We start from the raw sequence: 124318 nt of genomic DNA, 5'->3' as shown, positions 1-124318 counted from the left end.
GAGGAGATGGTGACTGAGTGATGCGATAATTAGAAGCTGTAAGGCGGACAGCTTGGCGCTGGTCTTTCTAGCGCATTAATGTTAGTCTTAGTGTGAGGATCCCAAACAGTGAATGCCTACACAAGTTTTGATGTAATTGTGGTGTTATATGCCTATTGCTTATAGTTAGGAGGAGTTTGTTTTAACTTGCGCCTAAGAAAACAGAAATTACGAAGGGGTAATATTTAGTGTTACTCCTGGGCGCTTTTACTCATTGACTTCTGATAGGTGCCGGGTGGGAAGACAGGCTGAAAAGGAATGACTGTTAGCTGTATTAGGGATCTGCACTAATACTGCCTGGTCAGTATTTTCTTTCGTCTCCCATTTAACGCATCATTCACTAATATTATGTAGGTTAAAATTCAGGAAGTGAAAATTAAGGAATTAAAGAAGTAAAAAAAGGCACCTGTCATGAATAATCACGCGCTCAGGGGATATAACAGACAAGAAGTTATTCGGAGCCTGGAAAAGAGCCATGGTGCGGGCTTGACGCTCGCAAATGCGGCGGTGTGCTTGGGATACGCAACAAAATGGGCACTTGAAGTAAAGCAGAGACAAGTGACAGGCCTGCCTTCGGGGCAAATGAAACCACTCCTAAAGAAGCAGTTCAAAGTGATATGTGATGGTGAACATATTAAGCCCGTGAGGAAAGCCTCTCATCTCACCTTCATGACAAAACCATTTCCTGCTGCCTTATGCCAACGACGTCGCCATCGCCTGCTGGGCTGCTTCACAGGTCCAAGAGGCTGTTCGAATTAGGGAGTAGTTCTGTCAGTACGCTGGGGTCGAATTAAACGTTGCTAAATCTCAGGGAGCGTAGCCGTTGGGATTGTTGAGCTTTTTTATTATTTCTATGTGCCGCCAACGTAGACCGATACCTCTGGATTGATCCGGGGCTTGGCGCTGCACTACCTCCTCGATGGGAAACAAAGCTGGTCACTGAAGACAGAAAACTTCACCCTTGTAGGGAGCAACTTTTCCACAGCTAACTTCTACAACATAGGTGAACAGTCGGCTGTCCTTTGTGCTGCCCCTGTCTCCAGCATCGATGTTGGCTCGGTAAACAGGCTGCACCGACTGCAGCCTTTTGGCACAAATTCGGCAGAGAGCGCGCAACCTTGTGCGTATTACTGCCCTTTCCATTTCGCTCACCGTTGCTGCGCGAAAGGAGTCACGTCCTCGCACGCCGCCGAACATTCAAGAAGTTTGGAGCAAATTTTACTCATTCATGACGGACAGTGCGCTGCCTTGAGCGTGCTAAGTGATGCCTCACTTCGCTCACGCGCCGACGACGGCGAGACGGAAGAAGAGGCTCGAATTTCCTGGAAAAAGCCTCGACATCTGACTAATTGAGACTTGTACCCGGCGCGAGGATGAGAGTGCAAATGTACTGTTAATACTGTGTACGTGAGCTCCAGCCTAGGCGCGAAGAAACGAACAGACGCCGTGCGCGCCTACATATAAAAGATGTTGAGCCCTGGTAGTCGGCGCCAGGCGTCCTCGCTTCGGCGGGCGCGGTTATTGCGATGCGCGTCTCTTCTTTGAATCTTTCTTCTTATGTCTTTCAATTCCCCTATGTCTGCGCGCGGCAGCGATTGTGGCTCAGCTCGAGCCATAGGGCAGGCCAGTGCACTTTCCTTTTTCAGTCGCAACAAGAGTCGGCGCGTAACGCAGTCCAAGCCTCCGAGAAGCGCTTCCACACGACTACCGGGCTAACACCACTCGCCCAGCCGCGGACCAGCGAGGCAGCGCGCTCCAATTTACAGGACAGCCCATCGCGATCATTTTCCCGTCGGACTGTCGCAGTGCGCAGTGAACAATTTGTGTTCTGTTTTGTTTACCTCTCTCATGTGTCAGTGCACATTAGGCGCAAGGGCTTTTATTGTATTGTAGTATCTCTCGAGTATTACATTGCATGTGTTGCGTTGTATTGTAGACCTCATTGTATGTCTTCGTACGAGTGATTGAAAATTCATCTGTATCTTCTCTCTGTTGTATAAAGTTTATTTGTTTGTAAACCTTTGCCTCCGAGCCATTCTATGGTTTGCAACTGGCTAAAACTGGGCACTAAACGTCCACACTCCTTGTCACAAAGTGGCTGTTTTCTGGCGGAGATTGCCACGCTGAGTAGAGAGCATCTCTTTCGAGACCGAGACCGCTATCACCCACCTCCCCCCACGCTCTAATGCTGCCTGGGAGCACACGCGACAAGAGCCCGAAGGTGCCAGCTGTCATGTCGTAGAGTACGAGTTATGAGCCCATGAGACGGGCAACCCAGCTGTTTTGGAACTTGCAGATGAGCGTCGGCGGTCTCATGAACATCGAACTAAAATTGACCGCCCAACGATTCATCCACTTAAAATGTGAGCACGATGCTATTTTAATGCTGCACCTTTTGGTGTGAGGATGCCATAATAAATCGGTGTTCTTCACGCAGCATTATCGCTGGCAGTGGAATTCATGGCTGAAGCAGTGCAGCTCTATCCTTCTCATTCTAGCATCTGGTGGCTGTTAAGTGAAGGTACTTGCGCAGTGAGGAGCCTCGAACCTCCGCCTCACCTTGAAAAAGACTACTCACCAGCCACATTTCCGTCTCCCCAATGCGCTGCTCCCTTGCTCCCTGTAGCTAGGGAGCTTTCCAGCTTTGGTTTGGGCGGTGAACTGCGTGACAAACACAAGGACGTAGGTAGACAGCACACAAGCGCTGACTGGCAATCAAACGTTTATTTGGAACACAGTGGGCCATGAAAGAGAGCGGGGGTATCTTCTAGGAGTGTACGGGTCTTGCTGCATCTCCGAATGGCCACAAAACGATTTTGCGAATTCCTCGGGGTCATGCTCGCTGTAAAGGGTTGCACTTCACCTATCCTGCTTATTCGTTGCGAACATCGCACACTTTTTGGAACATCGCCATTTTTCAAACACACACTGGGCAGGCAACAATGTCGCGCAGTACGCGTATATACACTGTTTTCAGTCGCCACTGCATTGCAATCTCTGTAATAGACGTCGCCATCTATTCCTGAAATCACAAAGCAACATCATAACGCTCGCATTGAGTGCGAACGCCATGAATTCAATGGGCATAATGATTGCATCAGCATCAGTTAAAGAGAGAGAGAGAAGCCCTGTAACGAAAAATTTAACCAGCATGTAAAATCGCTGGCATGCTACTCTCCGTGGTAAAGGGTATTTTGGAGTTAAATGCGAAAGGAGAGCGGTGAGGAAAAGGTAAAACAAAAAAGGGGATAAAACAAAATGCGGATATTAAATGCATATTAAGGTGCACCAGCGAGTAATGATGTCACATATGAAGTGATGAAGTGCATAAACCAACGTATAAGATAACAAAGTTCACAGCGTGAAGAATGGTTTAGGATAACAAGCAAGGTGAAATTAGAGTGTGTAGTTATGCCCAATCTGCCTTCAATGTGAGAGTAAAAAGTACACTGCATGTCTGTGCTGCCTGGGGCAGGCTAAGGGACCTAAAACACTGTCCATTGTTACAGGCACTGGGGAGACCCTCTCAATGCAATGTTCATAGTACGCACCTTTATCAACATATGCAGGGCACTCATCAGGATATAATCAACGATTTCAAACGAGCCGCAGTTGTCACAAAGCGGACTGTTCGTTTGACCGTAGCGGTAACGCAAGCCTTTGTAAATGCTAAAATGTTAAGTTGATGTCGGTGATAAAGTGTTTCCAGACGGCGAGGAATTCTGGGCAGGATTCTTGATCTGAGGTGTAGGCCGACTGAGTACAGAACACTTAGCTAGCGCGTCCACTCCATCCAGCAGGCATCGCTCGCGGTCCTCCGGCAGTGCCTTCCCAGCCACTCGCCTGTTCAGAGCCAGGGGCTCATGAGCCACTATAGTTGGCTCAAGACTGAACTCGGTCCTCCTGTCAAGACCTTGGAGACTTCCTCCTGGACTTCAACATCACCCAGCAGCTTCAGAGAACCGCTGTTCGCCTTCTGCCTTCCTGGAGATCTCGGTGAGTTGATCAAGAAAAGGCTCCACAGGAATTCTGTGGACTGTGCCGCGAGCTTCCTATGTGCCTGGAACTTCCTTTCCGCTATCCATTCAGGGTCTTGCCTATAGCAGACGACACGAAGCCAGTCATGAAAGAGCCTCATTTGCTTCCACAGCTCCGACCTCAGTATTCTGCATAGACGTTTAACGTGCCCAAAGGAAGGACGGACTGCGCCGAAAAGAGCGATGATCTCACCGGGTACCAATCCCTTCTTGATACAAAAAGTGATGTACCTGGCGCGGCAGGCTGTCCATGATATGTGGGTGGCGATGGTTGACACTTGTGAAGAAGGTGATGAAACACTTAGAAAAGGGCCCAGAGTATTGGAAAGGTACTCAAGTAACATTTGCTGCTGGGCTAGTCGGTGCATTATTCTTCGTACAAAAGTTACCGCGAAACACAAGACACTCACAAGAAAGGTGGACAGGACAACGCGCTACAACAGGCTATTTCATTATAAACCCCCTTTGGCACTATCACAAAACAACCTTCCTGGTCGGCTTGCAGCAAACGAATGTCATTCTCTTTGAAGTAATTCACCACTTTGTTGACCGTAGACCCATATCCTCTTGTGAGGATATGGGTGTGGTATCCACCTTTCTTGGGAGCGTCTTGTGTTTTGCGCTAATTTTTGTAAGAAGAATAATGCGCCGACTAGCCCAGCAACAAGTGTTACTTGAGTACAGAAATTTGTAGTGATGTGTCCTCAAGCTCCAGAGTCGATGCATTTCTTCAGAAGCAAATTTTTTAGCCTTTCGGGACGCATCAAATTTCGTGAAGGGAGTCCGAATATATCTCCGATGTTGGGAGTCTTTACGGGCAGCTTAAGCTGCTTTTCATTAGACAGAATTCTACAGCGTGGTGATATCCACTGAAATGTTACGCAGTGGCCGGCAACAATAGCCAAATTATGTAGATACGTGAACAGAATCTGCAGAGATGCTTTGAGTCGCTAACGATAACTCATCGGTCGGGGGTTCGGCGCAGAATATAGGAAACAGCTTCCCTAATGCTGTGAAGCTCAGCTGTCGTGAAGATGTCTCCCGCTGCAGCCGGTAAGAAAAGACATGGCTTGTTGAGGGAACATGAAGGCCACAAGAAAAGGTTTCTTGATTGTTTGAGCCATGGGTGAAGATCTGGATATCCTGCGTATATTCTTTTTTTAGGTTAAGACCTGCTGCCTGTGGCAAGCGGCTCTTTCCATTTAAACCTGGAATTAACTGCTTCACCTTTAGAGGCAAGACCGTCCATGGGAAATAGGGCAGAGGCAGTAGTTTCTGCGGTTGATTAATAGTGAGGAGTTGCAGGAGCTTCATAGCTTGTCCAAGTCCAGAGTTGCCGTGAGTTATGTGGGCACGGTGTAGGAAGTGTTTCTTCCGTTGGATGATAAGGAGGACATGGGCATGCATAATTTCCTCGGCGGCAATCCCATCTAGCGGGAGACAGCCTGCCTTTGCTACTGTTCTTGATGCAGTGGAACACTTTGGGAGGCCAAGGCATATCCGCAGAAGTTGTTCCGCGCGAATCTTTGAAGCACCGGTGGACAGTAGCCCAAGGTTCCTTCAACGTTTTTCGAGCAGAACCAATAAACTGTAGTTGCTGCCCCATCGTGTTCCCGCAATGAAACTGAAAGCTTGCGTCGCTGCACTTATCCTCTCAAGAAGGTTCTTATTTGAGATGACCCCGAGTGATTGCTGCCTATCACAACGCTTAGGAATCGCTGTGATCGTACATAAGGTAGTTACCGTCCACCTAGGAGGAGCGGATCGTTTTTCGTGTAAACGTCATGGGAACACTCTTTTCTGGCGAGAAAAAAAGACGTCGGTGGGCCAGGTGCATCAAGATGTAGAGTAGCGCTCTTTGAAGATAGTTCTGGGTAATAGAGCGCGAACGTAATGCGTTCCAGATGCAGATGTCATCTGCATATATCGTTATGCACACTCCTCACACAAGGTTTCTTGTTATTTCTATAAGGCTAATATCGAAGAGGATACGGCTGAGCCCCATTCCCTGAAGTACAGTCGGGGACAAAAGTATCTGGGCCTAGTGTACCTCAAACGAAGACGAAAGCTCTACTATTAGACGGTGACTGGAGACCACCCTAGTGGAAGTGAAAGTCAAAGTTTTGTTCTTTCACCCCCACAAATGTGGTTTCCCGTCACCGGCTAACTGCGCAGCTATCGGCTTCGTTTCAGGAGCACATGGTCGAGAGACTTTTGTCCCCGACTGTACGCCCCCTCTCCACTGCGTGAAAGAGTGTTGAACCATTTGGGATGGTCAAAAAAATGTGTCGTTCTTTTAAAAAGTGTCCAGTCTATTTGTGCAGCCTTCCTCCAAGACAAACACCCGCGAACGCTGCGAGTATTTTGTGGTGAAAAACCGAGACAAAAGCTACTTTGATGTCAAGGAAAACAGCTGCCGGGATGTACCCAGCATGGGGCTTCTCTTCATGCGATGACGCGAGGGCAACGACATTATCTTTGCGCTGGCGTCATAGGTCACTTCATCATAACAAGGAGATGTGCGTCTATTTGATTCCGCAATAGCTGCGGATAGCTCTCCAATTGTTAAGGGCAGGCCCAACGCTTGCGCAGCCACCTGCGGGATTTCTAATTTACCATCTGCGAAGGGTGTCGAAGGTCCTGACGCTGCCGACAGCAGCCTGCAGTACTTTTCTGAGACTTCGTTTAGGGAATTTCGTTCATGCAGAGACAGTGCAGCGAAGGAGTGCAGCTGTCGGAGTACCGCACGCATAACTCTAACTATCCGCTATTTCATTGTCCGAATCATACCGAATTATTTCATTGTCCGAATCGGTCCTCCTATACCTACCAAATATAAAACGAGAGGCAAATCTTTGTACCCTGTCCAGATCGGATTTCAACATTCCAGGCAACAGAAGTACACTCAAAAACTGGTAGAGTGGCTGTTTTAAAGCCCAATAACTTGACGTCCTTCGGGCCTCTTGACAACCTTGCCCTCAAGAAACACTGCCTTTTAAAATCTGCTGTTCATACAGATTCAACATGATAACGCCAGCTCAGATTATGTGCAAAAGTCATTCCTAATTATTTAAAGCTGCTTACATTTTTCAAGGAAGAGTTACAGATAAACTACTGGAACGAAAGAGTACTCTTTTCCCTGGTGGTATGTGCAAAAGTGGTTTTACCATAATTTATTTGCATGTGTGAGTAAAGAACGCGGGCCTCAAAGCTACTCCAGCCAGCTTAGTTACGGCGAACAGGTGGTTCGCGGCGTGCCGTGTTGAAACTGTAACCATGAGGCTTCCACCCTTGTTTCTTCGATGGCTGAGAAGATTTTCTTGCGCCCACGTTACAACCGCGACGCTACGACGTTGGCGTTTACATTTCCATGAGCTTCCTCCTTCCACGGTTGGCCTGAAGACTACAGGAACACGAGCAGCTCTTTTTTTCTTGTAGTGTACAGCCGTGAAGGAAGCCCGGTCTATCTCCTCTGTATAATCGCCCAAGAGCTCCCAGGTGGCTCGTTCTTCCCGCAGTCTCTTGTTTGCTTGGCCTTGGTCTGTGGCTTGAGCTATAGCGGCCACCGGAGCACTGGTTGGCACTGCTTCCATAAGTGCAGAATGGAGCGCAACCGGCGGAGGTGTTCCGCGTCGGGGCAGGTACGGCGCCGAGCGCCCAGAGTATCGCTTGACGTGCTTCTCCTGGTGAGCTGGGAGCCGCAGGTCGTCCCATGGCAAATATACAAAGCAGAAAAGATCAGATCTAAGTGTACTCAGACTGAGCAGAAACGCTGAAAATTGGGGACTGGGCACAGATAGTAAATCCATTAACCGTCGTCCTCCGCATCAGTTAACACCGCCTTTCGCCGCCTCATTGTTTACCTTAGTTGATGTTCACTAACAATGTAGCCGTTCTCTATCTCGAAGTGTCATGATTTATTTGTGCTAATTCTTGTCGTCTCCTGCACGTTGCTCTGTGCACTAGTTAGGTGAGAATCTAGCCGCCAAATATGAGCGTTATGGTTAGGTTGTACTGCTCCTGAGAAAAAAAACAATTTCACCGTGGGTTTAGTTCAGAAACAGGGGAGGGCGTTAAAGGACACGATAGACGTCAAACAAGTGAACTAGCCGGGAAAGAATCTAGACGCCCGCTCTCAAAGGGCGTAGCAGCTTGGAAAGTTCAATGGCCCAGCCATCGAAAGAAATATCAGAATGTGCATTTTTCGACGTCCCGGGTGAGCATAAACAAGCCGCATTCAGAAATGAGAAAACGTATGACGAACCTTCGCTCTTTGCTCGTTTTTTCGTGTGCACTACTAAGTTATTGAACAAAACAATAGGTAGCCGTGTGTGTAACACGTTTTTACTCCTTGCTCTATTCGAGAACACTCAGCAGAAGGTCCGACTGACCTCTAGAGCTCGTGTTTTCCCCAGGAAAACGTAATTATTGGAGGCCTCTGTGTACCCACTAGAAAATACTGCATTTCAGGCCACCTTTCGGCCTCGAACTGTTCCTCTCGAACCGTCACAGGTTCGAGCTTAGCATACCGCTTAACAAAGAAGGTCACGAACCTTCAATACCGCTGCTGCCAGCATCTAGAAAGCAAAAGGACGCCAACAAATATCCATGTGCACCTGACGTTTTATGAGATTTTATTATTCTTTGCATTGGCGTAGGTTGAAAAAGTTCATTTTATTAATATGTATAATATGCGCTATATCACAAAGCAGAAAAAGTCAGGTCACTTCATTTTCGCAGAAAGACGAGAGCTTCATGAGTGCATGGCGTCTTTGAACCCATGGTGGAGCAGTGGCACATTGTAGCTGAAACATGATACCGACACTAGGTTGGCCGACGGCAGGCATCCGGGCGGGCGCCGTCCAGGGAACCTAATATGTTACGATAAAACTCGAATTAGGTAATCCAGATTCTGTCATGGGCGCTTTGCTGCCATAGAGCACCAGTAGAAGAAATTAAGGTTGACATTGCTGATAATGCAGCCAGCCTGAAACGCAACGCCCCAGTGTGTTTTATATTCTCAAAGGCATGTGCAGATGAAACCACTTAACTGAAGGCGCGAAAATACCCAGGGAACTTGGGCTATTCTTGCTTCATTGGCACTCGAAACACGTTAGGATATATGCATGCCCAGGGTATCTAGACAAGCACTTCTAGTTTTTTCGGAGACCAACATGCGCTAGACGGCGGTGCTGAACATCCAAAATTAACCCGGGAAGCTTGACCTGTTGGTGCAAACTCTTGATGTTCTATAGACGTGAGAGCTAGTGAGTTCGAACTCAGGAAGTATTTCACAGGTCATATTCTGGAGGGTGTAAGAGGGCCAGGCCAAAAGTATTAACATCTTCGCGCGTACAGCACTCATTTGCTGCCTCCAATGAAAATAAAAATAAGCGCTCGCTAGTAGCGCTACAAAGATGGCATTAGGTCCTGATGTCCATGAAAGCTTCTGATGTGTGCGGCGGGTCATGTGTCCTTCATGAAAGCTGCCATTCCATCTGAGCTAAACAGAGCTAATCAGCGCCTCGCAGATCTCAGTGGACGGCCCGTGTCCTCCAGGGTTAACCAACTCTTTAATGTTATAGAGCGTCTTGTTTAGCAGCATGTGCAGAAGCGTTGCACTCCCGGTGCATATATGTCGACCTAGCTACATTAAACAAGTGAGGTGCCAGTAAAAAGCTCCCTAGTGACAAAACAACAGCTTCCCGACCGCTTCCAGCTTGCGACCAAATGTTTCCACGAGCTTTCCAGTGATCTGTGGGGAAGTTAGGTTGCACCTGCAAAGGTCCACTCAGAATGCAAGCAGAAGAAACTAAGTTATTTTTTATTTCTCATGATATTACCATTCTAGAATCTATTGTTAATAGCAATCTAACTTTGTTGTGAGAGTAGGTAGAAAAAAACATATTGCAGTTAAATACAGCTGACAGCATATGTCTTCTTTAAACCAGATAGTAAAACATAGAAAAAGAAATGGTTGTCACATTCAGTGATGCTGTCAAACCGAGTAAGTGAACAAAGGCTTCTAGGTGTCTTGGAACGCACTTATATCTTACCCGTGCAATGAACTTTCTTGGGACATAGGCGACAGATCCGGAATAGCACATTTAATTGCACTCTGGTTAAAGATGCAGCTACATAACACCCTTCTGTTCTCTAAACTTTGCTATGGGACAATGGTATGCGGAATACCAAGAAAGTTCTACTACTAAAAATTATTAATATTGTAAATGCGTGTTCAGCGTTTGTGTTCAAAATTTTTGAAGGTCCCTATGCGAACTTAAGAAGAGCGCCGCTTCTGCAACAATATTCTATGCTGCGCGCCGACCTGATTTACCGCAGGAAACTGCTCAAGGTTACGCACAAAAAAAATATACATTCAGCAAGATGATGGAAATGATAGAGCATATAATTTCATAAACACCACGCAACCCTTACCTGCAATAAGAACAAATAATTTAAAACAGTTATTTTTCTACCAGTCAGTAGATACGCTTAATAAATTTCAAGCTTTTATTACCTATATGTGTTCTGGAAAAGCTTTCAGAAAACAGATAAGGAATTTTTCGACACGACATTTATTTCCATGATTATAAGATTCATTCGTATTCAAATTTATTGAAATCTAATTAACAGCATTAGTCTTGCAACAGGTTTCTTTTTCGTTTTGACATTTGCGTTGGATCTAGCCTTCGACCATCTTTTATTTTCATATGTCTATGAGCTGTCTATTGAGCACTTTCATTGACTTTATGTCGTTATCAGCATGTCGCCGAATTGTTTTATATACGCCACGCTCTTGCATTTCGAACAACAGTAGTGTGTTCTTATTTTTTGTTTGACGTCAGCTTTATGCGCATATCTCTGTACTTACTGTGTAGGTTGCTGCTCTGTTAGCATTTTTTGCGTGTAATTTACTAGAACCTTACTTTGAACGAATGAAATATGCAGTCAGTACTGCCGAATTGTACGCGAGGTGGCTGGGACTTCCGTCAGGCATGCACGTGATTTTAGTCCCAGCCGCTCCTCGTACCTGCGGGATGAAGAAAATAAACGCTTTAAACTGTTCAACGTGTTCAAAATGTTGGTTGTAGAGCATATAAACGCTGCCGGCCATGTAGCAAAATGTCGGCTATTCAAGACTTCGCCTCCCGTAAATATGGCACCGACCATGGAGATTTTGTTTTAGCTCTTTCTTTGCAGCCTGGGCGCTGTGGTGTAGATGCACTGTTTTAAAAATGGAAAATATTCTCTAGACCATACATATCTAGATTTCTAGGTAAATGCTGCATTGAATGCATTGTTTTCTTTTGGACCAAGCCTAATCAAGAAACTCTGGTATATTATCCATACATTACCAATAAACTGAAGCTTTTCAGCGGACTTTTTGGGGGACCTACCGGTGAAGGGAAAAAAATTTTGTTTGAAATAAGTAGAAGCTTTTAAATCCTTGCAGAAAATCGTAATAGATTGAGTGGGGTGTCTACGTAGGCTGCAGCTTCAAGAACTACAGCCGCAGGCAAGCCTTTCTGTCGTGCTGGTGCTATGGAGCAGTACTATAGAGAAATAAAAAAAACGCAAAGGAGTGCGAATTCAGAGGAAAGGCGAAAATGATGCCTGAGGTTAGAAATGTTGTGGCAAAAGCGGCAACGTGATATTCGAATCAAATATAGACCTTTTTTTATTTGCAATGATTCATACATATCGAGCGGAATAAAAAGGAACGTAAGCTACAGTACGCTCAAATAACACGATATCCGTACCAAAGCTCGTGCGAACTAAGATAGCAAGACTAGAGGCCATAGTTTCATAACCATTGCGGAAACGCCAATATTCCAGTAGAAAAAAAGCCTAAATTATATAGGACATTGCCTAATTACCAAAGAAAATTGATGACTGCATCTTAGATGTAACACTTGCACTTGCCTTATCTGAATAAAAAATTCTGCACTTGCACTTAATACTGCTCGCGTTCCAGAATGCGATATTAATGAAGTGCTGAGACATGTTACGTTGTAAAATGACTTTGAGTCATGACTTTCAGACGTTACGCGACGTCATTCACAACTACACATGTTCGCCTAGATCTGTTTTGATCCCGTACACCGCTGTTCTGACGTCATCTTCATTTCGGGCCATGGACGGTGACGGACGCCAGCTTTTGTGCTAATGGGACTGAATATATTCCTTGTTTAAGCTAACACCTGCTGCATGTGGCATGCAGCTCTTTGCATTGACACCTGGAATAAAGTGATTCACATTTAAAGACAAGAGTGTCCTGGCGGAAAAAGACAGAGATAGTAGCTTCTGTGGCTGATTAATAGTGGGGAGGGGCAGGAGCTGCATAGCTTGGCCAAATCCAGAGTTGCAGTGAGTTAGGTGGACACGGTGTAGGAAGTGTTTTTTCCCTTGGATGACAGGGAGGAGGTGGATATTCATAATTTCCTGGGCAGCAATCACATGTAGCGGGAGACACCCTGCTTTCGCTACGGTTCCTGATGCAGAAGAACACTTTGGGAGGGCAAGATATATCCGCAGAAGTTGTTTCGCGCTCCCTCAAGAATTTTGAGGCGTCATAATCTTTGATGCAACGGTAGACAGTGGCGCAAGGTTCCTGCAACGTTTTGCAAGCAGAACCAATGAATAGCCGTTGCTGCCCCACCGTGTTCCTACCATAAAACTGAAAACTTGCGTTCCTGCACTGATCCTCTCAGGAAGATTTTATTTGAGATGACCACGAGAAATTGGTGGCTGTCACAACGCCTAGGAATCGCTGTGTTCGTACTTTAGATAGTTACCATCCACCTTGGAGGACCGGATATCGAGTGATCGTTTTTCATGTAAATGTCATGGAAACACCCTTTTCTGGCCAGAAACAAGGTTTCGCTGGAGGTTTCTTGTTATTGCTATATGGCTAATATTGAACAGGATACGGCTGAGCCCCATTGCCTGAAGTACAGTCAGGGACACAAGTATCTGGGCCACGCGTACCTCAAACGAAGCCGAAACCTCTGCTATTAGAAGGCGACTAGAGACCACACTTGTGGATGTGCAAGTCAAAATTTGTGCTTTCACTCCCACAAGTGTGGTCTCCAGTCGCCGGCTGACTGCGCAGCTATCGGCTTCATTTCAGGAGCACATGGTCCAGAGACTTTTGTCCGCGACTGTACGCTCCTCTCCACTGCGTGAAAGAGTGTTGAACCACATGGAATGGTAAAAAAAAAATTGTCGATCTTTTAAATAGTGTCCAATCTATTTGCACTGCCTTCCTCCAAGGCAAAGACCCGCCAAGGATGCGAGTATTTCATGATGAAAAACAGAGACAAAACCGACTTTATCGCACAGGAAAACAGCTGCCGGTATGTACCCAGCATGGGTCTTCTCTTCATGCGATGAGACGAGGGTGACGACATTATCTTTGCGCTGGCGTCATAGCTGACTTCATCATAACAAGGAGACGTGCGTCTATTTGATTCCGCAATAGCTGCGTATAGCTCTTCAGTTGTGAAAGGCAGGCACAACGCTGGCGCAGCCACCTGTGGAATTCCTAATTTACCATCTGCGAAGAGTGTCGAAGTCCAGCAGCCTGCAGTATTTTTCTGAGACTTCTTTTAGGGAATGCACCGCCGCGGTGGTTCAGTGGTTGCGGCACTCAGCTGCTGACCCAAAAGATGTGGGTTCGATGCCAGCCGTGGAGGGAGAATTTCGATGAAGGTGAAATTCTAGAAGCCCGTATACTGTGCGATGTCAGTGCTCGTTAAAAACCCCAGGTGGTCGAAATTTCCGCAACCCTTCACTACGGCGTCCCCCATAGCCTTAGTTGCTATGGGACGTTAAACCCCGATAAACCAAACCATCTTTTAGGGAATTTCGTTCATGCAGAGAGAGTGCAGCGAAGGGGTGCAGCTGTCGGAGTAGCGGATGCATAACTCTAACTATCCGCCAAATTTTTGCTGCTGAAGGGCGCACATTCAGCGTAGTTTATCCAGATAGCGCAGGATGTGGCGATTTACCCAATGGCAAGCACGGAGGTATTCAACGTTTTATGTGCGCAGACCTTTCCTTTCAGCTCGCCTGCGAATAGCGCACAGCCTTTGAAATGCCTGATCATTTGAAGGTTGCCTATCATTTTTAGCTGTAATTCGTGCACTTTCTCTCTGGCATTCATCGATTGTCGATACTGTTTCCTCATTCCGGGTTGTGACAATAATTCCTCTCCTTGTAGCGTCCTTGTATGCATCCAAGTTTGTCGATTTTGTAAGGAATTTCTTTGGCGCCGTCTGCGCGCGGACACCTGATATGAGCACTGGGGAATGGTCAGTTCCATGTGTTTCCAAGTCTGTGCACCAGGCAAAGTTGTGGGCAAGTGAACTGGTTACAAAGGTCACCTCGATGCTGCTGGCAGTCGTCAGGCTGCAGAGGTAGATTATGCAAAGATGACAGCGGCGCCATTGAGTATGTTGAGAGAAGTTCTGCAAGCTTGGCACATCGCGTACATGTCTGTGAGCTGCCCCGAAGTTTATTGTGAGCATTGAAGTCTCCGTAAATAATATGACAAGAGGGCATCCTTGCTGTCAAATTTTCAAGCCCGGGAGTGTCGAATGGTTTGCGTGGCTCAAAATATACTCCAGTGAGAGTGTACATTTTTCTGAGAATTTTCGTTGCGGCACACACGTATTCATTGTCACTGTGAGGAACGACATCAACCAAAGAGGCCGGGATATCCTTGCGGAAGCCTGTTATAAATCTGCTTTCATGTGCTGGTTCTGAATGCTGAAAGTGGTATCTGTGAGGTAGAAAATATTCCTCGACACAAGATTCAGAGATGACTACGAAAGGGAAGTGGCACGCTCACACGAGCTACCGGAAATTGGAAAGTTTCGAGCGTAAACCACGAGCATTCCACTGGAAAATGGGGCATGTGCGAAAGATGGTGTGTATGGACAGCTCTGATGAAGCTGTCGCTGTTGAAGCCATGATTATTGCTGTCTGGTATTACGCCCCTGCAGAGCGTAGGAGGCCGACACTAACGGCTCCATTGAAAGGACAGCTTTTATTTCTGGGAGAGATCGTGACGAGTGGTTGGCGCAGACAAAATCCTTGATGGCGGCAAAAAGCATTAAAATCAATAGATATGTGTTTTCTTCTTCAGTGCTTCCGTTTGGCTGCCTTTTGCTGTTGGTCCTGTCGAGTTGCGGCAGCCTAGACTGAGAGCGAGAGTGGCCGCTTGTCGAGGCTTGTGTCAAATGCTCTGGTCGCATTGAAGTAGGCGGTGTACCGGCAGGCTTGTCATGTTTCATGTTCCTGCTGCTTTTCATATGCGCCTTCATATGACTTTCTAGCTCTCTTGTCTTGTTTTGTTTATGCATCCTGGTTAAGGTCCGGGGTATTCGTGAAAACCACCTCAGGGTGAGGCGATGGTTCATATCGCTTAGCCGGTTTTTCTTGAACTTGCCTCATAGTTCGTTTATTAATCCACCCTCTGTATGAAGCAGGGTGCGGCAATTGCAGTTAGCGCACTTAGGTTGCGATCTTGATGTGCATTCCTTGTGCGCAACAGGGCCTGTGCAATGACTCGTGATATGGCCATGCCTCTGAAATTTGTAGCATTGTGTTGCGGCGCCACCATATTCAGTTACAGGGTAACTGCATCCAAGTGTTTCCATTTGAGGCAGCGGTAGATCTATGGCGAATTCCAAGATAACTCATTTAAGGCATAGCTCTCTGACCTTGCCACCGTCATCAGGATCGTGAGCGGTGCGAATCCTTGCTGAGACGACGCCTTGGTAGCGAAGGTACACTTGCAGGTTTTCGTTTGAGTGGGTGAGTAGAATGGCTTGAATTTTTCTATAATTGTTTATTATTGTTTATTTATTTATTCACACTGTTAACCTCCATTTGAGAATGTTGACAGGGAGGGAACAAACAATTCGTTGAAAGCATTTGTATATACGAAACCTTCAAAGATGATTCATTATAACAAGGAACATATGGACTCAGTAGTGCAAAAACAACATTCAAATGCAACTTCTGTTACGACGGAGCAAATAACACGAAAAAAATTCAGGGGGCACTTTGACTGTCTAATTAAAGTGGGTAGAGGCGGAAGCGTTTTCCGCACCACCTTCGCTGTTTCTGTGGCACTGGTGGCGTCACATGTAATTGAGTACTAATTACTAAGTGATGACAAATCACTAATTAATGGTTAATTACTGATTAATGCCTGAATACTAATTAATTGCTAATTAATGCCGCTTAAGCTCCGCCTTTAGGAGTGGAACGCGACAGCGCGTTGTAGCGCTGCCAGGGAGTCCACGGAACGCCACCACCCGTTCGGCGCGATGCCTTGCCCTTTGAACGCAACGCTTTTTGAGGAAAGGAAATGGCGCGGTAATTCTCTGTCATCTCGGTGGACACCTGAACCGCACCGTAGAGGAAGTGAGGAAGTGGGAGTGAAAGAAGATAGATAAAGAGGAGCCGTAATGAAGAAAATGAAAATTGTATTTGAGGAAAGGAAATTACGCAGTAACTGTGTCACAAAATTCAGGGGGGGCACTTTTTTGACCTAAAGTGTGGTCACTGATGTGTGGTTAAGATGTTAAGCTTTGCCCCTAAGAGTGGAACGCGACAGCGTCTTGCAACGCTGCCAAGGAGTCCATAGAACGCCATCGCCCATTCGGTTCTACGCCTCGCTCGTCGGTAAATTGGTTTTTGAGGAAAGGAAATGTATCTGTCTCTCATTTGTCGGTGGACACCTAAACCTCGCCGGAAGGCAATGGAGGAGGATGAGAGTGAGTGAAGACACCGTATTCACTAGACGCGCCTTTGTTCATTCCAAACCATCGAGCTGGCATGGCGGAGTGGATAGCATGCTCGTCTCTCACGCCGAAGACCGGGGTTCGATTCCTGAGCTCGACCAATTTCTTAAGCGGTTTTATTTATTTATATGGCCTGACTAGGAAAGCTAATTAGGCTAATTGGGTCATTAAGCAATTAACTAAGGTAAGTCCCACTTACTTGGAGCATCACTATACGACCCCTTCAATTGGTTGCATGGTTACTAGCCAAAGTACAGTTGGCCCCGTTTGAAATTCGCGCACTGTGACGTCACGACCGTTTCCACCAATTGAAAAGCGTGACATTTTCTGTCGACAACTGCTGCTTACAACGATGAGACATTAAAGGCTTCCGCCTTAAAAAATGCGAATTACAAATGGTACAAACGAAAAGGCAGGTTAGCTCTGATTAAAATATTGGTCAAGATTTGATTGAAAAGCTGTCAGGCAGACACTATGTAAAACACGAGTAGGCAGTTCATTCCACAACTGTATCTCAACAGGAAACAAAGAACAACGAAAGAAGTCAGTGCGCGCAAAGTAAGGACGTATTGTGAGATCATGATTCACTCGAGCGGTACGTGTGGCTGGAGGATGCAGGTACCTGTGTCGGTCTCTCTTTAATTCCGCATGCAGTATCTGCTATAAACATTTCAAGCTTTGTTTTTTTCTCCTCCCTTCCAGCATCTAAAGGTTGCAGGACTGCAACATTTCAGTGTCCGAATTTGTTCTCCTATACCTACCATAGATAAAAGGAGCGGCAAGTCTTTTTATTTTCTCTATATCAGATTTTAACGTTTGTTGTTGAGGATTCCAGGCAACTGAAGCATACTTCAAAATTGGTCGGATGGTTGTTTTATGGGCCAATAACTTGACGTCCTTCGGGGATTATGACAACCTTGCCCTGAAGAAACACAGCTTTTTAAAAGATGCTGTTGGTAGAGAGTAAACATGAATACGTTAATGCAAAAGCTATCCCTAAATATTTTGAAGCTGCTTACATTTTTCAAGTAATACTTACAGATGATGTACTGGAACGAAAGTGTATTCTTTTTCTTGGTGATATGTCTAAAAGTGGTTTTACCATAACTTATTTGCATGTGTGAGTACAGAAAGGTGGGCCTCTAAAGCTACTCCAGCCAGTTTAGTGACGGCGAGCAGGCGGTTCGTGCCCAATGTTACTAGAACCAGGTTAGTTTTCAAACTCCGTTGTGATACGCGGAACTGCCACCACACGCGCGAGTCAGTGGCGCTGCAGTCGTACCAGGCTCCAGGAATCAAACAAGTCGCCGTTGCCGGCGTCCAAGAAGACCGAGCTCCCGACATCATGGCCGCGGCGTCACATTGTGAAAGTGTCGTGTGTGTTCGGTGCAAGTGTGATGATTTGTGGGCTGTGCTGTTGAGAGGAACCATGGCGACGTGCTGTGTGCCCGGCTACACGAGTGGCTATCGAAAAGACGAGAAGAATTCAGGCCGGCATCACTTTTCACCTCCGAGCGACGAAGGACTTCTGGCTGCGTGGAATAGAGCCATTCCACGTGCGGACAAGGACCTCTCAGCAAATTCGGAAGTGTGCGACCTGCATTTTCACGAGAAAGACGTGCTGAAAACGTTCACACACGTAATTGAGGGCAAAACCGTGGAAATTCCGCGAGGGAAGTCGAGCCTCCCGAAAAATGCGGTACCAAGAACTTTTCTCTATCTCCCGTCATATTTATCTAAGCCGCCAGAAAAAAGGCGCAGAGAAAGGCGGAAAAAACTTGCGCCTAAATTGCATGAAGAGCACTACGTCTAATGCACTGAAGGGCAAGAATTTCCAGGTGGATATGAGCATTTTTTTCCAGAATCTTCGGGCGTTAAACAACTTGCTATTGATGAACTGAAACATGTGGAGTTGCCTCCCCGCTGGCGCGTGATAGTGCTCCACAGCGGTGACAACGAGCAGGTTGCATTTTTCTCTTTGAGGCTTTCTGAAAAAACTTTGACAATTGAAATATGTGTAGTCGTAGGCTGTGACAGGCTGGCGGAAGCAAGCGCTTACGGTCGTAGAGCGACTGCTTTCCTGAATGTGCCCGTCCCCACGCCAGATGGCCTATCCGATTTTTTGAAAAAAGTTGACAAGCTTCATGCTTGCCAAGAAAGTCAAGGCCATAATCTCCACTGGAATTCAAAAAAGTGCAAAGTGCTTTCACCACAAGAGGTTTGTACCTCCTGCAGGGTTCACAAAAAGAAACTGCTCAAAGAAGGAATCCGAAAAAAAATTGTAGCTGCCCGAAGGAATAAGAAAGTAAAGAATCTGCAGAAAAAGCTTATGAGAGCTGCAGCCATTAAAACTTCAAGTGCCGTGAAGGCATGCACACTGTACAAGGCTTTGCATAATAAAAGGATGAATTTTCAAAAGCTTATGCTGTCGGGGTTTGGACCACATGTTATGCATGATTTCTTTTATGGCAAATGCGTATTATGTGCAACCATCGGCTGTAGTCCTATATCGCCCTAGAACGCTTGAGCGCACAAAAAAAACTGGAGGGAAGCTGCGAGCCTCTGAACCCCTCATCGTTACTTTCTCCTGGCTTTTATCATTTCTATATGTCTAATATACTATCTGCATCGGCCCATCTAGCAGAAAATACCTTGCAGATTTATCACTAAAAAGTTTGCTATAAAGATTTCTAGAAATTTCGCTGAAGGCTTCAAAATTGTTGCGCTTGTTTTATTATTGGTGGCTGCAAACAACCTGAATCACATTAAAGGTACTCAAAGCTCTACATAATGCGCAACCCACTGCTGTCGCGCTGCTAGACCCGAGATCGCTGGTGGGCTTCGTTACTGGCCGCATTTCGAAAAAGCGGCATGCAAAACACGCGCGTGTGATACGCGAGCCCAGCACAACATATTCGCCGAATTACTCAGGGAAATAAGCATTAGGTGTCGCTCGATTCTCTCGTCACCTGCGTAGTTAATTTTTTTTCGCCGAAAATGTCTAGTTTCATAGCATCTATTCTATGGAATGGAGCGGCAAATAAGGCTCACGCGCAGCGAAACTACGCCTCCGCGAGCAGACGACGCGAGGGACTTGGAGCCTGATACGACGTCACTGCCACCTGGCGACGGAGAAGGAAAATGTGCCATCTGCAATGCATGGCTCGGATGGGAAGTTTGAAAACTAGCCTGGTCTAGTAACATTGGTCCCCTGCAGTGTTGAAGCTGCAACCATGATGCTTCCACCCTTGTTCATTCAATAGCTGAGAACTTTTTCTTGCGCCGACGTTACAACCGCGACTCCACGACGTTGGCGTTTACATTTCCAGAAGCTTCCTACCTCCACGGCAGGCCTGAAGACTACAGGACCACAAGCAGCTCTTATTTTCATGTAGGATACAACCGTGAAGGAAGCCTGGTCTATCTCCTCTGTATAATCGCCCAAGGGCTCCCAGGTGGCTTGTTCTTCCCGCAGTCTCTTGTTTGCTTGGCCTTGGCCTGTGGCTATGGCTACAGGCCACCGGAGCAGTGGTTGGGACTGCTTAGATGAGTGGGGCATGGAGCGCAACCGGCGGGGATGTTCCGCATCGCGGCGGTTACGGCGCGGAGCGCCTAGGGTATCTCTTCACGTGCTTCTCCCAGTGAGCGGGGAGCCGCAGGTCGTCCCATGGCGAATATACAAAGCAGAAAAGATCAGATCTAAGTGTACTAAGACTGAGCAGAAACGCTGGAAATTGGGGACTGGGCTCAGATCGCCAATCCGTTAACCGTCGTCTTCCACAACAGTTAACACTGCCCTTCGCCGCCTCATTGTTTACCCTAGTTGATTTTCACTAACAATGTAGCCGTTCTTTAACTCGAAGTGTCGTGATTTATTTGTGCTAATTCTTGTCCTCTCTAACACGTTGCTCTATACACTGTTTAGGTGAGACTCTAGCCACCAAATATGAGCGTTATGGTTAGGTTGTACTGCTACTGAGAAAAAAAAACAATTTCACAGTGGGTTTAGTTCAGAAACAGGGAAGGGCGTTAAAGGACACGATAGACGTCAAACAAGTGAACTAGCCGGGAAAGAATCTAGACGCCCGCTCTCAAAGGGCGTAGCAGCTTGGAAAGTTCAATGGCCCAGCCATGGAAAGAAATATCAGAATGTGCATTTTTCGACGTCCCGGGTGAGCATAAACAAGGCGCATTCAGAAATGACAAAACGTATGATGAACCTTCGCTCTTTGCTCGTTTATTCATGTGCACTACTAAGTTATTGAACAAAACCATAGGTAGCCGGGTTTGTGACACGACGTTTTTACTCCTTGCTCTATTCGAGAACACCTAGCAGCAGGCCAGACAGACCTCTAGAGCTCGTGTTTTCCCCAGGAAAACGTAATTATTGTAGGCCTCTGTGTCCTCACTAGAAAATACTGCATTTGAGGCCACCTTTCGGCCTCGAACTGTGCCTCTCGAACCGTCACAGGTTCGAGCTTAGCATACCGTTTAACAAAGAAGGTCACGAACCTTCGATACCACTGCAGCCAGCATCTTGAAAGCAAAAGGACGCCAACAAATACCCACGTGCACCTGACGTTTTATGAGATTTCATTATACTTTGCATTTGCGTAGGTTGAAAAATTCATTTTATTAATATGTATAATGTGCACTGTATCAGAAAGCAGAAAATGTCAGGTCACTTCATTTTCGCAGAAAGACGAGAGCTTCATGAGTGCATGGAGTCTTTGAACCCTTGGTGGAGCAGTGGCACATTGTAGTTGAAACATGTTACCGACACCAGGTTGGCCGACGGCAGGCATCCTGGCGGGTGCAGTCCAGGGAACTTAATAGGTTACGATAAAACTCTTATTAGGTAATCCAGTTTCTGTCATGGGTGCTTTGCTGCCATAGAGCACCAGTAGAAGATATTAAGGTTGACATTGCTGATAATGCAGCCAGCCTGTAACGCAACGCCCCAGTGTGTTTTATATTCTCAAAGGCATGTGCAGATGAAACCACTTAACTGAAGGCGCGAAAATACCCAGGGAACTTGGGCTATTCTTGCTTCATTGGCACTCGAAACACGTTAGGATATATGCATGCCCAGGGTATCTAGACAAGCACTTCTTGTTTTTTCGGAGACCAACGTGCGCTAGACGGGGCTGAACATCCAAAATTAACCCGGGAAGCTTGACCTGTTGGTGCAAACTCTTAATGTTCTATAAACGTGAGAGCTAGTAAGTTCGAACTCAGGAAGTATTTCACAAGTCATATTCTGCAGGGTGTAGGAGGACCGGGCCAAAAGCTTTGAACAACTTTGCGCATCGTATCGCACTCATTTTCTGCCTCCAATGAAAATAAAAATAAGCGTTCGCTAGTAGCGGTACAAAGGTTGCATTAGGACCTGATGTCCAGGAAAGCTTTTGATAGGTGCGGCGGGTCATGTGTCCTTCATGAAAGCTGGCATTCCATCTGAGCTAAACAGAGTTAATCAGCGCCTCGCAGATCTCAGTGGATGACCCGTGTCCTCCAGGGTTAACCAACTCTTTAATGTTATAGAGCTTCTTGTTTAGCAGCATGTGCAGAAGCGTTGCACTCCCGGTGAGTATATGTCGACCTAACTTCATTAAACAAGTGAGGTGCCTGTAAAGAGCTCCCAAGTGACAAAATAATAGCTTGCCGACCGCTTCCAGCTTGCGACGAAATGTTTCCTTGAGCTTTGCAGTGACCTGTGGGGAAGTTAGTTTGCACCTGCAAAGGTCCACTCAGATTGCAGGCAGACGAAACTAAGTTATTTTTTATTTCTCATGATATTACCATTCTAGAATCTATTGTTAATAGCGATCTAACTTTGTTGTGAGAGTGGGTAGAAAAAACATATTGCAGTTAAATACAGCTGACAGCATATTTCTTGTTTAAACCAGATAGTAAAACACAGAAAAAGAAATGATTGTCACATTCAATGGTGCTGTTAAACCCAGTAAGTGAACAAACGTTTCTAGGTGTCTTGGAACGCACTTATATCTTAACCGTGCAATGGACTTTCTTGGGACATAGGCGACAGATCCAGAATAGCACATTTAATTGCACTCTGTTAAAAAACACCTTTATAACACTCTTGTGTTCTCGAAACTTTTCTATGGGACAATGGTACGGGGTGTAACAAGAAAGTGTTACTACTACAAATTATTAATATTGTAAATGCGTGTTCTGCGTTTGTGTTCAAATTTTCAAGGTCCCTATGCGAACTTAAGAACAGCGCCGCTTCTGCAACAATATTCTATGCTGCGCGCCGACCAGATTTACTGCATGAAACGTCTCAAGGTTACACACAAAAAAATATACGTTCAGCAAGATGATGGCAATGATAGAGCATATAATTTCACAAATACCACGCGGCCCTTACCTGAGATAAGAACAAATAATTTAAAACAGTTATTTTTCTACCAGTCAGTAGATATGCTTAATAAATTTCAAGCTTTTATTAACTATATGTGTTCTGGAAAAGCTTTCAGAAAAGAGATTAAGGAATTTTTTTGACACAAAACATTTGTTCCCATGATTATAATGATTCATTGGTTTTCAAATTTATTGAAATCTAATTAACGCCATTAGTCTCGCAACAGGTTTCTTTTTGGTTTTGACATTTGCGTCCGGTCTTGCCTTTGTTCATCTGTTATTTTCAAATGGTCTATGAGCTGTCCATTGTGCACTTTCATTGATTTTATGTCGTTATTAGCATCTAGGCTAATTGTTTTATATATGCAACACTCTTGCATTTTGAACATCAGTAGTGTGTTCTCATTTTTTATTTGATGTCATCTTTATGCGCATATCTCTGTACTTACTGTGTAGGTTGCTGTTTTGTTAGCATTTTTTGTGTGTAATGTACTAGAACCCTACTTTGAACGAATGAAATATGCAGTCAGTACTGCCGAATTGTACGCGAGGTGGCTGGGACTTCCGTCAGGCATGCACGTGATTTTAGTCCCAGCCGCTCCTCGTACCTGCGGGATGAAGAAAATAAACGCTTTAAACTGTTCAACGTGTTCAAAATGTTGGGGTTAGAGCACAGAAACGCTGCCGGCCATGTAGCAAAATGTCGGCTGTTCAAGTCTTCGCCTCCCGTAAATATGGCGCCGACCGTGGAGATTTTGTTTTAGCTCTTTCTTTGCAGCCTGGGCGCTGTAGTGTAGATGCACTGTTTCAAGAATGTAAAATATTCTCTAGGCCATGCATATCTATATTTCTATGTAAATGCTGTATTGCATGCTTTTTTTTCTTTTGGGGCAAGCCTAATCAAGAAACTCTGGTATATTATCCATACATTACCAATAAACTAAAGCTTTTCAGCCGACTTTTTGGGGACCTGGCGGTGAACGGAAAAAAATTTTGTTTCAAATAAGTATAAGCTTTTAAATTCTTACAGAAAATCGTGATAGATTCAGAGGGATGTTTACGTAGGCTGCAGCTTCAAGAACCACAGCCGCAGCCAAGCCTTTCTGTCGTGCTGGTGCTATGGAGCACTACTATTGAGAAATGAAAAATAAAATGCAAAGGAGTGCGAATTCAGAGGAAAGGCGAAAATAATATCAGAGGTTAGAAATATCGAGGCAAAAGCGGCAACGTGATATTCGTATCAAATATAGACCTTTCTTTATTTGCAGTGATTCATGCATATCGAGTGGAATAAAACAAAAAAAAAAACATGAACTACACTACACTCAAATGACACGATATCCGTAGCAAAGCTCGTGCGAACTAAGATAGCAAGACTAGAGGCCTAGTTTCATAAACATTGCGTCAACGCCAATATTCCAGTAGAAAAAGCCTAAATTTTAAAAGCAATTGCCTAATTACCAAAGAAAATTGAAGACCGCATCTTAGATGTAACGCTTGCACTTGCCTTATCTGAATAAATAATTCGGCAGTTGCACTTAGTACTGCTTACGTTCCAGAATGCGAAATTAATAAAGTGCTGAGACATGTTACGTTGTAAAATGACTTTCAGTCATTACTTTCAGACGTTATGCGACGTCATTCAGGCCTACACATGTTCGCCTAGATCTGTTTTGACCCCGCAGACCGCTGTTCTGACGTCATCTTCATTTCGGGCGATGGACGGCGGCGGACTCCGGGTTTTGTGCGAATGGTTTCGGTTTTGGGTTTCGGGTTTGGCGCTAACGGTACAATGGTTTCGAATTAGAAACAGGAGGAGGACTAGCTCTCTGGATCTTTGAAAGTAAGGGTCCCAGCTCCTTGCCTTATACTGCAAAGGAACATCGTTGGGTGATGAGAAGAAGCACGCTCTGTTGCAGACACACTTAATTGCTGAGGACTCATCGCTAATCGAGCTCATCATTCAGCTATTTTATGTTTATTTATTGCAGCAAACACATAACAGGCTTGTCATGGCCGATTATTTGGCAATTTGCGGCACTTGACTCTACGAGAGTACATTCCCAATTACAAAACACATTTTCGTGGTTGTCTACGTTTTATAGTCTTTTGTTCAGCCGCAATTTGTTACCATCGTGGAATTTGGATTCTGTTCACATGTGCACAGGACGATACCCCATATTTATACCCGCCTTGCCGCTTCCACCTGGGCAGCATTTCCGACTGCGTTTGAGCGCGCTAAATGGTTTACAGGAAAGGCGCACGCGTTTCGATGGAGGTGAAATTCATATGCTGTGCAATATAAATGCGGAATATAGAACGCAATATTGCGAAAATTCTTTGCGAACTCTCCAATGAGGTATGTCTTTCTTCCTTGTTTCATTACTTTCTTCATCCCTATGCCCACGGGCTGACTGCGGTGTCCACAAAGGCGAAACATTTACTGCTCCTTGCCTAAAAACTAACTCTCTCAGTTTCCTCTCCTGAGGCACCTGCCTATATCAAAGTGTTGTCGCTCTGACGCACAGGGTTTTCGCCGGGTTTCTTGGCTGACATTGACTGATCACTTAAAATGAGAAGAAAAAGTTATCTTTACGAAGACGAAGAACTGAAAGGGACGTTGGCCACTTTTCTGCAGATCCCAATCAGAATATCGCAGAAGAAGCGTTGTCAATAGCCCCTAGAAAGTTATCATGAGCCAAACGAACCAAGCGGTGATTATAATTGGCAAGCTGTGAACGTCATGACTGTCGCAGATGCCACCGGTGTCGAGGAGAAAAATATTTTGAAAGATGCTTTTTTTCTAAGATAGCCTTTAGGCGACCGTCTTATTTCCAGCTGGCGGAAAAAGAAAGCAGCTCTGCACTCTGTAAATTCTACCAACGTGCCTCATATCGCATATTTTGTTTCCTTCCCACTTGTTGTTGTCGAGAAGACCTTTACTGGATGACGTATATTTCTTATCAAACGCAGTTTGTGTATACTTCCAACCCGGCCGACTTTTTTTGCTGTGTGACGACTAGAATTTGTTTTATTAAATATATGTTCTTTGCAATCAAGTGCTGAAAAACTTACACAAGGATGACTGACAATCAGCTTGTGCGCTGAACCTGAAAATAGCTGTAACACTCTCATAATAACCATGTTTCGAGTCCGCTTTATCGACTTTGTTGCTGACCAGCGTCAGTCCGTTATCAACCGCAGCATAAATTCTCCATACTTAGGTCAATACTGCGATTTCATGGAGGACTTCAAGGACTGATATCATGCTAAAGGAGTACAGGTTGTGTATCTCTTGATATTCGGTTGAATATTCACACATGTTCGTCTATAAAACGCGTATCCATTTTTTAAGCGCTTCAGAAGAAGAGAGGGGCGATTGAACGAATCGACCTCACGCTAATAGGGTAAAAGTCAAAGTGTTTATTTAGACAACTAAATGGTACAGTTGCCCAGGGCGTAGACTAAAAGGCAAATGGATGCCTGACAAAGAATCCGCGCCCTTCTTGCTCTCGGTGAATGTGCTCTCGGTAGTTCCACAGCTGGCGCTGACATATGAACTTTTTTTAAAGAAGGGCACGTTGTGTACGATCTGTTGAAAACAATAACAGCTTCTGCAGTCAGGCCTCAGCTCAGTCGTTGCCACTTAGGACTGCCTGCTTCATAACTGCTTATGTCTCAGCCAGAGTTTACCTAGATACTTAATGACGGCTACAAATACCCATTCCATGAATCTTAAATATGAGCAAAATAAATGACGGGTCATGGACGCGCCGAACACATTTTCATGAGGTGATTAAGGGGGGCAATCACAGAGCTGAAAAACCTAGGGCCACAATCAGAATAGTAACTTGAAAGAAATATGGTGCTCCTCAGAACCATTTCAAATTTATTTCGCGTGTAAAGTACCAATGTCTGAGCGTGCTCTCATGTTTATCAACAAGAACATGTAGCGTGCTGAAATTAACAGCGAAACGCTATGTTTAATCATTTTCCTTGAGATTCAGTGGGTGGTGGCCAGGTTGCGAAATTGCATTGTATCCTGCATTATATTACGGCTCAAAAGTCGGTGTCAACAAAAATATTTCCACCAATAAAAAGGTGCTTCTGTATTGTGAACTTATGTAACCATTTTATAACGAAATGTATTTTAATCTTTTCAAATTTCTGATGTTCCGGTGTGAATGAGTTAACGATTTGACTCGATAGAGTTAATAGTGCTTTGAGCAGCCTAGGAATTTTTTATGTATTACTTTCGCACGGGCGTTCATTCTCTACTTTGCATTCGTAGACCACGGGAAGCTCCTGCACCAAACATGACTCAGTGGTGGAGCAGTTAAGCGACGCACCAGTGCCCCGATAGGTAACTATTCGAAACGCAGCCATTGGAGAGCTTGTGAGACCCAGGTTGCTACCCTCTGAGCAATATCGCACGACCAATCATTAATGTAATTGCAACTTGTCATAGTGGGATGCTTGTTCACCAACCTAGGGATAGGTTGCCACCTGCCACGATTGGCAGGTGCGATGAGGTCACGTTCCTATAGTATGGGTGGCAGGTGAGCCACCTGTTTTATCGCTCACAGCGCGAACAACGCCGACATCTGATTTCCAGTAGAACGGTAGCCTTAACCCTAACAAATTAAAATTCCGGTATAAGTTACTGGCGTTGCTCCTGTCGAAATTCCTTGTTATTTTTTTGCTTCGCTTATACAGTGGCCGTTCGCGGGGTTCCTTCAGGCCGGCAATTTGAGCCAATACTGTTACTTAATACGGTTAACAATGAGTAACATTTGAGCACAGACGTTAGGAATATATGTCCTGCGTATAAAAAACTTTCGGCGCTTTTTTACTATTTGCCTGGTAGCTTTTTTCGCAGAATTTTCACCTTCAAACAGCGACTGCTGGGGAAAAAAAGTTCGGTTTTCGCAAGCATACGAGGACTGCATCTTTTGGCACTGGGCAAAGACAGGGGCAACACGTTAAATGCTGAAGTGACAATCCAAAAGCATTAAAAGTGATCCATGTTTATTCGTATGCACTCAAGTGCTTCCAGCGAGGATTGAAGAATGCTAGCATAAAAAATACCATGCTAGGCTGCTTATAGAAAATCGAAGCAACGCAACCATGGATTTTGTCCAATTCTAAAAGTTCTAAAAAAAAAAACTGCGCCGGGAGTGGAAGTAGCAAACTCCCGTGCAGCCGGACTAGTTTAAATTGTTTAACCACGGTGCGCTATATCGATACACAAATGGAGCGTAAAATCACGTAAAAGTTCTTAACTTACCAGATTGTATTACCAACTTTCTTGAACTGCCATTTTCAGCGATGTTTAGATGTGCCCACGATAAAATATCGACTGTGTCTATCGGAAATAAATTTCGGTTCTGTATCTTGTATCGGTAATAGAAAGACAATTTTGGAGGATATCGAGTATAGGTTTCGAATACACTTTTTAAAGTATCATGCCAACACCTGTAGCAGCTCAGTTCTCGAATCACTGTGAACCCAGTGATGGTGGGATTTGATGCAGTCAACCGTCGATGCAAAGCAAAAAGTACACAAAATGCTCTTTATGAAGGCGCATTGATTTGCCATACAGCAGGAACCTCGATTGTTCACTCCAGGAGTATTGTACATCGTACTGAGCGCATAGTACGTACGCCCGTAACCCCTAAGCCAAAGTTAACCGAACCACGAGATGTGCTGCTCAGCCGTATTGTGGAGCCTTTGAGGCATTCCTACGGACCACGATGTACTGAAAAGTATAGGAAAAGGTTCTCCATACCTTAGAGCTTAAGGCTCGCGTTAAGTTCTCTACTTCACGACTGACAAACTAAATCCATTGATCGGTTACTCCTGAGAAAGACAGTAAGTCAGGCGTCATTCCCATGCATATAGCGAACCGACAAAGCCTCCGTCACGTCTTCCGAGGGCGCTCCCTTGACCGTCGCCACACTGAAAGTGCCGCAAAGCGGTGCCCCGCAGTTTATCATGAATCCTTGTTTTAAACACCCGAACGGAGCCCTGTTTTCTGTAATGTATTTCTTGGCAACTCTGTCTGCGTCCAGGCGGCAGTTATATAACTTACAATACCAGACAAGCTAGGTTTAGCTTGAAGGTACAGTGACCCTAAGGCGCAATTTCGCCGACTCGTCGGAGACTCTTTCTCACAAAGACAAAGAATCCAGCTGCTTTGCATCGAGAGTACTGCTGATGTTTAGGAATGTTATTTAATGTCGGTAAACGGGACGAAAGCTAACTCGCAATTGCTGCGTCTTTGCAAAGTGACAACGTATACGCAGAGAGAGAGCAACACATGGATAAAAATAGAATAATAAAAGACAATTAAAATCAGTAAAACCGGTGTGTGTTTAACTAATCAATGGTTATCTAAAGACAAATATACTGAGAAACATAAACATGCTTATTTTTTAGCCTATTATCCCTACTATGCACACTGGCAGTGACTGATGTCGTGTGCCTTTCATTATTCTGTTCTACTCTATTAAATGTTTTCTCTGGGCGTATACACTGCCTCCATTAAACTGAAGCATCACTTGCGTGTTAGCACTTTTACCGTCTGCTCTTCTTGCGTTCCTGTTAAAAATGACCCTTAGGAAGCTCTTCTCTCGTGTATGCAAAATAGTGGGGGAGCCCTGTGCATCTGTGCGCAAGGTCTCTCGAGGTTTTCCAGACAGTGCATTTACCACAGCGAGCTCGTTCTGCAGAGGGCAAGACGGTGCTCTTCTCTTCTTTCCACTTATTCAGTGTCCGCTGGTTCAACTTTTACGGATATACATATAAATGAAGGCTCGGATGTAATTTACCAGTAGCCAGAATAGCTGAACTTTGATGACCATTTCCTGTAGGGTAGTCCGAACTTTAAGCGTTGAAGTGTCGGGGCCCCCAGCGCAAGCGTTCAGCTTGCCTTGCATAGGTATTTCAAATTATTCAAATCAAAACCTTTATTTTTCATGTATGCGTAGGCCCATCAAAGGGCTGCGGAAAAAAAGCTGACCTTTGGAAGCTTGACTCACCCGCTAACCGAGTCTCTTTAGCAGCCGGATTTCCGTAAGTTGAAAACCACTGCTTCGATCGTGATCTTTGTTTTCTCTACGCACATTTCGAACCTTCTGAGGGTGAGGATAATGCCCAGGCATGCCTCTTCTGCCACTGAGTAATCGGATTTGACCACCGTCACGTAATAGAGAAGAAAACCTTTATCGGCCTCAGGGGCAGAGTGCAGCTCGCCAATTCCTGTAATTCTCAAATAGCACCCACACATTCCAATATCCGTGCGTCTTACAAGATCGGGCAGCTTGCGAAAGCTGACGAAAATTACTTTCCTGCTCCTCTCCCCACTTCCATGGAAACGATTTTCGTAGCAACCCTGCTAAGGGCACTTGCAGTAGCATGCAGTTGGCAATGTACTGGCGACAGTATCCCATCATGCCGATATGCCAGCGAACTCCGCTAATGTCTTTAGGTGGCGGAAATTTCAGGATGCACAAAGCTTCTTTGTCTCAGGTGACACCAGTCCCCTTTCCATTTGATAATCAAGCAAGACCACCTGAGCCTAGCAGATTTACCTCTTTGCGGGGCTGAGCGTGATGAGAGCTGCTCTGCGACTTCCCAGGACGTCTCTCAGGAGGTCGGGGGGGGGGGGGGGTCCTCGATTGTGTCAGAGTAAACGACAACGTCGTACGCGAAGGCGAGAGCATGACGCGAAATAGCGTCGCCTTAGTAAACGTCTTCGTGGTTCTCGAACCACACAATCGCTGTGCCAGAGAGAAAGAAGGTTTTTCAAAAGAGCAGAAATCTGGGCCGTTAGTACGCGACGAAGAGGAGAACCAGTCAGGACGAGGACAACCAGCAACTAAAGGAAGGGTATTTGAAGTTATACCGTATATTCTCAAGGTAGACCCCAACATTTGGAAAGTAGCTGTAAAGCAGGGCATCGACGTCGTGTTTTCTGCCCCTTGAAAGCTTTCCGGTTTATGTTCGTGCATCTCAATAGGCAAGTCTAAAAATCATCTCTGACCAGAGCATGAGAATCTCTTCATGCCTTGAGCCAAGCGCGTGCTCTATAACTTCCCGTTTACCTGCGAAAAAATTTACATGGACTTGTTTGGCCGATGCATCAATAATCGGTTGCGTCAACGCAAGTCCCTGGGTTCTTTTCATGATTGAGCAAATTTGCCACGTCATTGCAGACAGTGTGGATGCTAGCCTCTGTTCGGCAATCTTAGTGTTCTTGGCAGAGGTTGGGGCAAAGAGGAGATAGAAATTCTACAAGCATACTTCATCAGTATGCACGACGATAACTGTATCAGTACCACTTCAGTGCGCTTGCTGGAAAAAGAAGTTCCCTTCGTAGATCGCCGGCGATAGGCACGCTTCTTATTCATTTTTTATTTGTGTACTGTGGCGATGGCTTTGTAACGCTTGCCCAGGCTAGCATTGCTGGGAGGTTACTCTTTTCATTAAAACATAGCTTCTAGTCCGGTCGTCGTGGTGTATATCTCTTTTAACAAAACTTCTGTTTGGGCCAGATGGTGCATAGCTTATATTGAAATGAATTCAAGCGCACAGGAACACGCGCACAAGAGGAGGAACACACAGGACAGGTCATCTGAAGCTTTTGTTGAAGCTTTTGAGGTGTGAGCTGTGGCGACAAGTTAGAAGGTGTCAAGACCAGTTGCGTGTGCTATGTTATGTGTTGGATCCTGGATGGCTTGCTGAGATCAAGCTGCGTGCCATCAGTCGCCTCGCGGCTAGCTTGACGGAGGCCCTATGGGCACAGACCTTGAACCAAGTGTTGCGCTCGACAGCGGCCAAGCAGAAGAAGGATTTGACGCAGAAGAATTTGACAATTATTGGTGACGTTGTTCCGGAGCGCGTTAGCGATATTTTGAAAAAGGGACCAAAATTCAGTAGAGAACCAAGTGTCCCGCACATGAGTTGCTCGCTTTGAAATGGCAGATTGCAAGAAAAGCAACGAATGAAAATCAAGAACGTTGTTTGCTTGATGGAGTGGATGTGCTTATGAAGACTACGAGCAAGGCCACCACTAGTCGTTCCAAAGACGAGTTGGGAAAAGTGGTTACCTTCTTCCAACAGAATCATCTGCAACTGCTCCAATCAGACAAGGAGGGAGGCTTTGTTGTGCTGGCGGAGGAGGAGTACCAGAAGACAGCGGAAGAGGCTATCACCAAGAACTTCAGGACAGGGAAATCCAGTGCGACTAGAGTGAAATGTAAGGCGGCGGCCATGTGCAGGGAATTAGAGCTGAACGGCGTAGCGAATAGCATTGTTGAGTCTAAGTTTAATGCCCTCACCGTGTTTTTCACAGCTAAAACCCATAAGGTAGATACACCGTTTAGGTGTATAGTAAGCGAAAACGGTACATGGCAGCACGTCCTCAGTAGGTACCTGCAGAAACACCTAGGCTCTCTAAAGGTCCATGACCCCTTCACTGTAAAAAACTCGCTACAGGTTGTATGGTTTCTCGAGGGTAATTCTTCAGTTGGGTATATGTTCTCTGTAGATGTTGAAGATCTGTTTTATTCTGTGTCCCACGAGGATTTGTTCGGTGTTAGGAGCGCGATAGAAGAAAGTGGAGAGGTGGATTTCCAGAACTCATGTGGTCTTACAGTGGACAATTTTATGCGCGTTCTTGAGCTTTATTTAGGTGTTACTTTTATCTCTTTTGAGAATAAATTTTATCGTCAGAGACAAGGGATCTGCATTGGGTCCTGCGTAGCCCCTGTGCTTTGTAACCTGTTTTTAGCTTTTATTGACCACGCCCTTGAGCAAAGCTTTAATGCGAAAGGAGTGCTGGAAGTTTTTAGGCACGTAGACGATTTTCTTATTGTTTTGAAAAAACCATACAACATTTCTTACACCGACGCAGTTGGCAGCATCCTGGAGAGCTTTCAGCAGAACTGGAGGGGATTGAGATTTACGCACGAACTTCCTTTACAAGGTTCGTTGCAGCTTTTAGATGTCAATTTTACTATAGGAGTTGATCATGTATGTTGGGAGTACGCTCCGAGGGCACAGAAAGAGCTTTTACCTTTTGATTCTGCTCACTCGAAAACTGTCAAGAGGTCTATTGCCGACCTATGCCTGGGGTCTGTTCTCTCGAAGTCGTGCCCGCATGCTATGCAGTGTAGCTTTAATAAGCAAGTACACCGGCTACTTATGGCTGGGTTCCCCTGCGCAGTCATTGTTTGTGTGGCCGAGGCCCTACTTCGGAAAACCAAGCAGGTCATGTTCGCCAAAGCGAAGGTACTGGAAAGGAACCCCTTCAAACCAGTAGTCGTTCCGTACATCCACATGGTTGCCCATCATGTGAAGAAAGTGGCAAGCCGACACGGCGTTCCTGCGGTGTTCTCCGCGCAGAAGAAACTCGCCCAACTTTGCTCACGCATTTCGTGTGCGGAAAAGAAGAGTGGCTGCAGGAAGAAGCACTCAAAGAAGTATGTAGACTGCTGTTCCGGTGTCGTTTACGAGATACCTTTGACCTGCGGTAGGGCTTACATAGGCCAGACTGGGCAGTGTGTCAATGACCGGGCGGGGGGACATCTACGGGCACTAAGGGGTGGAGGGACACATTTGGCAGACCATTGTGCGAACTGCAGAGCGTGCGAGCCGCGGCTGAAGGAGGTAAAGATTCTTGGCAGAGGTGCTGATAAGACGGCACGTGAATTATTAGAAGCCTTTCACATCAGGAAGAGGGAGCATGACTGTGTGAGTGACACGTCAGTTAATCTTTTGCAGGCAGAATACAGATACCTTGAGCACGCATGGTGATATGACGATCTGTTTCTTTACTGCGCATGTCTCGTTTTATATATATATTTTCGCTCTCTTACCTGCGAATAAATCAGATGAAGTTAGCGCCTGTCCTGTGTGTTCCTCCTCTTGTGTGCGTGTTCCTGTGCGCTTGAATTCATTTCAATATAAGTGTATATCTCCTCTCGTCCCTCTTATTCTTGACTGCTTCTCAACCTCTTATAAAGAAGGCGACGCTGACGAGCTGCATGGTTTGGTTCCAGCGGTTATAGTTTCAGACACGTTTGGAAGTGCGTCAGCCAGTCTTCAACATCCTCATCCACACTACCGAAGGATGTTATAACCTCAGATTGGTGCGGCCAGGAACTGGTCTAGGTCTGGCGCTCGCGGCCTGGATTACACTCGTACAGGTCCGGCTGGAAAAAACGTATGTGTCCATCTTGGCTCGTCCTATTGTTACGAAGACGAAGAAGAGGGCAGTGGCGCGGGACGGAGCGCTAGCGCTAGGCCCACAACCATTAAACCATATTATCATCTGTCATCATGTCGTCCTTTTACTAGGCTTGCCACCTCGTAACATTAGGTGTGAGGTGCGGGTTCCGCATCGTCATCCTGGTCCCTGGAGCATCGCCACCTTCTGCTCGCCTTCGTCGTTGGCCGAGGGGACCTGGACTCCGCCGCCGGCTCAACCCGAGCCCGACCTGACCAGATCCGACTGGCCACTTTCCCCCTTTCCCCAGCCCCGTCCCCAGCCCTGACCACAACACACGACGACCAGGACCAGACGCAGTATGACCCGACGACGACCCGAATCAAGGCGGCACACCCGCCCAAGCTGTCCGGCGAGTCCTCAAACCCTGATCTTTGGATGTGGGCGACCGACCGCTGGACCTGAAGTTCCAGGGACAACCGTTCACCAGATTATCTCGTTCATCTTGGTGGCAAGCCCTCATCTTCTTCTGTCCTTTGTGATCATGTCCATCGCCACCTCTTCATTGAGAATTTAAGCAATCGATCGGGACGATCACTCGGAGGACCCGGGTCATGTTACGAAGACGAAGAAGAGGGCAGTGGCGTGGGAAGGAGCGCTCGTGCTAGGTCCGAAGCCATTAAACCATATTATCATCTGTCATCATGTCGTCCTTTTACTAGGCTTGCCACCTCGTAACAATGTCGGTTGGGTACAGTAGTGACCCGGGCAATTGTCCGCTCAGTCGAGGCCCGGCAAGGTCCAGGACAACTGTCCGGAAACCTCCAACTAGTTGTGACGAAGGGGATAGATGTATTGACAAGATGGATGGGTAAATAAAAGACACCACTGAGAAGCTCATACCAGCCGCAGGCAGAGCCCTCGCACTTTGATCTTGGTTCTGATACCGTTCTATAGCAACGTGGGCAAGCGTAACAGTATAAAAATTGTTCGGCGTAGGCGGGGACTCACATCTCTTTCTTCGCCCATTGTCAGAAACATCCCCGTGCGCAAGATAGTGCGAATGGGCCTTGGTATTGCAACATACTGACCCACGAATTTTATGATAAAGCTGCGCACCCTTGTGAAAATAGCAGGCTATTTTCTATCTATCTCAAGTAAAATACTGCACTCTAATATCAGGCGAACCATTCCCAAAAAGGATTCGATGTTAATTTTCTAATGACAGGCTTCGCCCTCTTTGACATTTTTAATCTGAATAGTGCAGACGTGCACTTAAAATGTGAGGTTTAATGCCGTTGTTATTAATGCCGTTGTTATTTTCACCGGAACGAGTTGTATAAACCGAGTGTCTCTTGGAAACTTAAGAGGTAATCAGTTCCTAATATAGCCTGAACAAAGGTAATCAACTGTGTTGCTGATGAAATGAAGATCACCGTTTATTTAAAATGTCAACACGAAATTCATCGCAGCTGAGACGGCGGATGACCCCTCAGTGGTTAAGGCGCTCGTCTACAGGGCCGGAGTACCTGGGTTCAAACCCAACCGAGACGGCCGCGTTTCATTGGAGGCGAAACAAAAAAGTCGCCCGTGCGATGTCAGTGCACGCTAAAGGTCCCCAGGGGGTCGAAATTATTCTGCAGACCTCCACTAAGGCACCTCTTTCTTCCTTTCTACATTCACTCCCGGCTTCATCACTTCCCCTACGGCATGGTTCCGGTGTCCACCGGTATATTTGAAGCAGGTACTGCGTCATTTCATTTCCTGAAAGCCAATACTTATAGCCCATACTGCGCGGAAGGTGTCGATATTTGTTAAAAGGTTAAAGGAGAAAATTTTATTTTTAATGATTTCATGCTCGCACATGCTCATAAAATTGCGCTCATCATTGGGGCACAGAAAGAAAGAAATGTGTAAAGGAATTACAAGATTTAAAAGTGCAGATGAGTTCTGCGTCTTTATTAACAGCGATAACGTATGAGAAGATTAAAAGGGTGCATTGTAAACTATTTAAGCAAAAAGAAAGAAAACTGGCACCTTAAGTGAGCGCTCATTTTTTTCCTCGTGTGTCCTGCCGATTAAGACAGTCTTAACCCCTGCTGTCCTTTATCACAATTCGAGAGACATCAAAATATGAAACACGAGGCATCCTGAATGTCAGCAACACAGACGTGCAGGGCTTAAAGGGGCCCAGCAACGCTTTTTTCATATGCTTTAGATGATTTCTTCATGCCACGCAGATACCGAATCAAAAAGAATTACATGAATCGGTGCACTAGAACGGGAGTTATTAAGGAATGAATTTTCAAAATACAAGCAAACAAAAAATTGCCCTCGACTCAAATTTTCCCGGTCTTCTCTTTGCCGTTTCACTCACCCAATGACGACACGCGGCGAGACCAATCAAAACAGCGTGCACGAGCACGTCACCACAACGTCCCGGAAGATAGCTTCTCAAGTTTCCTGGTCGCTGTAACACGTTTCCGCGGTCGCTGACGGCGTCGTTTCTATGGTTACAAGCACGTGGGCGCTAGACTGAGACGGAGCGAAGGAGCCGAAAGCTCCACTCTAGTACAGGCATGCTGTCGTTGATCGAATCTAGAAAGCATCCTTTCATGGAGCATGGCTGTTTTTGCATTTTCTTGTGCGAACGTGAAGTAAGCCGAGTCTGCCGGCCGGCCAGCCTGGACGGCGGCAGACGGGATCCCGTCTGCCGGCGTCATAAAAACGAGCTAAAGAGTGTTCTTGACGTCAGTAATAAAGCCTGGAATAGGAAAATGAGAAATATATCATTTTTTTGGGTCACTGGCCAATACCGAGTTGCTGGTAAAAGGGGCAACTGTGGCACGAGCGAATTTGTTGCGAGAACCGCCTCGCAGCTGCCTCTGACCCGACGTTGCGGCCCGGCTCGACTGGCGCCCGCTAGCTCCGCTGCTGAGGGCGTAGCGGAAATTGACCACGCTATTATTTTATTGCGAGATAATGCTGTTGACAGAAAAGCGGTGTGAAGAGTAGGCCTTTTATTATAGCGCAGGCGCCTTCCGAAGCGCCGGCCGCTGTGGCTTCGACGCGAAACGAGCTATAGGCCTAGCGACAACCACGGCAGCCAGGTAGCAGCAGAGCTCGTCGCCCGGAGCGCCCGCGAGTGGTGCCGTTGCCGTAAGCTCGCAACATAAGCAGGCATGCTTTGTCGCTGCTCGAGTATAGCTGGCAGTCTTTCTGATAACAAGGCGATCTTGTCTTTCCTTGCGATATTTGTATACCAAGCCAACAAGGCTGCACGGCGGCGAAGTGCGACGCCGGTTGTGGGCGGAGCTTGGGCAGAGCGGCGCAGCAGGAGGCCACGAAGTTCTTTGATGCAAAGTAAAAGCCAGCGCCTTTGCTGGGGCTTTTTTTTTCTAACAAGCTTTGAAATACTTTTGCGTAAGAAAAGATGCTAGTTTTTTAAATTTAATATAAAAGGACACAACAAAACATAACATATTTTTGCTCACGAACACAATTAGCTTGTTATTAGTTGTTCACCCAATCATAATCGCTCGCCAGCTGAAGTCATATCCGCTGCAAAAATGCAAAAGACCACCGCTGTGTGCCGACGCCGTCAGTGCCATGATTTTGATTCTCGAGCAACTTAAAATATTTAATACAGAAATATGCGTGTTATGACCGGTGGTAATAGCGTCGCCATAGGAAGCAAAACAATGCACTCAGATTATGGTGCAGGGCCCCTTTAAGGCACCCGCTGAAAGGGGATCTTCATGTCATTCCCCGTTGTATGTGCTGACTCCCATTGTATTTGCAAAAGTGGTCTGAAATAAAATGCACTCCTAAAAACATTTACCGCCTATTTCAATAACGGTTAAATTCCCCTAAGTAGCTGAAAGTTTGGGCATGAAATAATGCGAAAGAATGAGGAACTCTACCAAGAGGAAATGCTTGTGGTGTGCTAAAATATGCAGCGAAATGTAGTCTTCTCATTTTATTTACATGGCCGCAGACGTCTATGAAGCGCGTCTCTGCTGAAATGTCGACCACATTGGAAATAGCTGCTGAAATACGTTGAAATGGCGACCAATTAACTTGGTGGGAAGTACTCTTCAATCGGTTGTGACGCGAATAAGAGGGAAAACGCTTTAAATCTGTAGAGTAGGAGACTGCGTTAACACAGCGTCTTTGTATGCTCCCCTCCTGTACTCTTTCTTGCTGCGGAAATATTTAATGTAGGCATTTTTCATTAGCGTTATAGTTATCATAGTCGTGTTTGTATTATAATAACATCGCCATCAGCATCCTCAACCCGATTACGCCCACTGCAGGACAAAATCCTCTCCCAATACTTTCCAATTATTCCTGCAGTGTGCCAGCCGCTACCAACCTGCCCCCCCAGACTTCTTGATCTCCGCCTAGCTACGCTTGCCCTCTCCTAGAGTGCAGTTTGTGCGCATTCCAAGATAAGATTAAAATAAAAGCATTCATTAAAGAGCGTTCTCTACGGTTGGCTGCGTGTTCCGGAAATGTATTTTCCGCGAACGTCTTTTTGTTGTCGTTTTACGAAGTGGCTAGTGAAGTTTAGAGAAACTTGTGCGGAAAATTAGGAATACTGGTAAACGAAGGTGGAGCAGACAGTATGGACCACAGGGAGAAAATGCTGAACTTTTTGGTATTTATTTATTTATTTTTATTTATTGAATACTGAGGACATGCTGTATGTCCAAGCAGGAGAGGGAAATACATACAGGAGGGAAAAGCAAAACAAGTGTGATAGTAACGAACGATATAAATACAACAAAACAAGCAACGCAAAAGTACAATTGAGAACGCTGTTACAGCACAGCTACTAAGCCAGCAGTGAAAATCAAGAATGATTACAAAACAACGGAGAGTTCTCCGGTAGAGCATTCCAATGAGAAACTGTTCTCGGAAAAACGTGGAAAAACGCCCAAAGCGACTCGCGCTATGAGGGACGCAGTAGTGAAGGGCTCCAGAAACTTCGACCACTTGTCATTCGTTAACATGCGCTAACGAATTACAGTACACGGGCTTGTACATTTTCGCCTCCATCAAAATTCGACTGCTGAGGTAGGGGTCAAATCCGCGTCCTTCGGGTCAGCAACTGAGTGTCATAACCCTTGAGCCACCACGGCGGCAAAACAGTGAACTTCGTGAGGCCATAAAATATAAGTTAGTGACACCTTCTAATTCGATCCCAGTTAATTAGGAAAACCAGCCGGTTTCACCCAACGACTGCTCAAGTATATGGTGTTGGACTCTCATTAATTCGAGCGCAGCTGGACTCACGCTGGTTAACTTTGCCCATTTCCACCAAGCGACTGTGTCACGGTATGAGAGGCACAGTGAGCGATCGTCGAAGTATATCCCTCTTTAACCGTGATTTGCCTAGTGCACTGTTGCCTTTGCAGCTTTGACGTGCTCGTAGAAGCAGGCGTGATGACTCTGAATGGTTCAGACTTTGTTTTTCAGTGTTTCACTTCAGGATACCAGGATGGGGCCTAGCCGCTGCTTTAACTTTTCGTTTACATCGTGCTTTGACATTCCCGACAGAGTAAAATACTAGACGCAACTGCAAAAAATCTTGGTTGCATCATAGACAAAAAATCTTGCATCATAGGCAGGTAACCCCCCCCCTACGTTTTTATAACATAAATTCACTATGATGTGACTTTTCTTTGAGAGTTTTGAGGACGTTTGAGTAATTCAGACCTTCCAATAATTTACATTGAGAATGTTCGGTGCGATACTCAGTGCCGTTATTGCAATTCAGACATTCCAACACATCTGACATTTTACCCAGGCTCTTGCAGTTGAAATTAAAAGGGGTTGAATCACTGTATATATACATGCGTGAACTGAAGCTAGCATGGACACAATGAAACATAAAAGCAGATGGATTGACGCAGGCTAAAAAACGAATGACTATTTTCCAACTTTTTGATCAGCGACTGGAGTTCGTATATATTTATGTATGCTAATGCCAAGATTCTAACGTACCACGCCTTCCCTCAAAGTATTTTTTTTTGGTCTTGCCAGTGGGAAGCACCTCATCCTTGCAGCGTATGACCTCGGTTACAGCGGCCATCTAGCCGAATATGGAATTCCTACGTGCTCTGCCGTACATACAGTGAAATGTAGAGACGATCGAAAGAAGAGAAAAAAGGAGGTGGCACGTTCCCAACAGCCGATATGCGATAACAGAATATCATGTTTTAAATCAACTGTAAAAGGTGATCAATAACTTACCTGCCAGCACTTACTGATTACACTGCTAAGTGAAGTCTGATTGCTGGTGGCAGGAGATTTTCTGTAGTAGGGAAAAAATAAAGGAATTTGCGTCCTACGGAATTTTTTTATTGTCCTTTACACGCTGTATTGCTGCTAAATGATAATTCGACTTTTCGCTTTCCGGACACTCACGAATTTTTCGCAAGCCAGGGAAGGAATGAGGATTCATATTTCCACATCTGTGGGAATAAAGAAGCTTTGTACAGTTGTCCATATACTTGTCTAAAGAAGTCGAACGGCGAGGTTTGATCTCCATGTATTAGAATCGCTGCTGCGTAGAGTACCCGACTGAACGTTCAAAAAGATGAGTAGTTAAACACGATCCGTGAAATACCATGAGAGAAAACTGCATTCCCCGGTGCGCCGTTCGAGCGTTTTAGACAGATATGTGTGCGGACGACTTTGCTGTGCACGCAATGAACGCTATTATCAACAGTCAGAACCGCAAACACTCAACTTCTAAAAAAAAAATAGGGTAAGCGGTGGAGCAGAAGCCGAGCCCCAACAACTGGGGGCCAGCGGTGGGATAGAAGTCGGCCCGTAACAAGTGGACGACCGCGCTATGGTAGTAGTTGGCATGCAGCTACCATGCTCGAGGACCCCATGATCACAACTACGTTTGTTTGCGACCTTTGTTTCCTGAGATGCCACAGGCTATTGAATTTAGCGTGAATGCTGGCTGACTTTATGATCGTTGTAAGCACTGGTTGCCGTGCGCATTATTAAAGAAGTGCTCGCAGTAGGTCGTGTGTCTGAACGCATCATGTGCCCCAGTTCTTTGTGCGAACTAGGCAGCCTCTTAATTAGTGGGGAGCTGAGAGATTAACTAGACAGCACAGTTTCCAAACCACACATCATGCAAGCGATACTTTCTATTGCAGCTGACGAGGAAGAGCTCAGAGAATGCTGAAAGCCCAAGAAGAAATAAAAGCAGGAGAGGAAAGACGGCAAGAGGAGGAGGAGCAGCAAGATTCTTGAGGCTAGGGCTAAGCAGTCGACAGCGGTTTAGTAGTTTAAGTCTCGACTGAATGAGAGCGAGGAAATCTAGTGAAGGGAGATGAGTCATCCGGAGCTTTTGCTGCAAGGAGCTAGGCCATCTCGCTTTTAGCTGCCGGCATGAAACGGTGCATAAAGTAGGTTCGGCAACAAAGGCGTGGGAATCGGTAGCCACAAAAAGAGATGTCGGTGGAAGCATAGCTTGTCGTTTGCTTTCGTTATCGGAAGCCAGGCCGTGTCGGATGCGCATGTTTAAAACTCAGAAGGACATTGATCATGTGCGAGTAAAAATACGAAGGGTATGCACCTAAACAATGGTCACAAGCAGTCTCACTGATGAGGTCCAGCGAGAAGCGCCATCTGGTGAGCTGCTAAGAGAAGAGCCCACCGAGAGAGGGGCCGTTCTCTTAGCGATTGCTTATAGCAGAGGCAGTCAAAGTGAGCCGGCAAGCCTTTCAATTCACGCAGTTAAAAAAGGTACCGGGAAGATGAGCTGCCAGAGGCAGGCTTTGTAGTAAGGAAAGTTACGCAGTTCAGGAGCGCTTTCGTGATGAACGGCACCTCTGCGTTGTCAATAATCAGATCAGGCCAAGGGAGGAGACCAACTTTATAGTTCAAGTAGCATTAAAGAAGCAACGCGTTGACGTGAAGGTGTACCAAAATTCTGCATTGAAGGAGAGCAAGGATCATCAATGAAAAAGGTGCTTCGAATGCACACTAAAATTCTTTCCTACAACGAGTTCGATGAGTCTGCAAGTGCAGCTCTTCCCAGACTTTCGTTGTGTAGAGAATTCGCCGCAGGAAAGTGGGGAAGTACGGTGTGAAACATGTTAAGACAGAAAAGGAGGCTAATTCACCAAAGAGAGAAGTAATACCGAATGAGAACAAAGAAAGCCATTATTCAGGAAGGAGATGTTAACAAGAAAGAGAAACTCTGACCGGTGGCCCTACACGCAGGCAAGCCGGAGAGGAACCGGACAGCGCGGTCTCATGAAAAAAGCGGAGAAAAGGAGGGTGACACGGGTTGACCACATGGATAGCAATGATGCCAGGAATGTTGGGAACGCGTATCCGCAAAGGCTTCATCAGCGTACCTGCGCAGCATCTGCGGTAAGCTGCTCACACCAAATTCGAGCAATGGGGTGCAATTTCCTCGTGAAACTCGACGCAGACAGTTGTAAGAACGTTAAAGCAGCAGCGTGCGAGATCGAAGCATGGACAAGCACTCAGCCTCATATGCACCCTCTACCCTCGTCCCCTTATTGCGGCTTTTGGGAGTTTTCGAGAAGTAGCACGAACGCCACTCAGCTCGTGCAAGAGAAGTCACTGCATCTGTCATTGTGACGCTTCTAAATGAAAAAAAAAACATTGCCAGGCTGCGAGCATGGAGGATATGATTAAATAGTAGCGAAATTTCGCAAATGCTGCAAGTAGAGCATTTGACGAGCTGTTCGTAGAACCATCGTCTTCCTTCATTGCTTTTATTCTTCGTTTTCATCCTACCTAACACTGCTATGAGGGCTATGACTAAAGTTCAGCTGACTAGCGCATTTGCTGCGTTTGCGAATGCTTTTTGTTTCCCCTGACGGGAAAGTGGTGCCGTTTCGTGTTTGTTGTGTTCTTGATTATGCTTAAATGTGTCTGAAAGTCGCGAATCTTTCGAGCACGAAGCGCTGTAACGACCGAAAGATTGTAGAGGCAAGTTCTATCAGGTATGTTCCTTGGGAAAAAAAAGATTTAGATACAAGAAACCTAACTTTTAAAATTGTTTCCCCAATGAAGGGTCTATGGTGCCACACGACGCTTGCGGTGAAACCTGTCCCCTGCCGACAATTATGGAAAAACAAAAGATGCTCGGCGGGAGGGAAGGGCATTTGCTGGTTGTTGTGAACTTCAACCCGCATTCTGGAACCTTGCGCTGAAGCTACGAGTTCGCAGGCCACGCAAGAGAGAAACCAACTTCCGAGCACTGCGCCATTGCCTTTCCTCAATGAACCAGTTTACTAATTTAAGAACGCGTTTACCAAGCCAATCGGCGCTGCGAGAAGCGACTGTAAAGCCCTTCCCTCCGCGCGCCTTTTCGGCCAGGGAGGAGCTGCTGTGACCCTGTTTCCATCCCGATTTCCTTGGTGCTTGAAGACACCAATTGCAAAGATGGTGTAATTGGCACCCTACATTTAGTAAGGCACGGGTGATACAAGCAACCCGCTTGTCACCAGCGCCAGAGAGATTTTTGAACCTGCGGAGTGCTAGATAACAGCCATGAGAGCCCACATCAGACCAGGCCAATTAAAGAGCAGCGCACACCGTGACGCACAGTCTGCTCAGTTTCGAAAGACACGTACCCCCCCCGCCCTCCCCTTTTGCCCTCTTGAAGCTCCTCGCCTTCACCTGGCCTCCCTACATCTGTGGTTTCATCGAACCGCGGGTGGCTTGCTTCGGTAGCTATCGTGCTACTGCCGTTTTTGGAGGCTCTAGCCGGATCGAAGAACCAACCCGCATTCGCACATTGTTTCACCCCGGATTTTCGAAAAGGACCACAGAAAAAATGGCTGAGGCTTAACTTGGTTAAGACTGGAGAATGCGAGGCATCATCGTGTCGCGTAATTTGGAGGCGCACAACCACAGCGACGGCGCGAGGTGGGCCCCCGTTTCTCCACTGTCGTGACGTCATCGTATCACCTGGTGTGGCATCATGTATCACGTGATTTGGAGGCGCACAACCACAGCGACGGCGCGAGGTGGGCCCCCGTTTCTCCACTGTCGTGATGTCATCGTGTCACGTGGTGTGACGTCATGTATCACGTGATTTGGAGGCGCACAACCACAGCGACGGCGCGAGGTGGGCCCCCGTTTCTCTGCTGTCGTGACGTCATCGTGTCACGCGGTGTGACGTCATGTATCACGTGATTTGGAGGCGCATAACCACGGTGAAGGGCTGAAGTGGTAGCTAAAGTAGCATGCTTCGCATAAAAGGAAGTCCCCCAGCAACAGCTTTGGGGTAATTCCGCTTCAGCGTCACTGCCAAAGGGCAGCGCCCTTGAACAGCCCCGTTCACTAGCGGAAAACAAAGGCAATTGAAGGCGTAAGCGCCTTGCTTGGTGCTCCAACGTTTGAATAATGCAAATATATTTTACTCATTCTATTTCTAGAACCTCCTTGCCTCCTTTTCCTTAGTCCTGCGAGGAAAGCACTGCGGACCAAACTCACAAGAGCAGGTATATATTTCTGCACGTCAGATTGCAAGTATATTTTATTTTTCGTCTCTACATACTAATGAAAAAGCACAGGATCGGCATCTGGAATTGCATTATTTGAATATAGGGCTTCCTCATACCCGGGCTGATATTGCCACCTCCTGTCAATCTACCGCAGAACCAGAGGTTGGAAACTGGAGACAATAAAAGAACTGGCGCGCAATCTGTCTCTGTATTTGAAAAAAATATTTCGGGCTGTCCTATTTTACTAATATTTGTTGTCATAATACGCATGATATTGAGCAATATAGGTCCCTTGTAATGACCACTTGAATAGGCTAATTAATATCCCACCCCAGCATGCGCCACTTTCGTCAGCTAGAGGTCCAGACTGTAAGTGCGACTTAATTTCATGGCCAGTGCAACACTTTGGCAGGTCACATGTTCATATTTGAAGATTTCCTCGGTGTGAATGCCATTGGCAAGAAATAACCCATCCGAACCACATTCGGCGCTCGTGCTTTGAGAACAACTTCATGTCTGACGCAAGTAGTGTGATTCGTTTGGCACAGAACTTAGCGGCGGTTCGAGCCTCTCCTTAGCCGTTTTTTTTTTCATGTTTACTGTTCCAGAGAAAAAACTGCGTCCGCAAGGACGCTGAATTGAGCACAGATCCTTTTCCTTCTGAGACACATGAAGCATCACGCAGAGCAGCTGCGTTAATTAATTTTTTTTTAATTTTGACGGAAGAGATGTTTCAGTATTTGAATGGAAGATACACTGAAGACATCCGGAAATTTGGCATACGTGCGTGCCGCGGCTGCGTGCACCGTCCATGTTCGCCGAAAGAGAGGACTTCTATGAAGTAGTTTCAGTGGAGAGCAGAAAACACTGAGGCGTTGTGTTTGTACGCGACGTAGGTCACAGACAGTTAGCAGCCGGACTAATAAGCGCACATATCGCGCCATCTAAAAGGCTAGCAGTGACTTGGTTCAGCTTGCGCAGTACTACAGGCACGCACACCATACCTTCTCACTCTTTAATCTCTCGGTCGCAAAGAGACTGTGACTGCCTACTCTTCTTGACCGCAGACATATAAGAAACACTTAATTCGCGACCGAGTTCTCCGGCGGTCTCAAATCCAGCACGGCTAATGTAGCTGCACTCAGGCTTCAACAACAGATGTATAAAAGAAAGCACCGATCAGTCGACGTGCAACAGATGCGTTCATGCTTGCTCCAGTCAACACCCGGATGCCACGACCGGACACGCTACACGACTGATCGTTGGCCGGCTACATTGCAGCCTTCAAACGAAGCAACTTCCCAAGAGCATGCATCCCGGTCACCACGTGGGTCGGCATCGAGCGCTGGTTGCATTCCTGACCAAGCTGTACCAACACACCGCGGACGTCCTATACAGAGACGCTGCTCTTGGTACAGTCAGAGGAACCGCGACATTAAGTTCCTCATTAGTTGCCAAGAGAGCGCATGGCCCCTCCACTCCACACCACCGAGTATGCAAGGCTGAATGCAAGGGAGTGGCCCTGCGAATAGCCGCCAGTTCGAATGCACAGTCGAATCAAATCGTAACCGCCTGCACCCGTTTAAGACAGCGTACAGTTTTCACTACCGGCGCAGGCTACCAGACCACCTTAAGCCACACGAAAGAGAAGTAACACAAAAGAGAAGAAAACAGAGTAAAGACTGGGTTGCCAAGCGCACTTTTATTAAAAGAAAGATGCAAAAGAAGACTTGGGCCAAGATGCGCACACGTACATGACCCAAACAAGTGAAAAGTGTGGTCATCACTGCACAAGCGCTACGTCTGAAACAACACGCTACCGAATTATGCTGCCTGTTCTCTTGAGGGTGCGGCCGAACCCATGCATCACGCTGACCTCACGGAGGGCCATGGGAATGAGACATCCCCGGCAACCAGCATGTTCAAGCTTATGCCTGACAAATTACACTCCGGGCAATGAAATTGGGCGTGGTTGTTTCGCAGCATGGACGCAGAAAACTTGGCCAAGCTCACGTCGTCCCGGATATACTAAATCACGACTCGCTCCATTCAGCACGCAGCGGCAGTTTCGCAGTCTCCTGCAGGCCCCACCTCTCCGTCGCGTAATAGAAGGGGGTTCCTAGCGTTTGCGCTTCGGAAGAAACACAGTTAACGTGGCGCTAACCTAAGCGTATCAAAGAACTTGGCCCGCTGATGAAGGAGCTCGCTCGTTCGAGAACGGCGGCTGGTAGTTTCCGCCTGTGCACTCCACAGGCGATCGCTTGTTTGTCGGGAGTTTAGAATTATTCTGTTCGCGCCTATAGTTCTTGAAACTAGTAAGCGGTCCGGCCTTCAACAATTATACCTGAGTGGGGAGTTCAGCAAGTCGTGACTGAGGTGCAAGTCACGGCGGTAAGGTGAAACAGCGGGTTTTTTCGTCCGTCAGCCACCCTGACCCCACTGAAATGCTGTTGAGCTCCATCACAAGTGGCTACGTCTCGTTCTTACGCACATTTAAGGTAAAAGTAGGCTGCGTAGGTTCGAAAGAAACTAATGGCTGCTTGGACTGGTCGCGTTGATCGTTTGACTGAGAGAGTGCAGATCGGTATCAAATTCTAAATGTGGATGGAGGAGCCACCTCCCAGATGAATATGGCAGGCGCTCTTAGAGCGCTCAGGTGAGTTAAGTAGATCCTGAAAGCCTTTCGGCTGGCACTGGCCAAAAGCAACGTTCAAAGCACACTATTCATTCGATATCGTACATTTTTGTCGAAGTGTTTTCACATTCCACCCGCAGAGCACTCGCTCGCAAGGTGGTGTTTGATAGGCACTGTCACGTAACTTTCAAGCTTAATCGGGGTGGTCACCAACAAAAAGTTTTGCTTCCTTACAACGCAGTACAGGCGACACTACCGAGGCGTGCTGCCTGCATTCTAGAAGACGGTCCCGAACCCACGCATCTCGTTGTCGTCTCGTGTGGCCATGGGCATGATGGCGTGAACGCTTTCACGCCTATCCGCGAGAAATTTCTTTCCGGGATCTCATTTAACGCTCTCTCCTTTCACGGAATAACCCGTCGACAGTTACAGAATGAGATTGTATTACCGCGTGGGTCGAGCCACATACCTGCCTTCACATCACTCACTTGACATGATCAAAGGCGTCATCTGGAGACTACAAACCTACTCCTTTTCATTGCAGTCTATCGCGCAAGAAATGCACACCAGCTTCCTCCAACCACATGTTACCACATGGTAAGCTCCACATTCCAACTTGTTCCACTACCGATCGGCATGCCCACATCCCCATGTGAGTGCCGCTCATCCCCTCTCATTCCCACGCCTCCTAAAAAACGCTCTTATGGACGCTCGGTCTTGTGGCCAGCTGAAGCAGGTGGACCAGACCCGAGGGAGGTAGCAGCGACAGAACTCCTGATTCGACCCGCCCTTCTTGGAACCCGTTCTGAACTTCGCTTTGTTGTTATAAAGTTTATTCCTCCTCCTTCCCCATTTCCTGCCGTTTACTTTAAAGTTTCATCCGCGTTCGTGGCTGCATCTTCTCCTTTTTCTCTTTTCGTGTCTGTGTCAATGATGCCTGTTGCTGCAAAAAAACCACAAGGTAAAAGCTCGAGGAATAGACAAGGGCCCTGTTCTGGGTCACGTGAATAGAGGGATTATCCGATGTCTCCGGAGGCAGCGGTTGTAGACGCAGATCGCATTTGCAGAATGGATATTGCGGCAACTGCACCACACTTTCTCCACCAGCAACTGACTTCGTCGGTCGAGGCGCATGATAAATAAATGCAAATCAAACGGCACGCAGTGCTGCAGTACAGAGTTCCTTTAAAAGCATACATTGACGACCAAACTAACATCTGATGATATGACCCTAGCTCCTCCTCCCAGCCCCCCCCCCCCTTCTCCAACCCCTCCACTGGAACGTTATCACTGGCCGTGATACCTTCCTTGCTCTCTCCCCTAATGCTGCTTTCTGCGGGAGTGGCTGCCACCGCCAGAAGATGAAGCCAAAAGCGGCACGGTAGTCTTTTTCAAAATGTGCAATGACCGTATTATCGGTCGTTCAGAGCGCTCACGAAGATTGCTCCTAGCATCCGTATTGAAGCGATGTCTTGCTACCAGTCCTTCCAACAGGTATATTATGTGTATAATAACGCGCATAACACAAGCAACGGGGTGGGTCATTGGCTTTTTCAAAACCGTATCCATTTAGGAATACGACGTGCCGAGTAAGTCTATACCACTTTATCACACAACACTACACGATCTCTCTCTGGGTCTTCAGCGTTTCTCGCACCACCGCTTAGCACAGTTTCTTTCATGATTGTTGCATTTTGAAGAAGTGGTTCATTTGTCGCCATTGCAGTGGCCACATTCTGAAATGAAGTCAAGCTGATGTAAAACGAAATCCGTTCAATGTATGACACATACAGAGAAAGAGCACAAGTGGCCTGTTCAGCATTCTGATCAGGCATGCCCCCCCCCCCCCCCCCCCCTTGTTTAGGAAGAGTACGTAAATGGTATTACCGCATATACTTTCACGGCGCTATTCTACTCTCAAGCACGACGAAATGGGTTGATGTATAAGAACAGCACCTCTGATGCTTTTTTCTGTTATTTTCGTATTATTGAAGCCTGAACTGAGAAATCTGTGGCTATCCGTTGCACCCCCCCCCCCCCCCCCAACCCGCTATTAGCATAAATATCACATGTGAACGTAAAGTAAGTAGACAAAGGACACCATCAGGAGCTGATTAATGGCCGCAAATATTGGGCCTCCTAATGAGCTTTCGGTAGCAATCTATCGCACAACCCACTGTGCCTGGCCTGTACAATTGTTTTGGCTTAGAATGCTACAATTTCTATAAGTACATGCGTTCGAGCAAGAATGCGGCGCATCACCGAAATGTTTGGCTTGGTGTGGATGTTTAGCGCGACAGGCGCCGTTAACTATTGGGGCGAAATTGGCATTTTCATATGCGCGGTCGCTGTGCCTAATATGGCTGTTTGTTGCGGTGGTAGCCACGTGAGCGTCATTTTCATCCAATACAAAGTAAAGATAGTAGAACGCTTTGGATAGTACTTACAGAAACGTTATTTGAAATGAACCCGTTGTTTATCCAGGTTTTGAAGAACCAGCTACTAGTCAGGTGCAAGTTTTTCTTGTAGTCCTTTGAACCATCTATAATGCAAGAAAAATCTCCCGTTATAATAATTCTTTCAAGAGTTTCGTGTTAGAGCTTTTCCTTAACGAACATTAACAATTTTATTGAGAGACACAACATTTTGCTGCACATTTTGTTCTTTGTTAAATACCACTTACTGATAATAGCACGACTTAAGGCTGTTTCACATGGTGCGACGCGCACAAAAAAATACTGCTCTGTCGCACTGGCGCTGCGACACCAATCGCAGCAGCTATTTCACATGCTAACAATTTTAGTCCGTGCGGTGTGAGCGGCTAACTTTTCAGGTGGTAAAAGGCTGTGGAAAATAAAAATGTTAAACACTTCATTATGCGTTTATTTTATAATTTTTACTATTCTATTTAGCTGTCGTGCATCTTTACGTTGCATAAAATATTTCAGCATTTTTGGGCTCGTCAACAGATACGCAACTACGACCAGCCTGCCTCCCTTAAAGGGAAGCTGAAACGGTTTTTTGAGAATTCGAGGTTATTCGAGAATGCGAATCTATCAAGCTTCTAGATAAAGCATGCAAAGTATTTTTGCACTATCATTTAATAAGGTGACATTATCATCGATTAAAACCGCGACGATGTTTAGTCTTCACTTCACTACGTTGGAGAAGTGCAAGGAAACTTGGCAGTGACGTCATTGTTGCCGAAATTTCAGATGTTGCTGCTTACACCTGCATGCTGCTGTGAGTCGTCAGATGGCGCCAAACAATGCACCGTGAGCGTCACCTCCGATGACGTCGGTTTTCTTCCATGGAGTAACCGTTTCTTCGCTGGAAACATAGTGCCGCCATACGTGACGTCATTATCGGGGCCTCTACCTGTCACTGCGCACTTCAGAGAAGCTGAACGCCGACGACGATTTTATTCCGCGATTACGCCACAATTTCGAATGCTAGAGCAAACCGATTTCGCAGGCTTTCCCTACACATTTTGCAGATTCGGCAACCTTAAACTCATCGAATTCTAAAACCGCTTCAGTTGCCCTTTAAATTGCTATTGGTTGAAGGCTGAGCCGTTTCCAACTTTTGCACCGACGGTGTGGCATCGTGACCAACTCGTTGGAAGTCTGTCCCATAGGGGTTGCGACGACACTGATGCCCCATTCTGTCGCAAAACGACGGAAATCACACAGAGCAGCAACAGTCGTGCCATGTGCAGCAGCCTTTAGGAGGAGAAAAAAAGCGCGCAAAGTACTTTGGGAGGTTTGGTGAGTTACGGATTCCATCCGATATTTACCTGTTCAAATACTCTCTTCTACTTCTTATTGATCAATTTCTTTCTTGAAAGTTTACATTTTCAAAACGCGTGAGGTATTGTTTGGCTCTCAAATATAATATCTTTCCCGAAGTTATTTGCCTTTTAAAAATCTCCAGCCAACGAAATCCCCATAACTGCACAATCAAGTCAAAGCCCCTGTGAACAAAAGCTCTATCAGCTAAGCCTGCGATAAGGAAGGCCGGTTATCTGCTCATCGCTACGATATTGTAGCCCTAAACTTCTCTCGGATTTATAAAAACAATTTGTCTCGTTTAAAATATCGTACTTAGAGCACATCGCATCTAACTGCAGAAACTTACCTGTAAGCAAGCTAAGAATCAGCCCTATAAGGATTGTCACGCTTGTACACAAAAAGTTGTTCCAGTAGGAGGAAATGAGATATATTGGTCGGTTGCTGTGCCTAGAGAAAGGGAGATGTTAGTGTACATTAGTACTAAATAAAACTGCGGCAGCACGAACATCAAGGATTCTCATGATGCATTCGGCCGTGTGAACATCAAAGGGGGACTATAACCCGTAATCTATAACACAGCGCTATGCCGTGCATATCACACAGCTTACTGTTGTAGTTCCCCAGCTTAGTGCGAACAACGAAACAAAATGATAGTTAGCTTTAACATGTATGAAGTCTTGCCGCAAATTATCGACAACCTAGTGCGGCGCCGCACGTCATGTGTATTTCTAATCAGTATCCTGTATTTGTACATAGTGTATATTGCCACCCTACCCCCCCCCCCCCACCCTATCCCTCCCTACTGCCGCTCTCCCTTTTCTTTTTCATTCGTTCTCCTTTCCCTGTCCTTTTATTCCCGCTAGGCGCAGCTCAGGTGCTGCAGGTTCCGATGGCAGATGTCGTGGCCAGCAACATCTGTTCCTTCCAGATTGATTTTTATTCTTATTAACATTAAAAAGCCATTAACGACAACAAAATTACCGCAAATGAAAGTTCTGCTGAGCGCTATCATAAAAGCTGCAATGATTGCTCACTTCGTAAGCTCCACCCAATATTGTACAAAGTTTATCGAAGGTTCAACAGGAGATAATTACGGCTGCTGCTAGATAACATTAATAATGGTTGTATTAAAGCCCAGTTAGAAGAAGCTTAGAAAGTTTCTACTGAAGCTGCATTTGCAGTAGAGAGCTCAAATTTCTGTTTTAAAGCTGTCTTCAGTTTGACGCAAAAGGATACCCCACTAACGCAAAGTTTCCTGCTCACTGTGAACCATTTTTGATCAGGGACATATTACCTTTCATTAAGGCTTAACGAGTGGACACATCTAAAATATAATTGGTCTTGACGAGACCGACCAACACTGTTTTCATAAAATGACGCATATCACTAAAATTTTAAGGCAGTTTCTTCCAATTTTCTCAATTGGAACACAGTTTGTGAGAAATTGCAGTTCCAAGAATACGCTTTTCCGCACGGATAAAATCAGGATATTCAATTAGCACACCTTTTAAGCCCCCGCTGTGGCTCAGTTGTTATGGTACTTGGCTGCTTACCCGAAAGACACCGGTTCGATCCCGGCCACGGTGGATGATTTTCGATGGAGGCGAAATTCTAGAGGACCATGTACTGTGCGACATCAGTGCACGTTAAAGAACCCCAGGCGGTGGAAACTTCCAGGACCCTTCACTACGGTATTCCTCATAACCGGAGTGACTTTAGCACGTTAAACCCCCCTAAATCATTAACCAAACCAAACATCTTTTTTTTTTTTAACAGAAGCATCCGGAGATTATCTGGTCGATGCAATATTGCTTGTCTACGCAGCGAGTGTCCTCCTGTCAGATATTTCGAAAACTTCACCGATTTCTTTAGAAAAACCATGCCGCAAGTTACAAAACATTATCCAAATAGCTGACAAAATGATCATCACATGAAATTAAAACTTATGCGCTTTACTTCTTAAATAAACATTCGCCGTTGCGAGACACTGCGCATTAGAGGCTTGCAAATTAGAATCGGTTGCCTTGAGTCCTATAATGCGCACCAAATAAAAAATACTAGGCTATTGTTGTGAAGTACTGCTAGCTATTATCATTGAACAATAAACCAAATATTTAGGCTAGAGGAAGAAGCAGCGGAAAATAGTTTTGATTAGCGATTTCATATCCGGAGTGAGTGCCCTGATTGAAATAGTCGTTAGTCCTAGGGTTAAATTAGATACAATAGCTGCTTAAAAAATTACATGACATTAAGCTGGAGACTTTGCAAACAAAATTTATTTGTGGAAGTTAAGTCTTTCTCAGCAAGGATCGTCTTTAATCGTTTGTTTGTTTGTTTGTTTGTTTATTGATACTGTTAACCCTATTGAAGGGTCATTACAGGAGTGGTAGGAAAAAATAGAAAGCAAAAATACCAACAAATCTGTCCTCAAGCGCATTGTACACGTAACAAGTCATTAACGAGGACGGGAGAAGTGTACACAGTGCCCTATGACATTGTAGAAGAGAGCAACAAAAACATAATCACGCACACTCAAGAGCATCTACACAGTAAAACACTATATAAAGACACGAAACACAATACATGGACTTAACCCAGTCATGTTAGCACACCGCGCTCCCGGAATAAATAAAAGAGTCTAAATTAACCAAGAATGCACTGAGCAATGAAGATTCAACTATTGAGCTGCATGAAAAATTAGAATTTTAAATATTTTTCAGGTCGGAGCAAAAAACCAACGCATGTCTCGCGTAAGGAAGTAGTCAAGAATCGGATGGTTGAAAAGTTTCCTTTTATCCCAGCTTGGAAATTTTCTTGCCTGTTTTCACGTCCCTAAAAGTGTATTGCGGCAGATAACCCTCTCGCCTTTCAAGAAACTCGAACTTACGAATCTGCAAGCGACGTGGAAAGGGGCTCAGGCGCCACAGCAAACAAAGTCTCGTTAGAAGCGCATCCGTTCGTAGTAGCTGGCATTCGAGAAGGTGGAATTCCATAGGTCATGTCCAGCGCAGTATGTGCAGCTTGCCAGATGCATCCCAACAGGGCTGCGATTACGGCAGCCTAAGGAAAGAAAAGTGCATTCAAAGTTGTACGAATGGAGAGAGTGGTGCATTGGCCTATTACAAGCGTGTATTTTCAGCATAGCCTGAAGCAATTAATATACACAGTTGAAAGTGTCAGCCGGCTTTCCTGAGACGCTTTCTTCGTGCCATGGGAACTTCATGCCAAGTTCATGCCATGAGAACTAGAAGAATACAAGCTCTGCATTGGAGAAAGGTAGCTGGAAAAAACAAGGCAGTACACAGATGTAGGCTAGTCACAACTGGTGGCGCAAGTGCGCATAGCCGAGAATAAAGACATAAAATGACAAAGGGTACGGATGGTTCTGGACCAGGAAATGACAGCTGTTATGATGAGTTCGTTTTTAAATCCGGGAATAGTTTCCCCTGTTTAGTGACAGGTCATTCATGAATGCCTGTCTTCCTCCCGTGATCACATACAATGGAGCACTATATGCGCTAGTTTATTTGCCTGTTAATGCTTATGCAGGCAGCACTAATGGTGTCTTCGACTGGACGCCTCGACCCTCTTAACTAGAGTGCGTAGTTCGGTAGCAAACTCTGAATCTGAGTCGGAGGAACACTGCCCAGCCGACTAGGCCAGGCACTTTCAGAGCGGTCACGTGAATGAAGTAGACCCTGAGAGACTTTTGGCTGGGACCGACCGATAGGAACGTTCAGCGCATTTTATTTATTCACCATAGCTTTTCGTCAAAGTACATCTGTATTCTATTCTAAATGCACTCGCTCATAACGAGGGGTCTGGTCGGTATCGCAACGCGACATGAGAGCTTGATCACTGTGGTCGCCACCAAAAATGTTCGCTAGCTGACATCCGTAATCAACCAAGAAAACATGTCACTTTCGCCGTGCTCACACAGGTTTTCTCTCCTGCACGCACTGATAAACAAAAACGTAGCATTTGCACAGCACAAACGTACCCGCTAAGATGTACCGTTCAAAATTCAGGCTCGAATGCATCGTACAAGGCGCCTCGTGTTAAGCCTCTTCAGTACTTGCAAACGCAACTGGTTCGCTCATCGACGTTACCGTGTTGGTCACTGCTGCAACGCACCGCGAAGCAACGTTCCGAGGCGCGATCAATTACGTTGGATTCAAGCTAGTACGGCACATCAGCAGTACATCAAAACTGTCATAGAACCGCTTCACCACCCGAAACACGACAACCGGCGCCTGTGCCGTCGTGCACCGCCGGCGTGCCTGCGACGCTAGATTGGTAAGAACTCACGTGACCCAGAGCGCCCGGTTGCTGTGACTTCTGTTTCGGAGCGTGGGAGAGCGCTTTGTGCTGGAGGCCGGCGCTCCGAAAGAACCAGCCGAATACAAAAAGAGAGCCGGGTATAGACGAGCCGAATTGTAGTAGACGTGTCAGAGAACTCTAGAGCGCTCAAACAGTAGAACTCGAAGGCACCATAAGAATATTTATGACGCAGGTTGTTACAAGCAATCTTTCGAATGGCCATTAGGAGGCAGCGGAAAGGAGCGGTTATAGTGCATTTAAAATTGCACTTTTTCGAAGTAACCGGACCTTACAGTCAACGGAAATTCAAAACACCCTCCATGAAGCATTTACTTAACTACTGACACCAGTTAAGTACCTATCAAAACATCTATACCAAGAATATCCTTCGTCAAAGCTACGTTTATATCTAAAGCTTAGTTGCTGTATATGAGGCACATTTATTGTGGGAGTGTGGCACTTAATTCTGTTTCATGAGGGCTGTAATACCGCGTTCAGTGTATTTATCTAAATGCACATTTACATGATAAATTATCTTACATAGATGACTAGAGATTAGGATAAACATTTTCAAGACAAATGAAACGCTTTGTAGTATGGCCTATAGCCCAAAACCGTAAATAACCTAATAGTTCCTTCGGCGTAAGCTTTATTTCCTATGTTGTGCTCTTTGTCAAGACCTCGCTTTTCACCTGGCCCAAAGAAAACGATCCCCAACAGTTTTCTACACGCCACAAGCAAGCAAAGATGACGTCAATGAGTTATAAACCTGATCCTGAATCGTCCTTTTGTTTGCTGTGGGTAATGTTATGGAAGTATATTTTAAGGCCTATCTTAATTCCCTATCGCCGGTTAGTTATAATGTAGTACCTAAACAGCGTAAAAGTAGCATTGACACGCTACATGGGTTCATGACCCTCACCTTTGTGTTCACGCACGGGAACGCAAGACCCAAGACCGAAAGGCTCACGAAAGGTGCAGCTATACAATTCTGCAGCACCATGAGGACCTGCAGATGACACCATGAAGTAAATAGATTTTTAATCCCTTATTTAAGTACCATATTATTACTTATAGCTGCCATAGAGGTTATTTTCACGATTAGGAAATGCAATGCCAGCTATATAGAATGTACGGTCTGCACGTGATACGGCAGGCTAAAACAAGTGTTGCGTTTTTTTTTTCTAATCTTTCGTCAAAGCGTGCACATAATTTTCACAACTGATGTGTGGCTCAGAATGAATTCTCCCTGTGTTTTAATGCTAAACTCGTTTATGGTTTCAGAAAAAGTGGCGTGCCAATTTCAGTTAATAGGGATATTGAAACCACGCAGTCACTTCATTAACAAATACAGATATAAGTATAACCTCACTGCAGTACGAGTATACAGTTCTGATATGAGTTTTGTGTTTGAAAAGTTGTGTTCTGCGAAGCACAATATCTATTTTTCTACCACTCGCTGAACCATAACAGCATATGATAACGCAGTTCAGTGTGCTTACGCGGCCTTCATGCTAAGGTATATTAATCAACGAGTTTCGGTGAAATGATGGACGATTACAGTTTGAAGTTATCTGAAAAATTCTGCACACTTGAAAGCGTGTAAGCGAGTTCTTAACAGAACACAAACTCGCCAAATAAGATGCTTTTCGGAAGCTGCTAGCGGTACCACAGGAGGAACAAGTGGTATTTTTTCATGCGGTAATCGTTATCTCTGTCCAACAAAAGTGTACGAGGTGCTCACATTGTTTAGTTTACCACACAAAATGTTCTACTCTGCAGAGAATTTTCCCGTGGCGTATAACTTAGCGTCGGTTAAACTTTTGTATACTTAGCACTTGCCTTCGTTTCAACAATACGTGTATTTCTTATTCTAGGCTTCTAGAATTAGCGCGTTTCCGAATGAGACTGAATTTTGCAAAACTTACCCTGCCGAAAACTTGCCGAAAACTTACCCTGCCAGCGGATCCCATGTACGGAACAATGATTGCATAGATGCTCATGATTGTGCCACAGGCCATTGCTGCAGGTTAAAAGAATCAATTTTTCACTAACTGGATATTGTCGATTCGTACCACAGTTGAAATAACATCATTTTGCACATGTAACGTCATTTCTGGATGTTTCCTGTGGTTAAAGGAAAATTTTACATAGAGACTGTTAGGGATGAAAAAAATGCCATTAAAACAAATCAAAATCACAATGCGTTAAAATGTATCAGACCGCATCAGAGCCTCTAAAGCTTGCACATTTCCTGAGGCTTGCACTTAAAGTTTACAGTAAAACCCAACGAATACCCTAATGTAGCACATTGCAACTTCAAAAACCAGTTTGTTACAGCGGGCCACGGTTCGCGGCGTCCTGTATTACTTTGCTGACTAACCATAACAGCGTACAAAATAAGTTTTTATTGTTTGACTGTACACGGCACAAGCACCAAAATTATTGAGGTTATAATTTCGTGGCGTGATTAGCCCCTTTTTATGGTAACAAGAAAGCTGTAATAGCGGTTTACGTTTTCTCGGGGAGGTGGCGTGTTCCACTGTTCTGAGTGCGGCGGAGCTTCACTGTAGACATGATTCCTATCCGACTATAGAAATTCTGTGAGGCGTGGCTTACCTAAACCCTTTGTCAGGAAAATGGAACCGTTCTTGGATGGTTTCCCGAAAAGGGCTACAAATTCGACATATGTTACTGCAGCCAATGAGTTGATAAGTGATGATATAGTGCTGCAAAAATGAAAGCATCGTGCTGAAGGTACCTTATATCATTATTGTATTTTTCTATTCACTGCTTGCGTTTTCCTTGATTGTCAGCCTTCAGGGATTTTTATATTTCTTTGTTTTCCAATGTGGTTCACATTCTTTAAGGTAGGTTTTACCATTTCGTCTTCCTCACTTATTTACACTTCCTGGTATTGTAACACGTCCTGTGGGAGAGAAAATTTTTTGCCTTTCTGCACCACGAAAAAAAAACAAGTAAAAATATAGAGGCTATCTGTTCGCTTTAGACGAGTGAAATGCGATAGCATACCCTTACAAATATAAGCCTTTCGTTTTTGGTATCATGCTCATGCACTCCTTGCGACACAATAAAGAGTCACCAGAAAGTCAAGTATGCATGTCTTTCAACAATAAAAGCTCAGCAGAGAGTCTTTTGTAATGATACATTAGAGTTCCTTAACTCATTGTCGATCACCACGCAAATGAATTTTCTCTCCAATAGCCCCCTTGCAGAAATATACCAGGAAAGATTCAGATATGATCATTTCAATCAATCAATCATTTTTATTTCTGCCTCAAAAAAGTGACAGAGGAGCTGCAGAAAAAGCTGTCATAGACAGCTTGACTGAGCCGCAGCCCCCATTATACCGGGCAGCAGTGACAGGCGACGAGAAAAAATAACAAAACAAACAAAAGAAAACAATTCAGAGAAAAACACATTAACACCAAAAAAAATCTTACCACTAGATTGTACATGTGGGCAATTTACATGTTCATCCAAACATCATTGCATAAGTATCTTTCAGCAGAACAACAAAAGCACAATGAATCAAACAAAACAAATTAAACAAAACAAAAACACCTCTTAGTGCAGTTTAAAGAAAAAAAAATCATTTTGTAACACAGTCTATGTATAAGCAACGCAGCTCACGATTAGTACAGGTAGACAAGTTGAAATTGGCAGATTTGTATGTGTTTAGAAGAGAAGGAAGTCTATATTGCAGGCGTTGTTTACCGGTATTTATGCGTGGTGTAGGCACCAACCAGGTTTCAACCATTTCATATGAATTTCTCTCATGCCACTGAACATCAAGAACTCTTATGTTGTTTACATGCATTCCTTTGCGGTACGCAGTAGGGAATGCATGAAAGAACTGGACCAACCGCGGAACGCATTGTGGGTTAAGGGCGAGATAGGCCGTTTTGTTTTGCGAATTCATACTGGTGTGGCACCACAGGGACAGGGACAGAGACAGAGTGACAACAACACATGTGCCACTTTTTTGAAGATAATCGACCTCGGCGTCAAGCAGCAGCAAGGATGGCAAACTCACGCATACATCTGCCGACTTCCTTATGCGGAAGGCCTCCATAATCTCCGGGGAAGTCTTATCTTTATGCTTTCAGAGAACGCGCGTTTCCTTGGACAATGGAGCACACTTGTGGCTTCTTTACATGCTTAGTCAGGTGCGTCCCCGAACCCCCGTCAAGTCACCTGGCGTGCTCCTGGAGGCGTACATTTAGACAGCGTCCCGTCTGCCCCGTGTAGTGTCAACCGCATGTTAAGGGAATGGAATACACCACACCGCAAGCACAGTCCACAAACGGGTTGGAGTGCTTCACCCCACAAGCGTTCCTTCTTTCCCGCGGTGCGTCACACCTCTCAATGGCGGCACATATCCGCCCTACCTTATTCTTGGCTGAAAATACCAAGTCCACCTCATAACGGCGAGCCACCTTTTTAAGGCTGTGAGACACACCATGTATGTAAGGGATGCAGGCGAGCTTTTTTCTTCCCTGTGCGCTCTCTTTATGCGACCTAGTTCCCTTTACAGTTTGTTTCTGTACCGTAAGGATCCGGTGCGACACCGAAGCCAGCACAGAGGCCGGGAACCCCGCGTTTTTTAGTCTGGGCACCTGATGAGCGAACGCTTCGTCCATCCGATGGAAACAGGACTTTGTGAAAGCCGAATTTAATGCATTCAACGCAATGCCATTCTTAATCAACTTCGAATGGCGGGAAGAAAAATTCAACAAGGGTTTCTTTGACCTTCGTGAAAACGACCAGCACACATGGTTGCCCTCGAAAAACAGGGAAAGGTCCAAAAACTGAATGCGTCCATTTTCGGGAGCTTCACAAGTAAAATTCAGGCCACGTCCTCTTTCTTTGAACACCTTCAAAACATCGACCATTGGCAGGGTGGTGTCGCGACAGTCCACAAAAACTATAAAATCGTCAACATAACGGAAAACTTTTGTCACCATTCCTTCCAATTAACGCTCCACGCACCTATAAACCGCGCACCGAAAAATATCGCTCAGAACCGGAACAACTCTTGACCCGATACAGATACCAGATTTTTGAATATCCACGTCATTGTTCCAGCCAATAAAAGTCGAGTTCAAATAAACAACCAGAAGCTCAAGGAAACTATCGACCGAAATCCCGCACCTGGAAATAAAGGCCACTTCATCGTTCTGTTACGTTATACAGTCCTTGACACATTTCAAAAGTTGCACATGCGGAAGCGAGTAAAATAAGTCTTCAGTATCAATACTGAACGCTGAACCACCACGCGGATTATTACGCTTCAAAAACTCAACTACCGTTCCAGAACTCGGGATCAGGAAAGGATCTGCAATGTCCAACGACTTCAGGTGCCTCTGCAGAAAGCCTGACACTTCATGCTGCCAAGTATCGCGTTCTGAAACGATAACCCGGAAGGGCACTTCCGGCTTATGCGTTTTTGCAGTAAAGAAAACGCTGAGCTTACTCTCTCGCGCCCCATTAACGGCCGAGGCTAAACGCCCAAGATTGAGGTCACCAAGCAATTTCAGCGCCCTCTTCTTCACAGCAGAGGGTTTTACAGAGAGTCGAGTGAAACATTTTTCAACCGCCTTGCCGGACTTCTCAAAAAACAGGCCTTTGGGGATAACCACAAAAAACCTTCTTTGTCCGAGGTCATGGCTCTGAAACCGTTCGTCGAGAAATAAGTCACCAACGAACGTAACCGATCAACAGTTTTTGGCCTACCTTGTGGCTTGGTTACAACTGGAAAACACTCCTTCAGGCACTGTGGCACACTTCCCCCCGGAACAAGACGAGACACAGACCGAGACACAGCCAGTTTTTCTATAGACTTCAGGGGGGGGGGGGAGGGGGGGGGGGGGGGTTCAAAGACGTGCTTTGGCCCCAACTGCCCCAACTGTCCCTGTCCCTGTCCCTGTGGTGCCACACCAGTATGAATTCCTACCAACTCGCCCAATTTTCAACCCTTTTGTTTTGCGACACCGCCGGCAGTCTAAAAAGACAGAGGTGGGACACTGGCCAGTGGAAATTTTCTTCGAAAAAAATATTATGTTTTCGGGCTGCTGTTTATACATTACATGAGAAATTCTACTTTCTTTGTTCTTATTTTTCAGATGACTGGCCGTTACCTGTGATATTTATCCGGCACCCTGAATATTGCTCATGGTGCCGTTTATATGGGCTGCTAGCAAACGTGCTGCCAGCAAGACTGAAAGCAAGAACTAAGGTTTTTACTGAAAAGTGCAAAATACAGGCTCCAGTACACTTAGGTACAACAGTTAATAACTAAATGAGGCTCTCTCAATCGCGGGTTCCGTATAGTGCTTCAAGCGGCGAGCGAAAGCGAGCGCTCTCTTCGAACACTTTCTATACCTCTGAACAACAGTCCAAAAAGAAACTGAATACGAAAAAAAATACATGTGACAAACATGCGATGTACCAATGTGGACCATAACAAATTAAAAACACATGGCCTATTTATACTTCTTATTCCCTTACTCCATTTTCCCCTTTTTCGCTGACTCTCGATCTCCTGTCACCTCATAAGTGCGTTTATATTTTTAAAGTGTTCAACAGGATGTGAAGGATGTGCGCCGCGGCCATAATCCCAGGTTGGGAAGCTACTATACGCGTTATTCAAATAATTATTGCTCCGAAACAGAGTCTGCACCTCAGTGCAAGAACAAGCCGTGATGTGTACCTGTGATTAGGAACACTAAGAGAGTGAAACGGACTGCCGGTGTTTTGACACTTGTCATTTTCCGTGAGGTTTGATACGGCCGGTGCGTTGCAAGTCAAAGCACGGAAGATTTTGCGCGCCCAACAGACTTGAAAGGACATTCCAAACAACGTTGTTTTTTCGTACGCGTATATTTTTTTATTTACAATACTGCCGGTCTTATTGCAAGACCACAGCAGGAGCAATTAGTACAGTACAGAAAGAAAACAAATATAAACATATTCTTCAAAGGCAGCAAACATGGCATAAAAGCAAAGGTAGACAAAAGAGAATTGGCCATAGCAAAAGGATACACAGAACAGATCTTCGACAATAGTGGGCACAACTTCAGAATGCAGTCGAAATCGCATACATGACAAGTTAGAAGGGGTTGTCTTCTTGCCTCAATTTGCGGTCACGGTTGTTGCATCGCCACTGTGCATTACGACAAATGCTCTATCTGTGACACGAATGATGGTAAGGATTGAGTGCAGGTGATGTTACTATCCAAGCGATTCCATTCACCAATGGAGAGAGGGAAAAAGGAATGCTTAAACGCGTCATTATGACACACATACTCGGTTAGAGTGTTCGTATGTTTGTGCCGTGAAGGTGGTGATTGTGAGTTCGTTACGTATTTTTGCACATCTATCCTGTACTGTTGGTGTAATAATTGAAACAAAAACTTTAGGCGCGCTTGTTTTGCTCTAGCGGATAGTGTTTGGAGACCGGATGAAGCTGCAAGCAATGTTGGGGAATCTGTATGCTTGTATTTATTGTTAATTATTCGTAGGGCTTTGCGTTGTATAGCCTCAAGTTTTGTGATATTAGTTACTGATTGGGGGAACCAGACTGTGTTCGCGTATTCTAAGACTGGCCTTAGAAGGGTTTTGTAGGCCAGGATTTTAGAAGATACTGGTGCGCACCGTAAGCGTCTCCTGATAAAGAGAAGTTTCCGTACAGCCGTAGACGTGATATTAGCAATGTGAGAGTACCACCTCAGGTCAAAAGACAGCGTAATACCTAGGTATTTATGGTGTTTAGTTTTCGTTAATGGAACGCCGTTTACAGGGTCAGAAAAGCAAAATGGGATTTTTTTTTTCTTGTTACTGTCATACAAGCCGATTTTTCCGCGTTTATTGTCATTTGCCAGGTGCTGCACCATTCTATTATTTTGTTTTTAGAGAACGGTTTAACGACAGATGGTCTTCGTGGTTGTTAACTGTACTGTGAAGAATGCAGTCATCTGCGAAGAGCTTAATGCTGCATCAATGTCATTAGTTATGTCATTGATGAAGAGCAGAAATAACAACGGACCAAGAACTCATCCCTGAGGAACGCCCGACGCTACTGGAACTATTTTGGATGAAACATACTCAAAAACCACAAACTGAGACCGATTTGACAAAAAATCTTCTAACCAAGATAGTAATTCGCCTTCCCCGATAATAGTGTTACGAAGAAGAAGAAGAGGGCAGTGGCGCGGGACGGAGCGCTCGCGCTAGGCCCACAGCCATTAAATCACATTACCATCTGTCATCATGTCGTCCTTTTTCTAGGCTTGCCACCTCGTAACATTTGGTGGAGGTGCGGGTTCCTCATCGTCATCCTGGTCCCTGGAGCATCGCCCCCTTCTGCTCGCCTTCGTCGTTGGCCGAGGGGACCTGGACTCCGCCGCCGCCTCAACCCGAGCCCGACCAGACCAGAACCGACCAGCCGCTTTCCCCCGCCCCGTCCCCAGCCCTGACCACAAGACACAACGACTAGGACAAGACGCAGCTTGACCCGACGACGACCCGAATCAAGACGGCACCCCCGCCCAAGCTGTCCGGCGAGTCCTTAATCCCTGACCTTCGGCTGTGGCGACCGACCGCTGGACCTGAAGCTCCAGGGACAACCGTTCATCGGATCATCTCGTTCATCGTGGTGGCAAGCCTTTCATCTTCTTCTATCCTTTGTGATCATGTTCATCGCCACCTCATCATTGAAAATTTAAGCAATCGATCTGGACGATCGCTCGGAGGACCCGGGTCATGTTACGAAGAAGAAGAGGGCAGTGGCGCGGGACGGAGCGCTCGCGCTAGGCCCACAGCCATTAAATCACATTACCATCTGTCATCATGTCGTCCTTTTTCTAGGCTTGCCACCTCGTAAAAATAGTTTCTAGTTTTCCTAGCAACTTATTGTGTGATACAGAGTCGAATGCCTTTCAAAAATCGCGCAATATTATGCCTGTCCGGCTACAGTTATTAATATTAAGTGCTAGATCGTGTACAACCTGTGTTAGTTGAGTAATGGTTGATAACCCGTGTCGGAATACAGGCTGATGGGGTGTCAATATACAATTGCGCTCCAGGAATAAGGTTATGTGCTTCGAAATTATGTGTTAAAAAATATAAAATTTTGGAACACAATTTGGAACATGTTTTGGAACACATTTAGCTGCTGCTAAATTTACAGCCCATGTAAAGGGCAGGAATTAACTGCAGCCACACATATCACGCCAAAAAATGTGCTGGTTACTATGCGGTGGCGTGGTGTAGTATTTAGCGCAATGGGTTACGAGGTGGCGAATTCGAATTTCCATGTCCATGGGAATTTTTTCCTTTTTTTTCTTCCTGTTTTCGTCTTATTTTTGTTTTATTTTGGCTGTTAGTTTGCAGTACTGATCCCAACATTTGCGTAAAGCATTTCAACAGCCGATAAGGCATCAGAGAGTCAAAAACGAGTCATCAGAAAAGCATTCATTACGAACACACTAGAACCACAGTGGCCTATTCGGTTTAAGAAGTGATTAGCAATACATCACAACAAACCGCCAGAAAGTGATGGGAATGGCATATGAGCTTAGTGCATGAAGTCATTACAGTTTCTCAAACATTCATTAGGTGTTTTCTTTAGGGTAAAGCTGAGGCTTCGCGCCTGCACACCGCACCAAACAATATGCAGCCATAGTTCTCCCCATCGAAGCTCGCTTTTACGCCTGAAGGTAACGACCCCGAAGGATTGCCACTAAGAAAAAACGACGTGAGAGGCTGGTTTGGCTAGCCCCGGAAAGAGACCTATAGTTTGCGAACATTTATTTTTAGTGGTACGCTCCAGTACGTCTTCGCCCCGCTGCGGTGGCTCAGTGCTTACGGTGCTCAGCTGCTGACGCGAAAGACGCGGGTTTGATCCCGGCCGCGGCGGCCGAATTTTGATGCAGGCCAAAATTCTAGAGGCCCGTGTGCTGTGCGATGTGAGTGCACGTTAAAGAACCTCAGGCGGTCGAAATTTCTGGAGCCCTTCACAACAGCGTCTCTCATAGCCTGAGTTGCTTTGGGACGTTAAACTCCGATAAATTGATAAACCAATCTAGCACTTCTTCCCTGAGCACACACTTTTGTCTTGAAATCTGCAGCCGATGTTCGAAGACTATATAAACAAACCAGATGAAACCGCAGTGACGTAAAATCTACTTCCCACAGCATCTGGCAAGTGCTCAATGGAATATTAGTGAGAGCCAAGGCTTAGCAGCCAAAAAAAAAATAGAAGCCCTACGCGCGGGCCCTGGTACCTAGCCGAGGAAGTCTGGAGATGCGCATCTAATTTGTGGGGCTGCCTTGACGTCATGCATGGCGCGCAGAATGAGAAAGTCGCGCTATAATTTTTAATGCTAGATACACCCGACTGATTTCACAAGGCCGTCACAGCTATTCGTTTCCATGGCACGTAGCATTTGAAAGGTCAGATTCTGCAGCGCGAAGGAGGAGTAGGCCATTACTATCAACATAGTTGCGCGTCATTTCGCGAGCGGCTTTGGCTTCCTCTAAATTTCCAACCTAAATATGCAACAGGCAATGACACAAACACTAATCCAATAACTCGAAGCCCAACAGAACGCCACACTGGCTCAATTTGAGGCAGTTCAAGAAGAATTGAACTAGAACTTCCAAGTCATCACTCGTAGGATGCGAAAGCGCATGGGGATCACCGTCAACCCGCGCCTAAAGGCCCAATTAAGGTTCGCTTGCGAAAAAGATCTGAGCGACTGCGAGTCATCGGCATGATACGCTGATGGCCTCCTCCTTTAATTGGCAGTCATACTATCTAGAGGTTTGGCAGTGTAACTGCCGCTTGTGGTTATGTCCCTCAAACGTTTAACCACGAAGTCGTCCATATCAGTGTCATCACGGTGACCCTGGCTATGCCGCTCGGCACCTTACACCAAAGACACGGGTTCGATCCCGGCCGCGACGGTAGAATTTTGATGGAAGCGAAATTCTAGAGGCTCATGTACTGTGTGATGTCAATGCAGAGTAAAGAACTCTAAGTAGTAGAAATTTCCAGAGCCCTCTACTACGGCGTCCCTCATATCCTGAATCGTCTTGGGACGTTAAACCCCCGCATACCAAACCAAAACTATTTAATGTTCCGGACCCCAGGCCTAAGCGAGCTTAGGTCACAAATAGCCACGCCACAGTTGCGCGTCCTGGTCAGTCGGAATCCAGTCTGCGTCGCTCCACTCAGTGCGACTCTGGATTCACAGGCTGCGGTACACGAAATGTATGATGTGATATTCGACCCGCAGCTACTGCCACCTACAGTTATGACCTGTTGTAGACATATGTAACCAAGCGATACAAACGGCGTTCCACACCCGGCGGCTCACTGACGAAGTCTTGCAATGCTTCGATGGCAGAGTAAATCTTCACTGAAGGCGCCGCTCGCTGGTACCATGCGACCTCCTGGCGCCACATCGTCACCGACCACGATTAGCAAGGCAACGTGGTCAAAAAATTTGAGATTTTTAGGGTTCCTTCTCCTAGCTTTATCCACAGCGCTTCTCAAGACAGCTGTATGAAATAACTCCCTAAACTCGCAGTTCATAATGCTACAGAGATCGTGTCTCCATTCCTGACAGAATCGCTGACCGGTATTGAACATATTAAGCATGAACGACTGTGGCCGCTGTGCAGCTGCAATAGATATTTTTCTGTTCCTCTATATATGCGTACTGCGCACCCTTGGTACGCAAGGTGTGCATAACTGCTAAGGTTTCGAATGAGACAGATACAGTCTCGCAGTTTATTAAAGATTTACAGAGAACGCTGCTATATACTGTTCACATTTTTCACCAAATGGATGGCGTGGATCTGGTCTATTGTTCGGTAGGACATGCTATAGTCAGCCTGGTATACTAGCTGACTGAAGTCAAAGGCTAATCTAATTCCCTTAGGGTTTACCTGTTCTGTTATTCCTCTAGTAAATACCTTGCAAACAACTGACAGTAAGCTGGTCTGTCTACAATTTTTAGAATAATTGGCCTACCTTTCCCTATGAATGAAGGTAATCTTAAGAGTCTTCCAAGACTGTGGATTCCTTGAAGACTTCGGTACGCTCGTTATTGCAATGCAGTGCGTATACATGGTCGAAAGATTTTCTAGTCCCATGTCCCCATCGTATTTCAACAATTATGCAGATCTGTGATCCTCTGTGGCTCTTTTTTTCTTTGCACTGCTTGGAAATTTTACTTTGGGGCGCTGTTTGTTATCTTAGGGGCCATAATAATTTGTCCACTCCATCGGGTTCATCTTAAACTCAATGAATATTTCGGCTGGTGTACTTGCTTTCTAGAATTTATGGGCTACTTTATTTATCTTATCCACATTGGTGATGACACTGCCCTGCATTTTATCTGCGGTATATATCTGAATTTTTTAAGAAAAGCTTTGCTATTTCTTACGCCCCTGCGGAACGGCAGCGTGTTCCACCAACCAACGCGCGGGAGATCGCAGCTCAGTGCACTATCGCCTGACAGCGCCATGAGCACTGCAGCGCCATGAGCACCGCACCCACTCACGCCACGTAAAGTAGGGTCACTGCCGTGGCTGCAAGGATTCTGCTCCGCAGGCACGGTCTTGCAACGCCTCAGTGACCTAGCATGAACACTGGAGCAACCATGTGCGCCGACACTGCTTTCGGGCTGCACTTCGCTCGGTGGGCTGATTCCTAGCTGCCACGACGATCAATTGCCTGCTCACCGCACTTCCGGAGAAGAAATGAACTAATATGTGGAGTGGAATGCCAGCTGAGTGTTTATGCGCGGACATGAGCGAAGACGAGGACGAGGGTGCCACCCGCACAGCCCCGTCCGCGGGGCCCCAAGGGGCCGTGAGCCTAAGATAAGGTAAATAATCTTTATGTTCTTACCTTGTGGTAGCTCCAACCACACCGGCAAGGAATATGCCAGAAAATGCCATAAATGTAGAAAAATGAGTGTTGACATAGTACGGTATGATCTGAAAATATATTGTAAAATGCCAGAGTGGCAAATGTGGCTTTGTACCTGGAATATTTCCAAAGTTACTTGATAACTTAATCAGGAGCCATGTATTGTGTTAACGTTAGTATAAGTCTGCGGTTATTTTTAAAAAATCGACTGCACAATAAATTTCTACTAAATTTTCCTTATGGATCGCGCAATCATTACCTTAAATTCACTGCGTTAACTAACAAAATCTTTTTGATTGCTGCGTAGATTTCAAACTTGTAGCTTTGCAACGATAGTGAAGGGAGAGAAAGGTTTATTGTCGCTTAATTGTTACTGCTAACTGAGACTGGTTTGTTACCGTCTAATGTTACAGTGCATGTTTATTGCCACAATACCCATGTACCCATATAAATTGCACCCAAATAAATTATTACAAAAGTGGCAGGAAACCTTTTTACACTGTTCTACTGCAGTTGCTGAAAACATGTGAAAATATTTGTAAATAAAGGCAATGCTCAGAACTAAACCGCCTGTGACATGAAGCTCGTGTACATAGTGCAAGACAACCGTTTTGGATTCAAGCTAAAGATATAAATACAATAAATATAATTGTTTGCATTGTTTGCTGAGTATAAACTTTGGTTGTGGGAAGTCAGCGTGAGGTCCGCAGCCTTAATAACTGCACTTTAAAGGAAGGAATAAAATGAGGAGGTATGGTACTCCGGTTCGCGCGTGGAAATTGCTGTTTCAGATAATCCGCCTTCTGCATTTCATTAAAGTGTTTCAAAACGGAAGCACAAATAAAAAAAATATGAACTGTATTCTAGGCGTCTTTCTCTTTTGGGGAATGCATTCTATACAGTCAATGATAATATGCTCTCTGAGATCGAAGAAGCGGCTTTTGATGCTATTCATATGTCGCCGTTAAGCCAGCATATACTCTAACCAGTATGCCACAGATAACAGATCACAACCGTTAAGTACATACTGGGCTGTCGTACCTGGTCAGTCCTACTAATGGCACCTGCTAGCAAAGGGTCGCAGTCCCGGTACCAGTATGCCATGATAAGGCCCAAGCACGAAGCAATGAGGAAGTAGCCAATGATAAGAAGCGTGCCCCACCAGGCAGTTCTGCATAGATGCATGACATAGAGTAAAATGAGGTCTAATCATCAGTGTAATAACATATTCCCTCATATAATTAGACAGCGTCTTAAGGAATACTGGCTACAAAAACGGCCGAAGCTGTATAAAAAGCTCACTTTTGTCAATGCTCAAGAAATAACTGGTGCATAACATTACCATACAAAATTATTTTTATAAAGTAATTGCCCGGTCTTCAGTCATGCAGTTACTCTGCTTTGGTTATTCCTGCAGCGAAAAAATGAAGCCAGGAGAATTTTCAACATGCTAATTCATCTTAAAAATCTTGGCCTGTTGAGCTTTGAAGTTTCATTTTTCTCATGAATACGGGGTCATATTTCTCTTAGAGTTTTGTGTTCGTGTTCTCTACGTGAATCGGATGATACTCTCACTCCAACATTTATTTTCTCTCTCAAGAAGATTAAAGTATATGATACAAACGCGCGCACTGTTGACGAAAGCAATTGCAGTGCCAGAAGTAAATCCGCTAGTTTCAGTGACTCAAAACTCGCTAAAAGTCCCAAAACTCATCTATATTTATAACCAGTGTTTTAAGTCTTTATAAAAAGTCACATAGAGATTAACTTCACCTTTTCTTGGTTGTAAATTGCCATGCAGACTTCTCGTGAAAAAAAAAAGAATATTGCTTCTTCGAGATTGAAACTTTCACAGACTAGAGAGATTTGTGTTCAAGCAGTGCGGTAAAATGTGTACAAAATAACAAAAAAAGTTAAAAGAAAATTCAGCGGGAATCTTTGTAAGGAAGGTTTTTTTATGCAACATTGCTCTTTGATGAGTACATTTCCCTCCATACAAGCAGGAGTGAAAAAAAAAATGCGCAGTGGTCAAAGTGCAGCATTTTATATATGAAATGTAGCGTGCTCTTTTTGTACGATATGATCGGTAATATTTTATTATTTATAACAATCAAGTGCTGGGGCCCTTGGTAGAGTACTATTTGTCACTCTGACAGCGCACTGCCTGGGCAATTATTACGGTCATATGCTCATGTCGGGAGGTGAGAGTGCTGTTTGCAGTAAGAAGCGTGTGCTCACAGCACAACAAAGTTTTTATCGCATGAAGCCGTGGAACGCTTAGTGTGTAAGAGAAATACAGGGTGTTTCACCTAAGACTTTACACAATTTTTAAAAGTGAGCTTTTTTCAGTCAGAAGAGCTCTGTATTCGGCAAAATTCACCTCACATAGATATTGATCACTTCTGCGCTCTTTGTAACGATTGTCTGTTATATCCTTAATCAATGGTGTATCACTTGCTGAGGAACCCTGATATGACTACAACCCCTGTTATGTTTGTTTGTATGTTTGTTCTTTTTATTGTTATGCATGTTCCCATCATCGCCGTTGTAAACCAATATGTCCCCCCCCCCTTATGTAATGCCTTCGGGCCTTTAAAGAAACAATAAATGAAATGAAATGAAATAGTGTTTAAGTGGCGTAGTAAATCAGAATGCAGCTGAGACGTGCTAACAGCATGGTTAAACAGCTGAGACGTGTTAACAGGACGGTTAACTAAAATTGAAAAGTTAATTATTGAACTATTACTGTTAGGTTCTTTAAATACTGAGGCATGTTGCCCACCGTAAGTAATGCAGTTTTATTATTTCAAATACGCGATTAGCCTCGACGCTGTGGCCCAATAAATTTTGGCTACTATGACGAGCTACGTGCACTGGAGAGGTCACTTTGCCTGGAAGCTTCTCGAAAGCGCATGCATTTTGGCGCAATGTGGCCGAAATTTGTTGGGTTACAGCGCCGATGGTGACCGCGTTTTTGAAGTTGTAAAACCTGATATGAACACTACTTACGGTGGGCAACACACCTCTCCCTAATTAAGGAGCCGAGTAGTAATAGTTTGAAAGCTAACTTTTCAATACTACTTAACCATCCTGATAGCACGTCTAAGCTTTATTCTGATGTGCAACACCGCTGCTGCCCGAAAAAGGCGTTTTTCTAACTCGAAAAGCCTATATTTAAAAATTGTGCAAATTCTTTCGTGAAACACCGTGTATAAGGACTATCTTGACGTCGGAGAGTCTTCACAGCTGGAGTTTCCCACTATCCATAAAACTGCGCACGTATCACAGCCAGAACGACTAAACCTCTCGTTACGTTATTGACGTTACTATACTGGGATGATTTGAAATATCTAAAAATAGGTGTTTTGAGTTCGCCCAGACGAAGACACGTGCTCTTGTCGGAACCTTGGCAAGCACCCTGAAGATTTCCCCTTCCTTGCTCACTTTGCGATTATAAGAACCATGGTTAAAAAGTAAGCATTATATACCAGTTAACAAGTCCTAATAGTTAGCACGTATTTTCTGCATTGTGATTTGCTGCACCGCTGACAATGCCGCGACAAAAAAAAAAGCGTTGCTCTTAATCTGAAAGCCTCGCACACAAAGAGTAGAGTAGAAGGCTTGAACAGAGCGCCACTGCACCTTCAAAAGTCTTAGAAGGTGCACTTGAAATGCACCTTCGAGCCCACTGACGCTAGAGGGTTCTCAGTTTTTTTGTCCTCGTTCGGTGTTTTCCTATTGCGCAAGAGAGAGCTAAGTGAACGTTAATATAAGAGTTCCAGCGACCCACTGGATGCTTCTTCCATGCTCGTGAGTTATGCATGAGGCAACCGAAACATATAGAAACGCAGAAGTGTACTCTCGTCATACATCTAGCCGCGATTCAAATTACAATGAAAAATTGGCATTTTACTGCTGAATCTAGGGGCACGCTATATCAAACATCTTTTGGCTACGTGAGGTACTTTTACGGGACCTTGCTTTCGGAATAAAATAATTATATTCTGGGCGTCACATGAAAGCACACGTCATCAGAGGTAGGGAGAAGCATACGGAGTACTCTTATACTTAAAGGGCAACTGCAGCACTTTTTGAAAATTTCGCGATATTCAAGGATTCAAATCTATATGCGCTGTCGGTAAAGCATGCCAAGTGTTTTTGCACTAGCATTCAAAATAATGACGGAATCGACGATTGAATTTTGCGCTTCTCCTCAATGCACTTCAGGAGTGCGGGAAAACTGAGCGTTACGTCACGGAAGGTATGATTTCAAATTACCGCTGTCGTCATACACACCCTGCCCTGACTCGTTAGACGCTGCCAAACAACTCTCAGCAGGGTTGCCTTCGGTGGCGTTGTTTTTTTCCTTCAAAGCAGGCGTTTGTTCGTTGGAAATGTACCGATACCTTCGATGACGTCATCAAGCGGCTCCCTCTTGGCGTTGTGCGCTGCGGAGAAGCTTGAAGGGCGTCCGGATTTTAATCGGTGATTACTTCACTATTTCAAGCGGTAGTCCAAAAAGACTGCACATGCCTCACCTGCAAGTTTCACACATTTGACCCTCTTAAGCTCGTTTATTTCTAAAACCTATGCAGTTACCCTTTAAGTGCGCAATTGCAGCATGCATGCAGGATACGCGAACCAGGGCTTGGCAGCTTTTGATGATGATCAATTTTTATTGTGCAAGGGCAGCTTGGGTCAAAACTGCAGCGGCGCAAGCCGTTCTATCGTTTATTCAAGAAGAGAACAGGGGGGGGGGGGGGGAGTCAAGCACTTATCTCGCAAGAACTTCAGCCTCGTTAAATCGAGTACCAGGAGAAGGAAAACCTTGCATGTGATGTATAAGTGGTGGGCACACCCAGGCACTGGGTATGGAACCCAGCACCTCGCGCATGTCAGGTAGACGCTCAAACCTCTGAGAAATTCTATGGTGTTTGAAAGCTTCTGTTAGCTCATCGATAACATATAATGCAAATGTGCGTTAATGCTTTATGATGCTCTTGCAATGCAGATGGAGCGAGAAAAGCGTATGCTCATTCCCAGATGTTGCCGGCGACTTCAAAAGAAATATTATAATGTAGTTTCTTACAACTGAAAATCACCACATGCTTAGGAAGCTGAAATACCGACAGCGCCTTATCCAATGTCTCAGTATCTTCCAAGAGTAGTTTCAATATTATTAAAATGCTCCGCAGACAATCATCATCAAGGCCAAGATACTTTACGACCACATTTTTGTTGTGGTACCATAAGGCGTCTTTAGGAAGCTTTTTTAGAATGTTGTGCCAACTTGCCCGTGCTTCTGTCTTGACACAGTGTATAAGGCTTGTTTTTGAAACCAATCAATCTCCTACCTCCTTGGATATCATCATTGCGGTCTCACAGGTAAACGAGGAGTTCTAAGAAGGCGCCACCGCAACCAATTTTTTACACAGACAGCTCTGCACTGCGGTTGTTGTAAGCAGGGGTGCTTCCAGTTGCGAACAGCGAAGTTTCAAATAGCTAATCAAGAATGCTACTGTTTGATAATTCAAGAGAACCAAATAACATGTGATCTAAATTGTTGAAAATGAAAATATATCGAATATGTTCTAAACGTTTCGAACACTTTACGAATAATTAAAGAACTTCGAGCAACAGCCCCTCCGTTTTTCTTCCACGATGGTTCGAAACACAGGGCCGCTCTGCCAGCGCGTCTCATTCTTCCGGGATCAGTATGCGTGGGAAGAAGGATTTAGCGCCGCGACGGGGACGGCGCTCATAACTCTAATAAATTCCTTCTGAGGCTGGAGACGTGGCAAGGCGCAGGCGAGTTCAGGAAACAAAGCCCTAATGCTCGAGCAAGAATTCTACGTCTTATAGGTAGCTGTCACCCGCCGCATGGCTTGAGGTATGGCTCTAGATTATTCTCTTTCATCACCAATGGCAAAAGGTAATTTTCCTACACGTATAACGTGGTGCTCACAGAGGTCATGTACTGCCTTCGTTTCGTAACACCAATGTAGAGGTTAGTGCTGCTTCTTTTAACAGCTATAGCTTTAACTCCATACGTTATAATACTGTACCAGAGCCCCACCGCTTTCAGATTTCAACGCCACTGATTTCAGCACCACCGATTTCACACCATAGTCGGTTTTGTACGAATATTCGTACAAGTAACAAATTTTGGTTTAAATATTCGATTTTTGTTTGATTCGGTTCTGTAACAATTCCGGTGGCATTCAATTTGGTTTTTGGTTATGATATTCCAATTGGATTCTCTCTGGAAAGAGTAGTATTCGCGCACTAGTTATAAGACAAGGGCTCTAGCAAAATGGCCAGAAAATAACGCTGATCACGTATCAGTACGCCTTAACAAAAGCTTCCAGTGGTTTCCAGTGGTAATTTATGGCCTTCAAGATTAAATTATTTCTGCACTACACTGTAGCAGCCCTTCAAACAAGTCGAAGAATAGTTAAAAACGGAACTTAGAATACGGCATTCGATATCTCTTGCCAGCAAGGTGAACAAATGGTGCAGCCTAACTACATTCTCTTTTCACTCTCTCCAGGGTGATAGAAGAAAGCCTATATTAGCCAACATTGCTGACTGATTAAGCAGCTTTATGTTGTGACGATAAAGGTGTAGAATGTTTTGCAAATTCCACGCTGTTTGTCAAGCTCTACATGTATGGATGAAGTATTCAGACCATTACCGTTCGATTTTCACCTAAATATCAAGCTATTCAACTTAAAGAGGAATTTGTTTAAACAATGGAACTACAGTTTTCAAGATCGTTCACGAGTAATTTTACTGCACAGTTTTCAAAATTATATTCACAAATCACTTTGTATTTGCGTTGCGTCACTGCAGACTCTTCTATTTCGCACCTCACCGCAATGAAGCACTCCGTCCAAAAATCTAGCAAGCTTATCTCCAAAAGAGGCAGTTGTGCTAATCATATTAGGCTGCTAAGCACGCACTGGTGGTTAAGTTCGTTCGAAATTCTTGCAAAATGGCGGCAAAATCTGCATGGCAGATAGAGACGAGGACACGGGGCTCACAGGTCTCCCATGTCCTCTGCTTTGGGCCAATACAATTGTCCATTGTATAGCCCACATGTGCGAATCAGGCTTCGACAGGACTCGTGTTCTTAACAGGGCTGAAGACAAGGAAAGTATCAGAAGCGTTTGAAATTAAGAAGAGTGGAGAATCTTTTTTCAGCGACCCCCAGTGTGTTTATAGGCAAAGTAGCTCGCATATCTTGGATTCGCTTTGTAAAACAGGAATTATATGCATCGATTGTGTTTTTTTGCAAGCTGTGCATGATGAGTCAATTTCTGCGCGCTTATCATTTGCCCGCATGTATTTATTCCATGCGACTGGGAATAAGCCATTGTTGTTAGTCAGCTTACATGTGTGTGCCGTGTCTTCTTCTCTGTGTGCCATGTTCTTTTTGGCGCCCTTTTGCAAGAATTTTAGCGTGTTTCATGTTTGAAGATTGAAGTATTCCACCTCTTCGCATCGCGCAGCGTCCTGGATGCCAAGTACCGCTGAACCATGACCTGGTCAAGACCGGCGCGGTAGATCCAAGACCAACCCAACCCGACGAGACATGACCAAACGTTTTCGTCTTGAGTGAAGTCTAGCTTGTAGCTGGAAAAAAGAAGGCCATAATATATCAACTGCGAATCCCTTGACTACACGCTAATACTTTTACGTCGTTTGAGAGAAAATACCAAAGTGTTGAAGCACACTTGATTGGAGCTGCTTTAACAAATCCCTCACTGGACAGCTTAGAGGAATTTTTCAGCCTATCAGTTAATCTATTAGGGCTGATGTTTTAACGCAAGGGCATTAGTACCACCCCGCCACAAAAAAAAATGTTCGGAATCTATGTCGGCGCTGGCGCCGGCGACTGTTTGAAGTCCCGTAGCCGGAGCGGCCAGAGCGGCCGCTACGGCAACCTAGGCGGACCACCTATGTCAAGTGGACACGTTGCGTCATTTCAACCCGGCTACCGTGTTACGAGCAAACATACCTGCGTTGTAGGACGCAATTAATTTTAAGATTAGCCGCGAGAGATTGCTCGGGAAGAGCAACTTAGGTCTTCCAAGCCCCTCGTGCGGAAGCCCCTGTCATCGAAGGGCAGTGACGTATCGCTTAACCGCTGCGCCACCGAGCCAGGAGAGATATGAGATTCCCAGCGATGTATGAGTGTAAAGGACAGAATGACAAATTCTGCATATAAGAGCATTATGTTATTAACGATTTCACTTCGTACCCTTAAGGAGAAGCTTAAGCGTCCCTTCCACATTTAAAGCGAGAGCATTATATGTCACATTAGCAGAAAAGCCGGCTTCCGCCGCCTTCCATGGAACTAAATTCACCACGCTCTTGCGAGACGTTAGCAGTAGGCCACAAGATAGTCAAGTCTACGACAAAGAATGAAGAAGTTCCTTTAAAGGTGCGCGGATTCGAGCCAACGACCTTCAGATTGCGAGGCGAGCATGCAGCCGACGAGCCACATGACCACGGCACTTGTTGGCGAATAAATGTGAACCTGTGTATTCGTTTCCTTCCGACTGTATGCTTCCGTCCTGTCATTAGACTTGTCCTTCCGACTGTTCTTAGAAAGGAAAGAATCGTTAAGAAAGTGCCCTCTATAATTTTATAAAGGTTTAATTTAGCAAAAAAAGCGATCCATCAAAAAGAAAAAGTGCAGAATACGCACAAGGGTTACTTCTCTATTATGAGGATACTTCTCGTAGCTTTCTTTTAGAGAGAACAAACCTGGAGAAACGAGACCTTTCTGGCGCTCTTACGGGAACAAGAAAATGAAGACGCTTTTTAATTTTCAACGCCTTGTAGGAAAATAATTTGAAACCCCTGAAGGCTTGAAAAAGGGAATTTGTCGAAATATTGGGCGAAGGAATCACCGGCGTGGCATTCATAGAAGGTGGTTTTCTGTCATAAAAAGCTCTTTCTGAGACATGTTTAGGAGTTGAGCTGGTACCTAAAGGCTCTGGTCAAGTCGTTCCTTTTGTTCCGTACTATTCAGAGTCTCTCAGGGAGGCCGTAGTCAGGGGGGCCTCTTTTCATGGTTGTGTTTAAAAACAGCAAGAATACTGATTCTATCTTAAACAGAGGGTAAAAAAGTTTGAAGTACAGTCTAGCCCGGTTATAACGAAGTCGGCGGGAATCGGAAATCACTTCGCTATATCCGCTATTTCGTAATATGCGGACTACGAAAAAAAATGCAAACATCGGCATACCGATTTATTGCCGCTGAAAGAAGTCGTTCAGCGTCCCCTGAACACGTTTCGCGAGTGCGGACTTCGCTGAGGCGAAGCGGTCACGAAATATAAAAAGAAGCGGAACAAGACAGGAAACCGTGATGGCGTCAATGCGGGCGTCAATGCGGGCAGAAAACATGTGACAATGGCGTCACGCGCGATATCATTAGCCTTCGCCGTGCTCCCAACCTGGAACAGTGCGACACTGCGCTCAGTTGTCCGTTCACCAGCTAGATCAAGCCGAATAACTCTGTCCTTATAAACAGCATACAACGATCCGCGATAACGATAAAAATGAGCCACGCTTCCAACATGCACAATGCTGCCGCGCTTTCTCCCTGCCTTGCGCACCGCGGCACCGACATAAAACAAAGCGCGCGCTGCAACACCTCCTGCAGACTGCAGTCCAGCCGTGGCGCCGACTGCCTGGGAGAAATAGAGAACCGCGATTGGCCAAGACGGCCGCTCTCTGCGACGTCATCGAAAAAAAAAAAATCGTCTCTGTTCTTTTTTACATTTTTCCCCTGCGCGGCGTGCTCTACCACTCTACGCCGTTACGCCGTTCGAGAACTGCGCAACACGAGACCGGCGTGCCATGCGATTCAGTGAAGCAACCTTTCGCTCCGCAGGAGAGCAGACGACGCCACGAAAGGACGCAGTCAGCCGAATTTTGCTCTTATTTTCGCGGAAAAAATCGCCTCAAGGACGCAAAAATGTGTTGATTGGCAGATTATTTTTCGGTTGGTATTAAATCTCTTCGTTATATCCGCTGACGCGCTCATATTTACTTCGTTAAAACCGGACCCAAAATGTATTGGAAATGCAATAATGGGAATGGGAAATTGAAATCCCTTCGTTATAACCGCTATTTCGCTATAAGTGGCTTCGTTATAAACGGGCTAGACTGTAGTCATTAACGTTCGTAGCATTGCAATTAGCTCACACGAGCACCAGTTTCAGAACTCATGTTCCCCTGTGCCTGAAGTATTGGTTGACTTACTCTATATTGGGCATTTCCAAGGAAAAAGTTAAAAGTTGAAAACCGTGCAAGACAGATTTCAATCATTTTTTCGAACAGAAAAAAATATACCCCTAAACGATTGAAAATAACTGCTTGCAAAGTATACGCTCCGCGTCCTGAAAGAATATTAAACAGGTCGTACAAAGCACGTGAAGCGGATTTTGTCTCTGGGGTTCATGCTATTAATGTGTATGTGGTGCCCCGTCTAGAAAGCGCCACAGCGCCATAAATAAGGCTTCTAGCGGCACCACCCCGGATCCCCTGAAAACTACTTATAAAGCCCTCGCTCTAAATTTTAGTTCATGGAGATAATTGTAGTGATCTCTGCATGCTCCAGGAAGCCACCAGCCGCAGTGGCTTAATGGCTGCAGCACATTTCGGTGGAGGCGATATCCATAAATTCTGTTCTGTTAGCAAGGTGAGTGAGGGTTAAATAACCTTGATTGGTGCAAATTAATGTGGAGCATTCCAGTACGGCGTCTCTCTGTACCATGAGCATCTTTGTGACGTTCAACACCACATACCTTACCATACCATGCCATACCACCTACTGGGAATGCACAGGTAATGAAATGGGGCGGTGAGCGCCAGCAGCACTCAGATGCCTGTTGTGTTCCTCGCAAGGAAACCCAAACAATAACCGTTTTTACAGCTTGCGAAGCAAGTGGACGAAAAAGCGCCATTTACAAAGTACTCACTTTTCGAGAAAAAGTACAAGGCGAAAAGGCCTAGGCAAAGTCACAGCCTGTCGTGCAGGCCCGCCTTACCTCCTCCTCACTGTCCTCCTCCTCCTGCCCACGAGTCCACCACACTGTATCTGTTTCTGTTAGTACCGCCATAGCGCTTGATCAGAGCGATCTCAGAAAATGACGAGTGCGGAACTTGGTGAACTTTGTGTCCTTGATCATCCTTGATGATTGCATAACATCACCACGAATCGCCTCGTCAGCACGTGTGACTCCTTTAGCGGTTAAAGAAAGGTTGTAGGAAGAAAAATATAAACTTGTTCATTTCTCGCTGAAGTCTTTTATGAATACTTATGACCGTTTTTTTTTTCGCCGATCATTTGGCGCACTAGAGTGGCAGCTCGGCTAAGTGATGCACCTTGATCGTTTAAAATAAGGGTGCTCTGGTAACAGACGCTGTAAAAAACAAGCGAAGTGTACCAAGTTTCAATAATTCGGCGTGGTACTAATTATCAGGAAAAAAAGCTAACTTTGTGAGTGAAACTGAATAACGCCGCAAAACTGAAAACGCACTGAAGTTCTAACTGATGTTTGCGCCTGCTTTCGAAATACCATTTTTTGGCAAAAGAAAAAAATGCGCTACCTTTACACTTCATAAAATTGGAGGAGACACTAAAACTCCGCCTTAAAGGCATGACGCTGTAGTGTAGTGTGTCAATTCTCATATATCCAGAAGGTCGTTCTCTACTTCACACTGAAAGATCATTGGGAGCCATCATGACCGTGCAGTGATAAAGCGATGTGCCACTCACTTGCGATGGCATGTGCTCGCAGCGGTGGTCCTTGTGCGGCCCAGGTTGCTCTTCACGAGTGACCAGTCATTTATTCAATTGCCACCTGCTACGGCAGTTTGCTCGCTATCCGGTGAGCATGTAGTGATGAAGCTGCAACATCATGTGAGCTGCGTGGCCCACCTGGCTCTTAGGTTGCTCATTGGCCACCGCCTGCCAGAGTCATGCTCGTGATTTTTCGCTCACTTCACCGACACCGGATTTTAAGGACAACGGGGTATTTAACGCTATTGCATTAAACAGGGCGAGAAAGTAATACAGACTGAATTGCATGGATCAGCGAAAGTGCTCATTTCTTTGTTATGCCACCCTGAAGGTTGTCCATCCTGCCTAATAAAAGTGCTCCCAACAACCTCTGCTATTGAGACTCCAAAAGTTGTTACCTATGAACATATTTGTCAAAAGTTTATAGTTCTAAGCAGTGAAGTGAGGCCTTTGTAGCGTCCGCGGAGCTTGCAACAATCAGAGGCGGAAGGACCAAAGTTCCTTTTTGCCTTGAAGAAAGTTTAAAACACGGAGGACACGTAACGAGTGACATAGCGCAGCGCACTGTCCACTCTGAGCGTTTCAGGAATGATATGCCTCATTATTGGTGGCAATTTTTTCCCGTGCACGCCATAATAAGTGCAGCACTTTTATGGAAATAAGGCTGTTGGTAATACTCCTCACATACTGTCCCGTCATTTCTACTGTTTTGTTTTTATTGGTGGTTGTGGGTTTGTACTACTGCTCAACTTTTGTGTATTCGAAATTGATACTTTCCTTTTCGCCAAAGCATGTCAGACAATTTGCTTGATCACTAGCCCGAGTCCACTCTCTGCGCTACAGAGAGCTCCGTTGTAATGTTGCCAAAATTCCGTACTTGAGAGCGTACACCTTGAAGTCCTCGAACGTGAAGGGCCTCAGCTGCCGCGTTCGGGCGTCCCAGAGCACCTTAATAACGATGGTGGCCGGCGCGGCCACAATGACAAGAGCTTGCACACAGTCGGTCCATACCACGCCTCGTAAGCCACCCTGCACACGTTAGGCATTGTGAGTAGTCCCGTCATTTGCATAAATGAGCCTTACACAGGCATAACAGAGTTTAGACTGCTGTGTCCTCACATATACAGGGCAGCCCAGGAAAGAGAAATCACAGTTCATGTAGTAAGGAGAAGACATATTTCCCAACTATATTGTACATACAGGTGCTAAATTTGAGTTTACTTTAACTTAGCAGGATTAATAGCCCTTTACTTTTCGGACAATTCATATAAAATGCGAGAAATCACGTTAGAAGCAGAGTTAAGTTTGATAAAGACACTATGTATTTGAGAACTCTGATGAATGAAATTTTTGCGGGGGTAACTCGGGCCATAGTAGCAGAAGTAACGACCGCAGCCTCAACACAAATTAGCCTATATTGGAGTAAAAAGGGGAAAAGGTGTCTTCTGGTACGCAACCCTTTTATCGGCAGGACACGCTGCCCAAGCATTCGCTTAGATTTTCTTAATTAAAAATACCGGACTGCTTATGCGTGGTAACGAATACAAATCCTCTCTTCAAAAATAATGTAATTGAGTGGGCGAGTTGGTTTTCTATCTTGACAGTGAAAGCGCTCAAAAGGACAAGGACGACAGGAAAGGAAAGACATATAAAGCGCTTACTTTCAACTGATTTTATTTCATGCGAAAAACAACTTTATACTCATAGTAATCACCTGCGCGTCCTTACAAGAACATTACCAACGAGTGATAGCTGGCACGTTCTTTCACACAACCGGCATGCCCGATGTAAGATAGGACATCAAAACGTGAGATGATCTAGCAGTTTCGAAGATTGTCTGAGGTTTTATTCTACCCTTTTTGCTAGCATAGACATCTTTAGTGCCGCGTTTAAATGTCTCTTAACTGCATCAAGTTGCTATGCCTTGCTGTGTAAATATCCATCTATTTCCATGAGTAACCGTTCCGTATATTCAGTGATCGAAATCTACACCGGGACTTGAGCAGCATATCCTGTCTCTAATATGGAGTGTGCTGCAGGAGAGCTTACTCTATTTTTTGTCTCATATGCACTTATAGGTTTTTACAGCGTAGAACAAGAGGTAGAAGTAGAAGGTAGTGCCGATATACGCACCTACACCCAGCCATGATGACCAGTTCGTGGAAAACTTCTATGAAGATGTGGAATCGGCAACAAACGAAGTGAAAACACAGGACAGTGTACTGATGGCCCACTTCCGTTTTAAGGTAGGCAAGAAGCAGGCCAGAGACGAGATGGTATTCGACTATGGCATAAGCTCCAGGAATAGCAGAGAGAAGATATTAGTAGAGTTTGCACAGAGGAATAATTTATGGATCATCAATACCTTCTTCCGCAAAAGAAAGAACAGGAAGTGGACACAGAAAAAACCTCAATGGTTTTACTAAAATGAAATAGCCTTTACGGTGTGGTCACCCTGGCATAGCAGAGGATGCGGAGGTCGTTGGAAAGGTGCGTTGTAGCGACCAAAGAATTGTAAAGCCTCGAATTACTCTAGTCTTTAACATCGAAGGAAGAAACTAGTGAAACGGAATTCCATTCACGAGTTAGCGGTAAGAAAGAAAGTACAGGAATTGACAACATTACTGCAGAACGGATATCCGGCTCAAACAGGAGAACGATCTTAATATTGAGTGAACTATAATCTCACAACCATCATTATGAAGATGGCGGTGCAATTAGGCACTAGGATTGTTTGACAGGATACCGGCAAGCTATCTCAAGGGACGAAAGATGAGATTAAGAAACGCCAAACCGTTAGGAGTATCTAACCGTACACACAGAATGGAACCGGAAGAGCTAGCAATGTTAATAAAAAAGCGCAAGGTAGCCGACATCAGGAAATTTTGTATGGGGAGAATCGAGCATGCTCTAAAGAACGGAGGCAGCCTAAAAGCTATGAAGAGGAAACTCGGTATATGTAGAAAACAGATGTGCGGACAAAGAGAGCAATGCCATTAGTAATATGGATAAAATATTTAAAGTAGATGAAGAGTTCTACACAAACCTATACTTTAGCAGAAGTTATCGGATCGTTAATGAGAGGGAGTAGCGCACAACTGCCGAACATCCCGCCAGTAACGAAAGAGGAAGCAAAAAAAGCCTTTGGAGCAAGCAAAGGGGGAAAGAAGCAGGTGAGGATCAGGTAACAGCAGATCTGCTGAGAGCGGAGGGGAGCTTGTAATAGGAAAAGTAGCCACCATATATGCGCAATGCCTAATGATCTAGAGCGTACGAGAAACTTCGAAGAACGCTTAAATCCTAATTGATAAGAAAGGAGACATCAAGGACTTAAAATTTCAGACCGATCAGCTCACCGTCCTTTGCCTACTAGGTATTTAATAAGGTAATGGCTAATAGAGCGAGGAGAACCTTCGACTTCAATGAAACTAATCATCACGCAGGCTTTAGTATAGGATACTCGACTATACATCATATTCACCCTATGAATTAGTGGATAGAAAATTTCTCAGCGTATATGCATTCCTTAAATATAGCCTTCATTGAATGCGAGAAAGCATTTGACGTATTTGAAACCTCGGGCCTAATGCAGCCATGGCGGAATCAGAGTTTAGCGGAGTCTTATGTGAAAATATCCATAACGACTTCTACCATAGTCCACAGCTACCATAGTCCTCCACAAAGTGAACAATAAAATTTCAATAATATAGGGTGACAGGCAGGGAGACACGATCTCACGGATGTTATTCACAGCCTGTTTACTGGAGATGTCCCGAGGCCTCGATTGCGAACATTTTCATGCTAAGACACTAAACAGATGAACTGAAAACAATGGTCATTGAGTTAGCCGGATAGGGCAGAACTATTGGTCGGAAAATTACTGTGCAGAAAACCAAAGTGATGTTAAACAGTCTCGCAAGGGAAAAGCAGTTCACAATTAGTAGTGAGGTGCTAGAAGTGTTAAGGGCATAGTCAGGCTGCTGCTGATGGTGATATGAGCATTTGCAAGGCGTTCAAAGGTGTAAATATTGCAACTGGCGTGCTCGGTCTAGCCGACAGTGCGGTGCAGCAACCCTGCTGCCAAATCTAGGGGACTCATCCTGAGGCCGGCTTTAGGTATAACATAAATAACTCTCAAAATAAAAAACGAATAATCAGTAGTCGGTACATCAGGTACATCAGGTGCATAGGTACATCAGAGCCTGAAGTAGACACGCGTCATAAAGGGCCCCTCCTACTACACTGGGACGAAGAACACGAAGCTTACAGTGGCGCGGGATGGAGCGCTCGCGCTAGGCCAGCGGCCATTAAAATGCCACCTAGGCTACAACAACAACACATTATCTCTTGTCCATCATCGCGCCTCAATATTCGGCTGGCCGCCGTGTAACACTTAGTGGTACTTGTGGCGTACCACCAAGCTCTCGTCCTCCTGATCATCATTCTTCGGAGCTCTGAGTCTGCATCCTTCCTTTGGCAGCAGGTTCCTGTTTCGCGTCGTCCGGCTGTGCTACAGCTTGCCAGACCCGAACCCAACCCGTACCCCGCCCCTAACTGGAACCGACGCCGTAATCGACCCAAACTACCGATCCCACCGACCCAAGGCGCCGCTCACATGTGAAGACATCATTTCCTGTCCATGCTGTTCGGCGCGTTCAAGGGCCTAGGCCATCGGCTTCTGGCGACCAGCAGTTCAGAAGCTACGTGTGCCTGAACTCATTCGCCCATCTCTTTGATCGTAGCGGCCAGCACTACACCATCGTGCTAGCTCTCTTCTGCCATCACCTTCTCGCGCGCATCTTCGTCAGTGTCTTTCATTCACTATCGGTACAATCACTCTGTCGCCCAGGTAATGTGTTAAAGAAGACGAAGCTAGCACTGGCGCGGGACAGAGCGCTCAAGCTAGGCCAGCATCCATTAAATGATCTTTTATCTACCGTTCATCGCGCCTCCTGCTACGGCTGGCGGCAACGTAACAATATCATGCCCTAGAAATTTCTCCTTTTTCACGTCACAAGGCAAGTATACGAAAGAACACAAATTGCAGAAACGCGCTCGCAGCAAAAACATATTTGCCAGAATGGCGTCAACCCGGCCAATAATTTTGTCATATGCTGCCTTTAGGTTGGAACATCCCGTCTTTGTCGTCGCCACGTGTGCGATGTGAATCGTGCGTAAATTATTTGATAGCTCATGACGCAGTTAGCAACTGAAGCGGGCGGCATAACTTTAGCGATGAAACGCAGGAGCTTTGGCTTGTCGCTCAAAACTATCCTATGGAGAAGAACGTGCGTGCGCTAAACATGGAGAGAATAGTGAACTAAACGAAGTATATATATATATATATATATATATATATATATATATATATATATATACATATTTTTTGCTTAGCAGAGCAAGCCTCTAGATAGACAGAAAGAAAAAAGATTTACGGAAAGCATTCTAAACGACTACACAGTAGGTTCTATGCCGCACAAAAAGAGCTGCGAAAGCAATCCGATTAACGTGCTTTTTCTTCTTGACAATGGCTTAGTTGCCATTAGAACTAAGAAAAGCCTGTTGTCTTACACCTCATCGCATTCTAAACTAGTGAAAAGAGGAATAGCCAACCTCTGCCTACGCCTAGGTAATGCCTTGCGAAACAGTTGTCCACATGTCCCCGTGGATAGCTTCTCTGAACAAGTGTCGCCTGTAGTCAGTAGGCTACCCTGAGCTGGTCCTGATCTCTGTTGTAGGATCAGTTTCACGTAAGCTTAAGTTCCAGCGCGGATAATGCGAATGGATAACGCGTGGATAACGAGTGGATAACGCGAGACATTATCCATCTGAAAAGAAAGATTAAGCGTCGTCGCAAGCGGTGCCTATCAGGCGATATTGTGCGCCTTGTCAGTACGCTCAAAGATAAAATTCGAACCGCATAAACACTTTTCTTCTAGGAGACGTCACCGTCCTTTATGAAACATGACCCGCGAAAGTTTTGGCGCTATTTATCAAGTGAACAATCGACAGTTTGTGAAATAAAAACTTCGAGTGGAATCATAACTAACCCTGACGCTATTGCTACATTTAACTCGTTCTTTCAGTCTGTTTTCTCGCGCTCGGTTTCAGGTGCTTCTCTTGACTCATACCCCATCACTCATCCCATTTCTGAAATAAACATTTGTGAAGATGACATATTGTGCCTGCTGCGCAAAGTAGACGAAAAAAATCTCCAGGGCCCGATGACATCTCCAATAATTTCCTTAATAGATATGCTTTCTGGGTTTCCAAATACTTATCAAGAATTTTCACCCTTTCGTTGCGAAGACTAACAATCCCGGATGATTGGCGTAGGGCTAAAATAATTCCAATTCATAAGGGTGGACACAAACATGAACTAAATAACTACAGACCGGTTTCACTAACTAGCTCTTCTTGTAAAATACTCGAACATATTATTTATAAAGCAGTTATTAATCACCTAGAAGTTAATAACCTTCTCTACAGTCGACAACATGGCTTTAGATCGCGATTGTCAACAACCACACAGCTAGCAGAGATAACGCACGATATTGCAAATGCCCTTAATGCACGAGGCCAGTTAGACGCCATTTTTTTAGACCTTTCTAAGGCATTTGACTTAGTTCCTCACCAAGACATACTTACGAACCTGCGGGCTATTGGTATCGAAAACAACATCATTGCATGGATTGACTGCTTTTTGAAAAACCGCAAACAGTGTGTAAAACTGAAAAATTCTGAGTCCGAAAACTTGGATGTCTACTCAGGACAACCACAGGGTTCAGTTCTCGCCCCCTTATTGTTCTTAATTTATATCAATGATATCAATTCATGCATTCACTCTGGGGTACAAATTCGACTCTTCGCGGACGACTGCGTAGTATATAAGGTAATAGATTGTATAGAAGATCAAATTAAACTAAATGAATCTCTATCGGCTATTCAGACTTGGTGCACCAGATGGGGAATGAGACTCAATGTCACTAAAACAAAAAGCATAATTTTTAGCAACAAGAAAAAGCCACTAGATTTTTCATACATTATAGCCAATGTCGCAATTGAGAAAACTAATTATATAAAATACCTAGGAGTGACGCTATCAAGCAATCTAAGCTGGGAACAACACTTTAAAAACATATGTCACAAGGCCCAAGGAAAGCTGTATTTCCTCATAAGAAGATTACGCAAGACTCCTCCTAATGTAAAACTTAATGCATATAAAACGCTCGTAAGACCAACCTTGGAATATGCTGACGTTATCAGGAGTCCACATCAGCAATATTTGATAGGCAAACCAGAACGCATTCAAAACTTAGCAGTGCGCTTTGTATACTCAAGCTTTTCCAGACATTCCAGCGTATCTAACCTACTTCACGAAGCAGATCTTCACAGCTTGGCACAGCGTAGAACAACTTCAAGACTAAAATTTCTGTTCTTACTTTATCATGGTGATTTGAACATATCAAGAGAAACATACCTCCAGGAACCATTTCGTCACTCTTCGAGAACTAACCATGAGAAAGCACTTCATCAACCCATAAGCCATATTAATGCTCATAAATATTCTTTATTTCCAGCGGCTATATCTAGCTGGAACAAACTACCCTCGACAGCTGTGAACTGCAACTCAGTTGAATCATTCATAGAGCATATCAATAGCATTGATTCATCAGTAATGCCACCGTGATAAAGCTATGATGCTGACTTTCATTTCGTATTTTTTGTAACTATATTTGTTTCCGTACTGAACCCGCTATTTTCGTTTCCCTGAATTGGCATCATTACCACCACGATGCCGCCATGATGATGAATTCTTATTTTGTATTACATATGTACCTAACTTGTTCCCCTGTATTGTCTCCTTTGTATCCACTCCTGCATGGGCCCGAGAAGGGCCTGCAGTATTTGTAAATAAATATATAAAATCTCAAAATGAAGAAGTGACGGATGTGGAAATGAGACCCGCTGTAATCCTTTACATGCACAAAATCTCGCACGTTGCGTTTTCTGCGCCCACAAAACTTACAAAACCTCACCCCCCCCCCCCTCCCTGTCATCTGGAAAAGCTTATATCGGCCCGACGGGCTCATCCATTAATGACCGGTAGAGAAAGCACCGCACGTCACTGCAGCCAGATAGCACAGCTAATCTACCAAGGCATTGTAACAAGTGTGAGAAGTGCACTCCCTTGTTCAATAAGGTGAGAGTCTCATCGGCCGCGGAAAAACGCAGATAGAGCGGGAGATATTGGAAGCATTTAAGATTAAGAAGTTAAGCTCTGATTGCGGCAGCGACACTTCGGTAAAATTTTCATCTAGAGAGTTTCAGTATATGAGTAGGACTCAGTTTTCACGTGCAAGAAAAACTTCATCAACCGATAACTTGATTTTTATCTTTTCCTATGTAGGCATGAGTCCGCTTATGCGCATGTTCGCCCTGCTCTGCTCAAGACTTTCACGAAGGAAAATATTCAGTTCTGTTCCAGCACTGTCCATGTGTATTTCTTCGCTATGTGAACGTGTCCGGTTTTGCTGGTTTTTCTATTCCTTTGTGGCTTCGATGCGTGCTGTGGAAGGGCATTGTTATTTCAACGCGATATTAATACGATGGTAGCGTTCATATGAGGCTACCAGAGCCCCTGTGAGTGCGTTTTGCTCTCATCTCAATGTACACAGGCCACCACGCGTATCTCGACCACACCAGCGGTGTGCTACGGCGTGCGGAGGATATGAAATTTTACCGCAGCTGCTTCAGTACAGGCAATGTGCTTGTGGTTTTCACAATTTCCATGTTCTTCGGGCTGCTGTACAGCGCAAATATTTGATCTGAAACTTAATACCTGCTCTATAGTTTGCCTCATTTCCTCCGCTCGGCACCACTCGACCTATCTAGACAAATGTATTCACCTCCATAAAGATTCCTGAGAGGCCTGTTATCTTCTAAAGGCCGCCACACCTCTTGGGCTTAGAGGAACTACAGAAAAATGATAAAAAGTTATCTTTATACTCACAATGTTATAAAATGCGGCGCCTGTCTGGTAGGGCAGCCAGCGGCTGCTGCCATAATGGGGTCTTTTCATACTTTCGTAAATAGGCTCTTCGGGAGCATTATCGGCTTTAAAAAGTCTCCTGAGAATTCTTCTATATATGGTTAAAAAAAACTCATACTTTCGAATCTAGAACATTTTTTTGCTGTAATTTGTTTCGCATTCATCATGTTAGAAAAATATTGGTAAATTAATATACCTGCGCTGTCGCCTTGCCAACACCCTCCAATACGGCTGCTGGCTTATGGTTTCAGGTTTTGGGACTGATTCCTTATCGAAATTACTGAGAGTAGAAACACGTCAGACAGGTGCCGTTTCATTGTTTTTGGCAGCCATTACATCTATTCCCCAAACTGCACTCGGCGTGCCAAATTCTCAAAATAACAATAAAGGTATGGATTTTGTCTATTTTGTACCGTGAAATAATATGTAGACTTGTACATCATAGCGTTCACTGTGGCTTCTGCGATAATTAGCCATGCTCTATTTGCCGCCGCGGTGGCTCAGCGGTTATGGTGCTCGGCTGCTGACCCAAAAGACGCGGGTTCGTTCCCGGCCGCGGCGGCTGGAATTTCTTTGGAGGAGAAATTCTAGAGGCCCGTGCACTGTGCGATGTCAGTTCACGTTAAAGAACCCCAGGTGGTCGAAATTTCCGGAGCCCTCCACTACGGCGTCTCTCATAGCCTTAGTCGCTTTGGGACGTTAAACCCCATAAACCAAACCATGCTTTATTTTTCATGGAGCCCTAAAATAAGCCTTCACGTACTTTCCTGACGTCAAATCCCATTGGTAGCGGTATCAGGCAGTGTATACGAGGTCTGTTAGAAAAGTATCAGACTTTATTTTTTTTGGCGAACACCTTATGGATATGAAACAAGCGCGCTTACAGCAGCCGACCTTGAACCCTCTTGCGCATGCACGAATTTTTTCCCGCATGCCGATAGCGTCAGTCGCTGGGAAGCAGCGTTTGAGTGAGGCAGTGCGCAGTGCTCTCGTCGGTTTTTTGTTGCAAGGAAAATGGCGGAGCGAGAGGAGCAGCGCTACTACCTCAAATTTTGCCAGAAACTTGCCGATAGCCAAGTGGAAACCATTCGAAATGTTCAGACGCGGCTTTCGGTGATGATGCTATGAGCAGCACACAGATTAAGCAGTGGTGCAACTGGTTTAAAGACGGCCGCACATCTGTGGAGAGAGAGCCACGCTCCGGTCGGCCATCAACATGCCTAAATTACCAGGTAATTGCCGAAGTGAACGCTGTGGTGATGCGGGACTGTTGTGTGACTATCCGAGAAATTGCGGAAGAGGTGAACATCAGCAATTTTTCTGCACATTCCATTATCACCGAAGATTTGGTCATGGAGAGAGTTGCGGCGAAATTCGTGCCGAAGCTGCTGACGGTGGAGAAAAGGCAGCTTCGTGTTGGAGTCTCACAGGAGATGCTGGATTCCACAAACAGTTACCCTGACTTCACCGACGCCGTAATCACTAGTGACGAGTCTTTGGTGTACGGGTATGACCCGGAAACCAAATCCCAGTCGTCACAGAGGACGCATTCCACGTTACCAAAACCAAAGAAGGCCCGCCAAGTGCGCAGCAATGTCAAAGTGATACTGACTGCTTTTTTGACTCCCTCTGTGTGGCACACCACGAGTACGCACCCCACAGGATCAAAGAATGACTAAAGAGTACTACAGGGATGTCCTCCATCGCCTAGTTGGTGCTGTGCGGCGCAAGAGACCGAAATTGAGGTCAACAAGAAATTGGCGCATCCCTCGCGGCATTGCTCCTGCACATTCCTCGCATTTGATTCAGACTTTTCTGGCGAAAAACCAGACTCCTGTAGTTCAACAGGCTCCTTACTCTCCTGATATGTCCCCCTGCGACTTCTGGTTGTTTCCTAAAATCAAGAGGCCATTGAAAGGAGCGCGATTTCAGAAAAGAAAGGACAATATGGCTGCAACAACAGCAGAGCTAAATTCCATTCCGAAAAGGGCCTTTTCGGAATACTTCCAACAATGGCAGCACCGCTGGGAGATGTATATGGAGCCCCAAGGAGACTACTTTGAAGGTTATTAGGTTTCCAACGCTCCAGTTATGCCAGTTTTTTTTCTTCGGCCAAAGGTCGGATACTTTTCTAACACACCTCGTAAAAGACACTAGCGTTTTCTCCTGCCGTGCTCCAACGTTAAGTATGAAAAGAACACAGATGACTGCCGCGGTAAAGCTATTATGGACAGAGTACCAGGTGTCGGGTGTTGCAAGCCGTTTGAGGTCCTTGCCATACCATATGTTGCCTTCCACATCCTGCGGAAATACATAGTTGCCCTGTGCTGTTCATGAACAGACCTTAGCAGGGAAAACTCGAAGAGCAGGTGGCTGTTACGGGTAAAAATCTTTTGGTCGGTACGTTATACCCCCTTTACGGCATTTTTGTATGCCTCTCTGAGTGGAAAAGGCCCGTGTTATGATCCTCAACCTGAAATGCAGTGAAAACGTCCACTGAAACTTCTCAATAAAGGGTGCACATTGTGCAATAAGCAAACATTTCGAAGATACTACTATAAACATCATAACATTAATGCCAGGTCTCATGCTTAGGCGGCGCTGCTCAATTCGGTCTGGCGTTCCTACTGCAGCGGATTCGGTGCTGGCATGAATGCCAGCACCGAATCCGAGGTTGTTCGGAATGTTTTCTTCTTCTGTTTCTTTTTTTTAGCCAAACCCTGGGCTCGAGGTTATGCTCAAGCTTAAGCTGCTGTGGCTGTTTGATATTAGAGCTTCATTGGTTAGCAAAGTCTAGGGTGGGCATTGACACACGACTGCCCTATTTTCTCCGTCATTGACCGTCACCTAGTTCATCATCGCCGAATTACTACGTTTAAAGAGGCAGGAGCCTGAACCCCCCGCAGTATGCCAAGAACCGTGTTTAGAAATTTTAGAAGGGCTCCGAAAATTTCAACCTCTTGGGGTTCTTTGACGTGCGCTGACATCGCACAGTAGAGGGGCCTCTAGAATATTACTTCCATCGAAATTCCACAGCCGCGGCAGGGACCGCAACCACTCAACCGCCACGGCGGCAAGAAAGTTTAGTGAGTTAGAAATGATTTCCTTAAAGGATCATCGTAATGGTGCGAAACCTTTTCTCAGGTAATGGAGTCACCGAACTAGCCAGAATCCGATCAAAGCAAAAGTTCGACTCCTCTCCAGCCTCACAAACTCATGCGCACTTGCCGCGTTCGAAGGAAACGAGAAGGGCGTAATGGGAGAGCTAAAAGAAGACATTGCATCAATCAATCAATCAATCAATCAATCAATCAATCAATCAATCAAACGTTTTTATTTTCATCACAAATTGGTGATGGTTGGTTCAGGCAAAGAAGTGGAAACAACTTCCACTTGAAAAAGCCTGAACCCCCCGTATACATGACTTGCAGCGCGGGGGGACACGTGTACAAAACAACTGTAGATGTGATAACTGGTAGATGTGATAACTGGATGAGAACTGCATGAGATAACTGGATGAGATAACTGGATGAGATAACTGGTAGATGTGAAAATAGAAAAACGAGTCTCTTTCTTTGGCGGCACTTAAAACCGTTTTCAGTTCGGAGTTTTTAGAGAGCTCCATTTCGCCGGCGTTCCTTTATGCCGCAAGAGTGGGAGGCTTAAAGTGCCGGCCCCTCACTGCAACAGCGTTCAACAGCGGCTCCTCACTGAAACAGTTAATTTTCTTTTCGGTAGGACCATCATCGTATTGCCCTTCACGCCTCGCTTCTTGCTCGCCTTTCCTCTTGTTGTTTCATCCTCACGTATTCTTTGTCTTGTCCCTTACCAAGGCGACACTTACAGAAACCCATACATTCCACACTGTCCAAAATACAACTCTCAGGGAAGTGCCGATTGACTATGTCTTTAAATATTAACCATCTAAAAAATATGATCACCCTGTTCTTTTGTGATACAGAAGTAAGCATGGATGGTGCGAGAATAACCCTGAATATCAAATATGGTTCGAGCTATGATATCGGCACTGGCGGGGCAATTAGGACCGGTAGAGGCATTGGAATTTTTGTTGCTGTTCCAACTCGCGTAATGTGTGGACTGACTGTGCTATATCTCTTCAAGATGTGCAACAATTTCTGCGTTATTTTGACATGCTGCGGTGGGAAGCTGTTGGAAAAGCCATGAATAGTATTACATAATGGAGGAAAATGTTGGTAAGCGGCATTCCCTTTATATATTTTTTATTTTTCCTTTCATATGCGCGCGTTCTTGAAAGAATTTTTTTAAAACTTCTTCGGTCGAATAACACCACACGGTAGGTTTTCTGCACTTAGAAGATCTGTCCTTGTGTGGCCGTCTGCTATTAAAAAATGATAAAGCTCTCTCGTGAGCCTAAATTAGACCGAAATTTAATCCACGTTGTAAGTACACAAGAATAACGAAGCCTTAATTCTTTTCTTTCTTTAGCTTCGGCAGCGTACTCTGTAAAAGGTAGCGACATTTATTAAACATTGCCATTTAAAACGGAAGAAATCAGGCACAAGCGCAGCGGCTGTTGTCTTGTAATTTTAGCTGAATATCAATCTCACCTCGAAGACCTTTTATATCCCTTCTCCAGTTATCGGTTCAATGTCGAATTGCAGCAAAAGCACGCCTGTTTTGCGCTCTTTATGATCTCCAAGGCTCGGTCAAAATAGCAGCTTAGAGGTTGAAGGGTGTAGTTGTGTTTTACGAGGAAAAAATTGGAGTGCGATAACTATACTTGCGTTATCAACACTTTTACATCAGAGTTATATAGATTTCATGGGGGAAGTGGCTATGTATTTTCCTCGAATTACTGATTGGCAGCAGCCATTAGCACCGAGTTTCACGTAGGGCTTATCCTCTGAACGTGTTCCCGCAATAAGGGAATCAACGTTTCTTATCATATACGCACTGCATCAGTTACGCCGCCCCGGACTCAATGTGTGGTGCTGCACTGCAAGACCTATCAGACTACGGCTCTGGCTTGGCCCATGAAACTATTCTAAGTGAAACGTTGTGTTTCCTCCGTATAGTACGAGCAAGCGTTGCGAGATCATTTTGCATACTAAAGCTGCTAAAATTCGCAAGCCAGGGTTGCTTGCCTTCATTCTTGCATTATTACTTCAGACATTTTGTCTTAAGTTAACAGTTACGAGTGACTGTCACGTGGGCAGATAATGTCAATGCCATTTACGGCATGTGATTATAGAATTTTGGATGATTATGGAGAGAGGTTTGTTGAGCGATCATGCGAAGAATATGGCATGGAAACCTGCATCGCAAAACGTACCAAATGGTTTCGGCGTTGTCCTTCTGGCTGGCACTTTGTGGGCCTAAGATAACTCAACTTACGTAGCATATCGTTTACAAATATCGGGGCTGTCGAAAGTATACCCTGAGCGTTAGCCTCGCATTAGGGGCTCTAAAAGAATATAGAGGTCGGGATACATATGTCCACAAGCTGTTAAATACCTGTGTCTAAGCCAAGCCCGCTCCTCCGACCCAAACTTTCGGTCGGATGTGGGCGGGGCTTAGGAGGCTTTTTAATCGGTTTCAAGTTTTTCTTTGCCCACAATATATAAACTAGCATCTATTTTCACGCGACGATAGATGTATTTGAGAAATCATTTCTTACCAGGGATGTGTACACAGTTCCTGTGAACCCAATTGCCAGGCTGCACCAAATTACAGAAATGTGAAATCCTGGTAAGGGAAAAGACAAGCAAAGATTCTTTAATGCTTTCGTACAGGATATGCCCTCCTGCAACACAACATAGACTGTGTATGAAACTGAAATATGTGGACAGTAAGCGTTGCATATGTATGCATATGGCATGTCAAGCATATTTCTGTATTCGTACGCAAAGTGTGTAATGTGCGCATGAGTGCATCCAACTGTGAAAGTGCCGAATTAAAAAGTCATAACGGGATATATCCGCGGTATATTTCACCTCGTTTCCAACAAAATAAATTGCCATCTAATAACTTTATCGCGTCAGGTGATACCAAAGGTGTAACTAAGCCGCAAAATCTTGCTACTCACTTAAAAATATTCTCGAAGATAGCAGACAGGTGTGTTTCGAAAATACTCAATTCCTGAGTATTCCGGGCCATGCATTGGTAAATGGTCACAGGCCATCCCGTTTAAGTGTGCGCACGCATCTGGTTCCACTGACAAGAAATTATGCCTAAATAGCAGCACAAGTGGGCATTTGACTACAATTTGAACAAAGCTGTGTGGTTCGCAACCAATGGCCGATCAAAAAGAAATGCGCTTCGGCTGTCTCTCCGGCGTCCTGGAAACGGCATGTGCACAAAGCACGTGTACCATTGAAACTGCACCCATATTAGAAGAACCAGCATTGTGTCTTGAGAACTCGAAGGTTTAATATTTCGCCTGTGGAAGAACTCTCACCTAACACGGTTACTAGAGGACTCCAGGAAAATCTGGGCCAGTCATGAGCAGCTTTCCCACTGTCCAGATAGATTGCTGACCGGCATGTGTCCTCAGCGGTGACCGCCTGTACGTCGCGGGGTGCTTTTAAAGTTACGATTGCTTCTGTTTAAATATTTGTAATAAAATCAGTTTAAAATTTTGAAAACATCATTGTATTGGATGCCGTCCTGGTCTACAAAAGAAATGACACTGTGCTAACTCTGCCATCTACAGCATAAACAAGAACTTACCCGGGGGGAGATGGGCAGTGAACAATACAAATGGATTGAGGAATAAGTGGATATCGTAGCCCAATTGGTAAACGATGTATTTGCCAATGCAATCGGAAGAAACATATAAGCACCCCATTTTGATTATTTAGCTTGTTTCGGCATAGCGTGACAAGGCAGCAGGAAACGTAGACATCACTTAGCAAACACACTTTTCCGCCAATTGCATCCTCTATAAAATAATTTTTACTAAGCTGCGACTACATTACATTCATATTGGCGTGTTGTATGTTTATTTTATGCATATGGTGGTATTTTAGGTGGTATTCTTGAGGCAAGAAACACCCTGCAAGCTCCATGCCAGAAATAAACAACCAAACTTCTAACCCATTACCTCCTAAAAGTGGACGGGATGTCGGTCCCCACTCTCCACTAATGATGACGTTTATCCTTCGGATGACATAGATGCCAATCCTATACATGCGCGCAGTGCATGTTTTCCGCTTGAATGATATTCTTTGTCTAATAGGCTGGAATGTGGGGCGATATTGGTTCATTTTTTCCTCTGCAGTGAGTTATTTTAGCGGGTATTGCATAGGTAAATGCGGTTATGACAGATGGTAGAAGAATGCTCGACATCTTCCATGTTAAATGTTTTAAATTACATTTCTTCACGAGAACTTCGGGAAACTTTAGTCTCTTTTTTTAATTTAATACTACTAAAAGAGAGATACAAGCAAGAAGAAAACGATTAATTGACCGACTCCTAGAGTAAGCCCTATGTCCCGGCCGTGATTATTGAAAATCACCAAGTAGGTATGCCAGATTCAGCCAATCAAAAATGACGGAACGGAAGGCATGCCGTCCCGACCGGTACTGTGCGTGCATTGTTACACGGCAATTTAGGGATAGCAGTAAATTACCTTTTCCTCCAGATTGTCAACAAATGCCCTCACATTCCCCTGATCTAGAGATATTTACGCAAAAAAAAGAAATGGAAGATAAACAGATTCGCTGAAAGGCCGTCTTTAAGGTAGAACTATTACGGTACTTAAAATTACGTCACACACAAATCCTCAGAGAATGGCTCGCATGCGCAACGGATGTAAGCACGTTCTCTTAGAAAGCATTCCTATCGCTTCTACACTCCTTAGGCATCTCAGTTCACTTCAACCCGTGTTAATGCGGAGTCATTTAACATGCCGGAAGCAACTGTAGGAACACGCTTCATAACTGCAGATAGACCGCCAAAGACGCACTACAAGCGACACCCTCTGCTTCTCGCAGCGGCGCAGCTGCGAGCGTTGGCTCGTGGTCTAATTTGCCTGCAGAATAAGCGTTGAGGGAGCCTGCCTTGGTGGCAAAAAATAGATGACTTAAATACGCGTTCTTCTGCACAGGTTTCTGCAGACTGCTCTTTCAGCCCATCTGAGAAGAGCTTCCAAAAATTCGAGGAATTAAATTTAATTTTTCGCACATGTTACAGATATTCCCTCTGTGCTGGACGGTGCCCGCTGGGTCGCATGCCACCTAGCACCTCATGCATACTGCACCGCTTTCCATGTGTTTAGGATATGGTTAGAGCGCAAACATAAAAAAAAAATTGCAGAAAAATCTCCGCTGACAATACCATGAGCCGGTTCTGGAAGCGTTCTATCTTGCGCACTTTGTCTTTGGGGTCTCTCAGCAGGCTTACGCAGTCCGCTACCTAATGGTCCCAATTTACAATTTCTCCCTATTCTCACTCAAGACCATCTGCGTCCGTGCGTTGGTTCCAACACTGAGGGAAAAATGTGAGCCCTGGGAAAACACCAAAGAAAGCCTAGCAACTGTGGGGTCATAGCCTACCGTCTGCTCGGAAACTCTACAATCTAGCTCATACCATTCGAGAAAAGGGCAGAAAGAAAGACAAATAAAAAATAAAAAACTCCAAACAAAACTGGGTACCTAAAACAATTGGGAACTTCTACACGCGCTGTTAAGTGCCGGTAGCCGCGTAGTAGCACTCCTACCAGCAGGAGAGCGTCCTGCATAACGGTTGGGCCTAAGGGACGTTACGGTGGAGCCGGCGAAAACAAAGAGCCGGCCGCGGCCGCCGGCATTCCACAGGTGGGAACCGGCCAGCAAATGTCACGGTGAAATTTGGTTGTGTGCTCGAATTCCATTTCGGAACCGGCGCTCCTTGGTGTATGGGGTGGAGACCGCCAAAAGACCCGACCACAAAACCTGATTTCATCGAATTATAAGCTCGCTCAACATCAAACTCAGGAATGAGTTCGGGGTCCGAGTTGCTGACCTCAATCACGAAGTTTGGAGCTAGTTCAGGCCGCACCACAACCTCACCTCACTGTGAAGTTGGGGTCATTTTCAGGTTTATGTCGGTCTCCTACCGTAGAAAACTGAAGAGGTCCCACCTGTGGTGAATACACTACCAATAGCCTATGCGACAAGGTTAAAGCTATTGAAATGTTAGTGAGCTAAATAGGCAAATCGTTCCTGCCCCCAGTCTTGTGCTAACGCTGGCGCTGAGAACGAAGCGTGATATAAAAGTTCTCGCAAGCACACTCGGCAGTATGCTTTCATTAACATTGTGTTCTTCGCTTTTACGCGATAAATATGTGCATCGTGTTCATACTGTTACCTGTTGAAACTGCTAGTGAAGCCGTGTATATGCACAGCGCCCCCAGAGTTTGCTGCAAATAAGAAGACAATTAATTAACGTTATACACTTCTGATCGGTCATGAACACTCTATACCAAATAATATTTAAGGTAAAATGCACATATATCATTGATAACGATTGAGAAGGAAGATGGCCTCATCTCCTAACATGTACACGGATGCTTGAACATACAGCCAATGCTTCGCTATTTCTTATACCACACCATAAAATCCTGCTTCAAAATATAAGGGTACAGCGATTCACCGACGCTTAATTGTGGTGAATATTTTGCATTTTGTTTGACATGCCGAAACAAGATAGAATGGCGCCTTCAAAATGGTTGAAAAATTTGCTGCATCTCACGGTTCTGCAATAAAATGTTTTGTCTTGAAGTAGAAATGTTATAACGCGAACAAAGCGCTTGTGTGTGTGTTTCGTCTCTCTTGTCCGTGTCTTTGTTTGCGCTATAACATTTCTACTTCAAGATGAACTACCAACTCGCCCAACAGGAAGTTTTAATGAAGTTTATTTCTTATACCGTGGGCCCATCTTTCTTTGTTTCTTCATCGTCTTCCAATAGCGCTTGTGTGTGTGTTTCGTCTCTCTTGTCCGTGTCTTTGTTTGCGCTATAACATTTCTACTTCAAGATGAACCACCAACTCGCCCAACAGGAAGTTTTAATGAAAAATGTTTTGTATTGTTGAAAGCACTTGATAACCGAGTTGAGCGCTCTTGACAAGTGACTCGCTACGATTCTTTCTTCCCGTGGTTCCTAGAATCAAAATTTCTTTATTCACTTTGTGAACAGCTGTCTCAGGATCTCGCATTACACAGTGGCAACCGACCTCTAAATTTTTTAAGCGGGGTATTGTTATAAAGCATTGCTGTTGACATGCCAATGGCAGGAATAAAATCCACACACATGATATGAGCAATCACGGCTATAAATCTTTCACTTGCACGAAATAGCATCACAAAGTTGAGGTCATGGAGCAATGATTTAGGAAAACAATATCCCGTGGAAGCCATCGGACTTGCAGGCACAAAAATACAAGGCTTTCCGGGAAAACCCACCACCTATTTTTAAAAATTGCTTTTATTTTTACGTGATGCGAAGCATTTGCGGCATTGTATTATTGCTGTTCGCAGGCCTCAGAAAACCGGAGAGTGATGTAACCAGTGAACTGAATAACTAAACTCTTGTAGTAAACTTTTTGACTATTAGAGAAAGGCACTTGGTTCCAAAGAAAAATTTGTAATCAGCTGTTGGCAGCAGCCCTATCTGTTTTCAGGACCTCCAAAATGCGGTTAACCTCGCCGTTGTGTCTCAATAAACTTAAACCATTTCGCGTATCATTCGAGAACTGCGCGCCTGGGGGGACACAAAGCTACAGTTAAAAAATCTCGTCACTCCATTTCGCAAGTACGACATGACAGTCTCTGCGCCGGCTTCGCTGAGGTGCTCCCTGCTTCTCGCCACTCCGTTGATCCAGCGCTGGCGGGCCAAAATATTATGTGACACGTGTGCCACAGATTGGCGCGATTAGGTGGATGTGGCTGTGTGCCCAAAGTTATAAAGCCACGGCGGAGGGAAATTGCGTTTCCGAAATTTTAAAACCGATATGGCTATTACTAACGGCCGGCTACAAATCTTCATTTGTTTCAGGCAAAGCTTGTCTTTACCTAAAAAACCCCGCATCTAAAAATTAGTGAGTAGCTTCCTTGAAAGAGCTGGTATCAACCTCAACAAGTAACAAGGCCGCGGCTTCTTTGAAATTCACGGAAATGATGGTTTCTCACCGCGAACAGGAAGAAAAGCACGCAAGTTGCGACAGCAATGCTGCTCCCAAATCGCATTCGGTGGTACTGTTGGAAAAAAGAGAGCAGATGTTAATTTGATGCACTGATGGACCGATCATTGAAAACTATCCTGTTTCTTGCCTCAACGCGACCGTTGTGTGATCCCGAACAAGGAGTCGTGATGCTTCATGTAACACTCTACGTATTCTGACAAGCACGGCCCGTAGCTTCAGAAATAATTACCGATGAAAATGTTGCACAAAATATGGCCAACCAACCATTAACGGCTCTGTGAATCCAAGCGTGCGCCGTTAGCTTAAACAAGTCCTCCTTTATGGTTACTGTTGAATGAGGTGTTATTTTTCGAGCTATTACTAATCTACGCAGCATTTCTGAGATCGTGCCACTCACAAAACATGCAAAGGCGAGCGGGTTCATGTCAAACGCACTACACGATGGTGTAGAAAACGCGAGTGTTAGCATTTTTGTTGGCATGCCTCCGAGGGTATGGGATACGAGGCTACGTTAGCTTGCATGCATGGCTTCTTTCACCACTTACTGTTTGTGTACAGGTTTCGGGAGTGCCAGGTTGGAACACGGCGCCGTCTTCGTTAATTTTTTTCTTAAAATATAATTTAAAGCCTACAAAAGAACATTTGGTAGAAAAAATGATTTGTTATGAAGCTGCATTGGCCTATTTCATTGTTTTCGTGGCAGAATAAATGAGGAAGATACCATTAAAATAATTTAGCCATTTGACTTCCTTTAGAGAGAACATCACAACTTGGATACAACGCTTTGTTCTGTTATTTTTTTAAAGAACTGCCTGGAATACAAAATGACCTAGTATTAATTTCTTCTGTAATAGTCCTGGTCTGAAACCAATAACTTGTTTATAGGGTCAAGTAGGGCACTTGCAAAGAGCCAATTCGGTTCACCGAAACGAAATAGGGGTTTCCACTTAAAGTGCACCTCTCGCGCGGGTCAGAACTATATTAACTACGCGCTCCATCTATTAATAGCGACCCGCTAGAATCCACACCTGTGGAGGTGAGAGTAGGGACTCTGAAAGGGGGAGGATGGCGGGGGAGAGGGAGGGAGATTTTATAGTGGCAGTCTCGTTAAACTGACTGACTGATTGTATTTGTTCCTTAGTCTAATTTCAACTCATTACTTCGAACAATCTAACGTGCTAGCATCCAAATAAAGATGTTGATTGATAAATACGATTTCACCAGTGTGATAAGAGCACATTATATAAACAACTATTACCTGATCTACTCAGATAAATGCCCGCATGCATGGTTTCAAGAACATCAAATTTTATTCAAGACTTCATGGGCAATAAGAAATATGCGCGTTCAAGTCACCTTTACTTGAGCAAGCAAGGGTTGCTTTCTTTGTAGCAATTTCCCGCTTTTTCCCACGTGCGCGGCAGCAGAATCAGTAAGTGCTGAAGGTTAAATAAGGTTTCCTGCATTCTCAGCATATATAAATGTTATTTACTAATTGTGAGAGCGTAGCGCTTAATCCTCTGACGCGCTGATTTTTGTTTCCACCAAAACTAATTATTTTTACGCCTCAGTACTACACTCAGATCGGCCTTAAGAACGCCATTTTTTTTGTTTCCCAGCGCAAAGTACTCTCCGTTGATGTTTTGCGGGGATGTTCAAAATTTCTGATAAACAGTCATAATCGATTAATATAGCAGCACCAAAATGCCTTGACTGATCAAGAAATAACCGAAAGATCGTGGAGATAATTCACATTTCGATGGTGCACCTTACGTTTGTAATTACAAAAAAAACACGAGGTTAGTACTTGCGGCTAAAAACCACATAGCTCATAAAAAAGTTTACTTGGAGTATATGCACCGTCGGGTACAAAAGTAACAAGCACCCCCTCCAAGATGGGACCGGTGCCGTTCTGCGGGGGGGGGGGGGGGGGGGCACATCTTGGAAACGCACTTCTGGTGTCGAAATGGGCCCACAGCACCTGTCTCGACATTAGAAGTGCTTTGTTAGGTGGCGCCTCCGCACACAGTGGCATGGGCCGGAACTTTGAGGGGGGGTGGGGAGAGGGGGAGTCTGTTATTTTTATCCCTATCGTACGTAAGGCGGAAATATAACAGCATCAAGGTGGGTGGGTTGGCGACCACCTCTTTAAAGTGAAAAAAACTTTTCTGTAGAAGCCGTTTTAGCCCGAATTTATGCACAAAAAAAAAAGCTCAAGGCGTCAACCAGGTCAATACGCCATAGTCTCAAGCTTGGTGTCAGCTGAAGAAAGAAGCGCGCTGCAGTGCTGCCCGGCAAGAAAATTCTTCTCGTCTCCATCACGCCCGACGGTGTTGATCGACTGCATGCTACCAGACTACCTGCTACCGAAAGTTTGGCCTCAATCCAGAGGTTAGTAAGAGAATGCTATCGGCTTCGTTTGCTTATTACACAGTCCTTAGATCTTTGTACCTGACTGATCTTGTTTTCTTTCGCAAGCTGTCATTTGTCTGGTTTTGATTTGCGTTCTTGCAGACACAGAGACTTCATAGTTGCACATTCTATCCATGTGTGCAGGACATATGGGGAAACGTATTATCGCTATTTTTAGCACATGCGAAAAATGATAAAGGGGGCGATCGATGAGACTATCTGTTTTTATTTGCGCACAAAAACGTTAGACCAAACACCCAGTATGCAGTTATATTATCTTCCCTTCACTTAAAAGCTTGTGTCAAGGTGTTGCTGAAGCTCACTTCAAAGCGTACACGTCTTTAACAAGATATCCGGCAACTCCGGCAAGACTAACGTTTTAGTGGTGCTCACCTCGAAAACTGACGTAATCTTCAGTCTGTAAAACACCGGCACAATTATTTCCGTGACGATTGGAGTAGTGAGGAGGACAGGTACTATATTCCACATCAAGTGTATACCGTAGGCATAGTAGTGCGCTGTGAAGCCCACGATGCCTAGCGCCGACATCATAGAGGCGAGCACGGACACGGCCAGAGGAAACATGGCCAGCGACCGCCGGCCGAGAAACACTTCGTCTCTGTCACTTTGATCGCGACTCTTTTTGCGAAAGGAGAAATACAGGCCAAGTACGACATTGCCTCCAACTAAAATTGCGAATATCACGTATTCGAAGGGGTGGAGACCGGCCATGGCTCCGGATGCTTGGGAGCGCTCCTGTAAAAAAAAAAAAAAAGTAGTCTTGATTTGAAGTAGTCGGATTAGAAATTACCTCTTATTGTTTGTTCTGCTACCAAAGAATACACCATCGACGACCGCCATCTCCTTTTAAAAGCGACAGGAGTCTGGCCCCGGATTCTTTCTTACTCCACATAAAAGAAGACAATACGTAGCATCGCACGAAAACGCGCTAAGTAGCAAGTCTTGTCGGCCCAGATTGGATAGTGTGTTTGTCTAGGCGCCGTTATATATCAACAACCACGAACCCATTCACCTAAAAGCGCAAAAAGTTACATGTAGTTTTCGTTCAGAATAAAGTGAACATTGTGCGCAGTGGGATACAGGTTAGGACTAGAAGGTACTCACACTGGTATCTTCCTGGTAAACTCGTACGCCGAAAAACACTGTTTTTTTCAGCCGGGTAGCTAGCATACAGCGTCAAGTTTCCAGCAGCACTGCGTCCGAGGCAAGTGTTGGTGACCTGTATCGCGAGACAGCACGTGGATGGTGACAAAGAAGGCGATAGAAAAAGAAAGCAGGAATAAAACGACAGAGGATATGAAGCGAGATATGTTGTACTCGGCGCATGTGCGCCGCTAGTCATGTTCCACGCAGGTGCTGTCTGCGCGTATACTGAGCACATCTGTGATGCAAGGTTAAAATCACACTAAGCGACTGCGAACTCTGATCGTTGGAAATCAAAACGAAAAAATAACAAAAAATAAAACGTTGAATGAGTTTTTGAATATGGTTTATTCTTTGTAGCCTTACCAGCCGCAACGTGTTTGTTCAGGGAAGGTAAAACAGGATTTTTGTTTCTTTACTTTTTGAAGAACGTGCTGTTCATACCTACTTGGGCGTCAGGGCTTATGGCAGTCACCGTTGTTCTTTTGATACAAAAATGGGCAGCCTGGATATTGGCCTCTATACGGAACTCGAGTTTTTCTTTCACCGCGATCAAAGAAACAGTTTTTTCTTTGCTCCTCTGCCCATTCCAAGCTTGTGAAGCTTGGAATCTCAAGGACGACACTCAGAAACGCCATTAGCAGGTCGTGCCCACGCGTCATGTACGCTAATGCCCAGTCGCAGGTGGAGAGACTATTAAACGCGGGTTTCCTAAGCTTCGTGGCCATGTGTGTGCCAGAGTCCCTTCTGAAGGAAGGGCGGAAGGGGAGCAAAGCCGAGTGACTTTTTCCTCCAACATCTAAAACAGCCATCATACACAAGCTTTCACATCGCATCAAGAAGCGTGCAATATACACTGGCATCTGAGTAGTTTTTTTCTGCCCCGAACTAACAGAGTGCGTCGTGCCGGCGTGTGAACAATGACGAACTCTTACGACCCTCAAGTGACACGAACCACTGAAAACGATATACCGATTTTCATTTCGGTGCCACATTATTGGGGTAAATCAAACGGAGGGCAAACGGGTCGTAGTCTCAACACCAAATTAAGCGAGCACGCCGGATCACATAAAACGGGCACAGAAAGCAATCCAGCTGCACACTGTAAGGACTGTCCCTCAAAAACTTCCAGGCCTTTCCTGTACCGCATGAGCGTGATCAGTCAATAAAAAAAAAGAGAGGGAAGTTGTCGAAGCACTGATCATTCAGCAGAGCGGCCAGAATTGTGTCAGCAAGCCATCTGTTCACCTGATCCAGAAAAAAAAGCCACCTATCTCTCCTGTTGACTCGATAATGATGTATCTCTTGCACGGAGTTGTCTGTATTGTTGTGTGTTTTGTTTTTCCTCGTCATCTTTCTTTTTCTAGGTGTATATTTCACTCCTGGCGGATTAAACTTAAGTTGCTAGTCTGCGCATTGTGTTTCGCTTTCTTCCCTCGTCCCGTGTTCAGCGCTGGTTTACATTTCTTTAGATCTTGTACCAACTTGCCCGAGCTTCTGCCTTGACACAGCTAAGTTTTCTTCGCTCTTGCCGCACGCAGCGGCTTCAGAAGAAGTGAAGTGAGCTACTATATCTCCTTAGTATGAATTTCGAGAGCCACGCACGTGCAAGCATGCAATATTCCGTTTGCCACTCTGGCAAACAGGGAATATTGCATGCTTGCTATGGCATTAATTAGCTTAATTTCAATGCAAAAATATACCCAGGTGCAAAATTGCGGATCAAAATAGTAACTCCTTTTTCCAGCTGAGAAAAAAAAATGTAACGCTTGTAGAGTTATCTGTGTTTGCGCTAAAAAAGCTGCTCTCAGGGAATGCCTGTCAGCGTCCTGTTAATCCTGCAGACGTTATTTGGGATCCTAAAAAATTCTTGATTAAGGCTATTTGGTATCCTACGTCGGCTAATCTTGAAATAACGGCAGTGAAAGCACAAGGCCGTTGAAACTCAGTTGCTGTATTATCTCAGTAATGGGAACATGTTCTTTTGAATGTCTTCTAGCCCTAAAACTACTAGCTTGGCGTGTAATTTTCGTATCTACGTGGGCATCCTTCTAAAACATTTGCTGTTTTGTTGACGAAATTGACCGGCAATGTAACTATTCTGCTGGCGCTGGCAGTTGCGGAGCTTAGAAAAGCCGCGAGTAATAATTTCTCTCCTCTCGGGTCATGCCTTTGTGAACTCCCGGATACGGCCAGTAGAGTTGCTGACGTGGTGGGGGAACGAAGCAAGGACAGAATGGAAGCCACGCAATAGGTTTTCGGTTGGCCGCTAGACGAGGGTTGTATCTTTTGATTGTTTAGCGTTAAAAGTTGTAACTTCTTCCCATTATGAGCTTCTTAAGGCGCAAATCTATGTGCGCAGCTAAATGTTCATTTTTTTTCCCTTCCGATTGAAACCTTCGAAAGCCTTCGCACTCCGCTTCAAATAATGACTCTAAACTTCAAATATAGCTATCTGTATTTTTGATGCTGCACATTTTACAAGTGCACCTATCATGTGAAAGCTTTAGCTTCGAACATCTACATTTCCTTAATCTTCTTTGCCTTTATAACGTTGTTTATCATTAAAATGCCCTGAGTGTGCACTTCTCCCGTGTGGCGTGTGCATAATTCTTGACATTCTGCCCTGTACTTGCTCTCTCATTGAGCACCACAACTGACGAACTTTGCTGTGATAATGTTTAGAAAGTTATAAAGACGGACTCTTATGCTAAGAAAGATTCTTTATCCGCCAGGAAACAAAATAGTATTGAAGTACGCGTGGCGAGAAGGGCTTTTTTGAAAGCCAGCTTTCACAGTCAGTAAGGAATACTACGTGTGAAGCGGCCACTTTGCAGCACAATGCCTTCTGGACTCTGAACGAACTAAGCAGAAAAAAAGTTCAATTGCTAGTGAACCTCCACTCACATGTTTGCAAGTAGTGATAGCTCAGGCTAACTTATTTTGCGTTATTGAAATGCATATGTGCGCATATTTCCACATAATTAGGGCCATATGTACCACTCACAAAACTTGCTGACGATTCCTGTGCACGCTTGTTGCTTTGAAACAAGCCGTATTCTTCTGTGTGAACTTATTACAGTGTATTAATTAAACAGTGTGTTTGTGGTCCCTGCCGTGTGTTGTGTGTGTGTAGGACAAGACCGCCTTATGGCAGAAAATCGTCATATTGGCCTAGTAGAGCGAGCGCTTTGCAGAGCCATCAGCCTGCTTGACAGATTGCCACCCTGCTCACATTCTGCCGGCGCCTCCATTCGGCCGCGTGGCATGACTTCGCAGTGCCTATTTATTGGCAATAAAAATAAACATAAAAATGGAGGAACAGATGTGGTGGTGGTGAAAACTTTTATGTTGTGAAATAGAGTTTGGGAGCCACAGAGTGGCCTCACTACATGGTCGGCGTCCCTAGTCCGGGACACCGCATGACGAGGCCCCGTCTCTCGCCCGTTTCACCAAAGCCCTTTGGGACTCAAGCGAGGAGCAGTTGAGGAGGGCAGTCTCCCATGCCTCTCTGGAAGGGGTAGGGGAAGGGGGGAGGTGGGGATTTTGAGTACATGCCCACACCATGTGGAAGATATCACATGTCTCCCCACAGTGTGGGCATCGCCCATCCGTGTTAGGATCGTAATGTTTTATGATTGCAGGACAGAGTAGAGTACCTGTCTGCAGGCGCCTTAAAGTTCGCTCCTCCGTCTTACTCAGCCCTTTTGCAGGGGCCGGGAAAAGGCGGTGGTCGTCGCTATAATGTGTTAATATTTCCCTGAATCGCAGCAGCGGCTGGTTAGTCTCCGAGCCAGAAGAGCTGGGATGAGGAGCCCAGTGAATAAGCGCTCGGGCAGCCGCGTCAGCGGCCTCATTACCTCGTAAGCCCTGGTGGCCAGGGGCCCAAATGATTCTTTTGGGTGTTGGATCAGTGGCAGTCCGTCGTAGAACACAAGCAGCTATGGGGGAGATCTCCCCTGCCAAGTATTGATCACATGCTTTTCGGGAGTCCGTGATGATTATTCTCGAATTGGCGTGGGTGGCAGCAAGCGCTATCGCTGCTTCCTCGGCTCGCATTGAATTCGGGGCTCGAAAGGAGAGTCTATCAACCTGCATTTCCTGGTGAACAACAGCGGCCGAGTAAAATCCCGTGGGCGATGGCGCTGCTACGTCTACATAATATACACCGGGTCGGGAGCCGTGTTGTCTCTCAGGAGCCCGAGCCCGCTCTTGCCGTCTGTTTTCGTGCATGTCGGTGTCCGTGTTACGGGGGAGCGGGGAGACCCAGAACATATGGCGCCACAGTACTGTGATACGCTCCGCCTCCTCTGGAGTGCAGTCGTGTTGGATGTGTAAGCGGTTTAGCAGGCGGCGCCCAGGAGCCGTCTGCATGAGCCGCGTGTATTGGTTCACGAGGTGGGCCTCCCGCAGCTCCTGGTAGGAGTTTAGCACCCCCAATGCCTTGAGTTTGGCATTAGAGGTAGCCACCGGGAGATCCAGTGCTCGCTTAGTTGCCTTGCGGATGATGGCATCTATTCGCGCCTCGTCTTGCTTAATAGTGCGGAGATATGGCACGGCGTAGAGGATCCGGCTAGCCACGAAGGCATAGACGAGCCGAAGCGCCTCCCTGCCCCGCAGACCACCCCGCTTGTTGGAAACGCGCCGGATAATGCGCCCTACCTGTTCGCCTACTCTCTTGAGTTTCAGAATGGTGGAGTCCGGTCTGAGTCTGTGGTGAATGAAAAGGCCCAGAATACGGAGCTCCTCCACCTCTCTAATAGGACCTCCTGACAGAGAGATGTGAATTGCTGTCCTATCCTTTGGGTTCGCTCTGACATGCAAAAGCTCTGATTTCGCTGGAGCACATTGGAGCCCACAGTCAATGGCATACGCATCGACTATGGAAGCGGCCTGCGAAAAGCGGTCCTCGATGTCCCCAAGGCTCCCCTGAGTGGTCCAAGTTGTAATATCATCTGCATATAACGCTTGTTGAATGCCTTCCACCCGGGCCAGTTGGCTTGGGAGGCGCATCATAGCAATGTTGAACAGGAGCGGTGATAACACTGCTCCCCGAGGGGTACCCCGTGTTCCCATCATGTAAAGGCCGTATTCCTCGCCCTCAATCCGAAGCAAGGCCTGGCAATTAGTCAAGAAATTTCTTACATACGCTTAGGTCCTAGCCCCACAATCGGTAGAACTCAAGTTGGCGAGGATGCTTTCGTGTTTAACATTGTCGAAAGCCCCTTTGAGATCAAGGGCGAGGATGGCTTTGTCATTGTGTTGCATAGTTGTGGATCGTATTACATCCCTGTGCAGCTGGAGAAGGACGTCCTGTGCAGACATGTGGGGGCGAAACCCGACCATGGTGACTGCAAAGAAGCCCTTATTCTCCAGGTATGGAGAGAGGCGATCTCGTACCATCGTCTCCATAAGCTTGCCCGCACAAGAGGTCAGTGATATGGGCCTCAGGTTGTCCGTATTCACGGCCTTGCCTGTTATAGGGGAACAGATGTTGCTAGCCGCGGCATCTGTCATCGAAAGCTGAAGCACCTGAGCAGCAGCTAGCGGGTATAAAAGGACAGGGAGAGGACACGGGCAAGGAAAGAAAAGGGGAGGAGATTTAAGAACGGATAAGGGTAGGGCGGCAATGTACACTCTCTGCAAATACAGAATATAGAAATAGAAATAAATGTTGGATGCTGGGGTGAGAGCAGCCGATCACGGCCCACGCTATGACTGTACGCGGAAGTCCGGGCATCGCGCGGGCCATTGCTCGTGAGGGAGCATTGACGCACGCGCACAATCACTTCGTCGTCGCACGCCGGCGGCACAAGGCAAGTATTTTTATGCCGTGCGCGTGCTGTGTCCTGTACCGAAAGGGAAGAAAGCAAAAAACAAGGCAATATTCCGGCTCTTCTTTTTTCAGCAAAATGCGGTTGGTTATTTCACTTTAAGTATTCTTCTGTCGTTTCTCATCGATACATTTTCCAAAATTCACGCTTGGCGCTAATATTTTGGCGTAATCGCCTATAGAAATTTCCTTGTTTAAGCCACTACACCTTGGCCAATCCCTGCATGTGTTTATGTGCCATGTTTTAAGACGAAGAAGAAGAATACACGCTCGCGGCTCACTCTACAAAACAGGTAGTGTCGTCCTAACAAACCGGCCAACCGAAGTGGTGTGGGGCGCCCAGCTGTAAAGCGTCCGAAGGTAGCACACGCGGAGCGTTTTGTCACTGCCGGTATATAACTACCTGGCACGGAACACACGGGACGTCAAGCCCGTCTGTTCGAAGTATACACAGAGACTCAACAGAGTTCGCGCACTGCCCTGCGGCCACAGAAGCGGGGTACCATGACCGGCATGAGTCCCTGCGATCTGTAAGCCGCAAGCATGTCGCGATGTGGTTGGGCGAACGCGGTACAGCGGAGAAGAGTGCTCCAGTGTTTCAACTGCGCCACAGTTGCCGCACACATTGCTTGTAGCTAGTTCGTGGGGCACCCGTCGGTCGGGGTGAGCTCACGGGCTAGTTGGTTATTCATAATAATTTTTTCAACAGCGCATGCTACACAAGGACACAAGACGAGGAAACACCCGTCGGTCCCCGGACCCCACGCATCTTACACGCGCACGGAGAATCATCGCGCGCTGCAGCCGTGTCATGGCGCGGCCGCTGATGCTGTCCATTCGCATCCTTAATGCGATGCGCGGGTCGGGGGGCTGCGGTCGGAGGTGGTCGCAAATGACCGCTCGCACGTCCTCTAGTGCGAAAGGGAGGTCACTAGGAGGTAGCTGGTGTGCGGCGGTCGCACGTACGTCTGCTTCCGCAGTGGCCGGGCACCCACTGTGCACGAATGGCGCAGCCGCGCTGCGCTAGTGGCTCAAGGCGCGAACGGATTTCACACAGCAAAGAGGTACCGCGGCCTCGAGTTTACAGGTGGCTGAGGGATGCGCGGTAGTCGCATAGCAGAGCGCAACTGGACGGCGGCGGAGCAAGAGAGATATGCAAATTGAGCCCCAAGCGGATGTCCATAAGCTTCGCCATGGTGGAGGGGCCCAGAAAATGACGTTTTACTCACTGTGCAGGTCCAAGGCGGGGATGGTCGCCGCCGCTGCAAGCGAGCATCTTTCGCTCGGCACGGAGCCGTCGGTGTACACGAGGAGGTGGTCTTGAAGTTCCTCGTAGATGACGGCTCCGGCCAACTGCTTCACTCCGCTGAACCTCCGAAGCAGCAGGCCAGGGCAGCGCAGGCCGTATGGGTGCATGGCGTTCGTTAGCTGCTCGTACTCCAGCAGCGCCGCTCCCATAAGCGAACGTGGGTACTTGCGCAAACGCTGAAGTAGCGGTCCGCCGTCCGGTGCACGGTGTAATCTGTTGATGTGGTGCAACGCCTGCCGCCTGGTCTGATGTTGTGGTAGCCACGCGCCCGCCTCGGCGAGTGTGTCCGCACACTGCGAGTTCGCGGGGAGGCAGAGGCATACATGTAGGGCTTTACAGTGTTGCGCCTCGAGCTGTTTCCAGATCGGTTTGCGCACCATGACTATCGGGAGCTCGTACAGAGCGGCCCCTAGGGCTGCGGCATCGTACAGTCGCAGCGCGGCTTGTTGTGAAATGGCCTGGCCTTGAGCGGTGAGCTCGTGTACGGCGGCAGTGGTCCTCTTCATCTGCGTGCAGGCTTTTGTCGCCTTAGGGTGGAAGGGGAGGCGCTCATCGATGTTCACACCCAGGTAACGCACCGACGTTTCCACGGCAGCAAAGTCCCGCCCAGTTCGAGTGGCAGGTATCTGGCGCGCAAGCGCAAAATGCAAGTCATGGCGACGGACTTCGCAGCACACAGCTGCGCAAAGGGGCGGATATTGCGGTCAGGGCCTTCTGCAGTCACCCGCGCACTCTGAGCGCCTCCCCAGCGGCCCCAGGCACCCCAGGGCAATGTTATCTGCCTAAATGAACATGTATGTACACATGGTGCCGGACGCCCGTCGGAGGGGAGCCCGGCACCACCGACATGGCTGCATTGAACAAAAAGAGTGACAAAACCGAGCTCTGCGGCCCGCCTAGGTCCACCGAGACAGGCTCGGAGAGCGTGTCCCCTACTCGCACGCGCACACTGCGCCCGCTCAAAAAGCGCCGAACATAGCGCAAAAAGCGCCCGCTCACTCCGGACCCTTCAAGCGTCGCAAGGATGGGTGCGCGGCTGACGTTGCTCTATTTGCTTCGGCATCACGAACGACAGGGTCCTCTCTGCTCTCTGCTGGGGTGGCGCTTAGTTGCTTCTTCGGTGGTGCTGATCCATTGCTCGGGCAGCTCCTTTAGCAGTACTGGTAGACGAAGCATTTCCACCGGGTGCATTCTCATTGTTCAGAAAGAACTGACTGATAATATCAAGATTGAAGCCTTACTTGCCCCGTTGACCGAAAGCCTGTCTGTATGAGTCATAAAACTCATAACGCTAGATGGCACAAGTGAACAGTGAACAGCGTGCAACAGGGTAGCAGTTTGTTAAAGAGCCAACTTTGCAACTGGGAATAAAGGCAGGAGGTGCCGCACCCCGAGTTAAGCTGCGTTTCCCTCCCTCTGTGTTCTCGAGAGGGCTCGAAACTTCTCGACCGTTTTGTCCATGCACGCCACTTCGCCAAGGCCGCGCACAGCGGAGGCCCGGGATCCTGCGCTGGGACTCGCTTGCGGGAGATGGCGCCTCCTGCGCTCCCCTCTCACTCCTCCCATCCTACCCTCGCTCTCGGTTACGCCATCAACGTCGACGCGACTCAACCCATGAGTGGGCGCCTAAGAGTTGCCCTCCAAAACGTCTTTTGTGGTCATAGCAGTGTACTTTGCGTCAAGAAAACTGCCGTCGACTACGATGACTTGGTTTGGTTGTCTTGGCAACCAGTCGTAGAGCGCCGCCACTACCTCCGGACGTCGGCTGTTGCTAGAACACAGCGCTGATGCCCCACACACGACGGAGCAGCGAGTACTCCTGAGACCGCTGTGGATGCACTCACGTGTGGGTGGATTTATCTGGGCATAAGAGAGAGTAATCATGTTCCAACGAACATCAACATATGTCAGCTCCCGAACTAAACCGAAGTACAGGTAGCTCGTCCCGCTGGCGAGAGAAAATAAAAGCGTGCAAAATCCAACATTCTTTTCATAATTCTGTGTGGCTGGTACGAGAGAATAATTCACTTCGTATTTGATATTTTATCTGTGGCAAGTCAAACAGCAGTGGGTGAAGTGAGGCTGCGCTACATTCTTAAGATTACGATCCATTGCAAACCATACCTCGTTTTATAACACTGACAAGTTAGTCAAACTTCACCCACATATTTCGTTAGCTGTAAGAATGATAGGTCATACTTGTTTAGCGGACGCTAGACACAGAGCTCTTGGTCCCAGCGTGTGCGGAACGTTGGCTCATCCGTGAAAATCACCCCCAGCCACCCTCTGGGCACCCCTGCACGAACGCTCAGGTAAAGTTTAACTGCTTTTTCTCTGGTATGTTGTCAGGTGCTGCTTTTGAGTGGCAAAGTAGTTTATTAGACCGGCCCATTGCAACCTGCGTCTCATTGTGTCGCGAGAGAAACTAAGACCAATTGCGTCACGAAATTCCGTCACGAGCATTCTGTCCCTCGGCCGCCCAGTGCACTCAGGGTCGACAATTCTGCCCTCTTCGTCTGTATATGCGTTGACAATAAAGATAACCACTGTTCTCGTCTTCTGGGTGTGGTGACTGGTTTCGCACTGAGAGACACGTTCTAGAGAGAGCCGCACGATGCGCTTTGTCTCCTCCAATGAACCCTAGGTGGCACCATTACGAAGTACAGAAAAGAATAAGACCATTTTTGTTTTTTATATATCCATGGTCTCCCACTGTCCAATAGCCAGAAAGATTCATATGAGACGAGCAACGCTCACAGAGAGGTGCGTGGTCTATACCGTTGATAAAGATAAAACACGAAGATTCAGACCCGGTTCAACAGTGGACACTGGGAGACCACGAAACGAATAAAAAGGAGAACGGTCGAATTGCCTTCTGTACTTCGCAATGATACAGCCTAGACTTCCAATCAAGGAGAGAAGGCGCATCCCACGAGTAGGAAGGATAAAATAGCAACGAAAAATCGGTAATATACACTGTACAAAAAAGTTGGCCTGCAAACCGCTATGTCCATGCGCACGAACTTCAGAGTATGCAAATCTACTTAATGGTGAGAAGCGTCGCAGAAACTAAACAGTAGCGAGAAGCCCGCAAGTAGAACAATCTACACGGCCACACGCGTGTGCAGGCAGTTCTGATATGAAAAAACAAACAAATTATTTGCATTCAACAACTGATTGCTCTGTAAGTCTCAGCGGAAACAACACTTTTCTTCTGGTCACAGTCGCCTTCCTCTTTCAAGTATAACGCTCATGAGACATTTCCGCCAAGAAGTAGCCCTAGTATTTTGCCTCGCTGTGCTAGCAGCTTACCCACATTCCCGTTGAAATTCTCCTTAAAATTGAGATCTAAAACGCAAAGCTCAGAAACAACAAAGCGCCACGGGAGGCATGCAGTTTAAAATTATTGATGATGATATTGATAAACTAAATGTGCAAAGCCAGGTATGACCTGTACATTTGAGGTGTAACTCTAAATGCACGCTATTACGGCTGGCAATAAACATGATAAAGAATGCCAACATATATTTTCACACTGTCACAATCTGCTCTTTCATCCAGATGCCCGCTTGAATGAATGGCGCTCGTGTGCTGACTCCGATAGTCACTCAGCCACCCCCCCCCCTTCTTTGGGACTCCCTCTTCTGTGTACCACACGCAATCCAATTCAATGAAAATGACATGAATAAAGAACCTCCTTGTTGAGTACACAGATATGATTAGTTCTAGAATAAAGAGAAGAAAAGCAAGCGGTTCTCATTTTAATAGAAGCGAGCATGAATTAAAAAGTCACAGCCTTTGTAATTTACGTGTATATTACGTTTAATGTATGATTGGGTAATAAACATGTATAATGGGGAAATAAATTGGCAAGAAATGCACAGATTCCTTTCTGTAGAAAGACACGTATCATTTTCTCTAACAAAGTTTTCTTACATATTGCGCAAATGGCAAGAGCAAACGTATCTTTGTGACCAGCTGTAAAATTTTAATCATGAAGTCTTGAAAAAGAAGCGTTGTCTTGCCACCCTGGTCATCACCAAAATTCATTCCCACCGCTGCAACAGCTGCAGTCGTCACACTCTTAATTACGCCGCTGCGTTAGTCGGTTCTGTCCGTGTGGCACACCCGAAAACTTGCACATTTTATTTTGAGACTGCCCATCATAGTAGAGAGAACCCTTAACGCAGCATTATCGGTGGTAGTGAATTTCAGTGCAGATTACGTGCGACGGTACCCCGCTCCTTCTCGTAATATGATGTTTGTTGAAGTGAAGCCTCTAACCCAATGAAAAACCTGGACCCTCTTTCTCACCCTATAAAAAAACTGCCCATCACCACTTGCCCATCTTCGCACAGCACCCCTTCTAGCAAGTGGGATTTCAACTTTTGGTTTGGATTAACAACCACATACGTAGGCAGCAGACAAGCGCTGACTCGCAACTGAATCCCTATTAAGAACACTGTGCTCCGTGAAGCACAGAAGCAGCATCTTCTTCTTGAAGATGCTTCACCTACCCTGCTTATCGGTGAGTTTGACCAGGACGTGAGGAAACAGAAGCGATTCATTGGCAACATCGCACGCGAGGTCGCCTTTGTAGAAGCACACCCTGTGCAACCAGCCATGCGCGCTATACCTGTATCGACCTCCTATTCAGTCCCCACTGCAGTGCACTAAGCATAACAGACATAGCCACTTATTCCTTAAATCAGAAAGCGAAATCATAAGGCTCAGACGCAGTGCCAACGTAATGAATTAAATATGCATAATGATTGCAGCAGCATCAGTTAACACTGCCTTCACGTCCTCAGTGTTCAATGGATGATTCTTTTTCGTCGTCAGAAAGACTGCTGCAGTGACCCGATGCAACACTAAAATTGTAGCCATACTCTATCCCTAAGTGCCGAAGTTTTATTTGTACTAATTCTTGACGCTCCTAAAAGGCTGTTCGTTGCGTTATTTAGTTGAGACTCCAGGTGCCAAGTGTGAGGCCTGTATTTAGGTTTTACTGTTCCCGAGAAAAAAACAAGTTCATCGCTAGATTTCTTTAGAAACATACTTCTCTAAGAGCCGCTAGTTAAAGGACACGACAGACGTCAAACAAGTGAACGCGCTACGAAAAAATTCAGGAGCCTGTTCAGAAGGGGCGTAGGGGCTTGAAAAGTTCAAGCACCCAAGAAATATTTGAGTGCATGTTTTTAGACGTCTCGGGTGAGTGTAAACGAGGCAATAGAGAGGAAAGAATACATGTGATACATCTCCACTCATTTCTCTTCTTTGTCGTGGGTCCCGTCAGTTAATGATCAAAACTCGTAGGGACTTTAAAAGTTCAAGAACCCTAGAAATATCTCAATACATGTTTTAAGACGTCTCCGGTGAGTGTAAACAAGGCACATTCAGAGAAAAGAAAAAAACGTGTGGTACATCTCCTCTCATTCATCTTTTACGTCGTGCGCAACATAAGTTAATAAACAAAAGCCTGGTTAGCCGTGTTCTTTAGAGGTGGTTTCTATTTCATTTTCTATTCGAGAACGTTTATCAGCAGGTCCGACGCACGTCTAGAGCTCCTGGCCTCCCAAGGACGCCTGAGTATTAGAATTATTTGGGTTCTGACTAGAAAATTCAACATTTAAGTCCATTGTTTTGACCCCAACTCTGCTTCTCCAGCCCTTCAAAGCTCGAGGTTCGCGCATCGCTTAGCACAGAAACCTGGCTTGCTTTTAGCACCATTGAAGCCACCAGCTAGAAAGCAAAAGACCGTCTATGTATAGCTGATGATTATGAGATTTCTCAAGTATACTTGACATCTCTGTAGGTTGAAAAAATTCCTTTTTTTAATGCTGATAATATATACTCCCTCGCATACCATGAAATGTCAACCAACTTCCTTTTCGCAGAGGAGCAAAAGCTTCACATGTGCCTTGAGTCTCTGAACTCGGGGTGCAGCTGTGGCACATTGTAGTTACAGTGTATACGCACGGGCTAAGCCCAGGGAACAAAATATATGACGGTAACACTGGGATCAGGTAACCCAGTTCTTGCCATGGATTGTTTACTGCCACAAACAGAAATAGAAGAAATTAAGGTTTACACTGGCTAATAATAAAACCAGCCTAAAACTCTATGCTACAATGCGTTTCATGTCTTCAAAGGAATGTGTAAATAAAGCTACTTCATTCCCAGGCAGCACAACAACATTGGCCGAACGTCGCGCAAGTGTTGGCAAAACTTGGCACGAACATCGGTCCTACACTGGCATTTGGGCCGAGCGCTACCACTTCACACATTGGCCTTACTTTCATGCCAGTTTTGGGCCAACGCTCGGCCGATCAAGCGGCCAACGCAGTCCAGATGTTCGTTCTGCAGCATGGACCAGCAAAGGTCTCATACTGGCATCCAACTTTCAAACATTGGTAGCCAAGTTTCAAACATTGGTAGCCAGCTTTCGAATAATGGTTTCCAGCTTTCGAATATTGGCATCCAGCTTTCGAATAATGGTTTCCAGCTTTCGAATAATGGCATCCAGCTTTCGAACGCTGGCACATGCAATTAACCCACTCGCCAATGACCGGCACTGTGGATAGATGTACATTCATAACATTCTACCTAGCAAATATTCATAAATGAGGGTGCGAAAGAATTCCAGAAAAAAGACCCGTTTATAGCTTTGAGTTACAAGAATCACGCTTCTAGCGCACACAGGATGGTTTGCGCTATCACCAGCCACCCTGGGGAGTGAAGAAAAGGGGCCCAAGAGCATGGTGGCAGAGGCTGTGGGAAAACAATTTATTTTCAAGTTTGGTGAGTGCCGATCAGGTTGGACAAAGCATCTCGGCAAGCTGCTGCGGCACGGCTAAGGCATCCAAAAAGCGCTCAACGGAGCTGTCCTCTAGTGAACTGATCAGTCATATCCGAAGTAATCGTTGCACTCCACTTGCAAGGGGGCTGCTGGACTGCATTCAAACAAATTCCTCGTCCAGTTCTTGCACGATGGCCTCACGAAGTGCCAAGCCTGCAAAGAGATGCATGATGTCATGGTAAGTTGAATTATGGCCATCACAGAACAAAAACAAACATAACAAAGATAACACCGAATTTTGTGAAACACAGTAATCGTGAAGACACTAGCAACATATTTTACAGGATAATTTTTAATTTATTCTTAAGAACCAGCCCCACATTAGTTGCACAAAGTGGAATTTAATTTACTAAACTTCCCTTAGACCAAATGGTTTAATTTAGTTTAATGCGTCGTGTCGCACTCCCAGTAAATATATTCATTGCCAGATAAGGAAATTAATGTGATATTGAAAACAGATTAATGTATTATTTTGTTTTAATATCATAACTTGTGTCTCTAAATTGCGAGGTAATTTTTTATTCCGGTAAATATGCACAGGTTGTAGCGTCTCTTCCACATGGACGTCAAAACAACATTTTTGATTAGTTTTATTTAATGGGGTCAAAAATGCGGCTTGCGACTTTTGACGAAATACGCTGAACGCAAGGAACTCAGGGCACCTTTGTTTTACCTTAGTTGCTTCGCATGCATGCTATAGTTGGATTCGAAACTGCAACTTGAAAACCACACAACAATACTAGTCTGATAGTCCAGAGTAATGCCCTTTTTCATTGCGAGAGAACTTGGGCAAAAGCTTTAACCAGTAATTGCGGATTTTCTATTGAGTCTGCAAGAGTAGAAGGCAAAAAGAAACACTACGGAAGTATTACACATATCCTTACCAACTAGTCTGCAGTGGAAAATTAATTAAGCGGTTCTGATTTCCGTCGTGCATAAGCTGTAAAGGACATATTCCCGAATGCATCCTATCTCAATTCATATGAGTTCAAACCCGCTGTTAGCCAAAGTAGTGAATCTTTAGTGAGTTCATCTCACCAAAGACGGAAAATTAAATTCTCACCATTCGGCCACAATTCCACTGCGCACGACGTCAAGCAAGCCATTTCGCAATGAGAGTGGGTACACAGAAGTTGTCCTCGTGCTTTTTGGCTCGCTCTCTTCTCCTGCCGAAAAAATAAAGGCGCATGTAGTCAAAGCAACATTTACTACAAAAACCACTTTAACTTCCAGACGTATATCAAGATAAAAGAGTTTTAGTACTTACAAAAGATCTTGCAGGCGGTACGAACAGCGTCGGAGCTCTCCTAATATATGAGTGTGGCTTTTCGCGTGCGCAGACTATGAACGGTGCTAGCTCGAGTGTGCATGCATTTTCGTCGCGTTGGTTTGCACGTGGTTGAGCTCCGCCGTGCAGTCAAGAATGTCTTATTGTGATGAGTCGCGCGGTTCCAAGACGAGCAGTGGAGACGATGGTGTGGGGGGGTGGGGGGTTGGCTGGAGGGGAGAGAGGAATTTTCCTTTACACAGGTTTTGCGGTTCCGAGAAAAGTCCTCGAGCTGAAAGGTGGAGACAGGGAGGTGGAGGAACAGCGAAGCGCGTAGCTGCGCGCGAGGGAAAACAGGTTTGAGAAAGTGACAACCAGAAAGAAAAAATAGCGCTTCGCGGGGTGGGGTGTTAGCCCGCTACCTGGAAAAGGGCACGGCCGGGAGAACAGGTGGGGAGATATTGGACTTGAAGACTTGAAAGAGAAAGGGAAAGAGGCCAAAACACGTGAAAAGGGTTTGGAATTTTTGGAGAATGAGTCACATGGCCACAGGCAGTACAGAAAGGAATATCTACAAGAGAGAAGTGGATGGGAAACACGGAAGCGTCAAAGTATTGCTACAAAGCTGCAGCAAAAGCCTGAAAATTTTGAAGTGAAAAACTTGGAGCTTCAAGATGCATTTCGCCAAAACGACTTGAGACACTCGCGTATTTTGTGGGGCCGTATGATGTGGCTTCTGTTAGTTCAAGATAGCTTCAAATGTTACCACATAATAACAAAAATATAAAGCAAAAAAAAATATCCAAGCAGAAAGCGCTCTTTCATAGTTTCATGTACCGTACATGCGCCAAACAAGCTAGGTTAACATGCGTCTAACGCCAGTTGTCAGTCCATTTATTCAGTGGTCGTCGAAGAATCCTCAAATTGTTTGTTGGTGTGGAAGTTTCGCGCAAAAAAGCAAAAACAAACAAAGGCATGTTGAATTGTGGTTCGCAACTACTTTCGACGGTTTTCATCAATAAAGGTCATGTTCGAAAGAAAAAAAAAAACTTGCGAGTAAATATGCAAGGACGTGAGCAAGAGCTATATTGCCCCCAATGCAAATTACGCAACAGAAGAATAAAATGGTCAAAAACAACAATTTCCAACACAACGATTTGCAGAAAAGGAAGGAAATAGCAAATCAGAAAACACGGGAAAGGCGCAATCACAGGGCACGACGTAGGGAAGCGTAGGAATCGCTTAGCACGTGTCCGCGTGCGTTTATGAAGCACCCGCCTAATATTTCACGAGCGCAACGCATAATTCAAAATTACGAGGCGACTGCTTCGTTTCTGGACGTTGCCAAAACTGAGCACAATTTCGGTTTAGCGAATGCCCTTGCGCTAATCTATTACGTTTGTATCGCGATCTCCCTGAAGCAGACACCAGCTGCGCACTGCGGCAGTGAATTCCTAGAGCGAATAAAAAAAAGTGATTTTTTATTCCAAAAATTTAATGAAATGAAACTTATTTGATTTTTGTTGAAGGCACCTGTTCACAATTTTTGTTGAAGGCGTCTCGGGTGTAATCAGAACGTTAATTCTGATCAACAGGACTTCGATCGCAATTCTAAACGTATTATTGCTGCTCACTGCGCAACCAGAGTGCAGTTTTTCCAACGGAATCATGGGTAGCTTTGCTCACAAACTGCAAAAGTGTTCGCTTAAAATATAATAATAAATAAAACCAAATCTTTGAACTCGCATGTTTTAGCGCGTTCGAAAATTATGAACTGCCGATATGGTACTCGACAATAAAATTAATTTTGAACCCATTTTAATGGATGACACAATGTTTACCAACGTTTGCCAGTATACTTTGAACACTGGATAAGCGGTGGTAATCCTAGGCCAATATGGCCAGCTCCCGGAAATGGCATAGCCAATTCTGGCAAAGAGTGGAACAACACTGGCTAACATGGCCCATGATAGCCATGATTCGATGATGGCACAGCCAGCAATGGCAAACAGTGGGGCAATCCTGGCTAACCTGGCCCATGATAGCCAGGATCCAATGAGGGCTCAGCCAATACTGGTAAAGCGACGGACAACCAGGGCCATTGTTGGATGTGCTAAGGAGTGGCACAACCAATATCGGATGCTCACTGGCAACTCTGGGCCTAGTTAGGGCCACGCTTTGCCAGTGGATTTCCAATATTGGCCCGCCGTCGTGTGCTACCTGGGTTGAAGCCGCGAAAATACCTCGGGAACATGGACTATTCTTCCTTCAATGCCACTACGAACGTTTCAGGATATGTGCAAGCCCAGGATATGTAGACAAGCGGTTCGAGTTTTTTCCGCGGCCAAAATGGGCTAGATGCGCGGAACACCTAGAATTAACTCATGAATTTTGAATGTTCTTACACACTATTGATTTTCTATGGCCGCAAGCACTAGTCAGTTTAGATAGCAGGAAGAATTTTACAGTTCGGATTGAAGCAAAGGGTAGAAAGGGAAGGCCATCAGTATGGCCTTTTCATGCAGCATCTCACCGCGTTCTTTTGGTGTCTCCGTCCAGAATGAAGGTCCAAAGATGGCATTAGCTGGTGGTGTCCAGGAAAGCTCATCATGGGTACGGAGGCTCAGGTATCTTTCACCTAAGCTGGCATTCCATTAAAGCTGAAGAGGGTAAACAGAGGTATGCAGAGAGCTGAATAGACAGCTCGTGTTCTCCAGGATTAACCTACTCTTTAATGTTATAGAGATTCATTTTAGCAGCATGCGCAGAAAAGTTCCCCTCCAGGTTCACTCATATCTACCGAACCTCATTAAACAAGTGATGGGCTTTGTGTAACCTCCTAAGTGAGATAATAATCGCCTTCCAAACGCTTCCCGCTCACGACGAAAGGTTTCCAAAGGTTTTGCAAAGATCCACGTGGGAGATAGATTGCACCAGTAAAGGTGGAACACCTCCGCATGGACGACGCTGAGCACTCAGAAGATATATAAGCATAAGCATAAGATATATAAGCATAAGAAGATATGCCGCCAAGACGCGGCATCTGGGGTGTCTAATTCCCTATGAGGTGGCAGGGGGGGGGGGGAAGTGTTTTCTTTGAAGACGCTGGAACTCAAGGTGTTTGTTATACCTGGAACGTAGAGGGGTAAAAACGGGCATGGTTTGTGGCCCCGCTCTGTTGATGATGCCTCGAGCTACAGCATGTGCCCGCTCAATTCCATCCAGTCTCTCGTGGCATGGGTTCCAGGTGATTTGGTAATGCTTTCTGAGGGGTGTAGTGCCATGAGCAGGTGGACGTGCTTGCGACCTCGGGCTCTCAGGAAGTTTCGACACTCGTATTGCGAGTCTATCTGGTTTTCGGTTGTTTTGAGAGTCTGGATGGTGTGGATGACACGGAGGTTGCTCCGTATCCGAAGACCAAGAATGCTGATCTGGTTAACTTCCCTGCTAGCTTGACCCTCGACCGTGAGGTTGAGGGGACCTGGAGAGACATACCTCGGGCCACGTATACGTATGACCTCCTATTTCTCCGGGGCGCAGTGGAGGCCGCTTTAAGAGGCGAAGTGCTCAACAGCCCGGGCTGCTGATTGTAGGGTGGTTTCTTTTTGGCCCAGGGAATCCTTTGTGGCCCATATAGGTAGCTATATTGCCGCGAATGTTTGTAGTGTTAGTTTGTTCATTCTTCAAAGCTGCCGGCATGCCACTTCATCGCTTTGTTTGTGATGCAAGACGCTTTCGGCTTTCGGAGCCAGGAGACCGAGTCTGGGTTTGGGCGCACATTCGCCGCCGCGGATTGCGTGAAAAACTTTTGCGCCGCTATTTCGGCCCGTACAAGGTTCTTCGTCGGCTAGGTGAACTGGACTGTGAAGTCGTCCATGACAAAATGACTGCATCCCAGCGACGCCGTGTACGACCAGAAGTTGTCGATATCGTCCGTCTGAAGCCCATTGTGTTTACACCCTTGGTGTTTATTTTTACACAATCCGTTTCAGTTCTTTGTGGCTGCAATATGTACTAAAGCATCGGGGCGATGCTTCTTTAAAAGGGGAGTAATGTCGCGAATTTTTGTAGCCTTTGTTCATTCTTTAAAGCGGCCAGCACGCCGCTTTATCGCTTTGTTTGTGATGCAAAACGCACCTAGATCTATCTCGTTTGATCGCATCCAGGCGGAACCGACTGCGCGTTGTTCCAGAGCGTTCTAGTAACTTTCCAAGCTTTATCTCGAAAGTTAGCTATCAGCTTTAAAAAATTGGAGGCTTATCAAGGTTAAGCGCAGTGGATGCGAAGCATGTCCTTAGCGTTTGGAGGCTTCTTGACCGCATACACGCCCGGCGCAAAGACGTTGGCGCGGTTGCGGGCACAGAGACTGACGCGACGGCGGGCGCGCGCCGCCTCATCCCTGGCGTGATGTCATATATCACGTGATGCAGCGATGGTGGCGCCACCGCCGCGTCGCGCGCGACGGCGCGAACCGAAGCGTGGAGGCCTCCGCCGGGCGACGTCCGACGGCGCGATATGAGGCCCCATCTGCAGCCGGTGTGACGTCATCACGTGACGTCATGTCCCGTTACCTACTTGAAGGTCACTTGAAGGTCAATGGTGGCCACAGCCGGTCGTCGCGCAAAGGCCCGAAACCTACGTTATTATGCTTCGCATAAAAGAGGACCGCCGAGAGCGGCGGGCATTCTGTTCGATGACCGCCG

General features: G+C 45.7%; 1 protein-coding gene and 1 pseudogene across 1 annotated transcript; both read right to left on the bottom strand.

The window, feature by feature from the left end:
• Positions 1 to 49255: 49255 nt before the first annotated feature.
• Positions 49256 to 103915, bottom strand: LOC149362552 (sodium-coupled monocarboxylate transporter 2-like). The gene is made up of 15 exons (XM_089568329.1): positions 103577 to 103915; positions 100758 to 100823; positions 98937 to 98988; positions 95265 to 95332; positions 81431 to 81582; positions 76230 to 76370; positions 69777 to 69906; positions 68715 to 68803; positions 58391 to 58500; positions 57727 to 57794; positions 56694 to 56780; positions 54339 to 54511; positions 51798 to 51898; positions 50108 to 50202; positions 49256 to 49396 (listed from the first exon to the last, which is right to left on the bottom strand). The coding sequence occupies exons 1-15, from the start codon at positions 103913 to 103915 to the stop codon at positions 49256 to 49258; spliced, it is 1812 nt and encodes a 603-aa protein (XP_089424455.1).
• A 3837-nt stretch (positions 103916 to 107752) lies between these two features.
• Positions 107753 to 109759, bottom strand: LOC149362551 (uncharacterized; annotated as a pseudogene).
• Positions 109760 to 124318: the final 14559 nt, after the last annotated feature.

The sequence above is a fragment of the Amblyomma mixtum genome, chromosome 2 (assembly GCF_055824585.1).
Source record: "Amblyomma mixtum isolate Tamu chromosome 2, ASM5582458v1, whole genome shotgun sequence".
Taxonomy (NCBI): domain Eukaryota; kingdom Metazoa; phylum Arthropoda; class Arachnida; order Ixodida; family Ixodidae; genus Amblyomma; species Amblyomma mixtum.
Note: the sequence above shows the minus strand (reverse complement) of the source record. Positions and strands in the feature narration are given on the sequence as shown.

What these genes read in the sequence shown, in the direction of transcription:
- LOC149362552 (XM_089568329.1), bottom strand. Translation starts at nt 103,915, where the DNA reads ATGGCCGGTCTCCACCCCTTCGAATACGTGATATTCGCAATTTTAGTT. An exon ending in CCATTAGTAGGACTGACCAG is followed by an intron (nt 68,804 to 69,776) that starts GTACGACAGCCC and finishes ATATATTTTCAG; the next exon opens with ATCATACCGTACTATGTCAA. An exon ending in TCCACGTCGCTTGCAGATTC is followed by an intron (nt 51,899 to 54,338) that starts GTAAGTTCGAGT and finishes CCCTTTCTCTAG; the next exon opens with GCACAGCAACCGACCAATAT.